This window comes from Somniosus microcephalus, chromosome 4, assembly GCF_052327205.1.
Source record: "Somniosus microcephalus isolate GS21.2 chromosome 4, FLI_Smic_1.0, whole genome shotgun sequence".
Lineage (NCBI taxonomy): Eukaryota > Metazoa > Chordata > Chondrichthyes > Squaliformes > Somniosidae > Somniosus > Somniosus microcephalus.
The window spans coordinates 154,791,524-154,935,702 of NC_140990.1; the positions used below are offsets into that span (position 1 = coordinate 154,791,524).

The 144,179-nt window shown below is 48.3% G+C and overlaps 1 protein-coding gene across 1 annotated transcript; it reads left to right on the forward strand.

Annotated features, from left to right (window-relative positions):
- The first annotated feature begins 25,386 nt into the window (after positions 1-25,386).
- On the forward strand, positions 25,387-105,547 carry LOC147119932 (speriolin-like protein). The gene is made up of 4 exons (XM_085983796.1): positions 25,387-25,637; positions 72,011-72,337; positions 104,566-104,714; positions 105,040-105,547. The coding sequence occupies exons 1-4, from the start codon at positions 25,436-25,438 to the stop codon at positions 105,361-105,363; spliced, it is 1,002 nt and encodes a 333-aa protein (XP_085839922.1). The 5' UTR covers positions 25,387-25,435; the 3' UTR covers positions 105,364-105,547.
- Positions 105,548-144,179: the final 38,632 nt, after the last annotated feature.

Below are 144,179 nucleotides of genomic sequence, written 5' to 3' on the forward strand. Positions count from 1 at the left end.
TCGTAACAGCCCGTATGTCCTTGCGCCCATCAGATTTAGAAGTACCGATGCCTTTTTATCATCCGCTACTTCATTCGCCTTGCAATATACCTCCACTCTTTCCACATATGTGGTCCAATCTTCTATATCACTATCGAAAGCAGTAATATTGCCAGTCTTCGGCATCTTGAAAATCTAAAATGGCGCTTCCCGCGCTTTTCCTCCGTCCCCGATGGATCAAAATGGCGCCTCCCACGCTTTTCTTCCTTCCCCGCCAAGTTAAGATGGCGCCTCCCGCGCTTTCCCGCCACTGCCGCTGCTGCCAACGCTGTTCTCCGCGGTTCCCATTGCGACCTGCAGCTTTTCGCGGTATTTCTATTTTTTTTTTATATATCGCTTCAATAGTTTCTCCGTTACTTGGAGAACTGTTCCCATCGTGGAGCGGACCCTCTGGGACTTTCCCCTCCCTCTGCTCAGTCCGTACGCCGACCTGCTTTGCAGCACCGGCCGCGCCCTGAGTGCTCCACCCTCTCTCTCTCTTTGCTTCTGCTTCCCGACTCGCTGCCCGGCCCGTTGCAGAGCCACCCGATCGAGCTCTAGCCCGCCGCAGCCCAGGAAGGATCAGTGCACTACCTGCCACCAGCCCGTTTAGCTGGTGAAACCACAGTTTTTTTTTCTTGCTTCTGGCTTCGACCTTCGTCTGAGGAATCGATCCCCTTGAGGTGCTGCCGAATTGCAGGTAAGTTCGTTTCTAATTCGTCGCCACTGTTAGATCCGTGTGTTAATGGAGACACGGAATGCAGGAGTTGATTTAACAAGTGTTTACTGAACAAAGTCTGGAGGAGAACTAACTACACAAGACGCTACACAGGGTTATATACCCGAGTGGTCGCTACTGGTACTACAGTATACAGGGGCTTCAAAAACATAGTTCCTCTTAAAGGTACATACACTACAGTTGGGGCAGTGCCGTTACTGGACCCAGTACTGGAGGTGTGGTCGGGGCAGTGCCATTACTGGACCCAGTTCTGGGGGTGTGGTCAGAGCAGTGCTTTTACTGGAACCAGTACTGGGGGTGTGGTCGGGGCAGTGCCGTTACTGGACCCAGTACTGGAGGTGTGGTCGGGGCAGTGCTGTTACTGGACCCAGTACTGGAGGTGTGGTCAGGGCAGTGCTGTTACTGGACCCAGTACTGGAGGTGTGGTCGGGGCAGTGCCGTTACTGGACCCAGTACTGGAGGTGTGGTCGGGGCAGTGCCGTTACTGGACCCAGTACTGGAGGTGCGGTCGGGGCAGTGCTGTTACTGGACCCAGTACTGGAGGTGTGGTCGGGGCAGTGCTGTTACTGGACCCAGTGCTGGAGGTGTGGTCGGGTCAGTGCTGTTACTGGACCCAGTACTGGAGGTGTGGTCGGGGCAGTGCCGTTACTGGACCCAGTACTGGAGGTGTGGTCGGGGCAATGCCGTTACTGGACCCAGTACTGGAGGTGTGGTCAGGGCAGTGCCGTTACTGGACCCAGTACTGGAGGTGTGGTCAGGGCAGTGCTGTTACTGGACCCAGTACTGGAGGTGTAGTCGGGGCAGTGCTGTTACTGGACCCAGTACTGGAGGTGTGGTCGGGGCAGTGCCGTTACTGGACCCAGTACTGGAGGTGTGGTCGGGGCAATGCCGTTACTGGACCCAGTACTGGAGGTGTGGTCGGGGCAATGCCGTTACTGGACCCAGTACTGGAGGTGTGGTCGGGGCAGTGCCGTTACTGGACCCAGTACTGGAGGTGTGGTCGGGGCAATGCCGTTACTGGACCCAGTACTGGAGGTGTGGTCAGGGCAGTGCCGTTACTGGACCCAGTACTGGAGGTGTGGTCAGGGCAGTGCTGTTACTGGACCCAGTACTGGAGGTGTGGTCGGGGCAGTGCTGTTACTGGACCCAGTACTGGAGGTGTGGTCGGTGCAGTGCTGTTACTGGACCCAGTACTGGAGGTGTGGTCGGGGCAGTGCCGTTACTGGACCCAGTACTGGAGGTGTGGTCGGTGCAGTGCTGTTACTGGACCCAGTGCTGGAGGTGTGGTCAGTGCAGTGCTGTTACTGGACCCAGTACTGGAGGTGTGGTCGGGGCAGTGCCTTTACTGGACCCAGTACTGGAGGTGTGGTCGGGGCAGTGATGTTACTGGACCCAGTACTGGAGGTGTGGTCGCGGCAGTGCCGTTACTGGACCCAGTACTGGAGGTGTGGTCGGGGCAGTGCTGTTACTGGACCCGGTACTGGGGGTGTGGTCGGGGCAGTGCTGTTACTGGACCCAGTACTGGAGGTGTGGTCGGGGCAGTGCCGTTACTGGACCCAGTACTGGAGGTGTGGTCGGGGCAGTGCTGTTACTGGACCCAGTACTGGAGGTGTGGTCAGGGCAGTGCTGTTACTGGACCCAGTACTGGAGGTGTGGTCAGGGCAGTGCTGTTACTGGACCCAATACTGGAGGTGTGGTCAGGGCAGTGCTGTTACTGGACCCAGTAGTGGAGGTGTGGTCGGGGCAGTGCTGTTACTGGACCCAGTACTGGAGTTGTGGTCGGGGCAGTGCTGTTACTGGACTCAATACTGGAGGTGTGGTCGGGGCAGTGCCGTTACTGGACCCAGTACTGGAGTTGTGGTCGGGGCAGTGCTGTTACTGGACCCAATACTGGAGGTGTGGTCGGGGCAGTGCCGTTACTGGACCCAGTACTGGAGGTGTGGTCGGGGCAGTGCTGTTACTGGACCCAGTACTGGAGGTGTGGTCGGGGCAGTGCTGTTACTGGACCCAGTACTGGAGGTGTGGTCGAGGCAGTGCTGTTACTGGACCCAGTATTGGAGGTGTGGTCGGGGCAGTGCTGTTACTGGACCCAGTACTGGAGGTGTGGTCGGGGCAGTGCTGTTACTGGACCCAGTACTGGAGGTGTGGTCGAGGCAGTGCTGTTACTGGACCCAGTATTGGAGGTGTGGTCGGGGCAGTGCCGTTACTGGACCCAGTACTGGAAGTGTGGTCGGGGCAGTGCTGTTACTGGACCCAGTACTGGAGGTGTGGTCGAGGCAGTGCTGTTACTGGACCCAGTACTGGAGGTGTGGTCGGGGCAGTGCTGTTACTGGACCCAGTACTGGAGGTGTGGTCGAGGCAGTGCTGTTACTGGACCCAGTACTGGAGGTGTGGTCGGGGCAGTGCTGTTACTGGACCCAGTACTGAAGGTATGGTCGGGGCAGTGCTGTTACTGGACCCAGTACTGGAGGTGTGGTCGGGGCAGTGCCGTTACTCGACCCAGTACCGGAGGTGTGGTCGGGGCAGTGCCGTTGCTGGACCCAGTACTGGAGGTGTGGTCGGGGCAGTGCTGTTACTGGACCCAGTACTGGAGGTGTGGTCGGGGCAGTGCCGTTACTGGACCCAGTACTGGCGGTGTGGTCGGGGCAGTGCTGTTACTGGACCCAGTACCGGAGGTGTGGTCGGGGCAGTGCCGTTACTGGACCCAGTACTGGAGGTGTGGTTGGGGCAGTGCTATTACTGGGCCTAGTGGTGGAGGTGTGGTCAGGACAGTGCTGTTACTGGACCCAGTACTGGAGGTGTGGTCGGGGCAGTGCCGTTACTGGACCCAGTACTGGAGGAGTAGTCCGGGCAGTGCCGTTGGTTTAAACATGACGTCCTCCGCTTGAAGTCTGCTGTTCGAAGCTTTGACCACGCTCGATCAGCTCCGATGGACAGGTCACGTCGTCCGCATGCCCGATATGAGACTCCCAAAACAAGCGCTGTACTCGGAGCTCCGACACAGCAAGAGAGCCCCAGATGGGCAGAGGAAACGCTTCAAGGACACCCTCAAAGCCTCCTTGAAAAAGTGTAACATCCCCACCAACACCTGGGAATCCCTGGCCCAAGACCACACAAAGTGGAGGAGAAGCATCCGGGAAGGCGCCGGACACCTCGAGTCTCTTCGCTGGGAGCAAACAGAAGCCAAGCGCAAACAGTGGAAGGAGCGCACGTCAACCCAAGCACCCCACCCACCTGCCCCTTCAACCACCGCCTGCCCCACCTGTGACAGAAACTGTAGGTCCCGCATTGGACTCATCAGTCACCTGCGAACTCATTTTTAAAGTGAAAGCAAGTCTTCCTCGGTTCCCGAGGGACTGCCTAAGAGAGAGACTGTTCTGGCGATGTGGTTCAACATTGTAATTACTTTGTTGGTTGCTGCTACACATTGTTTGAAGATGGTGCGTGCCGAGTATCCTTACACCCGTCGATCTCTTTCAACTCCATGCTTCGTGGTTTTGACACCATTTATGGACTGCTTACATTGTCCATTTTCTCTTCCTATATAATATTTTCTTGCCTGCATTAAATTTGAGCTGCTACTTTTCTGTCTCCTTACATGTGAGGCAGGATCTTCCCCTGACTTTCTGGCAGCTTGTTGGTGCTATTGGTGCAGGCGGGGGTGGTAAATGGAGTTCGATCAATAATAGCAGATCCCCACACATTTCCTTCGGCATGATGTATTTTCTGCCGGAAATGATGGCCCAAAGATGGGCGAGCATATTCCAATGAGGTGACAGAGACGTCATACGTCACACTTTCCATCACAGAATCACAGAAATCACAGAAACCCCACAATGCAGATAGAGGCCATTTCGGCCCATCGAGCCTGCACCGACACATATCCCACCCGATCCCCGTAACCCCACGTATTTAATCCCCCTAACACTAAGGGTCAATTTATCATAGCCAATCAACCTAACCCGCACATCTTTGGACTGTGGGAGGAAACCGGAGCACCCGGAGAAAACCCACGCAAACACGGGGAGAATGTGCAAACTCCACACAGACAGTCGCCCGAGGCAGTAAGAATGTCAACAAGTGGCCAGTGTTGCTAAGGGATGGGAAATCCTAAATATGGGGTTTTTATGCACGTTAATCATTTAGAGGGAATGTCAAGAGAAATACGCTGAGTGTAGCAAAGCCACGTTTTTGGTGGGACAACCAAGTTTTGGACTTTGGCGATGCTGTCTGGACCTTTAAGCTGCTGGGTGTCTGCTGGGTGTCTGCTGAAAAACCTTTAATTAATCTGTCCCCAGAAATTCCATGAGGATCAATGGGAGGCAGCCAGTCAGATGGTATAAAGCCCACCCGACCACTCCACAGGCCGGGATTGGAGGCGAGGTTGGGGGGGGGGTGTGGGTGGGGGGAGATTCACGGTTATTGTGCATAGCTCATTTTGTAGTTGCCAGGCTGCATTATTAATTTCAACTACTTCTCTGAATCTGGCACTTTCTACGAATCAGACGGATTTGCTCCCTTGCTGCTCCCTCTTGTTATATTACAATAACAGCTTGTATTTGTGCTGCACATTTAACGTAGTAAAACATCCCAAGGCACTTCACAGGAGCGTTAGCAAACACCCAGCCACATAAGGAGAAATTAGGGCCGATGCCCAAAAGCTTAGTCAAAGAGGTAGGTTTTAAAGGAGGAAAGAGAGGTAGTGAGGCGGGGAGAGTTAGGGAGGGAATTTCAGTTCGTAGTGTGAAGTGATGGTGTCATAGTAGCTGCTTCTTCCGGTCTTCAGTAGAATTGCAGCCTTTACATTAACTGTTCTACACACAATTGCAATACTCTGTTGGAGGGCGTCATGGCCTATAACCTAATTGTAGGACTCTGATCACATAAATAAACTATTCAAGTTTACATTATCTTCTGAATCTCCAAGTGTAAATCCCAGCCTTATTATTCACTGCCAACTATCCAGATTTATGCATAGGCGTGAATTAAAACCACTTTATAAACATGCAAATACAGAGCGAAATGCTCTTGCTGACTTTGTGCAACATTCTGATGTTGCCACAAATAGTGAAGTAGCAGTCCCTTGCCCATAGTCTTTAAAAAGGTTTAGAATAAAAGCAGTCGGCACCTCTGCTAAAGTAGACCAAAGGAATGTCATACCAACTATGGTAATGTCACAGATTTTTATTTTTAATAGTATAAAGTTAATATTACAATAATAAAACTACTCATAACATGAGTACATAATTGCTGGAATATTAGAGATTTTACCCATCGCTGCAAGTTGTGAGCTGAAATGCATAGTCAAAACAAGAAGGACTAAAAGATTGCATTGAATTGCACCACAAAGGATGATATCACAGCCCGAGGTGCTCTAATAATAGCTTTATTGTTGTGTATTTTGAATGTGTATTAGAATTGTCCCACATGGGATACCGTAGTGGTGATTTGCAATGCACTATGGGAAATGTAGTGCATTGAGTGAAGAAGCACATTGTAAATAAAATGGCCGTTAATTAAACTCTCCACCCCAGAGTCCTTCTTAATTGTTATATAGGTAAGGGTATAAAACTGTTGTAGGAAAAATGATTCCTCGGAAACTAGACTTTGAGTAAGAGAGACAACTTTATTAAATGACAGAGCTCTGGGAGAACCGTCTGCAGCCACGCGGTCTGCGAGAGCACCTTCTCCCCGATTGTAGTACGTGCCGAGCTTATATACAATTCCAAGAAGTTCGTTTTAGATCATTTACATTCATCCAATCAATTTGTTTATTAGCGCATATCGTTATTTTCCTCCAGTCAGGAGTTTACACACTTGTGTTGCCAATTCTGCCTCTTCAGGTCTTCGTTCCGTCTTGTTCCCCGGCGGAATGTGATTAGTTCGATAATAGGATACAAGTGATTAGTTCGATGATAGGATACCAGTGAACCTTGTTAGTCCACAGTGATTCAATTAGTCCCAGTCAGGACACGAGATGAACTTTGTTCCAATGCGTAAGCGTGGCATGTCTCACTGTGCAGTGATTCAATTAGTCCCAGTCAGCGAATTTGTTGTTTGTGTCTTTTCCAGCAAAATCTTGTCCAGCAATCTTGTCCAGCAAAATTTTATTCTAACAGTCCCTCCTCTTGGTCCTGGAGCACGATTCATTTGCTCCCAGATGACCATCCTCGGTCCCCCTTTCGTCGGTGCTTACAGCCACTGGCTTATGTCCGGGGGTTCGGTTGTTCCTTCGACAGTGTCGTATAGGTGTTCTTCGTCCCTTGGTAGCAGGTTGGTGTGTTCCTCCTCGATAGAGGCGATCGGCATCACGGTTTTCATAGCAGTTTGGCAACACAACTTTATAAGGCTCAGCGCACAACACATCAACATACAAATTACAACTATTATTATTACCCCTTGCATCATCCACGCTCCCCACCCAGTTTTCCCTAGCAACCAATCAAGCCACCCTGTGCTTGTGGGTTGATGGAGCTTCTTTATTTCTTCTTGGATATGATTTGCTAGGCTCGTGATATCCTCGGAGCTATCTGGGACATATGTACAGCAGTCTGTCCCGATCAGGGCACAGGTGCCTCCTTGCGCCGCCAACAGATAATCTAGGGCTATCCTATTCTGTAAGGCGGTGGTCCGGATCGCCACCATTTCGGCACTCATTTCTCTCAGGGACTCAGCCATATCGTTGGCTATTTGTTCGAGCACTGCTGCCATGTTTATGGATTCCCTTGCTATTTTTCCTGTTCCGTACCAGGGGAATGCTATAGCCCAGAATCTTTCGGTTTCCGTAATAGCTCTCTTAACACGCTTGGCTGGTTGCCATAACAACTGGTACCCATAGTGGTGGGTTAGGGAGGATAAATAATGGATGTATAGCATGACCCAGTCCAGGTTCGTGGATGCCTTATATCCGCAAATGAAATAGGTATTATTATAGGCCTCAAATTTGTTCCAAAGTTGGTACATGATCCCAGGTATTCCCCTCCAGGGTAGATTGCTAGTCCGGTTTAGCACTTCGGATAAATTAAACGTTCCCACGTAGGGCCATTCTGGGGCACCTGGTGGTTTAGTACTGGTTTTGGTTAAAGTGTAATTATACTTGCACTTACTCCATCCAACCACTAACCCTGTCTCGTCATAATTTACCAAGCAGACTTCCCCCTCTGCATTGTTTAGTTTTCCCCCTGTGCTGACTAATAGCTCTTCTGGATACCTTCGATTATCGTACTGGGGATGAAACCATCCTTTAAAGTTCATGGGGTTATACCCTGCCTGTTTCCATTCATGTTCCAGCTGATCTGGATTCAAGCTATTTTGGGTTTGTATGGTATCCTCCTTATTCCAGGTGGTATTAGAGTATAATAACCACCCTACCATCTCCTCTACCTTAAAGGGGATAGGCCTTAATGGGATTCCTCCCCCCGTATGGGTGGGCACATGGGCGCACACCCAGCAGGAGCTTTGGCCCATTTTTTTCGCATAGACATATGACATATACAGAAAGGTATTTACATGCAATCCTCTCTCTTTACGTAAATGGGGTACCGCGCTTCCCGTGACAATATAAAATAACGCCATTACCCATAATACGCTAAACATGATTAATATATCACTACAGTCCAGTCTTTACAGGAATTTTATGACAAAGGGTATGCAGATTGTAGTGTCCGTGTGTTGATAAAGACACTGAAGACAGGAGTTGGTTCATAGGTATTTACTAAGCAAAGTCTGGGGGGGGGTTCTAACGGATATACACAATACACAGGCTTATATAGCCCAAGTGGCAATTACCGGTATTACAGCACACCTGGGGCTCTTAAAGGCACATACACCACAATTCCTCCCCTTTTAGCTAACCAGTACATCATATTTTAAGTAATTATTAATTACATGTTATAAGCAAAATAATATACATTGCTGTAGTTAATTAATTATAAGTTAGTCTCTCAGGAGGCTTCCTGACTCGGTCCGGATAACACCTCGGGGGTGTAGTAGTTTCTGGTGGTGTAGTAGGTTCTTCTGGCAAGGCTGATTCGGCTTGAATGCCAGTGTCGGGTTCATCGGGTTCCAGTATCACCGGATCGGAGGTAGATATGGGTATCTCTACTTCATCGTTAGATGTATAGAGTTGTGGTGTAGGTTGTCCCTTTTCGAATGACTTTATGATTTGGTCAGCATGGTGCCTTATTATGCTTTCTCCGATGTCCACGGTATACATCAGTGCTCCTAGTCGTGTGCATATAGTTCCAGGCTGCCATTTCTCGGTACGGTAGTCCCGGGCCAAAACCAGTTGACCTATCTGGAAGGCCCTAGTTGGCCTTTCATTCATGCCTTGAAACTGCTGGTTCTCCACGTCCCTTCTGATGTTGGGCTTGACCAAATCCAGCCGGCATCTTAGGTTTCTATTGAAGAACATCATGGCGGGAGTTTGGTTGGTAACCATATGTGTTGCATTCCTGTATGCGAATAAGAAGTTATCCACCTTGTGCTGAAGTCTTATGTCTTCATTACCCATGGCCTTTATGGCCTTCTTGAAGGTCTGGACAAACCTTTCAGCCAATCCATTGGTGGCGGGATGGTATGGGGCGGACGTGTAGTGCTTAACCCCATTGTTTTTTAAGAACTTTCTGAATTCTTCGGACACAAATTGCGGTCCATTATCAGAACATATCTGTTCCAGCAGCCCATTCCTGGCAAATATGGTCCTTAATACTGTGATGGTTTTTTCCGTGGTGGTGGAGGACATCTTTATTACCTCCGGCCACTTGGAGTGTGCATCAACGCGATTAAGAACATTGAGTCCATAAATGGACCAGCAAAGTCGATGTGCACCCTTTGCCAGGGAGATGAGGGCCACTCCCATGGATGTAGAGGGGCTTGTGGTGGAGCGTTATGGACCTTCTGGCATCCTAGGCAGCTCTTGGTCATTTCTTCGATGTCTCCATCGATACCTGGCCACCATACAAATGCCCTAGCTAGGTTCTTCATTTTCACTCCACCCAGATGCCCCTCGTGAAGCTCCTTTAGCACTTTATCCTGGAGTTTGGGTGGAATCACCACTCTGGATCCACACATCAAGGTTCCTCGGCACACTGACAGCTGTTCTCTTCTTTGCGAGAATGCTGGCAACAGTGGTTCGCCATGTGCTGGCCATCCCTTCACTGTTAAATCGTAGACCCGTGAGAGAGTCGGGTCATTTCTCGTCTCCCTTACAATGGCAGAATTTGTCACTGGTAGACATTCCACTATGGTAGAGTGGAACATCTCTACTGGGTCTACTGTAGGTGCCTCTTCTACCGTTGGCAACGGTAGGCGCGATAAACCGTCAGCATTCCCATGCTGTTTTGACCCTTTGTATTCTATGTTGTATTGGTGTGCCCCTAGAAAAAGGGACCACCTCTGTAGCCTTTGCGCTGTCATAATGGGAACACCTTTTTTAGGGTTGAATATGGAGATGAGGGGTTGATGGTCAGTCAACAAGGTAAATTTTTGTCCGTGTAGGTAATGGTTGAATTTCTTCACTCCCCATACCAGGCTGAGTGCTTCCCTGTCGATTTGGGCATAGTTACGCTCAGCTGAGTTTAATGAGCGTGACGCAAAAGCTATCGGCCGTTCTGAGCCATCAGGGAATTTATGGGATAATACTGCTCCTATGCCGTAAGGGGATGCATCGCACGCCAGTCTGATTGGCAGTGATGGGTTGTAATGAGCCAAAACTTCTTCGGATGTGATTAAGTCTTTGCATTTATGGAAGGTACGTTTACAGTCTTCGTTCTATTTCCAAATCACTCCTGTTTGTAGAAGTTCATTAAGAGGGTGTAGAAGAGTTGATAAGTTCGGTAAAAATTTATGATAGTAATTTATTAATCCCAGGAACGACCTTAATTGTGAAACATTTTCAGGTGCTGGGGCTTTTATAACCGCTTCAATTTTTTCAGGTGACTTATGCAACCCTTCATTATTCATTATGTGGCCACAACATGATATCTGATTTTGGAAAAATTCGCACTTGGGGCGATTCGCTCGTAGGCCCCGTTCTTTCAGCCTAGTGAGCACCTGCTCCAAATTGGCAAGGTGCTCGTTGTCGTTTTCTCCTGTTATAAGGATGTCGTCTAGGTAGCATTGAGTCCCCGGAATCCCTTGCAGGACTTGCTCCATAGCTCTTTACCAGATAGCTGGAGCTGATGCTACTCCAAAAACCAGTCGATTGTACTGGTACAGGCCTTTGTGTGTGTTTATCGTGAGATACTTTTTAGAGGCCTCCTCAACCTCCATCTGTAGATATGCCTGTGCCAAGTGAATTTTGGTGAAACGTTTCCCTCCGGATAGTGAGGCGAAAATATCTTCTATCCTCGGAAGAGGATACTGTACTGTGTGAAGGACCAGGTTTACAGTCACCTTGAAGTCACCACAGATGCGAATTTTTCTCTGTTCTTCAGATTTATCATTATTCGATGCTTTTTTCATGACTGGAACGATGGGTGTTGCCCATTCGCTCCAATCTATTTTGGATAATACGCCTGCTTTTTCCAAATTCTCCAGCTCTGCCTCGGCTGCTGGACGTATTGCGTATGGCACCGGTCTTGCCTTAAAAAATTTGGGAATTGCTGCATCTTCCACTTTTATTGAGGCGGTGATGCCTTTCAAGGTTCCTAGTTTCTCTTGAAACACTTCTTTGGCGTTGGCCAAGATGTCTTTTAATCGTTCAGGTATGATGTCATCATTGTTTTTTTCCTTACTGGTCACCGTCAGTGCCTGAATGGAGTGCCAGTCTAAACGTATCTTCCTGATCCATTCACGTCCCAACAACGGTGGACCACCATCTTGTAGAATGTATAAATACAACTTTTGTATTTCTTTGCCGTTGTATACAACAGGCACCCTTATTTTTCCTTTGGGGTATACTTTCTGCCCCGTATATGTTTTTAAGATAATGGATGTGTCTTTTAGAGGTATATGCGAAAATAGCCTCTCGTAATCCCATCGATTTATTACGGTTAGAGCTGATCCTGTATCTAGCTCCATTTTAACTGGGGACCCTGCTATTGTGAGGGTAACCCAAATGGTTTGGTAATCATCTTTGGCAAGTACATTATGTAATTTGAGACAGCTTAGTCTCTTGTTTTTGAAGTCGCTATCGCTCTTCTGGTCTTCGGAGCTACTGTCCGTCATCATTTGTACCTTCCTGTACTTTTCTTTATTGATTTTTTTTTTCTGTCAGTGGATTTATTTTGTCCAGATCGGCATACCCGTGCAATGTGTCCAATCTTTCCGCATTGCCTGCATGCTTTGTCCTTGAACCAGCAGTCCCTCTGGTTATGGGTGGATCTGCCACAGCGATAACATCTTTCGAAACCCTGTGTCATTTCATGGGTGCCGAAGTCCTGTGTCTTTTGTTGTATCTCTGCAGCTTCTTTTGCTGCTGCTTCGTATGATACAGCCATACTGAAAGCTTTGTCCAATGTTAAATCTTTTTCAGAAAGCAGTCTTTTTTGTGTTCCTTCACTTAAGAGACCGCAAACGAATTTATCTCGAAGATAATCTGATAGTCCTGCCCCGAATTGGCAGTACTTTGATAGCTTTCTTAATTCGGTTAGGTAATCAGCGTTACTTTCATTCTTGTGTTGATTTCTCTTGAAGAACTTGAATCATTCTGCTATCAGCAGCAGTGTTGGGTTTAAGTGCTCCTGCAGGGTATCAACAATTTCTTTAAAATTCTTGTCCTTTGGTTTGGCTGGAGTGATTAAATTTCGTAACAGCCCATATGTCTTTGCGCCCATTAAGTTCAGCAGTACTGAAGCTTTTTTTTCATCTTCTATTCCATTTGCAGTGCAATATACCTCTGCTCTTTCCACGTATGTGGTCCAATCCTCTATTTCGCTATCAAAAGCATCAATATTACCAGATTTAGGCATTTCAGAAAAGATATGGTGCTTCCCGCGCTTTTTTTCTTTTCTGCAGCAAAGATATGGCGCTTCCCGCGCTTTCCCGCCGCTGCTGCCGATAACAACGCTGTTTAATGCGGTTTCCGTTCTCTTTTTTTTAATTTACTGTTGGAGACTTGTTCCTGCCGGAGGTCTGAACGCTGACCTGCTTGCCGCGCCGGCCGTCTCCCGAGTGCTCCCTCCCAGTCCGTTATTGCTTGCCTCCGATTTCGCTGCCTGTCTCAGCTGTAGAGCCAGCCGCTGGAGCCGCAGCCTGATGCCTAGGAAGGATTAGCGCAGTACCTGCCACCAGCTTGGCCAGCTGGTGAAACCACAGCTTCTCTCACTTCCTTGAGTCTTCTGGACGCCCGAGGAATCGATGTCCTTGAGGTGCTGCCGAATTGCAGGTAAGTCCGTTCCCATCCTCGTCGCCACTGTAGTGTCCGTGTGTTGATAAAGACACTGAAGACAGGAGTTGGTTCATAGGTATTTACTAAGCAAAGTCTGGGGGGGGTTCTAATGGATATACACAATATACAGGCTTATATAGCCCGAGTGGCAATTACTGGTATTACAGCTCTTAAAGGCACATACACCACACAGATCACCTGTAAAACAGAATCAGAAAGTAGCCAGTCAGTTGTCTTTATATACTTTCAATTGTGTCCAATGCTTCCATACTCCTTTACCCCTTATGTCTAGACAGGCACAGGTATCCCCACTGATTATGATTTCATATGGCCCACTCCATTTTGGGGCGAACCCTGGTTTGCTGGGCAGAGTTTTCACCATGACTTTACTACCCGCTGAGGGAACATAAGCTGTCATTGTGAGCTCTTGTGCCCGATCCTTGTCCTCCTGATTATCGCGGACATTCTTTCGCATCTCCTTTAATTGAGTGCTAAGTTCCAGAACGTATCGTTTTAGTCTATCTTTTAAAGGGCCTACATCGGCCCCACCTGTTATGATGCCTTCTGGCAATTGCATCGCCCTTCCTGTCATCAATTCATAAGGGGTCAAGCCTGTCGTTAGGTTTTCAGTGGCTCGCAGCTTCATTAGGATAATGGGCAATACTTCAGTCCAGGTTTTCCCCGACGTCTGCATTGCCTTTGCCAATGCATTTTTAAGGGTTCGGTTCATTCGTTCCACCATGCCCGAACTTTGAGGGTGGTATGGGATGTGGAATTTTTGTTTAATTCCCATTAATTGGCATACTGTTTTTATGACACTCCCGGTAAAGTGGGTACCTTGATCAGAGTCCATTTGAATTGGTATTCCCCACCTGGGGATTACTTCTTCAGCTAAGACTCTGGCAACCGTCAAAGCGGTGCAATTTTGCGTGGGGAAAGCCTCTACCCAGCGGGTGAATTGGTCTATGACCACAAGGCAGTATGTTTTGCCGTGTGACGGTGGAAGGGGACCTGTGAAGTCTATTTGTATGTGCTCCCAGGGCCCTCGTGGCCTTGGTTGATGTCCCATTTTGACCTTTATGGGTCGCCCGGGGTTATACTGCGCACAGGTGATACATCGATGGCAGTATCTCGTGATATCTCTTCCCATCCCCTTCCACCACCATTCTTTGCTGAGGCTTCCCATCATCGCTTCTCTCCCTGAGTGTACAAGCCCATGGTGGAGTTCTAATAGTGTATTTTGAATGCACTTGGGGGCCATTACCCTGTTATCCTTTCGCCAGGTATTATCGCTTCCCCGCTTTGCACCTTGTTCTTCCCACGTACCTTTTTCGACGTCGGAGGTGTCCTCATGGAGTTCGTCAATACTTATCTCGTCCTCGGAGCTGCTCACAGTGGCTATTGGTACTTCTTCGATTCTTTCTTGCTCTAGCGCCCTTTGTGCTGCTTGGTCCGCAGCCTGGTTCCCCTGGTGATTTAACCAGTCCAGGCTAGTCCGGTCCGGTTCCCTCTGATGTGCCTTAATCTTAATTACTGCTACCTGTTGGGGTTTGTCGCTAGCTTCTAGGAGGGCTTCTATCCTCAGCTGGTGTTTTATGGGATTGCCTCCCGTAGTAATGAATCCCCTCCTACCCCATGCAGTCATATAATCGTGGACCACCCCAAAGGCATACCTACTATCTGTGTAAAACCCTTCTTCATTGTTGCAATGTATGTGAAAGTCCTTACTCATATCTGGCAGTCCTAGCCCTGGGGCTGATACTAGCTCAGACTTTAGTTGAGTATAAGCTTCCTCTTGTTCCGGTCCCCAATCTATCGGTTCCAACGCGGGTTTACCCCCTTTCACTAATCTTTGTATAGGTTCTGCTAATTTAGCGAACCCCGGGATAAAATTTCGACTGTAATTAAAGAGCCCCAGTACCTTCCTGACTCCGCGTACTGTTACGGGTCTCGGCATGCCCTGGACAGCGTGTTTCCTGTCCTGTGGCATTTCTTTAAGTCCTTGGAAGATTAGATGTCCCAGGTATAGGACCTGAGTTTTTCCTATCTGTGCTTTTTTAGGGCTTACCTTGAGGCCAGCCGTCTCTAGGGCCCTTAGTACTAAATATAGGGTTGCCAGATGGTCTGCCTTCGTTTCCGAGGCTATTAGTATGTCGTCGACGTACTGCAAAATAGTGCTTCCTTTAGGTACTTCTATCTGTTTTAGGATATCACTCATGACGCGGTGAAAAATAGCTGGGCTATTATGGAATCCCTGTGGCAATCGGGTCCACGTATATTGTTTAACCCCTACTGTGAATGCAAATTTCTCTTGTGATTCCGGATCTAATGGGAGTGCCCAGAATCCGTTAGCTATGTCTAAAACGGTGAATATCTTCTGTTCAGGGGATAGCCCATTCAAAATTGTTGAGGGGCTGGCAACGATGGGGTGTAATTTAGGAGTGACCCTGTTGAGGGCCGTATAGTCTATGGTCAACCTATAGCTCCCATCAGGTTTCTCTACTGGCCATGTGGGGGAATTAGTAGTGCTCGTGGTTTCCCTCAGGATACCCCTTTCTACTAGCCCCTTCACTATGTCCACGACTGCCTTCCTGGCCTCCGCCTTTATTGGGTACTGGCGGTGGGATTAGCCAATGTCCCGCCCCGACTCACAGGAGCCATCTCGACTATTTCAACGTCCCCCTCGCCTGCAGGGGCTGTTGGTTCTGCACTGTAATATGGGGGAAGGGAGGTGGTGTCTGGACAAGTCCCCATTCGCCCCCCCTCGTATACCTTACACTCTAATTCCTTTATAATCTTTGCTTGACATTTCGCCTTTGTCTTTAGTTCCGTAACCATCTGTACTTTGTCTTGTGCAACTTTCTTTATTACGTTTACTTGTTCAATGAGTCCTGCTAGTTGGTGTACTAATAACACTCCTACCTTCTTGGTTTTATCCTTTGTCTGTTTAGTCAACCAGCTTCTCTGGAGTTCTAAAGTCTGCGACACATCCCACCTGTCTTTCTGCACCTTCTTAATTAACGACTGTCGGTTTGTCATATAAGAATATGTGAGGGAGCCCGAAGGTCCCCTCTTAACTTCCTCAACTGACATCGCCGCTGCTTCACCGATCGTTCCTTCGTGTCTGGAGATCTGTTCCTTAGAGAGCCCCCCTATTCTTTCCTTCCGAGAATACCCGAGCTTCTTGTCGCACTCTATGCCAGCGTTCTCAGAGGTCCGGGTTTGTCTTTCTCTCAAAACTGCCCGGACGTGTAACGCTTGCTTGTTGGACGGGGTTTCTACCCCTCCTCGGTGTCTGTTTACCTGATCAGGGTCCTACAACACCGACACTAATAATCTCCTAGTTCACTTAGCAACATGATATAATGCAGAAAAATGTTAACCGTACTCGACTAGTATCACGACTTTAGAACACCTTGGAGTCTCGGCACCTACTTCATGGTCCTGGCCTTCGCATGGGGCATTTGCCCTCTTAACAACCGGCCTGAGGCTAGGTGTCTGAGACAAGTGTCCTCCTGATCCGAGGTTTTTCTTAGTTACTTAGTTACTATTACACAAATACAAATACACACATACAAATCAAGTAGTGTCTCTTACCCACTCAGTCTATGTCCCAGATTCGTTTTGGTGCCGCTTCGCCGTTCAGTCGCCTTGTCGAGTGTCTCTGATTTATGGGCGGTCAGAAATCTGACTACTCATCCTGGTCACTGATTCGAACGACTGTTCAGCTCCGTGGCACCCTGCTCGCAGCGCCAATTTGTTGTAGGAAAAATGATTCCTCGGAAACTAGACTTTGAGTAAGAGAGACAACTTTATTAAATGACAGAGCTCTGGGAGAAGCGTCTGCAACCACGCGGTCTGCGAGAGCACCTTCTCCCCGATTGTAGTACGTGCCGAGCTTATATACAATTCCAAGAAGTTGGTTTTAGATCATTTACATTCATCCAATCAATTCGTTTATTAGCGCATATCGTTATTTTCCTCCAGTCAGGAGTTTACACACTTGTGTTGCCAATTCTGCCTCTTCAGGTCTTCGTTCCGTCTTGTTCCCCGGCGGAATGTGATTAGTTCGATAATAGGATACAAGTGATTAGTTCGATGATAGGATACCAGTGAACCTTGTTAGTCCTCAGTGATTCAATTAGTCCCAGTCAGGACACGAGATGAACTTTGTTCCAGCCATGCGTAAGCGTGGCATGTCTCACTGTGCAGTGATTCAATTAGTCCCAGTCAGCGAATTTGTTGTTTGTGTCTTTTCCAGCAAAATCTTGTCCAGCAATCTTGTCCAGCAAAATTTTATTCTAACAAAACCCCTTGAGACACAACAAAACTGGCGACGAGGACGACGGACTTGCGCATCACTTTGCACTGGAATCGGCGATGTTTAAAGTAAGAAGTTCCTGTCTTTTCTTAATGGCGCGCCCGCAATTTAGTGCTGATGCAATCGCCTCATAAAGGTGGCGGTTCGTGTGTTACACAAATAAGAAGGGGGAGAGTAACGATACAGTGAAACGAAGTGGAGGAAAAGGACTGTAAAAATAAAAATAAAAAGTGGAGGAAAAGGACTGTAAAGAAAAAAAAAAGATAACAAAATGGCTATGCTAACCGGAGCGTTTGGACCATTTGATGAAACAGCGGAGCAATGGAGTGCTTATACAGAGCGTTTCGGATTTTTCGTGACTGCAAATGGCATTAAAGATGACGTGAAAGTGGCGACGTTCCTCAGTGTGATCGGAGCAAAAACATTTGGCTTGTTACGGAGTTTGATGCACCCGGATAAGCCCGGCGCTAAGACATATGATCAGATTGTGGAAGTTTTGGAAACACATTTCGCACCCAAGCCACTGCTGATTGCCGAGAGGTTCAGGTTTCACAAACGAAACCAAGGGGAGGGTGAGTCCATAGCCGAATATGTTGCAGTGCTAAAGAAGCTAACTGAGCATTATGAGTTTGGTGAAACTCTAAATGACACTGTCCGTGATAGGTTTGTGTGTGGATTAAGATGTGAAGCAACACAGAAGCGCTTGCTCACGACTGACAAACTGACGCTTAAATCAGCAGTGGAGTACCTAGGCCATGTCATCGACGCGGACGGCCTACACACAGCACCGTCGAAAGTGAAAGCCATTGCCGACGCTCCTGCACCTACAAATGTCGGCCAGCTGCGGTCATTTTTAGGCCTCCTGAACTATTACGGAAAGTTTATTCCACAGCTGGCATCACTGTTGAAGCCATTACATGAGTTGCTGTGTCAGGGCAAGGCCTGGGCGTGGACGAAGGAGTGCGAAGCTGCATTCAAGAAAGCCAGAGCAGCTTTGACTGACCCCAGAGTGTTGACGCACTTTGACCCGTCGTTGCAGATTCAGCTGGCCTGTGACGCGTCGCCTTATGGCGTCGGCGCGGTCGTGTCCCACATCTTTCCCTCAGGCGAAGAGAAGCCGATTGCATTCACGTCAAGGTCCCTGAGCAAGGCGGGGGTGAAATACCCGCAGATCGAAAAAGAGGCTTTGGGCATCATCTTTGGAATCACTACTTGTTCAGAAGGAAATTCACCTTGCTGACGGATCATCGTCCTCTGACATCGATCTTTGGTCCACACACAGGAATACCCTCCCTGGCAGCGTGCAGGATGCAGCGCTGGGCGCTGATGTTAAGTGCTCACAATTACAACATCAAATACCGGAGGTCAGCAGCACATGGCAATGCGGATGGATTGTCAAGACTTCCACTGCCTGTGCCCTCTGAAGGCTGTGAGCAGAAGATTTTCTACTTTGACATGGTGAGCAATGCCCCTGTCATGGCCCGGCACGTCAAGAAAGAGACCAGAGTGGACCCTACGCTATCCAAGGTGCTGGATCGGGTGATGCGAGGAGACAGATCACGGGTGTCAGACGCACCACCTGAGCTCCTACCTTACCTGTCAAGAGGGAAGGAGTTGTCTGTCACGTCAGGATGCCTCCTTTGGGGCATGCGAGTGATCATACCACCAAAGCTGCGGAAACATGTCCTCAACGAGCTGCACTCAGGACATTGTGGTATTGTCCGGATGAAGGAGCTGGCACGAAGCTACTTCTGGTGGCCCGGTCTGGATCATGAAATTGAAGTTGAAGCGAAATCATGCCTATCATGCGAGACAACCAGGGATACGCCAAGAGCAGCGCCACTGCATCCATGGGAATGGCCGGCGACACCGTGGCAACGGATCCATCTGGACTTCGCGGGACCAGTGGAAGGAGCGATATTCCTGGTCGCAGTGGACTCCCATTCCAAATGGCCGGAGGTTGCAGTAATGTCCACTACCACTACAGAGAAAACCATCGAGACTCTGAGAGAGATGTTCGGGCGATTTGTTCTGCCGGAGCAGATCGTAACTGACAATGGAACACAGTTCACATCCCAGGAGATGGAGGAGTTCCTCAAGAGCAATGGAATCCAGCACACGTTCTCCGCGCCTTATCATCCATCCACGAATGGATTGGCGGAGAGATTTGTCAGAACGCTGAAACGCGCGTTGAAAGCGGCAAGAAGTGATGCTCCTCTAAAGCAGCGCCTGAATGCTTTCTTGCTGAAATACCGAAACACGCCTCATGCTACGACTGGAGCATCTCCTGCTTACCTACTCATGGGAAGGCAGCTACGGACACGCCTTGACCTGCTGAGGCCAATGTCCACAGAAGCAGTGGTGCACGCCAATCAGCAGGATCAAGTCACCAGATGAGCTCAGAGGTCCAAAGAACGACACTTTGTGGTGGGGGGCAAAGTCCTCGCGTGTAACTACACCACCCCGGAGCGGTGGGTCCCGGCTACGGTCATTCAAAAGACGGGCCCCGTTTCATACTGAGTCCGCACCGGAGATGACCGAACATGGAGATGGCATGTAGACCAGTTACTGCCAAGACAATCGCCACAGGTAACCCAAGAAACAGAGGATCAAGGACCTGCTGGGGGCTCCAGCAGGGACTGGTCATCCGACCCTGAGACGGTGGCACCATCCACTCTTGTGCCATCGAGGGAGGAAGCCACGCCTGCAGGGTCATGGGAGAGCCAGCCAGAGCCTGCTCCTGAGACTAGGCGTTACCCCCAAAGAGAAAGGCAGCCTCCAGAGCGCCTTAGTTACAGTTAGTGCTAACCTGTGTGCATGGGGCAGAATAATCCCCAGGGTTAGCGGAATGTAGAGGCAGTCTACCCTCTCTTCCAAAGTTATAGTCATTTTCAGTTATTCTGTTTTGTGGACATTCTATTTTAAGGGGGAGGAAATATGTTGTGTATTTTGAATGTGTATTAGAATTGTCCCACATGGGATACCGTAGTGGTGATTTGCAATGCACTATGGGAAATGTAGTGCATTGAGTGAAGAAGCACATTGTAAATAAAATGGCCGTTAACTAAACTCTCCACCCCAGAGTCCTTCTTAATTGTTATATAGGTAAGGGTATAAAACCCCTTGAGACACAACATTTATAATGACAGCGCCCGTATTGGCTTGCAAAGCAGGGATGATGTCCATGTTACTGCAAGGTCGTCACAAAGATGGCTTTGACTAGGAATAGCCATGTTGCCAGGCCCTGTTAATATATGAATGAAGTGTGTGTGATAAAAATGATAACTTCCGGGAAGTTATGTCATCACTTCCTGTGAACTATGAACTATGAACTATGAACGGTGTACATACCTCACTTCCTGTCATATGTCACTTCCTGTTGGACTGGTATAAATACTGGTCTGTTCAGTATTGTAAGAGGCTTCTACCAGAGGCATGGTAAAGACCTCTCTTGTGTATATAGTGTGTTTATAAGTTACTTAAAGCTTACTTTAAAGTTACTTGATGGTAAGTCTCCTTTTTCTTACATCAATTTAAGTAACTTAAATATTTACACTGACAAATACTAGACCTTCAGACAAACTCGGAAGTTAAGGATCCAGGGAACCACCCATCATGGAGAAAATCCTTAGACCTATTCGTCTGGACTTGGACCCGAATACACCAGCAGCTGGCAGAGTATGGAAGCATTGGTATCGTACTTTTGAGAATTTTCTGGATGAATGTAAAGCGGATGCTCCTGCTAAATTGAAGATACTTGTCAATTATGTGACCCCAAAAGTGTTCGAATATGTTGATGACTGGGATAATTACGAAGAGGTGATTCGGGCACTTAAGAAACTGTATGCGAAGACCCCAAATGAGGTCTATGCTAGACATCTACTGGCCACAGCCCGACAAGGGCCAGGGGAATCAATTGACGAATTCCTGCAAGAACTTCGCAGGCTCAGCGTAGATTGTAACTTTCAGGCAGCCTCAGCTGAGCTGTACCGCCAAGAAATGATTCGTGATGCTTTCATCTGCGGGATTGCCTCTCCATTTATACGCCAGCGTCTACTAGAAAGTAAAACACTTGAGCTACAAAAAGCTTTTGACCTAGCTTGTTCACTGGATTTGGCAAAGAGAAATGCAGACCTCTATCAGCTGCCCAGATCTCGATCTGCTGCTGTAGCTGCAACCAGACAATTCAAGCGGTCTCAGGTGAACCCTATCATGGGGGAATCTAATTCTGATAATTCTGATGAAGAAGAGGAGGACGACCCCACTTTAGCAGCCTCTTGGCAATCTAGGAAGGAATGCTTCTTTTGTGGAGATGCTTTTCACCCTAGGAAAACCTGCCCTGCTCGCAATGCAATCTGCAGTTATTGCGGGAAAAAAGGACACTTTGCTAAAGTTTGCCTATCAAGGGCCTCTACGAGGGCCAATCCAGCTAAGGCCTACCGAACTGCCCCAATTAGGGCCTATCAAGATGCTCCAGCTAGGACCTATCAAGCTTCCTCTGGAGCTCTCTCCCGAAGAAGCACACCGAGAGTTTTAGCCACTCTCTGTGCAACGACACCAATTACAGCTGCTTGCCCACAGAACCTGTCTCAAGCAGCCACAAAAATTTCAATTAAAGGGCATACCTTAGATGCCTTAATTGACTCAGGAAGTACTGATGGTTTCATTAAGGAACAGATTGTTGCGAAATTGAAACTACATGTCTTCCCATCGGACCAGGCAATTGCGATGGCCCAGTCATCACTTAATACCAGAATCTCCGGCTTTTGTGTTGTTGATATGACACTTCATGGTCGTATGTATCCCTCCACCCGACTTTCGGTGCTCAAGGACTTATGTGGTGATCTCCTCTTAGGGCTGGACTTCCAAAAACAGCATAAGAAACTCACCATTGAGTTTGGTGGATCCAAACCCGGACTTACTATTTCTAATATACCGTCTAAATTACCATTTTGTGCATTATCAGCAGCTTCACTTGATGAACCCTCATTATTTGCCAGTATTCCGCCTCAATGCCAACCGATAATAACGAAATCGCGGCGCTTTAATCAGGAAGACCAATCTTTTATTGCGGCTGAAATCTCTCGACTTCTAGCAGAGGATATCATTGAACCATGTTCGTCGCCCTGGCGGGCTCAAGTCGTCATTGTCAAGAACCCTCTAAAACCTCACAAACAGCGACTATGCATCGATTATTCGCAAACCATCAATCAATATACCGACTTGGACGCCTACCCATTGCCATGCATTGATGATATGGTTAATAAACTGGCCGAATACAAAGTGTTCTCAACTTACGATTTAAAAAGTGCCTATCATCAGTTACCCTTGAAGGTCTCAGATAAGCAGTACACAGCCTTTGAGGCTAATGGACGGCTGTACCAATTTCGTCGCCTCCCATTCGGGGTTACTAATGGAGTGGCTGTCTTTCAACGGGCAATGGATGGCCTGGTTAAGCAGGAAAACCTAAGGGACACTTTTCCCTATCTTGATAACATTACCATTGCAGGTCACGATCAACAGGAACACGACTCCAACCTCCAAAAATTTCGGGATGCCCTCCATCGCCGTAATTTGACCCTGAATGAATCCAAATCTGCTGAGTCGCAACCGACCATCAACATCCTTGGCTACTGCGTAGGCAATGGTATCATTAAGCCAGACCCAGAAAGACTTCGCCCGCTCCAAGAGCTCCCGTCACCTAAGAATCCGGCTTCTTTACGTCGGGCTCTTGGTCTGTTTGCATACTACGCTAAATGGATTCCTCATTTTTCGGACAAAATCCAACCCTTGCTGCATGCTAGATCATTTCCACTGGGAACAGCGGCTGTTGCAGCCTTTAACCTTCTCAAAAAACAGTTGGAGAAAGCGGCTCTTCACTCCATTGATGAGAATCTCCCTTTCGTGGTTGAATGTGATACCTCGGAGGTGGCGATCTCGGCTACTCTGAATCAGGAAGGTCGTCCTGTAGCATTTATGTCCAGGACCTTACAAGGTGCCGAGCTACATTATCCTCCGGTTGAGAAAGAAGCTACAGCCATCATAGAGGCAGTACGGAAGTGGAACCATTTTCTAGCTCGCCAGCACTTTACATTGATCACGGACCAACGATCAGTCGCCTTCATGCTCGATAATCGAAAACGAACCAAAATTAAGAATAATAAAATACAACTTTGGAGGATGGAACTGGCCTCTTTTGGTTATACCATTCTCTATCGGCCTGGCAAGGAGAATGTGGCCCCGGACACCCTCACACGGGCATTCTGCTCCACTATGTCATCCTCCACTCTCATGGATGTCCACAATGGTTTGTGTCATCCTGGCGTTACGCGCATGCTACATTTCGTACGATCACGGAATCTCCCTTTTTCCACTGGAGATGTAAAGAAAATATGCTCAGAATGCCGGCTTTGTGCGGAATTAAAACCTCAGTTCTTCCGCCCCTCAGATGGTATACTCATACATGCAACCCAACCGATGCAACGACTTAGCATCGATTTTAAGGGCCCAGTGCCCTCTTCAACTCGGAACACATATTTGCTCACCATGATCGACGAATATTCACGTTTTCCGTTTGCCTTCCCCTGCTCCAATATGCTGGCGTCCACAGTAATCTGCTGCCTTGAGCAGGTATTTTCTCTCTGTGGCATGCCGGCTTATATTCACTCAGATCGGGGTCCATCCTTTATGTCAAGGGAACTCAAGGACTACCTCTCAGAACGGGGAATTGCTACAAGCAAAACAACACCATACCATCCCATCGGAAATGGGCAGGTAGAGAGGTATAACGGTATCATCTGGAATTCCGTACGTCTCGCTTTAAGATCTCGGGGCCTACCAGACCAGCAATGGGAAACAGTGCTTCCGGATGCATTGCACTCTATACGGTCCCTGCTTTCTACAGCCACAAATACTACACCTCATGAGCGGTTCTTTGGATTCCAGCGTCGCTCATCTCATGGGACATCACTCCCGTCATGGCTAACTACTCCTGGACCTGTATTACTCCGAAGATACGTTCGGACGTCTAAAAATGACCCTCTTGTAGACGAGGTCGAACTAACCGATGCCAACCCCACCTATGCCAACATACGATATTCCGACGGCCGAGAATCTACCGTATCATTACGGGATCTGGCTCCCTGCCCACCAGGACCTAGTGGGACATCGGGTGATGGCATTTCACCAGGAAACTCTTGGGACCTATCGGGTACCCCTCTCCAGGATCCTGATCGGACACCAACTAGCTTGGTGCCGGTAGAACCCCGTGCTCAAGGTTGCGACCCTCCCAGTACCGTGCATGAAAGTACTGATCCGCCACAGACCAGCTCTGCACCTCCCTCTGAACAGAGGCAGTCCGACTTTGAACCTATTGGGGCTCGTACTCGAAGCCATGATCTCCCCGACCCTTCACAGGGCAATCCAGGCCACACAGACTCTGACCAATGGCCAACCGCATGTAAGCGGACCAGCGACCCTCTACGACGGGAATCCAAACGGGTGCGACTCTTCCTTGTTCGGCGGCTGAGGACCAAAAGGTAGACCACAGCCTCCTAATCCTGCAGGAGGGAAGAATGTGATAAAAATGATAACTTCCGGGAAGTTATGTCATCACTTCCTGTGAACTATGAACTATGAACTGTGTACATACCTCACTTCCTGTCAAATGTCACTTCCTGTTGGACTGGTATAAATACTGGTCTGTTCAGTATTGTAAGAGGCTTCTACCAGAGGCATGGTAAAGACCTCTCTTGTGTATATAGTGTGTTTATAAGTTACTTAAAGCTTACTTTAAAGTTACTTGATGGTAAGTCTCCTTTTTCTTACATCAGTGTGTGTATTGTGTTCAGTTACAGGCTGGTTGTCTTTGGTTTTGTTGTGGTCACAGTCCCCTCTATGACATGTTCCAGTGCTCTGACGTCACAATGATGCTGCTCCAGATCTCGTAGACCTAGCTGTTCTGCAGTGAATGCCAGCCTCGTGCCTGTGAGGTGCTCACTTTTGCATTTTATTTCAGATTGTGACCATGTGCGATGACGCTGAAAAGATCCGCCGAGATAATTTGAAGCTGACTGCAGAAAACAAAGCATTAAAGCGGCAGATTACCCTCCTTAAAGAGAACGAGGAGCTGCGCAATCTGCTGTCCTCCAACTGTGCACCACTGCTTGGACAGAAGTCAAACTGTTTCCCAAACTTTAGTCACTCCACTGCAGCTGCAACAACGCGAGGTAACTCAATCATTTGTCCTCTTTGCGGGCCTGTAGCAGCAACAACAACTTGTATTTATATAGTGCCTTTAACATAGTAAAACGTCCCAAGGTGCTTCACAGGAGCGTTATCAGGCAAGTAAGAGGGTGGGTAGCTCAGATCTGAGGTACATTCAGCCCATGGATGACTGACACATCTACAATGAAGGACCAAAAGTTTTATTTAAATTATTTAGTTTTTCTTTGCCAATTTTTTCCCGTAAATTCTCTTTCTTGTCCTTCAACCAAGCATTGTAGATTAATCCAAATTATAGAGGTTCAGACTCCAGAGATAAATCAACTTGTTGGTTTTATTGATATTGACAAATTACAAGCAAGCATTATGTCTATATACTTACTAGTAGTATATTTAGTGGGTAAGCAGACTCTAACCCATCCAGGCGAGTTCTCAGCACAGAATATCACAGAATTACTGAAAGTTAACTTATTTTCTGCCGAGATGGACAATGTCAGATGACTTGCTCTGAACCTATCAATTCTGAGATTGTCATGTTAACTTTGCATCAGATGCTACTACATCAGTGGATGGCAGTGTCGCATCACATACATTCCATTCTCACTGGAATAGAGGGTTTGTTTATTTCTTATCAATAGAAGATGAGACAATTTTGCATGGTTATAAATATCACACCTTAACACAATGATAACAGCTGAAACATAGACATGTTGACTCCAAACTAGTTATAATTCTTACACAAACTCTTTGATGCTTCTTAAATTGCATTAACCTGACTCCTCCTGCTTACTCAGCATTCCCCTGCAGAATCCTAAAGAGTTAAGCCATGCATTAGCCTCTATCACACAGAATACATCACACAGCCCCATCCAACAATGCCTGCAGTGATGCCTCATCAAATTTAGGCGCAGCTCTTGCCCTCCCGCTGGCCATTGTTCCTGCAGGCTCCTGTGCCATCATAAGGGGAAAGCTTGGAAGCCTGCAGAGGAAGCAAGGCTTGCTGTGGACCTTAAATGCAGCAGCAATGATGATGTCATCGGAGGGGACTTGCAGTCATGAAAAACCCATTTGCAAAGGCTTCCCACACGTTGGAAATCAATTGGCCAATTGAGTTAAAATTGCATCAATCTCACACATCCATTTAGATACGTGTGGGAATCACGAAATTCGGGGAACCTGACAATTGCCCGCACCTGAGTTAAAATCGACCCCTATGCCGCTATTTATGAAGTCCAGGATCCCGTAAGCTTTTTTAACCACTTTCTCAACCTGACCTGCCAGCTTCAACGATTTCTGCACATATACCCCCAGGTCTCTCTGTTCTTGCACCCACTTTAGAATTGTACCCTTTAGTTTATATTGCCTCTCCTCGTTCTTCCTACCAAAATGTATCACTTTGCACTTTTCTGCGTTAAATTTCATCTGCCACATGTCCGCCCATTCCACCAGCCTGTCTATGTCTTCTTGAAGTCTATCACTATCCTCCTCACTGTTCAGTATACTTCCAAGTTTGTTTCATCTGCAAATTTTGAAATTGTGCCCTATACACCCAAGTCCAAGTCATTAATATATATCAAGAAAAGCAGTAGTCCTGGTACCGACCCCTGTGGAACACCACTGTATACCTTCCTCCAGTCCAAAAAACAACCGTTTACCACTGCTCTCTGATTCCTGTCACTTAGCCAATTTCGTATCCATGCTGCCATTGTCCCTTTTATTCCATGGGCTTCAACTTTGCTGACAAGCCTATTATCTGGCACGTTATCAAACGCCTTTTGGAAGTCCATGTACACCACATCATTGTCATCATCAACCCTCTCTGCTACCTCATCAAAAAACTCAATCATGTTAGTTAAACCCAATTTGCCTTTAACAAATCCATGCTGGCTTTCCTTAATTAATCCACACCTATCCAATTGACTGTTAATTTTGTCCCTGATTATTGTTCCTAAAAGCTTCCCCACTACCGAGGTTAAACTGACTGGCCTGTAGTTGCTGGGTTTATCCTTACACCCTTTTTTGAACAAAGGTGTAACATTTGCAATTCTCCAGTCCTCTGGCACCATCCCCCTTTCTAAGGAGGATTGGAAGGTTATGGCCAGTACCTCCGCAATTTCCACCTTTACTTCCTTCAGTATCCGAGGAAGCATCCCATCTGGTCCTGGTGACTTATCTACTTTAAGTACAGCCAGCCTTTCTAGTACACACTCTTCATCAATTTTTATCCCATCCAGTATCTTAACTACGTCCTCTTTCACTATGGCCATAATTTTCTGTACCCAGGCGGGTCGGGTACGGGCAGTCGGTGTGTCAGGTCGCGACACCGTTGTCGCTTCCATCCCGCTACTGAGATCGACTTTGCGCTAATGGGGCCTATTAAGCTCGCCCTGTGAGTTACCCGACCCAATTAAATGGTGCGGGCCTGATGACATCATCGGTGACGTTTTCAGCCGGTATATTTAAAGGGGCCATGGCCACATTGCATTTGAAGGTTCATCCAGGAGTGTGCAGTCACTGCACTGGAGGCTTTGATTGCTCCAAACAGTTGGAGACATCGTTGCACAGAGGCAGAGGGCTGCACCCAGGTTCTCCAAGGACTCCCTCCATATCCACGCAGGAAGGTCCTCTTCCCTTCCAATAGGCGGAAGAGACCTCCCCAGGAGACAAAAAGAGCCTGGGCTGGATTTTCAATGGGCCGTGGAGGCATGATTGGAGGCGTGTGGGGGGTTAAAATCGCGAAAACTGGTGGGTGGGCCCAACCAGCCCCCCGGCTGGTTCCCGACTACGAGCAACTTTAACTCAGTCATTTCTAATGGTCCCGACTCCGCCCCGCCTCCAACAGGCGGGATAGGTCATTGAGGCCCTTAACAAGCACTAAATAGCCTCTATAATCCTATTTTGAAAGGCTCTTGCGAATTTAACCCTTTTCCCACATGAAACACGCCTGGTGGGAAACACGATGGTGAAACCTGGCGGGAGCACTATTGGATTGCTGACTATCAGCTGCAGGTCAACCATTAAAGAGGAGATTTGATCAGCCATCATTTGCAGGTGGCAGGACTTTGTTGTCTCAGGTCTGGGGGAAATTTTAGAAGGCATAACCACAGCTGTGGAAGTTTGGAGCCTGATACCCATCTCCAGTGTGACCTCCTGGGAAACCCCTCTCTCCACCCTCACTGAGCGCTTCCTCAACTGAGGCATATACCAGAAGCATGGGAGCCATTTATTTCCTTCCCTTCTGGGCATTAGATGAGCTCGAGCACCAGCCGTGGCACCAGCAGAACCAGGTTCAACAGCAGCAGCAGCAACAGGAGCGCCAGGCTACTGCTCACCCACCTGAAGCTGCACAGGCCATAAGAGGCCAGCGCTTGGAAGCCCATCAGCGCAGGAGATACCCCCCAAACAGGGTCTACAGACACAGGGTCAGCTTCCTCAACATGTCTGAGCAGCAGTGCCAAAGGCGGCTCCGACTTTCGCGAGAGGTAGTGGGTGACATCTGCGCAATGCTGCAACAATACCTCCAGCCCAGAGGACCAGGTGGAGAAGCCTTACCAGTGGCCGTCAAAGTCACCACTGTGATGCGCTATCAATTCTAATAAAAGGCTGGGCAGAGTTCAGAACGACAGGCTTTTATTAACTACTGAATTGCACTTCAGACAGATCAGGACTATGCCTCTAGTGGACGACCGAATGCCAGGAGCTGCCATGCGGCCGCTCTTATACTCGGTAGCCCAGGGGCGGAGTCAGCTGAGGCATAGTCAGGCACAACAGTGAAACAAGAGTGAACGACAACAACAACAGTGAACTACAGTGGTTTACCACATTCACCCCTCGTTTAAAATTAAGTCCGGCGGGGTGAAGTGTATCAAAAGTTCGAGTAGGCGAGTCTGTCGGGCGGCCTCGTTTGCCGTCGAGATCTTCGTGGCGACGGTTGCGATGGTACAGCTTCCCACGACGCGTCTTGAGCGGGGTCCAGCACCGGCGTATCGTCCCCTTTGGTGTTGGGTGGGCGAGTGGACTCCGGCTGGTCCTGAGGTCGCGGCATGCCGTCTACTGGGGTGGAATGGACAGGGGTGAGAATTGGGTCTACTGAATTTTGGGCCGTGTCGGAGGGGGTCGTGGTGGGGGGCAATGGTGGCGGGTCAGTGGACCCCGAGGGTGACAGATCTCTAATGGAGACTGTATCCTCCCGCCCGTCCGGGTATGCCACGTAGGCGTACTGGGGGTTGGCATGGAGGAGGTGAACCTTCTCTACCAGGGGAGCCGTTTTGTGGGACCTTACATGCTTCCTCAGCAGGACGGGCCCTGGGGACGTCAGCCAGTGTGGTAGTGAGTTACCGGATGTGGACCTCCGGGGAAAAACAAACATTCGCTCATGGGGGGTTGCGTTGGTGGCTGTACACAGCAGTGACCGGATGGAGTGGAGCGCATCGGGTAGGACATCCTACCAACGGGAGGTCGGAAGGCCCCTAGATTTTAAGGCTAGGAAGGCCGCCTTCCAGACCGTCGCGTTCTCTCTTTCAACCTGTCCGTTCCCCCGGGGGTTGTAGCTGGTGGTCCGGCTTGAGGCAATACCTCTCATGAGCAGGTACTGACGGAGTTCGTCGCTCATGAAGGACGAGCCCCGGTCGCTATGAATATAGCTGGGAAAACCGAACAGAGCAAAGAGGTTGTGCAGGCATTTAATGACCGTAGCGGTGGTCATGTCCGGGCAGGGGATGGCAAAAGGGAAACGGGAGTACTCATCAACTATGTTGAGGTCAGAGGAGGGGAGGGGCCCTTTAAAGTCGATACTCAGGCGCTCAAAAGGGCGGGTGGCCTTGATCAGGTTTGCTCTGTCAGGCCTATAGAAGCGCGGCTTGCACTCTGCACAGACTGGGCAGCTCCTGGTCATGGTCCTGACCTCCTCGATGGAGTAAGGCAGGTTGCGGCCCTTAATGAAATGGAAGAACCTGGTGACCCCCGGGTGGCAGAGGTCGTTGTGGAGGCCCCGTAGTCTATCGATCTGCGTGGTGGCGCATGTGCCTCGCGATAGAGCATCTGAGGGTTCGTTGAGTTTCCCTGGCCGGTACAAGATGTCGTAATTGTAGGTGGAAAGTTCGATTCTCCACCTCAAAATCTTGTCATTTTTGATTTTACCCCTCTGCTTGTTGTTGAACATGAAAGCAACTGAACGCTGGTCAGTAAGCAGGGTAAATCGTTTTCCAGCCAGGTAGTGCCGCCAGTGGTGCACCGCCTCCACAATGGCCTGGGCCTCTTTTTCCACAGAGGAGTGTCTGAGTTCGGAGCCCTGGAGGGTTCGTGAAAAGAAGGCCACGGGTCTTCCCGCCTGGTTAAGGGTAGCGGCCAGGGCAAAGTCAGATGCATCGCTCTCCACCTGGAAGGGGATGGACTCGTCTACCGAGTGCATGGTGGCCTTGGCAATGTCATCTTTTATACGGTGAAAGGCTAAGCGGGCCTCCGCCGTCAGGGGGAAGGAAGTGGACTTGATAAGTGGACGGGCTTTGTCCGCATAATGAGGGACCCACTGGGCGTAATAGGAAAAGAAGCCCAGGCACCTTTTGAGGGCCTTGAGACAGTGGGGCAGGGGAAGTTCCATCAACGGGCGCATCCGGTCAGGGTCAGGACTGATGACTCCGTGTTTCACCACGCAACCAAGGATAGCGAGGCGGGCTGTGCGGAATATGCACTTTTCCTTGTTGTACGTGAGGTTTAGGAGTTGGGCCGTGCGGAGGAACTTATCAAGATTGGCGTCATGGTCCTGCAGGTCATGGCCGCAGATGGTCACGTTGTCCAGGTAGGGAAACGTGGCCTGTAACGCATTCTCGTCGACCATCCGGTCCATCTCCCTCTGGAAGACGGAGACACCGTTGGTGACGCCAAAAGGAACCCTGAGGAAGTGAAAAAGGCGGCCGTTTGCCTCGAAAGCTGTGTACTGGCGGTCCTCAGGGCGGATAGGGATTTGGTGGTATGCTGCCTTGAGGTCAATGGTCGAAAAAACGCGGTATTGCGCTATCTTATTAACCATGTCGGCTATGCGGGGGAGGGGGTATGCGTCCAACTGGGTGTACTTGTTGATAGTCTGGCTGTAGTCGATGACTAGGCGCTGCTTGTTGCCAGTCTTAACGACTACCACCTGGGCTCGCCAGGGGCTGGTACTATCCTCAATAATCCCCTCTTTCAGGAGCCGCGTCACCTCAGATCTTATGAAGGATCTGTCCCCGGTGCTGTATCGCCTGCTCTTTGTGGCGATAGGCTTGCAGTCGCGGGTGAGGTTGGCGAACGGGGGGGGGGGGTGATTTTGAGGGTGGAGAGACTACAGGTGGGGCGCGGCGGGCAATTTAAAAACTGCTGGTTGCAGACAGTGAGCGGGGGAAGAGGTCCACCGTATGTCAAGGTGACACTCTTAAAGTGACAATGAAAGTCCAACCCCAGTAGAACGGCAGCGCAGAGATGTGGCAGGACGAATAGCTTTACATTTTTATATACAGAGCCCTTCACCGAGAGGGTCACTATGCAGTAGCCGCCGACGTCTGCTGAGTGGGATTTCGAGGCCATGGAGATCCGATGGCGCGTTGGCCGGACCGAGAGGGAATAGCGCCGTACTGTATCAGGGTGTATGAAGCTCTCCGTGCTCCCGGAATCAAAAAGGCAAGTTGTGGCGCGGCCATTTACCTGGATGTCCATCGTGGACCTGGCTAGCTGATGGGGTCTGGATTGATCCAGCGTGATGGAGGCCGCTGTGGAGTCGGTAGCGTCGCTGTAGAACCCCGGTGAGGCGGCGGTGGGTGAGTCGGGGGCCCGTTGGCAGAATGGCGGACAAGATGGCGGCGTCGGAGAGGAAGGACAAAATGGCGGCGCCCATGACGATCCCGATCCCCACGAGGCTGGAGGGAGGCAAGATGGCCGCTCCCACGAATCGCACGCGGCGCTGCTGGAGGTAGGGGTCTTCTGACTTCTGCAGACGCCAGCGTAGTGTCCCTTCTTACCGCAGGCAGAGCAGACCGCGTTTTTCGCCGGGCAGCGTGCCCTGGGGTGTTTGGTTTGGCCACAGAAATAACATTTCTGGCTCGGGCGGGACATCGCTGCAGCAGTTGAGGCCAGGGCCCGTGGCGGCGCCGCGTCCCAAGGTGGCAGCGGCTGCGGCATCCATGAGGCGGCCGCACGGTCCGGGGAGTAGGCCTCCATGTTCCGGTGGGCTACGTCCAACGAGAGGGTGAGTGAAATCGCCTTCAGGTCGAGCCCGCTACTTTCCAGCAGTCGCTGCCGTGTGTGAGTGGACCTGAGGCCCGCCACGAGGGCGTCCCGGATGAGCTCCTCCGTATGTTCCGTGGCTGTTACTTGCTTGCATTCGCAGGCTCGGCCGAGTTCCTTCAGCGCCCGTATGTATGCTTCTGTGGGTTCCCCGGGCTGTTGTTTGCGAGACCCCAGGAGATGTCTTGCGTAAACATAGTTGACCGGGCGTGCGTATTGCTCCTTCAAGATGTCGATAGCCCCCTGGTAGCTCGTAGCGTCCCGGATAAGGGCAAAAGCTCGGTGGTTTACTTTAGAGTTCAGCACCCTGAGCTTGTCGGCATTGGCGGCGACGGTCTCGCCGGATGCAGTCAGAAAGGACTCAAAACAGTGCAGCCAGTGCGAGAACTTAGCAGTCGAGTCCGGTTCTTGCGGGTCGAGTTCCAGGCACTTGATCTTAAGAATCTGCAGCATCGTTTTTTTTTTTTTTTCAGTAGTTAATAAAATTGATGCGCTATCAATTCTAATAAAAGGCTGGGCAGAGTTCAGACCGACAGGCTTTTATTAACTACTGAATTGCACTTCAGACAGATCAGGACTATGCCTCTAGTGGACGACCGAATGCCAGGAGCTGCCATGCGGCCGCTCTTATACTCGGTAGCCCAGGGGCGGAGTCAGCTGAGGCATAGTCAGGCACAACAGTGAAACAAGAGTGAACGACAACAACAACAACAACAACAGTGAACACAGTGAACTACAGTGGTTTACCACACACTGCACTCAACTTTTTTGCCTCAGGCTCATTCCAGGGATCAGCAGCAGACATCAGCGGCATCTCCCAGGCGGCCGCACACACTTGCATCACGCAGGTAACCGATGCCCTCTTTGCAATCGTGCACAATCACATCCATTTCACCAAGGATCGGGCAAGTGTCACGGCGCGAGCGGTTGGATTAGCTGGTCTGGCAGGCTTTCCAAGGGTGCAGGGCATCGTTGACTGCGCACATGTGGCCCTTAAGGCACCCCATCGCAATCCAGGTATATTTATCAACTGCAAGGGCTTCTACTCCCTTCACGTTCAGCTGGTGTGTGACCACAAGAAGGAAATTTTGCATGTTTGTGCCAAGTACCCTGGCAGTTGCCATGACTCCTTCATACTGCGCCAGTCTAGTGTGCCTCTGCCATCCAACGAAGCTGAGGAGAGCTACAACTCCAGCCACATGTCCACCAGAGCCATAATCAAGCAAACCATCAGTTTGCTGAAGATGCGCTTCAGATGCCTGGATAGATCCGGCGGAGCCTTGCAGTACTCAGCAGCCAGGGTCTCCAGAATCGTCGTGGTTTGCTGTGCACTTCACAACATGGCACAGCGTCGTGGCTTGCAGATTCCTGAGGACCAAGTGGCTCCTCACATACCCTCCTCAGATGAGGAGGAGGAGGAGGAGGAGGAGTGCAAAAATGCACATCCTGCAGAGGCCCATCAACCAGCGGCAGCATTACGCGAGAAGATGTGCCTCCCCTGTGGCTTCAGCAGATGTGGAGGCCCCGTGCTCACTTTGCTGCTGTTCCTGTCTCGACACCTTTGGCGGGCGTCCTCTGGGGTTGCGAGCCTGTGAGGGCTCGTCAACAGTCTGCTGCTCCTGCAGCTGTGCAGGGGTTGAGACCCCGATCTCACTTGGGTGTGGACTCCGGTGGGGCTCTGACCGAGGGCTCTGCAGTGGTATGGAAGTGTGAGCGCTTGGAGAGGAGCCACCACTTCCTTGATGTCTGCCACCAACTTCCCTCTCATGGGTCAGGTCCCCCTCAGCACCTGCAAGTGGCAGGAGAGTACCTTGCTGCACATCAGGGGGGGCCATGGGGACCCGTATCTGCAATGGCAGTCCTACTCAGAAGGACTTCCATGAAGGTCTGGTTTCTCAGTTCAATAGATGACCATCGCTCCTCCAGAGATGTTATTCTGTTATGAACACTCACCATGTTTTCAGCACTCTGGCAACTTATCTCCTCCATGGCCGAAGCCATCCTCTTGTCTACTGTTGCCATCCGTTCGAGGGAGGTTGCCATCCTCTCCGTCGTGATGTGTTCATGCGCCACTGACTCCACAAAGGCTCTGCTCATGGTCGCTATGGACCCCTCCATTCGCTCCACACTCGCAGCAACCCTGGAGACAAAACCTGCCAGAGACTCCCGCATCTGTTCCTGGAAACATAGAAACATAGAAGATAGGAGCAGGAGTAGGCCATTCGGCCCCTCGAGCCTGCTCCGCCATTCAATGCGATCATGGCTGATCATCCAAATTCAGTACCCTGTCCCTGCTTTCTCCCCATATCCCTTGATCCCTTTAGCCTTAAGAAATATATCCAACTCCTTCTTGAATATATTTAATGAATTGGCCTCTACTGCCTTCTGTGGTAGAGAATTCCACAGGTTCACCACTCCAATAAATTCCTCGTCATCTCTGTCCTAAATGGCTTACCCCTTATCCTTAGACTGTGACCCCTGGTTCTGGACTCCCCGACCATCGGGAACATCCTTCCTGCACCTAGTCTGTCTAGTCCTGTTAGAATTTTATAAGTTTCAATGAGATCCCCTCTCATTCTTCTAAACTCCAGTGAGTAAAAGCCCAATCGACCCAATCTCTCCTCATACGTCATTCCTGGCATCCCAGGTATCAGCCTGGTGAATCTTCGCTGCACTCCTTCCATGGCAAGAACATCCTTCCTCAGATAAGGCGACCAAAACTGCACACAATATTCAAGATGTGGTCTCACCAAGGCCCTGTACAACTGCAGCAAGACATCCTTGTTCCTGTACTTGAACCCTCTTGCTACGAAGGTCAACATACCATTTGCCTTCTTAACCGCCTGCCGCACCTGCATGCTTACCTTCAGCGACTGGTGCACAAGGACGCCCAGGTCTCGTTGCACTTCCCCTTCTCCCAATCTATTGCCATTCAGATAATAATCTGCCTTCTTGTTTTTGACACCAAAGTGGATAACCTCGCATTTATCCACGTTATATTGCATCTGCCATGCTTTTGCCCAATCACCCAACCTGTCCAAATCATATTGGAGTTTCTCGGCATCCTCCTCACAGCACACATGCCCACCCAGCTTTGTGTCGTCTGCAAACTTGGATATATTACATCTAGTTCCCTCGTCCAGATCATTAATATATATTGTGAACAGCTGGGGTCCAAGGACCGATCCCTGCGGTACCCCACTAATCACTGCCTGCCACTTGGAAAAAGAGCCGTTTATTCCAACTCTTTGCTTTCTGTCTGCCAACCAGTTCTCTATCCAAGTCAATACCTTGCCCCCAATCCCATGTGCCTTAACTTTACATGCTAATCTCTTATCGAAAGCCTTCTGCAAGTCCAAATACACCACATCCACTGGTTCTCCCTTATCTATTTTACCAGTTACATCCTCAAAAAATTCCAGTGGATTAGTCAAGCACGATTTACCTTTTGTAAATCCATGTTGACTTTGTCCGATCCGGTCACTGTTTTCCAAGTGCTCTGCTATTACATCTTTTATAATGGACTCTAGCATTTTCCCCACTACCGATGTCAGGCTTACCGGTCTGTAATTCCCCGTTTTCTCTCTACCACCTTTTTTGAACAGTGGGGTAACATTAGCTACCCGCCAATCCATGGGTACCGTTCCAGAGTCTATAGAATTTTGGAAGATGACCAGCAATGCATCTACTATTTCTAGGGCCACTTCCTTAAGTACCCTAGGATGTAGATTATCAGGCCCTGGGGATTTATCGGCCTTCAATCCCGTCAATTTCTCTAACACCGTTTCCCTACAAATACTGATTTCTATCAGTTCCTCCCTTTCATTAGACCCTATGTTCCCCGACAGCTTTGGGAGGTTATTTGTGTCCTCCTTTGTGAAGACAGAACCAAAGTATGTATTTAATTGGTCAGCCATTTCTTTGTTCCCCATTATAAATTCCCCTGATTCTGACTGCAAGGGACCTACGCTTGACTTCACCAATCTTTTTCTCTTCACATATCTATTAAAGCTTTTACAGTCAGTTTTTATGTTCCCTGCAAGCTTACACTCATAATCTATTTCCACCCTCTTAATTAATCCCTTTATCCTCTTTTGTTGAATCCTAAACTGCTCCCAATCCTCAGGTTTACTGATCAATTTATATGTCCTCTCCTTGGATCTTATGCTATCCCTAATTTCCCTTGTTAACCATGGTTGAGTCACCTTTTTTGTTATATTTTTATGCCAAACTGGGATGAACAAATTCTGTAGTTCATCCATGCGATCTTTGAATGTTTGCCATTGTCTATCCACCGTCAACCCTTTGAGTGACATTCCCCAATCAATCCTACCCAACTCGCGCCTCATACCATCGTAGTTTCCTTTTTTTAAATTCAGGACCCTTGTCCCTGAGTCAACTACTTCACTCTCCATCTTAATGAAGAATTCTATCATATTACGATCACTCCGACCCAAGGGGCCTCGCACAACAAGATTGCTAATTAATCCTTTCTCATTACAAGTCTAAGATGGCCTGATCTCTAGTTGGTTCCTCGACATATTGGTCCAGGAAACCATCCCAACCGTATACACTCCAGGAATTCCTCCTCCACAGTATTGTTACTAATTTGGTTAGCCCAATCTATATGTAGATTAAAGTCACCCATGATAACTGCTGTGCCCTTATTGCACGCTTCTCTAATTTCCCTTTTAATGCCATCCCCGACCTCCGCATTACTGTTTGGAAGTCTATATACCACTCCCAGTAACGTTTTCTGCCCCTTGGTATTTCTTAGTTCTACCCATACAGATTCCACACCCTAAAGCGGTGGAGTTCCAGCACCGCTGATCCGATGGATGGACCCAGAGGCAGAGGGTCGACATGCAACTGAACCGAGCTGGCAGAATCCTGCGCCCTCCGACTAGGACTCTCCACTGCTGTCCCTGTCTCCACCATCTGCTGATGCTCACTTTTGAGCTGTGATACATCAGGTGACAACACTACTCTGTGTCACAAAAGTGCCACCGAGGTGTAAGTGTCTGTGCTGGTGGTGGGTGCGCTGAATTCTGGTGACGCTGCGCCCTCTGAGGTTGCAGCTTCCTCTGAGGAGTCTGGCTGCTCAGCCTGTTCTTCCTGGCTAGTGGGGACGGATGCTTGCGATGGTCCTGTGGGGAAGTAATGGAAAGAGTCAGAGATGTGATGCCAAGGTTACATGCACATTGCATATTGCAGATGCTCATACGTCCATCTGTTAGAGCTTCAAAATCATTATCAGCGACTCATGCAATGCCAATGAGAGAGATGGGAAACTTTTCCGTCACCAGCTTGCTGTGTTGCACCCGTGTGTCCGTCCCCCACTTGCGCATCTTCCTCTACTCCCACAATTTTCAGGACCGCCTCCTCCCAGGGGGTTGGTGGGCTAATGAGGCTGTCCCTCCTCCTGTCCTCGCTTGCTCTCTTTTATTGTGAGCTCTCTTTTCCTGCAATGAGAGAGACAAGTGGAGGTTGAGTGAGAATGAAGGAGTGAGTGTAGAGATTCCATAGCATCGATACTTAGAAGGAGACAAAGATGGAGTGAGTTGGCAAGACCAAGGGCCCTCCCTGTGTGTTGTCAGTTGTTTGCATAGCATCACAGTGATAGGGAGTGTGAGGGCTGCATAGTCGAATAGTTACGTGAATGTGACCATAGAGAGAAAGGGAATGGGTAAGGGGGCATGGTTGTCAGTGTCAAGTGGGATGCGGAGGAAAAGAAAAGAGAAGTGCTGGTGAGGAAAGGCAATGGAGATTAGATTGAGGGTGATGGGAAAATCATACTCACTTTTCCAGTGCGGAGAAGGTCATGAAATCTCTTGCAGCACTGTATCCAGGTTCTGCGGGTGACTCCCAAGAAGTTGACCTCAGCCACCTGCATCCACACTGCCTTGGTCTGCTTGGGAGGCCTCTTCCTCCCCGTAGAAGGGAAGAGCACCTCCCTGTTGGCTGTAGCCCCATCTACTAATGCCTGCAGGGCCACCTCGTCAAAACGAGGAGCTGATCTGGGTCCCCCGCTAGTCATCTTTCCTGCAGGTCTCTCACACTCCACAGGCAAAAAGCTTGGCAGTCTGCTGAAGAAGCAAGGCTTGCTGTAGACCTTAAATGCAGCAGCAATGATGATGTCATCGGAGTCAACTTTCAGTCAGGAAAAACCCATTTGCAAAGGCCTCCCACACGTTGGAAATCAATTGGACAATTAAGTTAAAATTGCATCAATCTCCCACATCCATTTAGATTCGGGTGGACAACACGAAATGCGGATAACACGGCACCATCCCGCACCTGAGTTAAAATCCAGCCTCCTGGCTCCAAATTGCAGAGGAGGTGAACAGCAGGGATGTGTTCAGGAGGACCTGGGTGTAGTACCGCAAACGTTTCAATGATCTCACTAGATTAAGAAAGGTGAGTACAAAGCCACACTCAACTTCATCCTGCTGTGCCTCTCATCACATCCCCATCACTCTGCCTTCCCAACCCTACTCCTACACATTCTTACTCACACCAACATACCTTGCACGCCCACCCATCCCTCTCTCTCTATCTACATTATCACATCCCCATCTGACTCGCCACCCCTCACACTCACCCTCATCCTAATGCAATCATACCAACTAACAACACACAAGGAGCCCACTTGGCATTGCCACCCCACTCCATCATAGTCTCCCTCTAAAGATGTAACCCATCCATTCCTTACACTCCTTCTATCACTCTCACTCAACCTTCTCTTCTTTCCCTCCTTGCAGGAAAAGAGAGCGCACAATAAGAGGGAGAGGGAGAGAACTGGAGGTGGGCCTCCATCATTGGCCAGCCTAACATCAGCAGAGGAGGCTGCATTGGAAGTCTCTGGAGTGGCCGAGCAGCTGGAGGTGGGAGATGGAGAGCAGGGGACATCTCAGCAACTGGTGACAGAATTACATCAGGCATTCATATGGGGACTGATGTCATCAGTCACTGAATGGTCATCATGTGCATAATGGTATCTGCACCCACTCTTCATATGGCATATTTAACTCATCTCTTTACTCTCCCACAGGTCCAGCAAGAGCCCCCTCCCCCACTGTCCAGGAAGAAGAGCAAGATGACTCCTCAGAAGAGCCTCCAGCCTCAGAGGGCGCAGCATCACCAGACATAAGCGCACCCAGCACCAGCACAGAGATGCATACCCCGGGTCCCACGTGAGATAGAGTAGTGTTAGAAGAAACATAGAAAAATAGGAAAAGGAGTAGGCCATTCGGCCCTTCAAGCCTGCTCCGCCATTCAACACGATCATGGCTGATCCTCTATCTCAATACCATATTCCCGCTCTCTCCCCGCCAGGTCCGTCACAAGTCAGAAGTGAGCAAGAGCAGATGGTGGAAACTGGGATAGCAGTGGAGACTCCTCACCGGAGGGTGCAGGATGCTCCTAGCTCTGCTCAGCTGCATGCAGACGCTGAGCCTCGGGGGCCATCCAGAAAGAGGGCGATCCTGGAGGTACAGGAAGAAGTGCAGGAGGCTTTGACAGGTTTTGCGAACACGATGTCTGCAAATGTTCAGAGAATAGAGGAGTCCATCTCCAACATGAACACCACACCGTGTCGCAGGCGATGGCGACTGTAGGCTCTTCCATGGAAAGGATGACTACTTGCATGGAGCAGTTAATGCGCCACTCACAGGAGCACATGGTCTCTATGGAGCATAGATGGCAGAGGCTCATAGACCACCTGTCTAGGAGGGAATGTCCGCGTAGACATGGGTCCTCATGGCCCCATTGCTGTGCAGCAAGGTGCTCTCCAGCTCCTTGCTAGCAAGGAAGTGCGGGTGGGCCATGAGAGGGATGACGATGAGAGGGGACATGGAAGTGTGGGCTCCTCCCAAACGCTTACACTTTTCCCCTGTTGCCACCCCCTCAGTCAGAGCCCCAGATGGCTGCTTGGATCACGATGGCTGAGTCTGCCCCTGCACAGTCGCAGGAGGAGCAGATTTAGGCGGGGCCATCACAGGTTCCAAAACTCAGAGGACTTCCGCCAAGAGTGTCTAAGCAGTCACAGCAGGGAAGTGAGCAGGCTGCCTCTACCTCTGCTGAAGCCACAGAGGTAGCACCATGTAGAAGCACGCGGAAGAGAAAGATGATGCACAAGTAGATTCACAAAGGTAGCCACTTGGGTGTTTTATTCAATGTTAATATCAAGTTTCCGTTAATGCATTGTCAACCATAAAAATCTTTATTTTCACCATCTTCTGGTCTTGGACAAATGTGTATATGGAAGTTGCTTAGTGAGTTGCAGCGAATGGTGAGACGTAACATTACCTCCAACAATGGTGGCCAGTGTGAAAGGAATGGCTTGGTCATTGTAGGGATCCTTTATGGTGTTGCTGTGGGGTGGTGCCAACCTGGCCCAGCATGTGGCAGCCATAGTGTAAAAGCTGTGGTGCCGTGGCCTTAGCCAGAGCCAAAATAATCCTATTTTAACAGGTAGTTAACAGGCAGTTAATAGGCTTTAATCCCTTTCCCGCCTCGAGGAGACGGGATCCTGGGCAGGACGGCTTCCCGCCTCCTGGCAAGAGGGCACGGAGGCGGGATGGGGTGGGTTTGCCACCCACCCCCAAATTCTGCAACTTTACCAGCAGTCCCGTCTCCATACCTGTCTCCTCAGGGCTGACAAAATCCAGCCCAAAGTGTGGTGAATAAGATTGGTGAGCTACAAGAACAATTAGCCATGTGGCAATATGATGTTGTGGTAATAATGGAAACGTGGCTTAAAAATGGTGAGGACTGGGCACTTAATATGCAGGAAGATGTAAATAAATTGGTCAGGTGGGCAGAACAGAGGCAAATGGAATTCAATCGGCAGCACGGTGGCATAGTGGTTAGCACTGCTGCCTCACAGCGCCAGGGACCCGGGTTCAAATCTGGCCTCGGGTGACTGTCTGTGTGGAGTTTGCACATTCTCCCCGTGTTTGCGTGGGTTTCCTCTGGGTGCTCCGGTTTCCTCCCACAGCCCAAAGATGTGCGGGTTAGGTTGATTGGCTATGATAAATTGACCCTTAGTGTTAGGGGGATTAAATACGTGGGGTTACGGGGATAGAGTGGGATTTGTGTTGGTGTAGGGGTTACGGGGATCGGGTGGGATATGTGTCGGTGCAGGCTCGATGGGCCGAAATGGCCTCTATCTGCACTGTGGGATTTCTGTGATTCTGTGAAGTGTGAGATAATGCATTTGGGGAGGGCTAACAAGGTAGGACACTGAGTAGTGTAGAACAACAAAGGGACCTTGGAGTGCATGTCCACAGATCCCTGAAGGTAGCAGGCCAGGTAGATAAGGTGGTTAAGAAGGCATACGGAATGCTTGCCTTTATTAGCCCTGGCATAGAATACAAGAGCAAGGGGGGTTATGCTTCATCTGTATAAAAGACTGGTTAGGCCTCAGCTGGAGTACTTAGTGCAGTTCTGGTCACCACATTACAGGAAAGATGTGATTGCACTAGAGAGGGTACAGAGGAGATTTACAAGGATGTTGCCGGGAGTAGAGAATCTTAGCTATGAGGAAAGACTGGATAGGCTGGGTCTGTTTTCCTTGGAACAGAGGAGGCTGAGGGGAGACTTACTGAGGTGTATAAAATTATGAGGGGCATAGATAAAGTGGATAGAAAGGACCTATTTCCCTTAGCAGAGGGGTCAAAAACCAGGGGGCACAGATTTAAAGTAATTGGTGGAAGGTTTAGAGGGGATTTGAGGGGAAATGTCTTCACCCAAAGGGTTGTGGGGGTCTGGAACTCACTGCCTGAAAGGGTGGTAGAGGCAGGAACCCTAACCACATTTAAAAAGTACTTGGGATGCTGTAACCTGCAGGGCTACGGACCAAGAGCTGGGAAGTGGGATTAGGCTGGATAGCTCTTTGTTGGCTGGCGTGGGCACGATGGGCCGAAATGGCCTCCTTCCGTGCTGTAACTTTCTATGATTCTATGGGTACAAGGTGTTCAGAAAAGATAGGGAAGGAAAAAAGGGAGGTGGGTGGCAGTGCTGAGTAAGGAAGACGTTGTAGTGTCAGAAAGGGAGAATGTTCTTGAGGGGACAAGGACAGAATCCATTTGGTTAGAGTTGAGGAGCAAAAATGGTATGATCACGCTAGTGGGGGTATTCTATAGGCCTTTAAATAGTGAGAGGGAGGTAGAGGAGCAAATCTGCAGGGAAATCGCAGAGATATGCAAAAGCTATAGAGTGGTGATATTGGGGGACTTTACCCAAATATCGATTGGGATAATGCTAGGGGAACAGGAAAGGATGGGGAGGAATTTCTGAAATGTGTTCAGGAGAATTTCCTTGACCAGTATGTTCTTGGCCCAACTAGGAAGGAGGCATTGCTGGATCTGGTGCTGGGGAATGAGGTGGGCCAGGTCGACCAAGTGTCTGTGGGAGAACACTTGGGTATGAGTGATCATCGTATCATAAGATTTAGATTAGCAATGGAGAGGAGCAAGGAACAATCTAGAGTGGAACTTCTAAACTGGGATAGGGCTAACTTCAATGGGATGTGAAAGGATCTAGCCAGGATAAAATGGAACCAAAGACTGACAGGAAAACTGTAATGGAACAATGGGTGATCTTTAAGGAGGAGATGTTCCAAGTACAGGCTAGGTACATTCCAACAATATGGAAGGGTAAGGGAACCAAAGCAAGGGCTCCTTGGATGACGAGGGAGATAGAGAAGATGATGAAACAAAAAAAGAGGGTGTATGAAGCATGTCAGGTGAATTCTTCAAGGGAGAACCAGACCAAATACAATAAGTTGAGAGGGGTTGTGAAGATGAAAATAAGATTGGCAAAGAGAGAATATGACAATAGATTGGCGGTTAACATAAAAGGGAACCCCAAAATCTTCTACCGGCACGTAAACAGTAAGCAGGTAGTAAGAAGCAGGGTGGGGCCTATTAGGGACAAAGAAGGTGATATATGCTTAGAGGCGCAGGGCAAGGCTAGAATACTCAATGAGTACTTTGTATCGGTGTAACTAAGGAGGTGGATGCTGAAACAATAAAGTTTTAGAAACAATAATCAAAGAAAAAATTAACGGGCACTTGGAGAGGTTTAAGCTAATTAGGGAGTGCCAACACGCAGATCGTATTTGACTATTCTAATTGAATTTTTTGACGAAGTTACAGGGAGGATTGATGAAGGGAATGCAATGGATGTTGTCTACATGGATTTTAGGAAGGCGTTTGACAAAGTACCACATAGAAGGCTGGTTAACAAAATTGAGGCTCATGGAATAGGTGGGTCAGTGGCAGCTTGGATAAGGAATTGGCTTAAGGACAGAAAACAGCAAGTTGTGGTAAATGGCTGTTTTTCAGACTGGAGGATGGTAGACAGTGGTTTCCCCTTAGGGTCAGTGCTGGGGCCACTGCTTTTTTTGATATATATAAATGACCTGGATATTGGAATATTGAGTAGGATTTCTAAATTTGCTGATGACACCAAACTTGGGGGTGTGGCAAACAGTGATGATAATACCAATCGACTGCAACAGGGCATAGAAAGGGTAGCAGAATGGGCAGACAAGTGGCAGATGGAATTTAATACAGAGAAGTGTGAGGTGATGCATTTTGGCAGAAGGAACAGGGAGAGGCAATATACACTTAATGGCACAGTTTTAAAGAGTGTGCAGGGACAGAGGGATCTGGGAGATAATGTGCATAGGTCCCTAAAGGTGGCAGGACATATTGAGAGAGTGGTTAGCAAAGCATGTGGGATCTTGGGCTTCATAAATAGAAGTATTGAGTACAAAAGTAGAGAAGTTATGCTGAACCTTTAGAAAGCGCTGGTTAGGCCACAACTAGAGTATTGCGTCCAAGTTCTGGTCACAACACTTTAGGAAGGATGTGAAGGCCCTTGAGAGGGTGCAGAGGAGATTTACCAGAATGGTTCCGGGGATGGGGGACCTTAGCTACAAGGACAGATTGGAGAAACATAGAAACATAGAAACATAGAAGATAGGAGCAGGAGTAGGCCATTCGGGCCTTCGAGCCTGCTCCGCCATTCAATGAGATCATGGCTGATCATCCAAATTCAGTACCCTGTCCCTGCCTTCTCCCCATATCCCTTGATCCCTTTAGCCTTAAGAAATATATCCAACTCTTTCTTGAATATACTTAATGAACTGGCCTCCACCGCCCTCTGTGGCAGAGAATTCCACAGGTTCACCACTCACTGGGTGAAGAAATTCCTCCTCATTTCAGTCCTAAATGGCTTACCCCTTATCCTTAGACTATGACCCCTGGTTCTGGACTCCCCGGCCATCGGAAACATCCTTCCTGCATCTAGTCTGTCCAGGCCTGACAGAATTTTATAGGTTTCGATGAGATCCCCCTCAATCTTCTAAACTCCAGTGAGTATAAGCCCAATCGACACAATCTCTCCTCATACATCATTCCTGCCATCCCAGGTATCAGCCTGGGGAATCTTCGCTGCACTCCTTCCATGGCAAGAACATCCTTCCTCAGGTAAGGCGACCAAAACTGCACACAATACTCAAGGTGCGGTCTCACCAAGGCCCTGTACAACTGTAGCAAGACATCCTTGTTCCTGTACTCGAACCCTCTTGCTACGAAGGCCAACATACCATTTGCCTTCTTAACCGCCTGCTGCACCTGCATGCTTACCTTCAGCGACTGGTGCACAAGAACACCCAGGTCTCTTTGCACTTCCCCTTCTCCCAATCTATTGCCATTCAAATAATAATCTGCCTTCCTGTTTTTGCCACCAAAGTGGATAACCTCACATTTATCCACATTATAGTGCATTTGCCATGTTTCTGCCCAATCACCCAACCTGTCCAATTCGTACTGGAGTTTCACGACATCCTCCTCACAGCATACCCTCCCACCCAGCTTTGTGTCATCTGCAAATTTGGAGATATTAAATCCAATTCCCTCGTCCAGATCATTAATATATATTGTGAACAGCTGGGGTCCTAGAACCGATCCTTGCGGTACCCCACTAGTCACTGCCTGCCACTCGGAAAACGACCCGTTTATTCCAACTCTTTGCTTTCTGTCCGCCAACCAGTTCTCTATCCAAGTCAATACCTTGCCCCCAATCCCATGTGCCTTAATTTTGCACGCTAATCTCTTATGCGGGACCTTATCGAAAGCCTTCTGAAAGTCTAAATACACCACATTCACTGGTTCTCCCTTATCTATTTTACCAGTTACATCCTCAAAAAATTCCAGTAGATTAGTCAAGCACCTTTTGTAAATCCACGTTGACTTTGTCCGATCCAGTCACTGCTTTCCAAGTGCTCTGCTATTACATCTTTTCATGGATTTATTTTCATTAGAGCAAAGGATGTTGAGGGGTGATTTGATAGAGGTGTACAAGATTATGAAGGGTTTGGATAGATAAATGGGGAAAGGTTGTTCCCACTAGTTGATGGTACAAGGACTAGGGGACACAGATTTAAGGTTTTGGGCAAGAGATACAGGGGGGATGTGAGGAAAAACCTTTTTACGCAGTGAGTGGTGAGGACCTGGAACTCGCTGCCGACGGAAGTGGTGGAAGCGGAGACACTCAATGTTTTCAAGGGGAGACTGGATAGGCACTTGAGGGAAATAAACTTGCAGGGCTACGGGGATAGAGCGGGGGAATGGGGCTGACTGGATTGCTCTACAGAGAGCAGGCAAAGACTCAATGGGCCGAATGGCCTCCTTCTGTGCCGTTATGACTATGAGCGAAAAATTCGGTTGCTTTGCGCCTCCCGTTAGCGCTAATGGGGCGCAAAGCAACTAGTGCCTGGGCACGTCGATGTTTGCGCCCCTCGCAAAATTAACTAGACATTTTGCGGCGGCACTAAACACTACCACCACAATCTCCTGCGATGCATAGCACGATGTCAGTCGAGCGTGCAATGCCCCGGTAGCGCCCTGGACCAGATATTGCATGGCGCCCCCTGCTTTACCACCTGCCGCTAGCAACGACAGGTTGAGGGGAGCGTTTTGCAGTCGGAAAGGGAATGGGGGGGCGCTACTTAAAGGCAACCGCTTGCTGCCATTTTTTGTTGGCGACATTTTTGCACCACGCATTCCGAGAGAGAGAGAGAGACTTCTGGAGAGATTCAACGCTGTGTGAAGGAGTTTTGGGTACTGAGCAGCACTTTGCAGGAACATTTTGATTTGCCCTTCCTTGTATCGATTTAGAAGAGACTGTGGGGGCTGCTCTCTGAGCTCTTTCCCTGGGCCTCTCCATTGTTCTTTCCAGCAGATTTGATGTACAGGTCTCTCCAGGCCGAGATTCAAGACTGCAATGAGCAGGGTGTGGATGGACAGCAAGATTGACCCTCCCCTTTAAGAAGTGGCTGGCACCATTGTGTCTGTGTTCCATTGCTGACTGACATCACATGAGGTAGCGCCTTGCTCCTTGGTGTTCGCGCCTTAAGGGAGGTGTGTACCACCTGATTTAGCGCTCCAATGACCTCCAGTGGCGATAGAAGCCAAGTTTGCAGTCGGAGGCGATAATTAGCGCCAGGCGCTAAACTTTGCGTCCGGCCAATAATTGCGCCCCAAATGGAGCGATACCAAACTCCTCCTCCTATGACTCTACAACACCTGGTCTGTGCTCGGGTGCTGGTGGGATCTGGCCCGCAGGTTCCTCCAGCTCCTGCTCCTCCTCGTCTTCCAGCTGATGCTCCTCCTCCTCCTGCTCCTCCTCCTCCTCCTCTGAAGAGGCTGTGCGCTCAGTGTCTTGCTCCTCATGCAGCGCTAATCCTCGCTGCTGCACTGTTGTGCAGGGTGCAGCAGACCACGATGATTCTGGTGACCCTGGCTAGTGCATACTGAAGGGATCTTCCAGATCTGTCAAGGCATCTGAAGTGCATTTTCAGCATACCTATTGTCTGCTCTACAGCACATCTGGTGGAAATGTGGCTTTCATTATATCTCTCCTTGGCCTCAGTACTTGCTCTCTTCAAGGGTGTCATGAGCCACGTGAATAGCCCTTGTCTCCAAGCTGCCAGCCAGAAAGTCTGTTTGGAGGAACGAAGAGCTGAGGGAGGCTGGACTGGCGCAGAACAAAAGAGTCATGGCAGCTGCCAGGGAATTTGGCACATACATACATGATGATCTTCCTATGGTTGAAGACCAGCTGCACATTGAGGAAGTGGAAACCCTTGCAGTTGACAAAGACTCCTGGGTTATGATGGGGTGCCCTGATGGCCACATGTGTGCAGTTGATGATGCCCTGCACCCGTGGGAAGCCAGTCAGAGCGGCAAAGCTGAGCACCTGCGTGATGCATCTGTGGGCGGCCGACTGGGAGATGCCGCAAATGTCTGCTGCAGATCCCTGGAAGGATCCTGAGGTGAAGAAGTTGATGGTGCTGGTGACTTTGACAGCCAGGTGTCCACCAGGTCCCCTGGCCTGCAGGTCTTGTTCCAGCAATCTGCAAATGCCTGTGATAGTCTGAGCCTCCTTTGGCACTGCTGCTCCGTCATGTTGAGGAAGCTCATCCTCTGCCTGTATACCCTGTGTTGGGGTTATCGCCTCCGGTGCAGTGCAGCCCTGCGCTGATGCCCTCTGTCCTGTGCAGCATCAGGTGGTTGAGGAGAAGGTTTGTGGTGTTGTTGTTGATGCTGCTGGTATGCCTGGTGCTGCTGGTTTGAGGCTCATTGTGGTCAGATTCTGAGGACCAAGGTGAGACTGTATAAATGGCACCCATGCTGAATGAATAGATGGCAGGTCAAGCAGAGATGAGAGAAGCAATCTGTCAATGGTGTGATAGATTGTACCAATGAGGTAACACTGGATGGCGACTTTGTTGGAAACACTTGAAGCCTGTAGAAAGCTCAATCTGTGCTGAGAATGCAGTCAGCAACAGCTTCTGTGCTGAGAATGCAGTCAGCAACAGCTTCTGCCTGAGGAAAGTGATCAGCTGTGAGGTGAGAGCTTTTATAGTACATTTGATGCTGTCAACTAATCAGCTGTAACAATGGCCACTCACCTCCCGCCTCAGGCTGACAGATGAGGTTCCTGAGCTGCGTGAATCCTGTGGGCAGCCAGGGAAATTTGAAAGATAGGCTTAAGGGTCTGACAACGAGGTAGTAATGATTTGAATTAGGTCACCCGTGTCGGCTGGTCGGGTCGCTGCCGCACCAGCAAACGCGCCCGAGGGAAAGGGATGTGGGAGCGGGATGATGGCAGGTTCCCGACCTGCTCCAACTTATTTCAAATTTCCCACACAACCCGCCTCCAATCACGCCCGCACAGACCCCAAAGAATTCCAGCCTATGGCTTTGGCAGCATCCTCTTCCTTGGTAAAGACAGATGCAAAGTACTCATTTAGTACCTCAGCCATGCCCTCTGCCTCCATGCATAGGTCTCCATTTTGTTCCCTAACAACCCCACCCCTCCTCTTACTATCCGTTTACTATTTATATGCCTATAGAAGACTTTTGGATTCCCTTTTATGTTATCTGCCAATCTATTCTCATACTGTCTCTTTGCCCCTCTTATTTCCTTTTTCACTTCCCCTCTGAATTTTCTTTATTCAGACTGGTTCTCACTTGTATTCTCAACCTGACATCTGTCATATGCCCCCTTTTTCTGCTTCATCTTACTCTCTATCTCTTTTGTCATCCAGGGAGCTCTAACTTTGGTTGCCCTTCCTTTCCCCCTTGTGGGAATGTATCTCGATTGTACCCGAACCATATCCTCTTTAAAGGCATCCCATTGTTCAACTACAGTTTTGCCTACCAATCTTTGATTCCAATTTACCTGGGCCAGATCCGTTCTTAACCCACTGAAATTGGCATTCCTCCAATTAAATATTTTTTACTCTAGTTTGCTCCCTGTCGTTTTCTAATCTAAAACTTATGATATTATGATCACTGTTCCCTAAATGTTCCCCTACTGACATTTGCTCCACTTGACCTACCTCATTCCCCAGAACCAGATCCAGCAATGCCTCCTTCCTAGTTGTATACAGACCCCTGAACAGTAATGCTGAGGTTGGGGATGGCATTAAATGGGAAATTAGAGACGCGTGCAATAAGGGCACAGCAGTTATCATGGGTGACTTTAATCTACATATAGATTGGGCTAACCAAATTAGTAACAATACTGTGGATGAGGAATTCCTAGGGCTCGATTTTCATTGAGCCGTGGAGTCGAGCTTGGAGGCGTGCGGGGGGTTAAAATTGCAAAAACTGGCAGGCGGGACCCCCCCCCCCCCACCCCACCTGGTTCCCGACTCCGAGCAATTTTAACTCAGGCGTGTCTGATGGTCCCGACTCTGTCCCACATCCAACAGGCGGGACTGGTCTTTAACCACTAATTGGCCTCTATAATCCTATTTTAACAGGCCCTTGCAAATCACATAAAACACGCCTGGTGGGAAACACGAATGTGAAACCTGGCGGGAGCACTATTGGATTGCTGACTATCAACTGCAGGTCAAACATTAAAGAGGAGATTTGATCAGCCATGATTTGCAGGTGGCAGGACTTAGTGGTCTCAGGTCTGGGGCAACTTTTAGAAGGCTTAACCACACCTCTGGAAGGTTGGAGCCTCACACCCATCTCCAGTGTGGCCTCCTGGGAAACCCCTCTCGCCACCTTCACTCAGCGCTTCCTCAATGGAGGCATATACCAGAAGCATGGGAGCCATTTATTTCCTTCCCATCTGGGCATTAGAGGAGCTCGAGCACCAGCCGTGGCAGCAGCAGAACCAGGAACAACAGCAGCACCAGCAACATCAGCATCAGCAGCAGCAGGAGTGCCAGGCTGCTGCTCAGCCACCTGAAGCTGCATAGGCCAGAAGGGGCTAGCGCCTGGAAGTGGCTGGAGAGCACCTTGTTGCACATCAGGGGGGCCATGGGGACCCGTACCTGCAATGGCAGTCCTACTCAGAAGGACTTCCATGAAGGTCTGTTTTCCCTGTTCAATAGATGCCCATCACTCCTCAAGAGATGTCATTCAATTCTGAACAATGACCATACCATGGCGACTAAGCTCCTCCATGGCCGTAGCCATCCTCTCCTCTACCGTAGCCATCCTCTCCTCTATGGTAGCCAGCCTTACCACGGAGGTAGCAATCCTTTCCACGGAGGTAGCCATCCTTTCCATGGTGATGCGTTCATGCGCCAATGACTCCACAAAGGCTCTGCTCATGTTCGCTATGGACTCCTCCATTCACTCCACACTCGCAGCGACCCCAGAGACAAAACCTGCCAGAGACTCCTGCATCTGTGCCTGGAGTTCCATCACCTCTGATTTTATGGATGGACCCAGAAGCAGAGGGTCGACATGCTGCTGAGCCGAGCTGGCAGAGTCCTGCGCCCTCCGACTAGGACTCTCCACTGCTGTTCCTGTCTCCACAATCTGCTGATGCTCACTTATGAGCTGTGATACACCAGGTGACAACACTACTCTATATCCCGAAGGTCCCACCGAGGTGTGAGTGTCTGCGCTGGTGCTGGGTGCGCTGAATTCTGCTGACGCTGCACCCTCAGAGGTTGCAGCTTCCTCTAAGGAGTCTGGAGACTCAGGCTCTTCCTCCTGGCTAGTGGGGACGGGTGCTTGCGATGGTCCTGTGGGGAGTAAAGGAAAGAGTCAGAGATGTGATGCCAAGGTTACATGCACATTGCATATTGCAGATGATCATAAGTCCATCTGTTAGAGCTTCACAATCATTATCAGCGGCTCATGCAATGTCAATGAGAGAGATGGAAAACTATTCTGTCACCAGCTTGCTGTGATGCACCCGTCTGTCCGTCCCCCACTTGCGCATCTTCCTCCACTCCTACGATCCCCAGGACCGCCTCCTCCCAGGGGGTGAGGTGGGCTACTGAGGGTGGCCCTCCTCCTGTCCTTACTCTTTCTCGCTTATTGTGAGCTCTCTTTTCCGGCAATGAGGGAGACAAGTGGAGGTTGAGTGAGAATGAAGGAGCGAGTGTAGAGATTCCATAGCATAGATACTTAGAAGGAGACAAAGATGGACTGAGGTGGCAAGACCAAGGGCCCTCCCTGTGTGTTGTCAGTTGTTTTCATAGCATCAGAGTGATAGGGAGTGTGAGGGCTGCATAGTCGAATAGTTAGGTGAATGTGAGCATAGAGAGAAAGGGAATGGGTAAGGGTGCATGGATGTCAGTGCCAAGTGGGATGTGGAGGGAGAGATTGCTAAAGCTGAGTGCTGGTGAGGAAAGGCAATGGGGATCAGATTGAGGGCGATGGGAAATTCATACTCACTTTTCCAGCGCGCTGAAGCTCATGAAATCTTTTCTTACACTGTATCCAGGTTCTGCAGGTGACTCCCAAGGAGTTGACCTCCTCAGCCACCTGCATCCACACTGTCTTGGTCTGAGTGGGAGGCCTCTTCCTCCCTGATGAAGGGAAGAGCACCTCCCTGTTGGCCCTAGCCCCATCCACTAATGCCTGCAGTGCCACCTCTTCAAAGCGAGGAGCTGATCTGGCCCTCCCGCTTGTCATATTTGCTGCAGCTCCCTCACACTGCACAGTCAAGAAGCTTGGAAGCCTGCAGAAGAAGCAAGGCTTGCTGTGGACCTTAAATGCAGCAGCAATGATGATGTCATTGGAGGGGACTTTCAGTCATGAAAAACCTATTTGCAAAGGCTTCCCACACGTTGGAAATCAATTGGCCAATTCAGTTAAAATTGCGTCAATCTCCCACATCCATTTAGATTCGTGTGGGAAACACGAAATTCGGATAACACAACACCATCCCGCACTTGAGTTAAAATCCCCCCCTAGAGTGTATACGGGATGGTTTCCTGGACCAATATGTCGAGGAACCAACTAGAAATCAGGCCATCTTAGACTGGGTATTATGTAATGAGAAAGGATTCATTAGCAATGTTGTTGTGCGAGGCCCCTTGGGGAAGAGCGATCATAATATGATAGAATTCTTCATTAAGATGGGCAATGAAGTAGTTGACTCAGAGACTAGGGTCCTGAATTTAAATAAAGGAAACTACGATGGTATGAGGCGCGAGTTGGGTAGGATGGATTGGGGAATGTTACTTAAAGGGTTGATGATGGATAGGCAATGGCATACATTTAAAGATCGCATGGATGAACTACAGAATTTGCCAATCCCCGTTTGGCATAAAAAATAAAACAAAAAAGGTGATTCAACTGTGGCTTACAAGGGAAATTAGGGATAGCATAAGATCCAAGGAGAGGACTTATAAATTGGCCAGAAAAAGCTGCAAACCTGAGGATTGGGAGCAGTTTAGGGTTCAGCAAAGGAGGACAAAGGGATTAATTAAGAGGGGGTAAATAGAATATGAGAGTAAGCTTTCAGGGAACATAAAAACTGACTGTAAAAGCTTCTATAGATATGTAAAGAGAAAAAGATTGGTGAAGTCAAGCGTAGGTCCTTTGCAGTCAGATTCAGTGGAATTTATAATGGAGAACAAAGAAATGGCAGACCAATTAAATACATACTTTGGTTCTGTCTTCACAAAGGAGGACACAAATAACCTCCCAGAGATGTCGGGGAACATAGGGTCTAATGAGAGGGAGGAACTGAATGAAATCAGTATTTATAGGAAAATGGTGTTAGGGAAATTGACGACATTGAAGGCCGATAAATCCCCAGGGCCTGATAATCTACATCCTAGGGTACTTAAGGAAGTGGCCCTAGAAATAGTAGATGCATTGCTGGCCATCTTCTAAAATTCAATAGACTCTGGAATAGTTCCCAAGGATTGGAGGGTAGCTAATGTAACCCCACTATTTAAAAAAGGTGGTAGAGCGAAAACGGGGAATTACAGACCGGTAAGCCTGACATCGGTAGTGGGAAAAATGCTAGAGTCCATTATAAAAGATGTAATAGCAGAGCACTTGGAAAACAGTGACAGGATCGAACAAAGCCAACATGGATTTACAAAAGGTAAATCATGCTTGACTAATCTACTGGAATTTTTTGAGGATGTAACTGGTAAAATAGATAAGGGAGAACCAGTGGATATGGCGTATTTGGACTTTCAGAAGGCTTTCGATAAGGTCCCGCATAAGAGATTGGCGTGCAAAGTTAAAGCACATGGGATTGGGGGTAAGGTATTGACTTGGATACAGAACTGGTTGGCGGACAGGAAGCAAAGAGTTGGAATAAACGGGTCTTTTTCCAAGTGGCAGGCAGTGACTAGTGGGGTACCGCAGGGATCGGTGCTAGGACCCCAGCTATTCACAATATATATTAATGATCTAGATGAGGGAACTAGATGTAATATCTCCAAGTTTGCAGACGACACAAAGCTGGGTGGGCATGTGTGCTGTGAGGAGGATGCAGAGAAACTCAAGTATGATTTGGACAGGTTGGGAGATTGGGCAGATGCATGGCAGATGCAGTATAATGTGGATAAAGGCGAGGTTATCCAATTTGGTGGCAAAAACAGGAAGACAGATTATTATCTGAACGGCAATAGATTGGGAAAAGGGGAAGTGCAACGAGACCTGGGTGTCCTTGTGCACCAGTCGCTGAAGGTAAGCATGCAGGTGCAGCAGGCAGTTAAGAAGGCAAATGGTATGCTGGCCTTCATAGCGAGAGGATTCGAGTACAGGGGCAAGGGTGTCTTGCTGAAGTTGTACAGGGCCTTGGTGAGACCACACCTTGAGTATTGTGTGCAGTTTTGGTCGCCTTATCTGAGGAAGGATGTTCTTGCCATGGAGGAAGTGCAGCGAAGATTCACCAGACTGATACCTGGAATGGCAGGAATGACGTATGAAGAGAGATTGAGTCGATTAGGCTTATATTTGCTAGAGTTTAGAAGCATGAGAGGGGATCTCATTGAAACTTAAAAAATTCTAACAGGACTAGACAGACTAGATGCAGGAAGGATGTTCCCGATAGCGGGGGGAGTCCAGAACCAGGGGTCACAATCTAAGGATAAGGGGTAAGCCATTTAGGACTGAGATGAGGAGGAATTTCTTCACCCAGAGAGTGGTGAACCTGTGGAATTCTCTACCACAGAAGGCAGTTGAGGCCAACTTATTAAATATATTCAAGAAGGAGTTAGATATATTTCTTAAGGCTAAAGGGATCAAGGGATATGGGGAGAAAGCAGGGATAGGGTAATGAATTTGGATGATCAGCCATGATCTCATTAAATGGCGGAACAGGCTCGAGGGGCCGAATGGCCTACTCCTGCTCCTATCTTCTATGTTTCTATGTTGGCCGGAAAGATACTGATCAAGAAAGTTCTCCTGAATACACTTCAGAAATTCTTCCCCCTCTCTGCCCTTTACACTATTACTATCCCAGTCTATATTAGGATAGTTGAAGTCCCCGAGTTATCTGGACACTTTGATCCAGGAGGCAGCCACACCCCTTATGTTAGGTAGTGGCACAGGTCTGGTTAGTGGTTAGGGACAGGAGGGTGTGACTGCAACACAGTCAGGTAAGGGAACCCTAGGTGCCATGCTGGAGGAGCCTTGGCCTTTGCCCTTGTCCAACAGGTGTGAGGTTCTTGCTGCCTGTGTGGATGAGGGCAAAGTCTGCAGGGTGGATGAGCAAACTGACTATGGCACTGTGGTACAGGAGGCCATTCAAGTGGGGGCGAGGGAGTGAAAAGTAATGTTGTCGTGGTAGCGGACATTATAGTCAGGGGGATAGATAGAATGGGAGGGGGAGAATCCAGCTGTCATGGTCCACGTAGGAATCAACGACATAGGTAGAACTAGGAATGAGATTCTGCTGAGAGAGTTTGAGGAGCTAGGGTCCAAATTAAAAAGCACAACCTCAAAGGTAATAATCTGTGGATTGTTACCTGAGCCACATACAAATTAGCATAGGGACAAACAGATTAGAGGTTTAAATGCGTGGCTCAAAGAGTGGAGGCAGGGTTTTAAATTCATGGGGCACTGGCACCACTACTGGGGAAAGAGGGAGCTGTTCCATTGGGAATGGTTCCATTGGGACGGGCTCCACTTAAACTGGGCTGGGACCAGTAACCTGGTGAATTGAATAACTAGGGCAGTAGACAGGGCTTTAAACTAATGGCGGGGTGGGTGGTGTTAAGTCTGTGTGTTATATTGAGAATTACTACACAGACCACAAGAGTAAACTTTAACAGGTCTTTACTAGTTGAAGGTCAGGGCGGAACTGCCCAATAAATCATTACACAGCACTTATATACTGGTGTGGTCACCACCGGTATTACAGTATACAGCAGCCAAGATAAAGTAGTGCAACCCTTAAAATAGTTCTCTTAAAGGTGGGACGGTTACATACACTACAATCCTCCCTTTTTAGGTTAACAGTATATATTCCCATTAAACATAACATCATAACATAGAGACACAACTTCATGTAAAACAGTTCACAGATTCAGTCTCTCTGGAGGCTTCCTGACTCGGTCCGGATAACGCCTTGGTGGTGTAGTAGTTTTCGGTGGTGTAGTAGGTTCTTTTGGCAAGGTCAATTCGGCTTGAATGTCAGTGTCGGGTTCATCTGGTTCCAGTATCACCGGATCGGAGGTAGATACTATGGGTATCTCTGCTTCATCATTAGGCGTATAGAGTTGTGTTGTAGGTTGTCCCTTTTCGGATGACGCTATGATCTGGTCAGCATGGCGCCTTATGATGCTTTCACCAATGTCCACGGTATACATCAGCGGTCCTAGTCGTGTGCAAATAGTTCCAGGCTGCCATTTCTCGGTACGGTAGTCCCGGGCCAAAACTTGTTGACCTATCTGGAAGGTTCTAGTTGGCCTTTCATTCATGGCTTGAAATTGTCGGTTCTCTACGTCCCTTCTGATGTTTGGCTTGATCAAATCCAGCCGGCATCTTAGTCTTCTATTGAAAAACATCATGGCGGGAGTTTGGTTTGTGACCGCATGTGTTGCATTCCTGTACGCCAACAAGAAGTTATCTACCTTATGTTGTAGATTTATGTCTTCATTACCCATGGCCTTTATGGCCTTCTTGAAGGTCTGGACAAACCTTTCAGCTAATCCATTGGTGGCGGGATGGTATGGGGCGGACGTGTAGTGCTTAACCCCATTGTTTTTTAAGAACTTCCTGAATTCTTCGGACACAAATTGCGGTCCATTATCAGAACAGATCTGTTCCGGCAGCCCATTCCTGGCAAATATGGTCCTTAATACTGTGATGGTTTTTTCCGTGGTGGTGGAGGACATCTTTATTACCTCCGGCCACTTGGAGTGTGCATCCACCGCGATTAAGAACATTGAGTCCATAAATGGACCAGCAAAGTCAATATGTACCCTTTGCCAAGGAGATGAGGGCCACTCCCATGGATGCAGAGGAGCTTGTGGTGGGGCGTTTTGGACCTTCTGGCATCCTAGACAGCTCTTGGTCATTTCTTCGATGTCTCCATCGATACCTGGCCACCACACAAACGCTCTGGCTAGGTTCTTCATTTTCACTCCACCCAGATGCCCCTCATGAAGCTCCTTTAGCACTTTATGCTGGAGTTTGGGTGGAATCACCACTCTGGATCCACACATCAAAGTTCCTCGGCACACTGACAGCTGTTCTCTTCTTTGCGAAAATGCTGGCAACAGTGGTTCGCCATGTGCTGGCTATCCCTTCACCGTTAAATCATAGACTCGTGAGAGAGTCGGGTCATTTCTTGTTTCCTTTTCGATCGTAGAATTTGTTACTGGTAGACATTCCACTATGGTTGAGTGGAACATCTCCACTGGGTCCACTGTAGGCGCCTCTTCTACCGTTGGCAACGGTAGGCGCGATAAACCGTCAGCATTCCCATGCTGTTTTGATCCTTTGTATTCTATGTCGTATTGGTGTGCCCCTAGGAAAAGGGACCACCTCTGTAGCCTTTGCGCTGTCATAATGGAAACGCCCTTTTTAGGGTTGAATATGGATACCAACGGCTGGTGGTCTGTCAGCAGTGTAAACTTCTGGCCCTGCAGGTAATGGTTAAACTTCTTTACTCCGCACACCAGGCTGAGAGCCTCCCTATCTATCTGAGCATAGTTGCGCTCAGCGGAGGTCAATGATCTGGATGCAAATGCGACTGGCCTTTCCGAGCCATTTGGCAACTTGTGTGAGAGTCCTGCTCCAATACCATAAGGAGAAGCATCACAAGCTAAATGAGTAGGTAGCATTGGGTTGAAGTGAGCCAACACTTCCTCTGAGGTGATCAATGTCTTGCTTTTGCGAAAGGCCTTCTTACAGTCCTCGCTCCACTTCCATAGTACTTCTTTCTGTAAAAGAGCATTCAGCGGGTGCAGCACCGTGGATAGATTTGGCAGAAACTTATGGTAATAGTTAATCAACCCTAGGAACGATCTCAACTGGGATACATTTTCCGCAGCGGGAGCCTTCACAACAGCTTCGATCTTGTCAGGTGACTTGTGCAGCCCCTCCTGGTCAATGACATGACCACAGTACAAGATCCGTTTCTGAAAGAACTCACATTTCTGGCGATTAACTCGAAGGCCATATTCCTTCAACCTGGTGAGCACCAGTTTCAAATTTGCAAGGTGTTCCTCATCGTCATCTCCTGTAATCAGGATATCGTCCAAGTAACATTGAGTGCTTGGAATTCCCTGTAATACCTGCTCCATGGCCCTCTGCCAAATTGCTGGAGCCGAAGCCACTCCAAAAACCAGTCTATTATATCGATACAAGCCTCTGTGCGTGTTGATTGTGAGATACTGGCGCGACTCTTCCTCAACTTCCATCTGTAAGTACGCTTGCGCCAGGTCTATCTTGGTGAAGTGTTTCCCGCCAGACAATGAAGCAAAGATATCCTCAATCCGCGGAAGCGGATATTGCACCGTGTGAAGCACCGGATTAACTGTGATCTTGAAGTCTCCACAGATGCGGACCTTCCCCGGTTCCCCTGGCTTGTTACTCGATGAACGCTTCATGACGGGAACAATGGGCGTTGCCCACTCACTCCAGTCCACCTTAGACAGTACTCCTGAACGTTCAAGCCCTTCCAGCTCAGCTTCCACAGCAGGTCGTATCGCATAAGGTACCGGTCTGGCTTTGAAAAATTTTGGGTTTGCGTGTTCTGCAATCTTGATTTGTGCCTTAATTCCTCTCAGTGTTCCCAGTCCCTGTTGGAACACCTCTTTAGCTTCATCCAATATTCTGGACAATCGTTCAGGTTTGGCATCTTTCTTTCGGAATCTACCGTTATTGCATTTAGGGAGTGCCAGTCCATATTTATTTTCCTGATCCACTCCCGTCCCAGAAGTGGTGGACCTCCCTCAGGTAGTACATATATGTCCATTCCTTGGTGTTCTTTGCCCTTGTGTACCACCTTGACTTTTATCTTTCCGATGGGGTATACTTTTTGCCCCGTGTATGTCTGCAATACTATCTCCGTCTCCCGTAGGGGAATATGTGTGAATAACTTTTTGTAATCTTGCTTATTCATGACCGTCAATGCCGATCCGGTGTCCAATTCCATCTTCACTTGGACTCCTGCTATCTGAAGTGTGACCCAGATAGTTTGTCGGTCAGCTTCCTTACTCACATTGTGAATTCTCAGACTACCCAGTTCCTTGCTGTTGGAGTCTGAATCCGAATTCTGTTCATCCGAACTCTTCTCAGCCACCTTATGTACCTTTCTGCACTTTTCCTGCGGTGACTTTTTGTTGCTGGTCTTCTTTCCTGACCGGCATACTTTAGCTATGTGACCAAGCTTGCCACATTTTCTACATTCCTGGTTTTTAAACCAGCATTGGTTCTGATCGTGTGTTGTCTTTCCACAACGATAACATTTCGTTGTACCCAAAGCCATTTGATCTACGCTGAGTACCGCTGCCTTCAGCTGCATTTCCGCAGTGCCTCTCGCTGCGGCTTCGTGCGATGCTGCAATAGTGACAGCCTTATCAAGTGTAAGATCATTCTCTTCAAGCAGCCGCTTTTGTGTTCCTTCTTTCGACAATCCGCACACGAATTTGTCTCTCAGTGCCTCTGTCAGACTTTCCCCAAACTGATAGTATTTCGCTAGCTTACGCAGTTCAATTAAATACTCCGCGTTGCTTTCCTCTTTCAGTTGCGTTCTCGCATAAAATTTAAATCGTTCCGCTAACATCAGCGGTGTGGGGTTCAAATGATTTTTCAGAACAGCAACAATTTTAGCGAAGGTCTGATCCGCTGGTTTAGCTGGTGATAGAAGATGCTTCAATAGCCCGTATGTCTTCGCACCCATTGAGTTTAGTAAAGTTAGTGCTTTATCTTCATCCGATATTTTATTTGCCTTACAATATATCTCTATGCGTTCTACATACGTGGCCCAATCTTCAACATCGGGATCGAAATCGTTGATGTTACCGCGCTTAGGCATCCTCGCAACCTTCTTGAGAAACAAAAAGAAATTTTTCTTTTCTTTTTTTTTTCCAAAATGGCGGTTTCTCGCGCTTGTCTTCTTCCCCCGCCTATGAAAATGGCGGCTTCCCGCGTTTGCCTTTCTCCCCCGCTGGCTGTAATGGTGATTGCCGTATTGCTGCGTTCGCCCTCCCCAGCGGTTTTCAAATCGCGCCTCCCAGCCCCTCTTGCAGTCCGGTCCTTTCCCCCGGCTGCGGCTGAGTTCTCCGCGGTTTTAAAAAAAAAATTTTTTTTCTTTTCTCCCGCGCCGTACGCTGACCCGGTCGTTGCACCTCGTGGCCTCGGTAGCTGCCCGGCCTTTCTCACCGGTCACGGTCAAGCTCTCTCTCGACGCTGTTGCGTCTCCCAGCCCGCTTGCAGCCCGGTCTTTTACACCGGCTGCGTTTGCATTCACTGCGGCTCCCGTGCGTCTCAGCACCTCTGGCCCCGACTTTTCACCGCGGCTCCCGTGCCTACGCTGCCCCAGTCTCAGCGCCTCTGGCCCCGACTTCTGTCCGGCTCTTTTCCCCCCGGCCGTGGTCGAGTTCTCCGCCCTTATATCCTCCGTTTTTCCCTCCCCTACTTCACAGCCAACGTGGCCGACTTGCTTCTCGTCGCTGATCGGCTTACCCACCACCGTGATAGAAGGGATGATCACTGCCTGTTGCTGATGGAAGGCTTCGTGTCAGAATTCTTCCTTTTCTCTGCAGACCCGAGTCTTTTCTCAGCAGAATGATGAGGGCGGATGCCTCCTCTCGACGCCCGTTAAACTGCCTTGGATGTATCTCTGCCGCAGGGTAAGATCCCATCCTCGTCGCCACTGTTAAGTCTGTGTGTTATATTGAGAATTACTACACAGACCACAAGAGTAAACTTTAACAGGTCTTTACTAGTTGAAGGTCAGGGCGGAACTGCCCAATAAATCATTACACAGCACTTATATACCGGTGTGGTCACCACCGGTATTACAGTATACAGCAGCCAAGATAAAGTAGTGCAACCCTTAAAATAGTTCTCTTAAAGGTGGGACGGTTACATACACTACAGGTGGGGGCGGGGGTGGGAGGATTCAGGAAAAGGTAAATTCAAAAGCAGTAAGAGAAATGTCAAGGCTGTAGAGTAGAGTAGCAATTTGGGTAAAAATAAGCAGCGTGTGTCAGGAAGGGACAGAGAGAGTAATAAAGGCAATAGGGCATCAGTGACTGAGGACATCAGGGAAAAATAGAAAAAGTCAAAGCTGAAAGCACTATATCTGAATGCGTGAAGCATTCGTAACAAAATAGATGAATTAATAGCAGATAGAAATAAATGGGTTTGATCTAATATCCATTATGGAGACGTGGTTGCAGAGTGACCAAGGTTGGGAACTAAATATTCCAGGATGCTTGATTTTTAGAAGAGTGTCCAATTCTGGGCACCACACTTTAGGAAGGATGTCAAGGCCATAGAGAGGGTGTAGAGGAGATTTACTAGAATGGCTCCAGGGATGAGACTGGAGAAGCTGGGCTTTTTCTCCTTAGAGCAGAGAAGGTTAAGGAGTTTAACAGCACAAAGGGTTTCGATAGAGTAAATAAGGAGAAACTGTTTCCAGCAGCTGAAGGGTCGGTAACCAGAGGACACAAATTTAAGGTAATTGACAACAGACCAGAGGCGAGATGTGGAGAAATCTTTTTACACAGTGAGTTGTTGTGATCTGGAATGCACTGCCTGAAAGGGTGGCAGGAGCAGATTCAGTGGTAACTTTCAAAATGGAATTGGATAAATACTTGACAGGGAGAAAATTTGCAGGGCTCTGAGGAAAAGGGAGGTGGGACTAATTGGAGAGCTCTTTCAAAGAGACAGCACAAACACGATGGGCCAAATGGCTTCCTTCTGTACTGTATGATTCTATGAATGGTCAATAAAATCTCATACAGCTTCGGTTTTGGTCACTTGGTATCAATCCGCATTTGGGTGTTTGTTTATTTGGCAGTGGATGTGTTTCGTGCTTGTCATAAATGAGGGAAATTAATGCTGGAGAATGGAAATTCTCACCTCCCCCCGTCAACATCAAGTTTTCCCAAATCAGGCACAGCACACGTTGAGTGAAGGGCATAGCAAACTCTCCATAGACCAGGTCTAACGCAGGTTAGCTGAAGAGCATAGCTCCCTCTGCACAGACCAGGTATAACGCAGGTTAGCTGAAGAGCACAGCTCCCCCTGCACAGACCAGGTCTAACGCAGGTTAGCTGAAGAGCACAGCTCCCTCTGCACAGACCAGGTCTAACGCAGGTTAGCTGAAGAGCATAGCTCCCTCTGCACAGACCAGGTATAACGCAGGTTAGCTGAAGAACACAGCTCCCTCTGCACGGACCAGGTCTAACACAGGTTAGCTGAAGAGCACAGCTCCCTCTGAACAGACCAGGTCTAACGCAGGTTAGCTGAAGAGCACAGCTCCCTCTGCACAGACCAGGTCTAACGTAGGTTAGCTGAAGAGCACAGCTCCCTCTGCACAGACTAGGTCTAACGCAGGTTAGCTGAAGCGCACAGCTCCCTCTGCACGGACCAGGTCTAACACAGGCTAGCTGAAGAGCACAGCTCCCTCTGCACAGACTAGGCCTAATGCAGGTTAGCTGAAGAGCACAGCTCCCTCTGCACAGACCAGGTCTAACGCAGGTTAGCTGCGGAACAAAGATCCCCCTGCACAGACCAGGTCTAACACAGGTTAGCTGAAGAGCACAGCTCCCCCTGCACAGACCAGGTCTAACGCAGGTTAGCTGAAGCGCACAGCTCCCTCTGCATGGATCAGGTCTAACACAGGCTAGCTGAAGAGCACAGCTCCCTCTGCACAGACTAGGTCTAATGCAGGTTAGCTGAAGAGCACAGCTACCTCTGCACAGACCAGGTCTAACGCAGGTTAGCTGAAGAGCATAGCTCCCTCTGCACAGACCAGGTCTAACGCAGGTTAGCTGAAGCGCACAGCTCCCTCTGCATGGATCAGGTCTAACACAGGCTAGCTGAAGAGCACAGCTCCCTCTGCACAGACTAGGTCTAATGCAGGTTAGCTGAAGAGCACAGCTCCCTCTGCACAGACCAGGTCTAACGCAGGTTAGCTGAAGAGCACAGCTCCCTCTGCACAGACCAGGTCTAATGCAGGTTAGCTGAAGAGCACAGCTCCCTCTGCACAGACCAGGTGTAGTGCAGGTTAAGCACAGCTCCCTCTGCACAGACCAGGTCTAATGCAGGTTAGCTGAAGAGCACAGCCCCCTCTGCACAGACCAGGTCTAACGCAGGTTAGCTGAAGAGCACAGCTCCCTCTGCACAGACTAGGTCTAATGCAGGTTAAGCACAGCTCCCTCTGCACAGACCAGGTCTAACGCAGGTTAGCTGCAGCACAAAGATCCCTCTGCACAGACCAGGTCTAACGCAGGTTAGCTGAAGAGCACAGCTCACTCTGCACAGACCAGGTGTAGTGCAGGTTAGCTGAAGAACACAGCTCCCTCTGCACAGACTAGGTCTAGTGCAGGTTAGCTGAAGAGCACAGCTCCCTCTGCACAGCCAGGTCTAATGCAGGTTAGCTGAAGAGCACAGCTCCCTCTGCACAGACCAGGTCTAACGCAGGTTAGCTGAAGAGCACAGCTCCCTCTGCACAGACTAGGTCTAACGCAGGTTAGCTGAAGAGCATAGCTCCCTCTGCACAGACCAGGTCTAACGCAGGTTAGCTGACGAGCATAGCTCCCTCTGCACAGACCAGGTCTAATGCAGGTTAAGCACAGCTCCCTCTGCACAGACCAGGTCTAACGCAGGTTAGCTGAAGAGCACAGCTCACTCTGCACAGACCAGGTGTAGTGCAGGTTAGCTGAAGAACACAGCTCCCTCTGCACAGACTAGGTCTAACGCAGGTTAGCTGAAGAGCATAGCTCCCTCTGCACAGACCAGGTCTAACGCAGGTCAGCTGAAGAGCACAGCTCCCTCTGCGCAGACCAGGTCTAACGCAGGTTAGCTGAAGAGCACAGCTCCCTCTGCGCAGACCATGTCTAACGCAGGTTAGCTGAAGAGCACAGCTCCCTCTGCACAGACCAGGTCTAATGCAGGTTAGCTGAAGAGCACAGCTCCCTCTGCACAGACCAGGTCTAATGCAGCTTAGCTGAAGAGCACAGCTCCCTCTGCACAGACCAGGTCTAATGCAGGTTAGCTGAAGAGCACAGCTCCCTCTGCACAGACCAGGTCTAATGCAGGTTAGCTGAAGAGCACAGTTCCCTCTGCACAGACCAGGTCTAATGCAGCTTAGCTGAAGAGCACAGCTCCCTCTGCACAGACCAGGTCTAACGCAGGTTAGCTGAAGAGCACAGCTCCCTCTGCACAGACCAGGTCTAATGCAGGTTAGCTGAAGATCACAGCTCCATCTGCACAGACCAGGTCTAACGCAGGTTAGCTGAAGAGCACAGTTCCCTCTGCACAGACCATGTCTAACGCAGGTTAGCTGAAGAGCACAGCTCCCTCTGCACAGACCAGGTCTAACGCAGGTTAGCTGAAGAGCACAGCTCCCTCTGCACAGACCAGGTCTAATGCAGGTTAGCTGAAGATCACAGCTCCATCTGCACAGACCAGGTCTAACGCAGGTTAGCTGAAGAGCACAGTTCCCTCTGCACAGACCAGGTCTAACGCAGGTTAGCTGAAGAGCATAGCTCCCTCTGCACGGATCAGGTCTAACGCAGGTTAGCTGAAGAGCACAGCTCCCTCTGCACAGACAAGGTCTAACGCAGGTTAGCTGAAGAGCACAGCTCCCTCTGCACAGACCAGGTCTAACGTAGGTTAGCTGAAGAGCACAGCTCCCTCTGCACGGATCAGGTCTAACGCAGGTTAGCTGAAGAGCACAGCTCCCTCTGCACAGACCAGGTCTAACGCAGGTTAGCTGAAGAGCACAGCTCCCTCTGCACAGACCAGGTCTAACGCAGGTTAGCTGAAGAGTATAGCTCCCTCTGCACAGACCAGGTCTAACGCAGGTTAGCTGAAGGGCACAGCTCCCTCTGCACAGACCAGGTGTAGTGCAAGTTAGCTGAAGAGCACAGCTCCCTCTGCACAGACCAGGTCTAATGCAGGTTAGCTGAAGAGCACAGCTCCCTCTGCACATACCAGGTCTAACGCAGGTTAGCTGAAGAGCACAGCTCCCTCTGCACAGACCAGGTGTAGTGCAGGTTAGCTGAAGAGCGCAGCTCCCTCTGCACAGACCAGGTGTAGTGCAGGTTAGCTGAAGAGCGCAGCTCCCTCTGCACAGACCAGGTCTAATGCAGGTTAGCTGAAGAGCACAGCTTCCTCTGCACAGACCAGGTCTAACGCAGGTTAGCTGAAGAGCACAGCCCCCTCTGCACAGACTAGCTCTAACGCAGGTTAGCTGAAGAGCACAGCTCCCTCTGCACAGATCAGGTCTAATGCAGGTTTGCTGAAGAGCACAGGTCACTCTGCACAGACCAGGTCTAATGCAGGTTAGCTGAAGAGCACAGTTCCCTCTGCACAGACCAGGTCTAACGCAGGTTAGCTGAAGAGCACAGCCCCCTCTGCACAGACCAGGTGTAGTGCAGGTTAGCTGCAGAACAAAGATCCCTCTGCACAGACCAGGTCTAACGCAGGTTAGCTGAAGAGCACAGCTCCCTCAGCACAGACCAGGTCTAACGCAGGTTAGCTGAAGAGCACAGCTCCCTCTGCACAGAGCAGGTGTAGTGCAGGTTTGCTGCAGAACAAAGATCCCTCTGCACAGACCAGGTCTAACGCAGGTTAGCTGCAGCACAAAGATCCCTCTGCACAGACCAGGTCTAACGCAGGTTAGCTGAAGAGCACAGCTCACTCTGCACAGACCAGGTGTAGTGCAGGTTAGCTGAAGAACACAGCTCCCTCTGCACAGACTAGGTCTAACGCAGTTTAGCTGAAGAGCACAGCTCCCTCTGCACAGACCAGGTCTAGTGCAGGTTAGCTGAAGAGCACAGCTCCCTCTGCACAGCCAGGTCTAATGCAGGTTAGCTGAAGAGCACAGCTCCCTCTGCACAGACCAGGTCTAACGCAGGTTAGCTGAAGAGCACAGCTCCCTCTGCACAGACTAGGTCTAACGCAGGTTAGCTGAAGAGCATAGCTCCCTCTGCACAGACCAGGTCTAACGCAGGTTAGCTGACGAGCATAGCTCCCTCTGCACAGACCAGGTCTAATGCAGGTTAAGCACAGCTCCCTCTGCACAGACCAGGTCTAACGCAGGTTAGCTGAAGAGCACAGCTCACTCTGCACAGACCAGGTGTAGTGCAGGTTAGCTGAAGAACACAGCTCCCTCTGCACAGACTAGGTCTAACGCAGGTTAGCTGAAGAGCATAGCTCCCTCTGCACAGACCAGGTCTAACGCAGGTCAGCTGAAGAGCACAGCTCCCTCTGCGCAGACCAGGTCTAACGCAGGTTAGCTGAAGAGCACAGCTCCCTCTGCGCAGACCATGTCTAACGCAGGTTAGCTGAAGAGCACAGCTCCCTCTGCACAGACCAGGTCTAATGCAGGTTAGCTGAAGAGCACAGCTCCCTCTGCACAGACCAGGTCTAATGCAGCTTAGCTGAAGAGCACAGCTCCCTCTGCACAGACCAGGTCTAACGCAGGTTAGCTGAAGAGCACAGCTCCCTCTGCACAGACCAGGTCTAATGCAGGTTAGCTGAAGAGCACAGTTCCCTCTGCACAGACCAGGTCTAATGCAGCTTAGCTGAAGAGCACAGCTCCCTCTGCACAGACCAGGTCTAACGCAGGTTAGCTGAAGAGCACAGCTCCCTCTGCACAGACCAGGTCTAATGCAGGTTAGCTGAAGATCACAGCTCCATCTGCACAGACCAGGTCTAACGCAGGTTAGCTGAAGAGCACAGCTCCCTCTGCACAGACCATGTCTAACGCAGGTTAGCTGAAGAGCACAGCTCCCTCTGCACAGACCAGGTCTAACGCAGGTTAGCTGAAGAGCACAGCTCCCTCTGCACAGACCAGGTCTAATGCAGGTTAGCTGAAGATCACAGCTCCATCTGCACAGACCAGGTCTAACGCAGGTTAGCTGAAGAGCACAGTTCCCTCTGCACAGACCAGGTCTAACGCAGGTTAGCTGAAGAGCATAGCTCCCTCTGCACGGATCAGGTCTAACGCAGGTTAGCTGAAGAGCACAGCTCCCTCTGCACAGACAAGGTCTAACGCAGGTTAGCTGAAGAGCACAGCTCCCTCTGCACAGACCAGGTCTAACGTAGGTTAGCTGAAGAGCACAGCTCCCTCTGCACGGATCAGGTCTAACGCAGGTTAGCTGAAGAGCACAGCTCCCTCTGCACAGACCAGGTCTAACGCAGGTTAGCTGAAGAGCACAGCTCCCTCTGCACAGACCAGGTCTAACGCAGGTTAGCTGAAGAGTATAGCTCCCTCTGCACAGACCAGGTCTAACGCAGGTTAGCTGAAGGGCACAGCTCCCTCTGCACAGACCAGGTGTAGTGCAAGTTAGCTGAAGAGCACAGCTCCCTCTGCACAGACCAGGTCTAATGCAGGTTAGCTGAAGAGCACAGCTCCCTCTGCACATACCAGGTCTAACGCAGGTTAGCTGAAGAGCACAGCTCCCTCTGCACAGACCAGGTGTAGTGCAGGTTAGCTGAAGAGCGCAGCTCCCTCTGCACAGACCAGGTGTAGTGCAGGTTAGCTGAAGAGCGCAGCTCCCTCTGCACAGACCAGGTCTAATGCAGGTTAGCTGAAGAGCACAGCTTCCTCTGCACAGACCAGGTCTAACGCAGGTTAGCTGAAGAGCACAGCCCCCTCTGCACAGACTAGCTCTAACGCAGGTTAGCTGAAGAGCACAGCTCCCTCTGCACAGATCAGGTCTAATGCAGGTTTGCTGAAGAGCACAGGTCACTCTGCACAGACCAGGTCTAATGCAGGTTAGCTGAAGAGCACAGTTCCCTCTGCACAGACCAGGTCTAACGCAGGTTAGCTGAAGAGCACAGCCCCCTCTGCACAGACCAGGTGTAGTGCAGGTTAGCTGCAGAACAAAGATCCCTCTGCACAGACCAGGTCTGACGCAGGTTAGCTGAAGAGCACAGCCCCCTCTGCACAGACCAGGTGTAGTGCAGGTTAGCTGCAGAACAAAGATCCCTCTGCACAGACCAGGTCTAATGCAGGTTAGCTGAAGAGCACAGTTCCCTCTGCACAGACCAGGTCTAACGCAGGTTAGCTGAAGAGCACAGCCCCCTCTGCACAGACCAGGTGTAGTGCAGGTTTGCTGCAGAACAAAGATCCCTCTGCACAGACCAGGTCTAACGCAGGTTAGCTGCAGCACAAAGATCCCTCTGCACAGACCAGGTCTAACGCAGGTTAGCTGAAGAGCACAGCTCACTCTGCACAGACCAGGTGTAGTGCAGGTTAGCTGAAGAACACAGCTCCCTCTGCACAGACTAGGTCTAACGCAGTTTAGCTGAAGAGCACAGCTCCCTCTGCACAGACCAGGTCTAGTGCAGGTTAGCTGAAGAGCACAGCTCCCTCTGCACAGCCAGGTCTAATGCAGGTTAGCTGAAGAGCACAGCTCCCTCTGCACAGACCAGGTCTAACGCAGGTTAGCTGAAGAGCACAGCTCCCTCTGCACAGACTAGGTCTAACGCAGGTTAGCTGAAGAGCATAGCTCCCTCTGCACAGACCAGGTCTAACGCAGGTTAGCTGACGAGCATAGCTCCCTCTGCACAGACCAGGTCTAATGCAGGTTAAGCACAGCTCCCTCTGCACAGACCAGGTCTAACGCAGGTTAGCTGAAGAGCACAGCTCACTCTGCACAGACCAGGTGTAGTGCAGGTTAGCTGAAGAACACAGCTCCCTCTGCACAGACTAGGTCTAACGCAGGTTAGCTGAAGAGCATAGCTCCCTCTGCACAGACCAGGTCTAACGCAGGTCAGCTGAAGAGCACAGCTCCCTCTGCGCAGACCAGGTCTAACGCAGGTTAGCTGAAGAGCACAGCTCCCTCTGCGCAGACCATGTCTAACGCAGGTTAGCTGAAGAGCACAGCTCCCTCTGCACAGACCAGGTCTAATGCAGGTTAGCTGAAGAGCACAGCTCCCTCTGCACAGACCAGGTCTAATGCAGCTTAGCTGAAGAGCACAGCTCCCTCTGCACAGACCAGGTCTAACGCAGGTTAGCTGAAGAGCACAGCTCCCTCTGCACAGACCAGGTCTAATGCAGGTTAGCTGAAGAGCACAGTTCCCTCTGCACAGACCAGGTCTAATGCAGCTTAGCTGAAGAGCACAGCTCCCTCTGCACAGACCAGGTCTAACGCAGGTTAGCTGAAGAGCACAGCTCCCTCTGCACAGACCAGGTCTAATGCAGGTTAGCTGAAGATCACAGCTCCATCTGCACAGACCAGGTCTAACGCAGGTTAGCTGAAGAGCACAGTTCCCTCTGCACAGACAATGTCTAACGCAGGTTAGCTGAAGAGCACAGCTCCCTCTGCACAGACCAGGTCTAACGCAGGTTAGCTGAAGAGCACAGCTCCCTCTGCACAGACCAGGTCTAATGCAGGTTAGCTGAAGATCACAGCTCCATCTGCACAGACCAGGTCTAACGCAGGTTAGCTGAAGAGCACAGTTCCCTCTGCACAGACCAGGTCTAACGCAGGTTAGCTGAAGAGCATAGCTCCCTCTGCACGGATCAGGTCTAACGCAGGTTAGCTGAAGAGCACAGCTCCCTCTGCACAGACAAGGTCTAACGCAGGTTAGCTGAAGTGCACAGCTCCCTCTGCACAGATCAGGTCTAACGTAGGTTAGCTGAAGAGCACAGCTCCCTCTGCACGGATCAGGTCTAACGCAGGTTAGCTGAAGAGCACAGCTCCCTCTGCACAGACCAGGTCTAACGCAGGTTAGCTGAAGAGCACAGCTCCCTCTGCACAGACCAGGTCTAACGCAGGTTAGCTGAAGAGTATAGCTCCCTCTGCACAGACCAGGTCTAACGCAGGTTAGCTGAAGGGCACAGCTCCCTCTGCACAGACCAGGTGTAGTGCAAGTTAGCTGAAGAGCACAGCTCCCTCTGCACAGACCAGGTCTAATGCAGGTTAGCTGAAGAGCACAGCTCCCTCTGCACATACCAGGTCTAACGCAGGTTAGCTGAAGAGCACAGCTCCCTCTGCACAGACCAGGTGTAGTGCAGGTTAGCTGAAGAGCGCAGCTCCCTCTGCACAGACCAGGTGTAGTGCAGGTTAGCTGAAGAGCGCAGCTCCCTCTGCACAGACCAGGTCTAATGCAGGTTAGCTGAAGAGCACAGCTTCCTCTGCACAGACCAGGTCTAACGCAGGTTAGCTGAAGAGCACAGCCCCCTCTGCACAGACTAGCTCTAACGCAGGTTAGCTGAAGAGCACAGCTCCCTCTGCACAGATCAGGTCTAATGCAGGTTTGCTGAAGAGCACAGGTCACTCTGCACAGACCAGGTCTAATGCAGGTTAGCTGAAGAGCACAGTTCCCTCTGCACAGACCAGGTCTAACGCAGGTTAGCTGAAGAGCACAGCCCCCTCTGCACAGACCAGGTGTAGTGCAGGTTAGCTGCAGAACAAAGATCCCTCTGCACAGACCAGGTCTAACGCAAGTTAGCTGAAGAGCACAGCTCCCTCAGCACAGACCAGGTCTAACGCAGGTTAGCTGAAGAGCACAGCTCCCTCTGCACAGAGCAGGTGTAGTGCAGGTTTGCTGCAGAACAAAGATCCCTCTGCACAGACCAGGTCTAACGCAGGTTAGCTGAAGAGCAGAGCTCCCTCAGCACAGACCAGGTCTAACGCAGGTTAGCTGAAGAACACAGCTCCCTCAGCACAGACCAGGTCCAACGCAGGTTAGCTGTAGAGCACACCTCCCTCTGCACAGACCCCTCAAGCATTCTCAGGTCATGCATAACACAAGATAGTTGCATGGCACCAAAGCAAGGTTAAATGCAGAATAAATCTCATTATTATGCCTGATCAGATAAAGCATAATTTACCTACACAGTAAAGTTCTTTCTAATGTTATCTGTGGATGACAGTGAGAGTTCCATTGGCTTTATGCTTTGCTGATGCCGATGGTGGTTGGGAGATGTGAGGGGAAGTGGGAGGCACATCAGATGTGGACCAAAACATCCCATTTATTAGGCAAGCCCCTTGAATATTCTGGGTGTCCCCAGCATGTAGCCATCAGCTTATGTCTAGCCTGTCTGAACCTTGGTGTGGGTTGGTTTATTGAAGAGATAATGTGCTAACCTACTGGGCCCAAGTCTTGTGTCATGTGGCATCATTGAAGACATATCATGCAGGGAGTGAATTTCTGGTACTTGATGTGGTTTCCCCAACCCACACAGTCTTATGTGAGCAGAGTTTCCTTGGCATGGTCTGCCTGTTAACTCTGGTATAACTTGTTGGGAGTGGATAGGCTACAAATAAAATGGTGAAATATGGCAAAAGTGTAGAAGCCTGGGTTCCTTCCATGCTGCAGTCCCTTCAGATTGTTGGAACCTCTGCTGTTGAGAATAGCAAAGATTCTGTTACAGGCTCGTCCTGTAATTGACTGATATGCCTGTGAGTTTACCCTCATTAGCCATTCCATAAAGCATTGTGTCCAGTTAAATGGCACGTCAGCAGAAGGATATATCACAGCTCTAAGATGTCCAACAGCAATGTCATCGTCAGTGTTGGAGGCTAATTTGGGCACCAAATGGTAAAAAATCCAGCTGTTGCATGGTCAATCCATGATGATTTATATGTGGAGAACCAACAAGGTAAGACAGGAGATTGGTAGATTTCTTTCTCTCTTGCAAATTCACAATATTTATTATCAATTTTGTTTAGGTTCCACATTGTGCAGTTCACCAGAGCAGAGCATCCCCAGTGAATTGCAAGACCATCGCAACCGGCAGCCAAGTCCAACCCTAGAGAATCTTCTCACCCTTTCACTGTCTGATGATTCACATGCAATGAACTTCAACACCTCTCTCAGCGGAGCACAGCCAACGAAAGTCCCCAGCTACTGTCGCTCCACCGAGCTGTTTAAAACCAATACTCCTGACATCTCAAGTAACTCACAAGATGAAGATGTCAACAAACAGCTTTCTGACTCAGAGGCCAGGCCCAAAGCCAAGAAGATCTGGTTTTCAGACAGAGTGTTTTATGTGAATGGTGAGTAATGTCAATGGAATTGAATGAAGATTTGTGCCAGTACCAGTGTCTCTGATGAAGCATGCTTTCTTCCTGATATCTGTGATCTCTGTACACCACAGAGAAGAGACATTGAATGGAGGTGAGGGGCATTACCACTGAGAATATTCTTTCCAATGCTCTCTTGGCCAGCCTCCCTCCCTCCTCCCACCTTTCACCTTCCATCTTCCGTAAACTTAAGCTCATCCAAAACTCTGCTGCCTGTATCATAACTTGCTCCAAGTCTGTCTCATTCATCCATCACCCCTGTGCTCGCTGACCTACACTGGCTCCCGAACCGGTAATGTCTCAAATTTAGAATTCTCATCCTTGTTTTCAAATCCCTACATGGCTTCACCCCTTCCTATCTCTGTAACCTCCTCCAGCCCTACAACCCTCCGAGATCTCTCCACTCCTCCAATTCTGGCCTCTTGCACATCCCTGATTTCTTTCACCTCACCATTGGCGGCCATGCCTGCAGCTGCTTAGGCCTTAAGCTCTGGAATTCCCTCCCTATCCGCTTCTCTACCTCTCTTTCCTCCTTGAAGACGCTCCTTAAAACCTACCTCTTTGACCAAGCTTTTAGTCACCCGTCCCAATATATTCTTAATATGGCTCAGTATCAAATTTTGTTTGATAACGTTCCTGTAAAGTGCCTTGGGATGTTTTATTATTCATTCACGGGATGTGGGCGTCACTGGCAAGGCCGGCATTTATTGCCCATCCCTAATTTCCCTTGAGAAGGTAGTGGTGAGCCGCCTTCTTGAACTGCTGCAGTCCGTGTGGTGAAGGTACTCCCACAGTGCTGTTAGGGAGGGAGTTCCAGGATTTTGACCCAGAGACGATGAAGGAACGGCAATATATTTCCAAGTCAGGATGGTGTGTAACTTCGAGGGGAACTTGCAGGTGATAGTGTTCCCATGTGCCTGCTGCCCTTCTCCTTCTCGGTGGTAGAAGTCGCTGGTTTGAGAGGTCCTGCCAAAGAAGCCTTGGCGAGTTGCTGCAGTGCATCTTGTAGATGGTGCACACTGCTACAGCATCACTACGCTCATCATGCAGCATCAACTCCGATGGATTGGACATGTCATTCGCATGTCAGACTCACGTCTCCCAAAACAGGTTCTGTACTCCCAGTTGACGGAAGGGCAGAGGTCTCCTGGTGGTCAAAAGAAGCGTTACAAAGATAACATCAAAGTAATCCTTAAAAAGTTTCATATCGATATTAATAACTGGGAGGAAATCACACTGGACAGAGACAATTGGAGAAAATGCATCCACAACGGTGCCGCACTACATGAAAAGAATCTCCAGCGTGCCGCTGAGGATAAACGCCAGCGCCGTAAGGAGAGACAACAACTTAAGACGACCCATACTCCAGTCACTACCAATAGTCTTACATGCCCACACTGTAGTAGAGTCTGTGGATCTCGGATTGGCCTCCACAGCCACCTGAAGACCCACAAGTAGATGACTGATGAAGGACATACCATACTCGAATTCGAGTGGTCGCCGATGATGATGATTCCATCATACTCCTGACTTGTGCCTTGTAGATGGCGGAAAGGCTTTAGGGAGTAAGGAGGTGAGACACTTGCCACAGAATACCCAGCCTCTGACCTGCTCTTGTTGCCACATTATTTATGTGGCTAGTCCAGTTACGTTTCTGGTCACTGGTTACCCCAGGATGTTGATAGTGGGGGATTCAGCGATGGTAATGCCGTTGAATGTCAAGTGGCAGTGGTTAGACTCTCTCTTGTTGGAGATAATCATTGCCTGGCCCTTGTGTGGCACAAATGTTACTTGCCACTTATCAGCCCAAGCCTGAATGTCGTCCAGGTATTGCTGCATGTGGGCATGGACTGCTTCATTATCTGAGGAGTTGCGAATGGAACTGAACACTGTGCAATCATCAGCGAACATCCCCATTTCTGACCTTATGATGGAGGGAAGGTCATTGATGAAGCAGCTGAAGATGGTTGGGCCTAGGACACTGCCCTGAGGAACTCCTGCAGCGATGTCCTGGGGCTGAGATGATTGACCTCCAACAACCACAACCATCTTCCTTTATGCTAGGTATGACTCTAGCCAGTGGAAAGTTTTCCCCCCAATTCGCATTGACTTCAATTTTACTAGGGCTTCTTGATGCCACACTCGATCATAAGCTGCCTTGCTGTCAAGGGCAGTCACTCTCACCTCACCTCTGGAATTCAGCTCTTTTGTAAATGATTGGACCGAGGCTGTAATGAGGTCTGGAGCCGAGTGGTCCTGGCAGAACCCAAACTGTGCATCGGTGAGAAGGTTGTTGGTGAGTAAGTGCCGCTTGATAGCATTGTCGATGACACCTTCCATCGCTTTGCTGATGATTGAGAGTAGACTGATGGGGCGGTAATTGGCCCGATTGGATTTGTTCTGCTTTTTGTGGACAGTTCACACCTAAGAACATAAGAACATAAGAAATAGGAGCAGGAGTAGGCCAATCGGCTCCTCGAGCCTGCTCCGCCATTCAATAAGATCATGGCTGATCCGATCCTAACCTCAAATCTACTTTCACTCTCCATCCCACCCGAACCCATGTGATCTCCCGGGAGAGGCGAAAAACCAGATAAAAAACCCAATGGCCAATTTGGGATAAAAAATCTGGGAAATTCCTCTCCGACCCATCTACATCTAGGCGATCGAAACTCGTCCAGGAGATCACTCTGTCCCTGTATTTCCTGCAGTACTTACCTTCTGTAAGAGGTGATCTCCACCCCAGCCAGGAACAGGCCCAATTTACTTTTGAAGGACTCCTAGCTGGCAGCCTGTTCCCGAGGTCTCCACTAATCACGGTGAATAGAACCATCTCCTGAAATCTAACACAGAATTAGAACACAAGAAGTAGGAGCAGGACCAGGCTACATGGCCCCTAGGCCCGCTCCGCCACCCACAGGGCCATGACCGATCCGAACCTAGACTCATGTCCGATTTCCTGCCCGCTCCCCATAACCCCTAATTCCCTTTACTTCTAGGAAACTGTCTATTTCTGTTTTAAATTTATTTAATGATGTAGCTTCCACAGCTTTCTGGGGCAGCAAATTCCACAGACCTACCACCCACTGAGTGAAGAAGTTTCTCCTCATCTCAGTTTTGAAAGAGCAGCCCCTTATTCTAAGATTATGCCCCCTAGTTCTAGTTTCACCCATCATTGGGAACATCCTCACCGCATCCACCCGATCAAGCCCCTTCACACCTGGGCCAGTTTCCACATTATTGGATAGATGCCAGTGTTGTAGCTGTACTGGAACAGCTTGGCTAGAGGCGCGGCTAGTTCTGGAGCACAAGTCTTCAGCACAATAGCCGGGATGTTGTCAAGGCCCATAGCCTTTGCTTTATCCAGTGTGCTGAGCCATTTCTTGATATCACGTGGAGTGAATCGAATTGGCTGAAGACTGGCTTCTGTGATGGTGGGGACCTCAGGAAGAGTCTGATATGGATCATCCACTCGGTACTTCTGGCTGAAGATGATTGCAAACGCTTCAGCTTTGTCTTTTGCACTCACATGCTGGGCTCCACCATCATTGAGGATGGGGATATTCATGGAGCCTCCTCCTCCCATTAGTTGTTTAATTGTCCACCACCATTCCCAACTGGATGTGGCAGGACTGCAGAACTTTGATCTGATCCATTGATTGTGGGATCACTTAGCCCTGTCTAAAGCATGCTGCTGCCACTGTTTAGTATGCATGTAGTCCTGTGTTGCAGCTTCCCCAGGTTAGCACCTCATTTTTAGGCACGTCTGGTGCTGCTCCTGGCATGCTCTTCTACACTCCTTATTGAACCAGGGTTGGTCCCCTGGCTTGGTGGTAATGGTAGAGTGAGGGATATGTGGGCCATGACATTACTGATTGGAATACAATTCTGCTGCTGCTGATGGCCCACAGTGCCTCATGGATGCCCAGTTTTGAGCTGCTCTGAATCTATCCCATTTAGCACAGTGGCAGTGCCACACTACATGATGAAGAGGGGACTTCGTCTCCACAAGGACTGTGCAGTGATCACTGCTACCAATACAATGCATGCAGGGCAGAACTAGGCCAATATCCACTACTAATTAATATCCAAAAAAGAGCCATCAAATTTTGGAAGCACCTAAAAATGAGCAACCCCCACTGCTATCATTACAAAGCCCTGAAATGCCAAGAGAGGATCATAAAGAAGAGTCCCCTCAGTCAACTAGTCAACAGTGAAGTAACTACTAACACTACTAATAATAACCAGCCCCAGGACAGTGACATCGTAGCACTGAGAATTCGACCCAACACAATTGTCACTAAACAAAAGGAAAAATATCTGACCTATTGGACAGAAACAACAAAAACCCAAAACAAACTCGATTGCTACTTGGCCCTAAACAGACAATACACCATGGCCGAATACCTGACCACGGTAAAAGATAGCAAATTAAGAAAAACCTTGACTATGTACAGACTTAGTGAGCATAGCCTCGCCATCGAAAAAGGCAGACACAGACAGACCTGTCTGCCAAGAGAGGACAGGATATGCTCTCACTGCAGTCAGGGAGTGGTGGGGACAGAGATGCACTTCCTCACAGCTTGTGGAAACTATCAGGACATAAGGGGGAATTTCTACCCAAAATTCATAAAAATATGCCCTGAATTCAAAAATTTGAATGAAGACCAAAAACTCCCATACCTATTAGGGGAACAGAGAAATTGCGTAACTTTAGCAGCAAACTATGTTACAGCTTGCCATAAGCAGAGGGACAACCACTAAACCTAAGAAAAGATTCTATGCAAATTATATGAGTGTATATTTATACACACAGGGATATATCTGTTTATACACTGTATGGATAGATCTGCGTTTATGTGTTCAACCATAAATGTTTTTTCGGTGCTTTGGCAACATAAGATGTACCTTGTCATGCCAATAAAGCAATTTGAATTGAATTGACTGATGCATCTGCGACATCTGGCCAAAGTGGACTGGGAGCAGCTACTTATAGGCGGCATCTGGCCAAAGTGGACTGGGAGCAGCTACTTATAGGAAAATCCACATCAAAACAGTGGGAGACTTTCAGAAGGGAAATAGAGAGAGTACAACGCCAACATGTTCCTGTAAAGGTCAAGGGTGGGACCAACAAGCAAAGGGAACCTTGGATGACAAGGGATATACAAAAATGCATTAGGAATAAAAGGGGGGCTTTTGGCAGTTACAAAAGACTAAAGACGGAAGAAGCCCTAGAGGAGTATAAAAAGTGCAGGGGCGTACTTAAAAAAGAAATTAGGAGGGCGAGGAGGGGCCATGAAATAACACTGGCGAGCAAAATAAAGGAAAATCCTAAGATGTTTTATAAGTATATTAAGGGCAAGAGGATAACCAGGGAAAGGGTAGGGCCCATGAGGGACCAAAGTGGCAATCTGTGTGTAGAGCCAGATGAGGTAGGCGGGGTTTTAAATGAATTTTTTGCATCTGTGTTCACTATGGAGAAAGACGATGCAGACATAGAAATCGGGCAAGGGGACTGTGACATACTTGAACATATTAGCATCGAGAGGGAGGAGGTGCTAGCGGTTTTAGCAGGCCAAAAAGTGGATAAATCCCCAGGCCCGGACGAGATGTATCCCAGGCTGCTGTGGGAGGCAAAGGAGGAGATTGCAGGGGCTCTGACACAAATTTTCAGAACCTCTCTGGCCACAGGGGATGTACCAGAGGACTGGAGAACAGCTAACGTAGTACCATTATTCAAGAAGGGTAGCAGGGATAAACCAGGGAATTACAGGCCAGTGAGCCTAACATCTGTGGTAGGGAAATTATTGGAAAAAATTCTGAGGGACAAAATTAGTCTCCACTTGGAGAGGCAAGGATTAATCGGGGATAGTCAGCATGGCTTTGTCAAGGGTAAATCATGTCTGACTAATCTGATTGAATTTTTCGAGGGGGTGACTAGGGGGGTGGATGAGGGAAATGCTGTGGATGTGGTTTACATGGACTTCAGTAAAGCTTTTGACAAAGTCCCGCATAGGAGACTGGTCAAGAAGGTAAGAGCCCATGGGATCCAGGGTGCCTTGGCGCGTTGGATCCTAAACTGGCTGAGTGGCAGGAGGCAGAGGGTGATGGTCGAAGGTTGCTTTTGTGACTGGAAGCCTGTGTCCAGTGGGGTACCTCAGGGATCGGTGCTGGGTCCCTTGCTGTTTGTGATCTACATAAATGATTTGGATGAGAATGTAAAAGGTATGATCAGTAAGTTCGCAGATGACACGAAAATTGGTGGGGTGGTAAATTGCGAGGAGGAAAGCCTCAGGCTACAGGACGATATAAACGGGTTGGTCAGATGGGCGGAAAAGTGGCAAATGGAATTTAACCCTGAAAAGTGCGAGGTGGTGCATTTTGGACGGACAAATAAGGCAAGGGAATACACAATGAATGGTAGGACCCTAGGAAGTACAGAGGGTCAGAGGGACCTTGGTGTACATGTACATAGATCCCTGAAGGCAGCGGAACAGGTAGATAAGGTGGTTAAAAAGGCATATGGGATACTTGCCTTCATTAGCCGAGGCATAGAATATAAGAGCAGGGAGGTTATGATGGAGCTGTACAAAACGCTGGTGAGGCCACAGCTGGAGTACTGTGTGCAGTTCTGGTCGCCTCACTATAGGAAGGATGTGATTGCTTTGGAGAGGGTGCAGAGAAGATTCACCAGGATGTTACCTGGGATGGAGCGCCTCAGCTATGAAGAGAGGCTGGACAGGCTGGGGTTGTTTTCCTTGGAGCAAAGAAGGCTGAGGAGGGACCTGATTGAGGTGTACAAAATGATGAGGGGCATAGATAGGGTAGATAAAGAGGAACTTTTCCCCTTAGTAGGGGGGTCAATAACAAGGGGGCATAGATTCAGGGTAAGGGGCAGGAGATTTAGAGGGGATTTGAGGAGGAACTTCTTCACCCAGAGGGTGGTTGGAATGTGGAACTCAATGCCTGAAAGGGTGGTAGAGGCAGGAACCCTCACAACATTCAAGAAGCATTTGGATGAGCACTTGAAATGCCATTGCATACAAGGCTATGGACCAAATGCTGGAAAATGGGATTAGACTGGACAGGGATGGATGGGCGGCGCAGATGCGATGGGCCGAAGGGCCTCTTTCTGTGCTGTAAAACTCTATGACTCTATGACTCTATGAGGTAGATTGGTGAAGACGAGATCAAGTAGGTTTTTCCCTCATGTTGGTTCTCTCACCACCTGCCGCAGGCCCAGTATGGCAGCTATGTCCTTCAGGACTTAGCCAGCTCAGTCAGTAGTGGTGCTACCGAGCCACTCTTTGTGATGGACACATGAGGAGTACTGATTCATCGGCTGAGGGAGGGCAGTAGGTGGTAATCAGCAGGAGGTTTCCTTGCCCATGCTTGACCTAATCCATGAGATTTCATGAGGTCCGGAGTCAATGTTGAGGACTCCCAGGGCCACTCCTTCCCGACTGTATACCACTGTGCCGCCACTCCTGGTTGGTCTGTCCTGCCAGTTGGATAGGGCATACCCAGGGATGGTGATGGAGGAGTCTGGGACATTGGCTGAAAGGTATGATTCTGTGAGTATGACTATGTCAGGCTGTTGCTTGACTGGTCTGTGGGACAGCTCTCCCAATTTTGGCACAACTCCCCAGATGAGGAGGACTTTGCAGGGTCGACTGGGCTGTGTGTGCCATTGCCGTGTCCGAAGTCAGTGCCTTGGTCGATGCCGGGTGGTCCGTCCGGTTTTACTCTCCTTTTTGCTTTTCGTAGCGGTTTGTTACAACTGAGTGGCTTACTAAGCCATTTCAGAGGGTAGTTAAGGGACAACTACATTGCTCTGGAGTCACAAATAGGCCAGACCAGGTAAGGACAGCAGATTTCCTTCCCTAAAGGACATTAGTGAACCAGATGGGTTTTTACGACAATCCAGAAGTTTCATGGTCACCATTACTGATACTAGCTTTTTATTCCAGATTTATTTAATTAACTGAATTTAAATACCCCAGCTGTTGTAGTGGGATTTGAACTCACGTCTCTGGAGCATTAGTCCAGGCCTTTGGATTATTAGTCCAGTGACATAACCACTCTGCTACCATTCCCATATTCTGATAAAGACCCCCCCCCACAGATACAGACCCCCCCCACAGATACAGACCACCCACACAGATACAGAGCCCCCCACAGATACAGACCCCCCCCACAGATACAGACCCCCCCACAGATACAGACCCCCCCACAGATACAGACACCCCCCACAGATACAGACACCCCCCACAGATACAGACACCCCCCACAGATACAGACACCCCCCACAGATACAGACCCCCCCCACAGATACAGAGCCCCCCACAGATACAGAGCCCCCCACAGATACAGACCCCCTCACAGATACAGACCGCCCCACAGATACAGACCCCCCCACAGATACAGACCCCCCCCCACAGATACAGACCCCCCCACAGATACAGACCCCCCCACAGATACAGACCCCCCCACAGATACAGAGCCCCCCCCACAGATACAGACCCCCCCCACAGATACAGACCCCCCCCACAGATACAGACCCCCCCACAGATACAGACCCCCCCACAGATACAGACCCCCCCACAGATACAGAGCCCCCCCCACAGATACAGACCCCCCCCACAGATACAGACCCCCCCACAGATACAGACCCCCCCACAGATACAGACCCCCCCCACAGATACAGACCCCCCCACAGATACAGACCCCCCCCACAGATACAGAGCCCCCCACAGATACAGACCCCCCACAGATACAGACCCCCCCCCCACAGATACAGACCCCCCCCCACAGATACAGGCACCCCCACAGATACAGACCCCCCCACAGATACAGACCCCCCCACAGATACAGACCCCCCACAGATACAGACCCCCACACAGATACAGACCCCCCCACAGATACAGACTCCCCACACAGATACAGACCCCCCACAGATACAGACCCCCACACAGATACAGACCCCCCCCCACAGATACAGACCCCCCCACAGATACAGACCGCCCCCACAGATACAGACCCCCCCACAGATACAGACCCCCCCCACAGATACAGAGCCCCCCACAGATACAGACCCCCCCCACAGATACAGACCCCCCCACAGATACAGACACCCCCCACAGATACAGACTCCCCCACAGATACAGAGCCCCCCACAGATACAGACCCCCCCCACAGATACAGACCCCCCCACAGATACAGACACCCCCCACAGATACAGACTCCCCCACAGATACAGACCCCCCCACAGATACAGACCCCCCCCCACAGATACAGACCCCCCCACACAGATACAGAGCCCCCCACAGATACAGACCACCCCACAGATACAGACCACCCCACACAGATACAGACCCCCCCCCACAGATACAGACCCCCCCACAGATACAGAACCCCCCCACAGATACACACCCTCCCACAGATACAGACCCCCCCACAGATACAGACCCCCCCCACAGATACAGACCCCCCCACAGATACAGACCCCCCACAGATACAGACCCCCCACAGATACAGACCCCCCACAGATACAGACCCCCCCCCACAGATACAGACCCCCCACAGATACAGACCCCCCACAGATACAGACCCCCCCCCACAGATACAGAACCCCCCCACAGATACAGACCCCCCACAGATACAGAACCCCCCCACAGATACAGACCCCCCCACAGATACAGACCCCCCCACAGATACAGACCCCCCCACACAGATACACACCCTCCCACACAGATACAGACCCCCCCACAGATAGACCCCCCCCACAGATACAGACGCCCCCCCCACAGATACAGACCCCCCCCACAGGTACAGACCCCCCCCACAAATACAGACCCCCCCACAGATACAGACCCCCCCACAGATACAGACCCCCCCCACAGATAGACCCCCCCCCACAGATACAGACGCCCCCCCCACAGATACAGACCCCCCCCACAGGTACAGACCCCCCCCACAAATACAGACCCCCCCACAGATACAGACCCCCCCACAGATACAGACCCCCCCACAGATACAGACCCCCCCCACAGATACAGACCCCCCCCACAGATACAGACCCCCCCCACAGATACAGAGCCCCCCCACAGATACAGACCCCCCCACAGATACAGAGCCCCCCACAGATACAGACCCCCCACAGATACAGACCCCCCCCCCACAGATACAGAGCCCCCCCACAGATACAGACCCCCCCACAGATACAGAGCCCCCCACAGATACAGACCCCCCACAGATACAGACCCCCCCCCACAGATACAGACCCCCCCCACAGATACAGACCCCCCCCACAGATACAGACCCCCCCCACAGATACAGACCCCCCCACAGATACAGACCCCCCCACAGATACAGACCCCCCCACAGATACAGACCCCCCCCACAGATACAGACCCCCCCACAGATACAGACCCCCCCCCACAGATACAGACCCCCCCACAGATACTGACCCCCCCACAGATACAGACCCCCCACAGATACAGACCCCCCCCCACAGATACAGACCCCCCCCACAGATACAGACCCCCCCACAGATACAGACCCCCCCACAGATACAGACCCCCCCCCACAGATACAGACCCCCCCACAGATAGACCCCCCCCCACAGATACAGACGCCCCCCCCACAGATACAGACCCCCCCCACAGGTACAGACCCCCCCCACACCCCACAGATACAGATCCCCCCCCACAGATACAGACCCCCCACAGATACAGACCCCCTCACAGATACAGACCCCCCCCACAGATACAGACCCCCCCACAGATACAGATCCCCCCCCACAGATACAGACCCCCCCACAGATACAGACCCCCCCCCACAGATACAGATCCCCCCCCACAGATACAGACCCCCCCACAGATACAGACCCCCCCACAGATACAGACCCCCCCACAGATACAGACCCCCCCCACAGATACAGACCCCCCCCACAGATACAGACCCCCCCACAGATACAGAGCCCCCCCACAGATACAGACCCCCCCCACAGATACAGACCCCCCCACAGATACAGACCCCCCCACAGATACAGACTCCCCCACAGATACAGACACCCCCCACAGATACAGACCCCCCCCACAGATACAGACCCCCCCACAGATACAGACCCCCCCCACAGATACAGACCCCCCCACAGATACAGACCCCCCCCACAGATACAGACCCCCCCCACAAATACAGACCCCCCCACAGATACAGACCCCCCCCCACAAATACAGACCCCCCCACAGATACAGACCCCCCCCCACAGATACTGACCCCCCCACAGATACAGACCCCCCCCACAGATACAGACCCCCCCACAGATACTGACCCCCCCACAGATACAGACCCCCCCACAGATACAGACCCCCCCACAGATACAGACCCCCCCACAGATACAGACCCCCCCACAAATACAGACCCCCCCACAGATACTGACCCCCCCACAGATACAGACCCCCCACAGATACAGAGCCCCCCCCACAGATACAGACCCCCCCCACAGATACAGACCCCCCCACAAATACAGACCCCCCCACAGATACTGACCCCCCCACAGATACAGACCCCCCATAGATACAGACCCCCCCCCACAGATACTGACCCCCCACAGATACTGACCCCCCCACAGATACAGACCCCACCCCCACAGATACAGACCCCCCCCACAGATACACACCCTCCCACACAGATACCGACCCCCCCCCCACAGATACAGACCCCCCCACAGATACAGACACCACCCCACAGATACAGACCCCCCCACAGATACAGATCCCCCCACTGGTATTGCCTCCCCCACTGGTATAGATTCCCATCCACCCCGCCACATCACACCATGAAGTGATAAGGTGGGAATCCTTCGTACAGTGACTATCCAGTCTCGATTGTCTTTCTGCGACACTCTTCATCACAGGATGGGGTTAGGGAGACCGAGAGTTTCGCTGGGCAAGGTTGGTACAGCTCCCAGTAACAGATTTCACAGCAGATCCAGTAGTACGTTGGTCACCTGCCTTTTCAACAGTGAGGACACCCAGCGCAGAGGAGAGAATACCTTTAGGAGGAGGAGTCACACTCTCAACAAACTTTTTCATGCTTTTACATGACCAAACTGTTTCATAAAATGATACAGCACAGAAGGAGGCCATTCGGCCCACCGTGCCTGGGCCGGCTCTTTGATAGAGCGCTCCAATTAGTCCCATTCCCCTGCTCTTTCCCCACAGCCCTGCAATTTTCTCCCCTTCAAGTACTTATCCAATTCTCTTTTGAAAATTATTATTGAATCTGCTTCCACCACCCTTTCAGGCCGTGCATTCCAGATCACAACAACTCGCTGTGTAAAAAAATTCTCCTCATCTCGCCTCTGGTTCTTTTGTCAATCACCTTAAATCTGTGTCCTTTGGGCACCGACCCTTCCGCCAATGGGAACAGTTTATCTCTAGCAAAACCCTTCATAATTTTCAACACCTCTATTAAATCTCCCCTTAAACTTCTCTGCTCTAACGAGAACAATCCCACATTTTAATCATAGAATCATAGAAGTTTACGGCACAGAAGGAGGCCATTCGACCCATCATGTCTGTGCTGGCCAAAAAAGAGCCTACAAGGCTGCAGCCATTTGCACCTCTTGGTCTGTAGCCTTGTCGGCTACAACACTTCAAGCACATATCCAAGTACTTTTTAATGTGATGAGGGTTTCTACGTCTACCACCCTTTCAGGCAGTGAGTTCCAGACCCCCACCATCCTCTGGGTGAAAAAGGTTCTCCTCAACTCCCCTCTAATCCTTCTACCAATTACTTTAAATCTATGTCCCCTGATTATTGACCTCGCTGCTAAGAGAAACAGTTCCTTCCCATCCACTCTATCTAAGCCCCATATAATTTTATACACCTCAATGAAATCTCCTCTCTGTTCCAAAGAAAACAACCCCAGCCTATCCAATATTTCCTCACAGCTAAAACTCTTCATTCCTGGCAACATCCTTGTAAATCTCCTTTGTACCCTCTCTAGTGCAATCACATGTTTCCTGTATTGTGGTGACCAGAATTGCACGTAGTACTCTAGCTGTGAACCAAACTAGTGTTTTATACAGTTCAAGTATAACGTACCTGCTCTTGTATTCTATGTCTCGGCTAATAAAGGAAAGTATCCCATATGCCTTCTTAACCACCTTATCTACCTGCCCTGCTACCTTCAGGGATCTGTGGACATGCACTCCAAGGTCCCACTGTTCCTCTACACTTCTCAGTGTCCTACCATTTACAGGAAACTCTCATTCAACCGGCACCTAAATATCCAGAATTCTCTATTAACCAGCAAAATTCATACTCCGAAAACAACACCTCAATAACCGGCAATGTTGCCGAATCCGAGTCCGAGTCTCTCACGGTGGCCGAGTTAGTCAGTGGGGGTAGTTCTCCAAACTGTCACTACTCGGCTTCTTGGTGCTGTCGGAAGTCTGAACACCTCAATAACAGGAGTCTGACTCTCCTGCGCTGCCGGTAGTATCTTCCGATCTTCCACCATCCATTTAACACAACATTGGGTGAGTACCCAATTATACTGCACATTTCTTGATTTTTTAACTTTTGTTTGTTAAAAATTGCCTCGATAGATATACCTCTCAGTCATCCGGAATTTTTAATCAACCGGCACCATCCCGGTCCCGTGGGTGCTGGATACGAAAGAGTTTCCTGTATAGTGTATTCCCTTGCTTTTTTAGCCCTCCCCAAATGCATTACCTCACACTTCTCCCAATTGAATTCCATTTGCCACTTTTCTGCCCACTTGACCAGTTCATTGATATCTTCCTGCAGTCTACAGCTGTGATGAAATAACTCTGTGTTCTGGCATTTGTATTGTCTGTTGTTGTTGTACTTGTTAATGTCTGGAATGTTCTACTGGTGTAACCACTAATGCTCCTCCCTAGCCCCGCCCCTCTTCTGGAATGTTCTACCAAGGGCTGGATCGGTGATGAATGATGGTTGCCCTGTGTTAACTTGATGCCATGTTCTTACTTAATAAAAGCCTTTAGTTTTAAGCTTTAACCTCATGGATTCAGGCATTTATTTGGCACATCAATTTTATTAAGTAACAACTTTTGGAAGATGGATCGATTGTTGAAACCAAAGCGTCTGGATATCGATCCCCATTCGGCAGACGCGTCAAAGAAATTTACGCATTGGCTTCGATGTTTTGAACACTTCTTCGCATCGGTCGATTCGACGGTAACAAGTTGGGTCTTCTAACCAACTTGGTAAGTCATCAAACTTACTCGATAATTGAAGATATTACTACATATGAAGAGGCCCTCGCAGCCCTTAAGGCTCAGTACCTTAAGTCGGTTAACGAAGTATACGCCAGGTATCTTTTGTCTACTCGCAGGCAATTACCCGAGGAATCTCTGGACGATTTCCTGCAGGACCTTAAGGCTTTGGCTAAGGATTGCAACTACAAGGCTGTCTCTGCCATATTGTATCAGGAAGAGGCCATCCGCGATTCTTTCATATCTGGCCTCCGATCTAATTATATTAGACAGAGACTTCTCGAGAATGACTCGTTAGTTTTAAAAACGGTCGTCGCTACTGCTCGATCGTTAGATGTAGCCCAGAAGAATTTAGAAGTGTATGCATCAGCCCACGCATCTTTCTCAGCCTCGTGTGTTCCGAGTATGGAGGCATCCATAACACCAATAGAGCCTCCACTCAATCCTATTGTTGCGGCTGTACCCCATGGGTCTAAGTGTTATTTTTGTGGCCAATCTAAACACCCCAGGCAACGATGCCCAGCCAGAGAGGCTACCTGTTTTAAATGTAAGAAACGGGGACATTTTAGTAAAGTGTGTAAGGGTAATCCTGTACCCGATGTCTTTTCTGCTGCCGCCTATCGTTTTACTCTAGCCTCGGTTACGGTTGACCAGACCATACCGTGTTCCTTGTCGAAACCTATGATGGACTGGGTGTTTGATAGACTGTGGCAGTACTGAAAGTTTTATACACCCCAACCTTGTTAACTCCTGTTCATTGAAGGTGTATCCTACTCGAAGTGAAATCGTGATGGCGTCCAAGTCCCTTACTTTGGAGGTAACTGGATATTGTAAAGTCACATTGACTGTTAAGGATACAGAGTATAAGGATTTTAAACTCCTCATATTACCTCAGTTGTGTGTGAACTTAATTTTAGGCTTGGACTTCCAGTGTCAGCATGAGAGCGTCACCCTTAAGTATGGTGGATCCCAGCCTCCGCTCACGGTCTGCGGCCTTTCTACTTTAAAAATAAGTCCGCCTTCTTTGTTCGTGAACCTTGCTCCTAATTGTAGACCTACAGCGACTAAGAGTCGACGGTATAGTTCAGAAGATAAAAAATTTATAAAGGAAGAAGTGGAAAGGCTTCAACGGGAGGGAATCATCGAACACAGTAATAGCCCGTGGCGTGCCCAGGTGGTGGTGGTTAAAACTAATGAAAAGAAAAGACTTGTGGTCGATTATAGCCAGACTATAAACTTGTGTACCCAATTAGACGCCTATCCTTTGCCTCGTATTTCTGAGATGGTGAACCAGATAGCTCAGTACCGCGTGTTCTCCACCATTGATTTAAAGTCTGCCTACCATCAACTCCCCATTAAAATAGAAGACCGACCTTATACGGCCTTCGAAGCTAATGGGCACCTGTACCAATTCCTTAGGGTGCCCTTTGGAGTGACGAATGGGGTATCCGTCTTCCAACGGGAGATGGATCGTATGGTGGATGAATACACGTTGGAAGCAACATTCCCGTACCTGGACAATGTTACTATCTGTGGGCACGACCAAAATCTCGCGAAGTTCCTAGAGACTGCAAAGAGGTTAAACCTGACCTACAACGAAAACAAGTGTACCTTCAATACTACACGTTTGTGTATTCTTGGTTGCGTTGTGGAGAATGGGGTAATCGGGCCAGATCCTGAAAGATTACACCCACTTAAGGAATTACCTTTACCTCACACTGTAAAAGCTTTAAGAAGGTGTCTGGGATTCTTCTCGTACTATGCCCAGTGGGTGGCTAACTACTCAGATAAAGTCCAACCTCTTATTAAATCGACGTCTTTTCCGCTATCGGCGGAAGCTCAGGAGGCTTTCCTTAATATCAAACGGGACATTGAGAAGGCAGTGGTATGTGCCGTGGATGAGAAGATCCCTTTTCAAGTGGAAAGTGATGCATCTGCTTTTGCATTGGTAGCAACTCTTAACCAAGCTGGTAGACCAGTAGCTTTCTTCTCTCGTACATTGCAAGGACCAGAAGTTCGACATTCTTCAGTGGAAAAGGAGGCACAGGCGATCATTGAAGCAGTCAGGTATTGGAGACATTATCTCGCTGGCCAACGTTTTACGCTCATTACTGACCAGCGATCTGTGACCTTTATGTTCAATACTAAGCAGAGAGGCAAGATCAAAAATGATAAGATTTTAAGATGGCGAATAGAACTGTCAACATATGACTATGATATTCAGTACAGGCCTGGAGTATTTAATGAGCCATCGGATGCTTTGTCACGAGGAGTATGTGCTAGTCTAGGTATAGATAAGCTTCAAAGTCTCCACGACGCACTCTGCCACCCTGGGGTTACCAGAATGAACCACTTCATTAAGTCCCACAATCTACCCATCTCTATTGAGGAGGTCCGGACAATGACCAGAACCTGTCGTGTTTGTGCTGAATGCAAACCCCGCTTCTATAAGCCGTCTGAGCCAGCTCATCTTATTAAAGCAACTCGACCATTTGAGCGTTTGAGTCTCGATTTTAAAGGTCCCCTTCCATCGAGCGACCGTAATGTCTATTTTCTTAATATGATAGATGAGTACTCTCGGTTCCCTTTTGTTATCCCCTGTCCGGATGTGACTAGTGCTGTTGTAATTAAATGCCTCTGCCAACTGTTTTCCTTGTTCGGTATGCCTAACTATATACATAGTGATAGGGGTTCTTCCTTTATGAGCGAAGAATTGTGACAGTTTTTGCTATCGAAAGGGATTGCAACGAGTAGAACTACCAGCTATAACCCTCGTGGTAATGGGCAGGTCGAGAAAGAAAATGCGACAGTGTGGAAGGCTATCGTACTGTCTCTGAAGTCGCGAGGCCTGCCGACCTCTCGCTGGCAGGATGTCCTGCCAGACGTGCTGCATTCCATAAGGTCTCTTTTGTGTACAGCGACAAATGCCACACCTCATGAAAGGATGTTTAGGTTTCCAAGAAAAGCTACTAATGGAGTAATGTTACCCACATGGTTGACGACCACGGGCCCTGTGTTGTTACGCAGACATGTGAGAGGCCACAAGACTGATCCACTGGTGGAGGAAGTACAACTCCTCCATGCTAATCCCCAGTATGCGTATATTCAATATCCGGATGGGTGAGAGGATACAGTCTCAATTAAAGATCTTGCACCTGCTGGAGCTCGAAAAGAGTTCGACTCTGAGAGTAGAGTTTTCAATCATGGTATTGGACCTTCAGAGACACAAACCCTCAGTGTGGAAGATACTGATGATTCTGGGAATTCGAATGAACCGGAGTTAGTACTCCGGGAGGAGCCTCAGCAAGAGTTACATCGTTCCCAGAGGATTATCAGACCTCCTGACAAACTGAATCTATAGCAGGGGGTGAATGTGATGAAATAACTCTGTGTTCTGGCATTTGTATTGTCTGTTGTTGTTGTACTTGTTAATGTCTGGAATGTTCTACTGGTGTAACCACTAATGCTCCTCCCTAGCCCCGCCCCTCTTCTGGAATGTTCTACCAAGGGCTGGGTCGGTGATGAATGATGGTTGCCCTGTGTTAACTTGATGCCATGTTCTTACTTAATAAAAGCCTTTAGTTTTAAGCTTTAACCTCATGGATTCAGGCAGTTATTTGGCACATCAACAGCTTTCTTCCTCACTATCAACCACACGGCCAATTTTTGTATCTTTTTCAAACTTCTTAATCATGCCTCCTATATTGAAGTCTAGATCATTGATATATACCACAAAAGGCAAGGGACCTAGTACTGAGCCCTGCGGAACCCCACTGGAAACAGCCTTCCAATCACAAAACATCCGTCGACCATTACCCTTTGCTTCCTGCCACTGAGCCAATTTTGGATCCAACTTGCCAGTCTCCCTTAGATCCCATGGGCTTTTCTGACCAGTCTGCCATGTGGGACCTTGTCAAAAGTCTTGTTAAAATCCATGTAGACTGCATCAAATGCGCTACCCTTATCGACCCTCCTTACCTCCTCAAAATATTTAATCAAGTTAGTCAGACACGACCTTCCCTTAACAAATCCATGCTGACTGTCCTTGATTAATCTGTGCCTTTCCAAATGACGATTAATACTGTCCCTCAGAATTTTTTACAATAATTTGCCCACCACCAAGGTTAGGTTGACTGGTCTATAATTACTCGGTCTATCCCTTACTCTAAGCAACGGTACAACGTTAGCAGTCTTCTAGTCCTCCAGTACCATGCCTGTAACCAGAGAGGATTGGAGAATGATGGTCAGAGCCTCTGCCATTTCCTTCCTTACTTCTCTTAACAGCCTGGGGTACATTTCATCTGGGCCTGGCAATCTATCTACTTTCAAAGATGCTAAACCTCTTAATATTTCCTCTCTCACTATGTTTATCCCATCCAATATTTCACACTCCTCCTCCTTAACTCTTGTGAAGACAGGCGCAAGGTATTCATTAAGAACCATACCCACATCTTCCACCTCCACACAAAGGAATTACATAGGATATACGGGACAGAAACAGGCCATTCGGCCCAGCCAGTCCATGCTGGTGTTAGTGCTCCACACGAGCCTCCTCCCGTCTTTCCTCATCTAACTGTCAGCATAACCCACTATTCCCTTCTCCCTCAGATGCTTGTCTAGCCTCCCCTTAGATGCATCTATACTATTCGCTTCAACCACTCCCTGTGGTAGTGAGTTACACATTCTCACCACTCTCTGGGTAAAGAAGTTTCTTCTGAATTCCCCATTGGATTTCTTGGTGACTATCTTATATTGATGGCCTCTGGTTTTGTTCTTCCCCACAAATGGAAACATTCTCTCTGTGTCTACTCTATCAAAATCTTTCATAATTGTAAAGACCGCTATTAGGTCACCCCTCAGCCTTCTCTTTTCAAGAGAAAAGAGACCCAGCCTGTTCATCCTTTCCTGATACATAGAAACATAGAAACATAGAAGATAGGAGCAGGAGTAGGCCATTCGGCCCCTCGAGCCTGCTCCACCATTCGATGAGATCATGGCTGATCATCCAAACTCAGTACCCCGTACCTGCCTTCTCCCCATATCCCTCGATACCTTTAGCTATAAGAAATATATCTAACTCCTTCTTGAATATATTTAAAGACTTGGCCTCAACCGCCTTCTGTGGTAGAGAGTTCCACAGGTTCACCACTCTCTGGGTGAAGAAATTCTTCCTCATCTCTGTCCTAAATGGCTTACCCCTTATCCTTAGACTATGACCCCTGGTTCTGGACTCTCCAACCATCGGGAACATTCTACCTGCGTCTAGTTTGTCCAGACCTGTCAGAATTTTATAAGTTTCGATGAGATCCCCTCTCATTCTTCTAAACTTCAGCGGGTATAATCCCAATCGACCCAATCTCTCCTCATACGTCATTCCTGCCATCCCAGGGATCAGCCTTGTGAATCTTCGCTGAACTCCTTCCATGGCAAGAACATCCTTCCTCAGATAAGGCGACCAAAACTGCACACAGTACTCAAGGTGTGGTCTCACCAAGGCCCTGTACAACTGCAGCAGGACATCCTTGCTCCTGTACTCAAACCCTTTCGCTATGAAGGACCAACATACCATTTGCCTTCTTCACCGCCTGCTGCACCTGCATGCTTACCTTCAGTGACTGGTGCACAAGGACACCCAGGTCTCGTTGCACTTCCCCTTCTCCCAATCTATTGCCATTCAGACAATAGTCTGCCTTTCTGTTTTTGACACCAAAGTGGATAACCTCGCATTTATCCACGTTATATTGCATCTGCCACGCTTCTGCCCATTCACCCAACCTGTCCAAATCATCCTGGAGTTTCTCGGTATCCTCCTCGCAGCACACACGCCCACCCAGCTTTGTGTCATCTGCAAACTTGGAGATATTACATCTAGTTCCCTTATCTAGATCATTAATGTATATTGTGAATAGCTGGGGTCCAAGGACCGACCCCTGCGGTACCCCACTAGTCACTGCCTGCCACTCGGAAAAAGATCCATTTATTCCTACTCTCCGCTTTCTGTCCGCCAACCAGTTCTCTATCCAAGTCAATACCTTGCCCCCAATCCCATGTGCCTTAACTTTACACGCTAATCTCTTATGCGGGACCTTATCGAAAGCCTTTTGAAAGGCCAAATACACCACATCTACTGGTTCTCCCTTATCTATTTTCCCAGTTACATCCTCAAAAAATTCCAGTAGAATATTAAAGAACGATTTACCTTTTGTAAATCCATGTTGACTTTGTCCGATCCTGTCACTGTTTTCCAAGTGCTCAGCTATTACATCCTTTATAATGGACTCTAGTATTTTCCCCACTACCGATGTCAGGCTTACCGGTCTATAATTCCCTGCTTTCTCTCTACCACCCTTTTTGAATAGTGGGGTAACATTAGCTACCCTCCAATCCATGGGTACAGTTCCAGATTCCAGCAAATTTTGGAAGATGATCAGCAATGCATCTACTATTTCTAGGGCCACCTCCTTAAGTACCCTAGGATGTAGATTATCAGGCCCTGGGGATTTATCGGCCTTCAATCCCGTCAATTTCCCTAACACCATTTCCCTACAAATACTGATTTCTTTCAGTTCCTCCCTCTCATCAGACCCTATGTTCTCCAACATCTCTGGGAGGTTATTTGTGTCCTCCTTTGTGAAGACAGAACCAAAATATGCATTTAATTGGTCTGCCATTTCTTTGTTCCCCATTATAACTTCCCCTGCTTCTGACTGCAAGGGACCTACACTTGATTTCACTAATCTTTTTCTCTTCACATATCTATAAAAGCTCTTACAGTCAGTTTTTATGTTCCCTGAAAGCTTACTTTCATATTCTATTTCCCCCTTCTTAATTAATCCCTTTGTCCTCCTTTGTTGAATCCTAAACTGCTCCCAACCCTCAGGTTTGCTGCTTTTTCTGGCCAAATTATATGTCCTCTCCTTGGATCTTATGCTATCCCTAATTTCCCTTGTTAGCCACGGTTGAGTCACCCTTTTTGTTTTATTCTTATCCCAAACTGGGATGAACAACTTCTGTAGTTCATCCATGCGGTCTTTGAATGTTTGCCATTGCCTATCCACCGTCAACCCTTTGAGTGACATTCCCCAATCAATCCTACCCAATTCGCGCCTCATACCATCGTAGTTTCCTTTATTTAAATTCAGGACCCTAGTCTCCGAGTCAACTACTTCACTCTCCATCCTAATGAAGAATTCTATCATATTATGATCGCTCTGACCCAAGGGGCCTCGTACAACAAGATTGCTAATTAATCCTTTCTCATTACATAATACCCAGTCTAAGATGGCCTGATCTCTGGTTGGTTCCTCGACATATTGTTCCAGAAAACCATCCTGTAAACATTCTAGGAATTCCTCCTCCACAGTATTTTTACTAATTTGGTTAGCCCAATCTATATGTAAATGAAAGTCACCCATGATGACTACTGTGCCCTTACTGCATGCTTCTCTAATTTCCCTTTTAATGCCATCCCCAACCTCCGTATTACTGTTTGGAGGTCTATATACCACTCCCACTAACGTTTTCTGCCCCTTGATATTTATCAGTTCTACCCATACAGATTCCGCATCATCAGAGTTAATATCCTTCCTTTCAATTGTGTTAATCCCCTCCTTAACCAGCAATGCTACCCCACCTCCCTTTCTTTTTTGCCTATCCTTCCTAAATATTGAATACCCCTGGATGTTGAGTTCCCAGCCTTGGCCACCCTGGAGCCATGTTTCTATAATCCCAATCAAATCATATTCGTTTACCTCTATTTGCACAGCTAATTCATCCACCTTGTTCCGAATGCTCCTTGCATTAAGACACAAAGCCTTCAGGCTTGTTTTTTTAACGCTCTCAGACCTATATGAATTATTATTTACTGTGACCATGTTTGATTTAAACCGTTGAGTTCTTTGCCTTCTAATTTTGTTTTTCTCCTTCCCGTCTTTTGCTTTTTTCCTTGTTTCCCTTTCCTCTGTCCCCCTGCTCAGGTTCCCAACCCCCTGCCACTTTAGTTTAAACCCTCCCCAACGGCACTAGCAAACACTCCCCCTAGGACATCGGTCCCGGCCCTGCCCAGGTGCAAACCATCCCTTTTGTACTGGTCCCACCTCTCCCAGAACCGGTTCAAATGTCCAAGGAATTTGAATCCCTCCCCCTTGCACCATTCCTCTAGCCACGTATTCATTTGAAATATCCTCCTATTTCTACTCTGACTAGCACGTGGCACTGGTAGCAATCCTGAGATTACTACCTTTGAGGTCCTATTTTTTAATTTACCTCCTAACTCCCTATATTCTGCTTTTAGGACCTCATCCCGTTTTTTACCTATATCGTTGGTGCCTATGTGCACCATGACAACTGGCTGTTCGCCCTCCCCCTCCAAAATGTTCTGCAGCCGCTCCGAGGTGTCCTTGACCCTTGCACCAGGGAGGCAACACACCATCCTGGAGTCTCGATTGCGGCCGCAAAAACGCCTATCTATTCCCCTTACAATTGAGTCCCCTATCACTATAGCTCTTCCACTCTTTTTCCTCCCATGGTGCCAGGAAGTTGGCTGCTGCTGCCTTCCCCTGATGAGTCATCCCCCGCAACAGTATTCAAAGTGGTATATCTCTTTGAGAGGGGGAAGGCCACAGGGGATTCCTGCACTACCTGCCTGCGCCTCTTACTCTGCCTGCTGGTCACCCATTCCCTTCCTGCCTGTACACCCTTTACCTGCGAGCAATTTTAACCCCAATTATAACCTCACATTTCTGGTATCATCCTTGTAAATTTTTTTTGCACCCTTCCCAGTGCCTTTATATCCTTTTTATAATATGGCAACCAGAACTGTATGCAGTACTCTAAGTGTGGTCTAACCAAGGTTCGATACAGGTTTAGCATAACTTCCCTACTTTTCAATTCTATCCCTCTAGAAATAAACCCTAGTGCTTGGTTTGCTCTTATTATGGCCTTGCTAACCTGCTACTTTTAGTGATTTGTGTATTTGTACTCCGAGATCCCATTGCTCCTCTACCCCATTTAGATTTTTATTTTCCAAGCAATGTGACCTCCCTATTTTTCTTAGCAAAATGTAATACCCCACACTTATCTGTGTTGAAATTCATTGGTCAATTATATGGCCATTCTGATGTTCCCCTACCTTTACTTCCCTTAGCTGCTCTGGTTCATTCCGCATTACTAGATCTGTAGTGTATGTAACTGTTCTACCTTTAAGAGAACTATTGTATGTAACCGTCCACCTTTAAGAGAACTATTTTAGGTGTGGCACTACTTTATCTTGGCTGCTGTATACTGTAATACCGACAGTGACCACACCGGTATATAAGTGCTGTGTCAGGATTTATTGGGCAGATTCGCCCTGACCTTCGAATAGTAACGTCCTGTTAAAGTTACTCTTGTAGTCTGTGTATTAATTCGCCATAATACCTACAGACTTTACAGTGGCGACGAGTTCGATCTTACCCTGCGGCAACAATACTTCCGAAGCAGTTAACGAGCGTCGAGAAGAGGCACCCGCCCTCGTCGTTCTGCGGAGAGAAAACTCGAGTCTGCAGAGCAAGGAAGAAGGAAGAATTCAGACACGAAGCCTTCCATCAGCAACAGGCACTGATTGTCCCTTCTGCCACGGTGGTGAGTGAGCCGATCAGCACGAGAAGCAAGTCGGCCACGGTGACTGTGAGTAAAGGGAAAATAAAAAAAAATAAACGGAGGATAAGGGCGGTGAACTCGACCACGGTCGGGGGAAAGGAGCCGGACAGAAGTCGGGCCCAGAGGCGCTGAGACTGGGGCAGCGTGGAGCACGGAAGCCGCGGTACAAGCGGGCTGGGAGACGCAACGGCGTCGTGAGACAGCTAGACCGCGACCGGCGAAAAAGGCCGGGCAGCTACCGAGGCCACGAAGCGCTGCGACCGGGATCGTAAGGCGCGGGAAGATATAAAAATAAATAAATCGCGGAGAACTCAGCCGCAGCCGGGGAGGAAAGCACCGGACTGCGAGAGGGCTGGGAGGCGCGATTGAAGTGAAAAAGGCCGGGCAGCGACCGAGGCCACGAAGCGCTGCGACCGGGATCGTAAGGCGCGGGAAGATATAAAAATAAATAAATCGCGGAGAACTCAGCCGCAGCCGGGGAGGAAAGCACCGGACTGCGAGAGGGCTGGGAGGCGCGATTGGAAGCCGCTGAGGGAGAGACAGAGCCCGAGCGAGCGGGAGAGACAGAGCCCGAGCGAGGGAGACTGAGCAAGATCCAGCCCAGCGGCTGAAACTGTTCGCCGTCAACGGGTTGTACCCAGCGCCGGTTGCCCTGCCGAGAAAAGGGAACAAGGAACGCACTGAAGCCGGCGCGCAGGCTGCGAACCCCGAAAGCCAGCGGTCGTCGCCCGAGGGAAAAGCTTACCCCTCCCGCCAGGGGAAGAAACGCGGGAAGCCGCCAGTAGGCGGGGAAGAAGACAGAAGCGGGAAACTGCCATTTTGAAAGTGGGCGGGGAAAGAAGACAAGCGCGGGGAACCGCCATTTTGAAAAAAAAGTTAAAGAAATATTTCGTTGTTGTTTCTCAGGAAGAGTGTGAAGATGCCTAAGCATAGTAACATCAACGGTTTCGATTCCGATGTGGAAGATTGGGCCACGTATGTAGAACGCATCGAGATATATTGTAAGGTCAATAAGATAGCAAATTATGACAAAGCTCTAACCTTACTAAGCTCAATGGGTGCGAAGACATACGGGTTATTGAAGCATCTTCTATCACCAGCTAAACCGGTGGATCAGTCTTTCACTAATATTGTTGCTGTCCTGAAGGATCATTTTAACCCCGCACCGCTGATGTTAGCGGAACGATCAAAATTTTACGTGAGAACGCAACGAAAAGAGGAAAGCAACGCGGAGTACCTGGTTGAACTGCGTAGGCTAGCAAAATACTGTCAGTTTGGGGTAAATCTGACAGAGGCACTGAGAGACAAGTTCGTGTGCGGGATGTCGAAGGAAGGAACACAAAAACGACTGCTCGAAGAGAACGATCTTACACTTGATAAGGCTGTCCTTATTGCAGCATCGCACAAAGCCGCAGCGAGAGGCACGGCGGAAATGCAGCGGAAGACAGCGGTACTCAGTGTGGATCAAATGACTTCGGGTACAACGAAATGTTATCGTTGTGGGAAGACAACACACGACCAGAACCAATGCTGGTTTAAAAACCAGGAATGTAGAAAATGTGGCAAGCTTGGTCACATAGCTAAGGTATGCCGGTCAGGAAAGAAGACCAGCAATAATAAGTCACCGCAGAAGAAGTACAGAAAGGTACATAAGGTGACTGGGAAGAGTCCAGATGAACAGAATTCGGACTCAGACTCCAACAGCAAGGAACTGGGTAGTCTGAGGATTCACAATGTGAGTAAAGAAGCTGACCGACAAACTATCTGGGTCACACTACAGATTGCAAAAGTCCAAGTGAAGATGGAAGTGGACACCGGATCGGCGTTGACGGTCATGAATAAGCAAGATTACAAAAAGTTATTCAAACATATTCCCCTACGGGATACGGAGATAGTATTGCAGACATACACGGGGCACAAAGTATACCCCATCGGAAAGATAAAAGTCAAGGTGAGATACAAGGACAAAGATCACCAAGGGATGGACATGTATGTGCTGCCCAAGGGAGGTCCACCACTTCTGGGATGGGAGTGGATCAGGAAAATAAAGATAGACTGGCATTCACTAAACACAATGACGGTAGATTCCAGAAAGGAAGATGTCAAACCTGAACGGTTGTCCAGAATATTGGACGAAGCTAAAGAGGTATTCCAGCAAGGACTGGGAACACTGAGAGGAATTAAAGCAAAAATCAAGATTGCAGAACATGCAAGCCCAAAATTTTTCAAAGCCAGATCGGTACCTTACGCGATACGACCTGCTGTGGAGGCAGAACTGGAAGAGCTTGAACGTTCAGGGGTACTGCCTAAGGTGGACTGGAGTGAGTGGGCCACGCCCATTGTTCCCGTCATGAAGTCTTCATCAAGTAACAAGCCAGGGGGACCGGGAAAGGTCCGCATCTGCGGAGACTTCAAGATCACAGTTAATCCGGTGCTTCACACGGTACAATACCCGCTCCCGCGGATTGAGGATATCTTTGCTTCATTGTCTGGCGGGAAACACTTCACCAAGATAGACCTGGCACAAGCATACTTACAAATGGAAGTCGAGGAAGAGTCGCGCCAGTATCTCACAATCAACACGCACAGAGGCTTGTATCGTTATAATAGACTGGTTTTTGGAGTAGCTTCGGCTCCAGCAATTTGGCAGAGGGCCATGGAGCAGGTCTTACAGGGTATTCCAAGCACGCAGTGTTACTTGGACGATATCCTGATTACGGGAGAAGACGAGGAGGAACACCTCACAAATTTGAAACTGGTGCTCACCAGGTTGAAGGAATATGGCCTTCGAGTTAATCGCCAGAAATGTGAGTTCTTCCAGAAACGGATCTCGTACTGCGGTCATGTCATTGACCAAGAGGGGCTGCACAAGTCACCTGACAAGATAGAAGCTGTCGTGAAGGCCCCCGCTCTGGAAAATGTATCACAGTTGAGATCGTTTCTGGGGTTGATTAATTATTACCACAAGTTTCTGCCAAATCTATCCACGGTGCTGCATCCGCTGAATGCTCTGTTGCGGAAAGAAGTACCATGGAAGTGGAGCGAGGACTGTAAGAAGGCCTTTCGCAGAAGCAAGGCGTTGATTACCTCTGAGGAAGTGTTGGCTCATTTCAACCCAACGTTACCTCTTCGTCTAGCTTGTGATGCTTCCCCTTATGGAATTGGAGCAGTACTTCCACACAAGTTACCAAATGGCTCGGAAAGGCCAGTCGCATTTGCGTCCCAATCATTGACCTCCGCTGAGCGAAATTATGCTCAGATAGATAGGGAGGCCCTCAGCCTTGTGTGGGGAGTAAAGAAATTCAATCATTACCTGCAGGGCAAGAAGTTCACATTACTGACAGACCACCAGCCGTTGGTGTCCATATTCAACCCTAACAAGGCCGTTTCCACTATGACAGCGCAAAGGCTACAGAGGTGGTCCATGTTACTTGGGGCACACCAATATGACATCGAATACAAAAGGTCCAAACAGCATGGAAATGCTGATGGGTTATCGCGCCTACCGTTGCCATTAGTAGAAGAGGCGGCTACAGTGGACCCGGTAGAGATGTTCCACTCATCCATAGTGGAATGTCTACCAGTAACAAATTCGATGATCGAAAATGAAACAAGAAATGACCCGACTCTCTCACGAGTCTACGATTTAACAGTGGAGGGATGGCCAGCACATGGCGAACCAACGCTGCCCGCATTTTCGCAAAGAAAAGAACAGCTGTCAGTGTGCCGAGGAACCTTGATGTGTGGATCTAGAGTGGTGATTCCACCCAAACTTCAGCATAAGGTGCTAAAGGAGCTTCACGAGGGGCATCTGGGTAGAGTGAAAATGAAGAACCTAGCAAGAGCGTTTGTGTGGTGGCCAGGTATTGATGGAGACATCGAAGAAATAACCAAGAGCTGTCTAGGATGCCAGAAGGTCCAAAACGCGCCACCACAAGCTCCTCTGCATCCATGGGAGTGGCCCTCATCTCCTTGGCAAAGGGTACACGTCGACTTTGCTGGTCCATTTATGGACTCAATGTTTCTAATCGCGGTGGATGCACACTCCAAGTGGCCGGAGGTAATAAAGATGTCCTCCACCACCACGGAAAAAACCATCACAGTATTAAGGACCATATTTGCCAGGAATGGGCTGCCGGAACAGATCTGTTCTGATAATGGACCGCAATTTGTGTCCGAAGAATTCAGGAAGTTCTTAAAAAGGAATGGGGTCAAGCACTACACGTCAGCCCCATACCATCCCGCCACCAATGGATTAGCTGAAAGGTTTGTCCAGACCTTCAAGAAGGCCATAAAGGCCATGGGTAATGAAGACATCAACCTACAACATAAGGTAGATAACTTCTTGTTGGCGTACAGGAATGCAACACATGCGGTCACAAACCAAACTCCCGCCATGATGTTTTTCAATAGAAGACTAAGATGCCGGCTGGATTTGATTAAGCCAAACGTCAGAAGGGATGTAGAGAACCGGCAATTTCAGGGCATGAATGAAAGGCCAACTAGATCCTTTCAGATAGGTCAACAAGTTTTGGCCCGGGACTACCGTACCGAGAAATGGCAGCCTGGAACTATTGGGAAAAGGCTAGGGCCGCTGATGTATACCGTGGACATTGGTGACAGCATAATAAGGCGCCATGTTGACCAGATCATAGGGTCATCCACAAAGGACCAACCTACTCCACAACCTTACACAGCTAATGTTGAAGCAGAGATACCCAGAGCACCTACCTCCGATCTGGTAATACTGGAATCAGATGAACCTGACACTGTCCTTCAAGCCGAATTGACCTTGCCAGAAGAACCTACTACCCCGCCGAAAACTACTACACCACCGAGGCGTTATCCAGACAGAGTCAGGAAGCCTCCAGAGAGACTGAATCTGTGAACTGTTTTGCATAAGTTGTATATATGTTATGATGTTATGTTAATGGGGAATAAGTATGTTGTAAGCTAAAAAGGGAGGATTGTAGTGTATGTAACTGTTCTACCTTTAAGAGAACTATTGTATGTAACCGTCCACCTTTAAGAGAACTATTTTAGGTGTGGCACTACTTTATCTTGGCTGCTGTATACTGTAATACCGACGGTGACCACACCGGTATATAAGTGCTGTGTCAGGATTTATTGGGCAGATTCGCCCTGACCTTCGAATAGTAAAGTCCTGTTAAAGTTACTCTTGTAGTCTGTTTATTAATTCGCCATAATACCTACAGACTTTACAAGATCCAGTAGCGAATCCTCCCTTGTTGGGCTTCTTACATACTGCGGGCAATTTTAACCCCAAAAAACTAATTGGTTGTAGTTGGTGAGAGGCTAAAGAGTTAAAAAAACTAATTGGCCTCCAACCCACCCACTTACGGTTTTAATGGAGGTGGGACGGAGGGGGCGGACAGCCAACCCTCTCCCAGGAGGCGGGGCGACCATTTAAATATTATAATGAGGCTGACGTGCCTCATGGTGATCCACCAATCCAAATTTAACTCTGGCGGGTAGTGTTTCCTGGGCCTCGGACTGCTAGATCCAGGATGTAAGTGCCTTTCCATTTACCGGCTGGATCCAGCACCTCTATTTAACCCACCCCCCGCGATCGGACACCCCCTGAGGCCCTCCAATCCCCCCCTCACGAGGTCTCCTATCTCCACCCGAGCTCCACCCTCCTCTAGTCCCCGATTGCCTTTCCGGCCTCCCCCCTCCAGACCCGATGCTCCTCCGACTCCCAACCAACGCCCCTGATGCTCCACGGCCTCCCCCCCTCTGGCCCTGGTCATCCTCCAGTTCCCAACTACATCCCTCAATCATCCTCCAGTCCCGATTCACCCCCCGATCATCCTCTGGTCCCAATTCACCCCCCCGATCATCCTCCGGTCCCGATTCACCCCCCGATCAGCCTCTGGTCCCGATTCATCCTCCGGTCCCTATTCATTCCCCGATCATCCTCCAGTCCCAATTCACCCCCTGATCATCCTCCGGTCCTGATTCACCCCCGATCATCCTCCAGTCTCGATTCATTCCCCGATGATCCTCCAGTCTCGATTCACCCCCCGATCATCCTCCAGTCTCGATTCATTCCCCGATGATCCTCCAGTCTCGATTCACCCCCCGATCATCCTCTGGTCCCGATTCACCCCCCAATCATCCTCCGATCCTGATTCACTCCCCGATCATCCTCCGGTCCCGATTCACCCCCTGATCATCTTCTGGTCCCGATTCACCCCCCGATCATCCTCCGGTCCCAATTCATCCCCGATCATCCTCCGGTCCCGATTCACCCCCCGATCATCCTCCGGTCCCGATTCACCCCCCAATCATCCTCCGGTCCCGATTCACCCCCCCGATCATCCTCCGGTCCTGATTCACCCCCCGATCATGCTCTGGTTGGCTTCAGGAGGGAAACAGAGCTTGAAATGTTGATCAGGCCCTCTAACCGGTTCTCCTGGGTTTCCCGACCGCTTCCTAGCACCTGCTCCCAACCCGCCTCCAGATGAAAATTCCGGCCAGGGTTAGAAAGGAGTCCTGTACACATTGTAAGAACTCTATTCCCTTATCCCCTTTACCTACCTCTTCTGTCCAATTAATATCAGGGTATTTGAAATCCCCCATGATTATTATTCTATGTTTTTTACTCATTTCTCTGATTTGTCTGTATATTTCTTCCTCCATCTCCCTTCCACTATTAGGTGGTCTGTAGACTACCCCTATTAGTGTGATTGATCCTTTATTATCTTTTATCTCTATCCACATGGATTCTATTTTTGTCTTGCTGATAGCTGCGTCACTTTTTTCTACTGCCATTATGTGATCCCTGATAAGTACAGCTACTCCACCTCCCCTTTTCCCCCCTCTATCTTTTCTAAATATGTTATACCCCGCAATGTTTAATTCCCAGTCCTGATTTTTCTGTAGCCATGTCTCAGTAATCCCTACTATATCTGGTTCCTCGCAATGTATTATTGCCTCCAGTTCTCCTGTTTTATTACGGACACTGCGCATTTCTGTACAGACAGGTTAACTCATTTTTAATAGCAGTTCCTCTCACTTTATTTTTAGCCATCTTTTTACGCTCCTGTTCTATAACTCCATTTATTTCCTGGCCATTTATGTCCTTCCTTAGTTTAGTCTGTCCTATGCTCTCCTTTCCTGTTTTGTTTATATTTAGGCTTGTTTCATTTCTTGTTGATCCCTTCCCTTGTCTTACTAGTTTAAAGCCTTTGCCACCTCCCTATTTACCCTTTCCACTAGGACACGGGTCCCATCCCGGTTCAGGTGGAACCCGTCCCATCGGCACAGCTCCTTCCTGTCCCAGTACTGGTGCCAGTGTCCCATGAAAGGGAACCTCTCATTCCCACATCAGCCCTTTAGCCATGTGTTAATTCTCCTGATCTATCTGTCTCTAAGCCAATTTGCATGTGGCTCGGGCAATAATCCAGAGATTATTACCCTTGAGGTCCTGCTTTTTAATTTAGCTCCTAACTCCTGATACTCCCTCAGCAGGATCTCCTACCTATGTCGTTTGTTCTGACATGGGCCACGACAACTGGATTTACCCCCTTCCTTTCCAAATTGCTCTTAAGCCACCTCGAGGTACCCCTTGCACACCCTTTGGGAGTCTCGTTTGTGGCTGCAGAGGACGCTACCTATCCCTCTAATTATAGAGTCCCCTATCACTACCACATTTCTATTCTGCTCTTCCCCCTTGGACAGCCTTCTGAGCCACGGTGCCTTGGTCTACATTGTGGCTGTCCTCCCCGCAGTCTTTCTCCTTGTCCTCACAGGTAGCGAGTACATCGTACCTGTTTCTCCAGTTACCCATATAACTGAAGATCCGCATCCCTAGTACCACGCTAGTAAATCTCCGCACCCTCTCCGTGGCCTTGACATCCTTCCTGAAGTGTAGTGCCCAGAATTGGATACAATACTAGGGCCTAACCAGTGTTTTATAAAGGTTTAGCATGATTTCCTTGTTTTTGTACTCTATGCCTCTGTTTATAAAGCCAAGTATCCCATATGCTTTTTTAACAGCCTGCTCAACTTGTCCTGCCACCTTCAAAGACTCGTGTACGTAAACCCCCAGGTCTCTCTGTTCCAGCACCCTCTTTAAAATTGTACCATTTTGATTATATTGCCGCTCCTCATTCTTCCTTCCAAAATACTTCACACTTCTCTGTATTAAATTTCATCTACCATGTGTCTGCCCATTTCACCAGTCTGTCTGTCCTCCTGAAGTCTGTTACTGTCCTCCTCGCCATTGAGTCCAGCTCTAATCTGCAGTTTTAACACATGATCTTTCAGAGATGGACTCCTTCTCAATTCTGGAGAACAGTCGTGTGATTGGGGAGATAGCGTTCCAGCTGGATCGGAGGATCCTGGCACATGTGTTCCCAGGATTGACCAGGCTATACGGATACACAGTATCCAACATCCCGTCAAAAATCAAACAGGTACTTCTTCCACCTTTCCCTCTTTTCATGCTGTGTCCACTAAAGATTAGATCTGATTTAGTTAAATGGGAACTTGATGTACATTCTCCATATTGAGAGTCGTTTTTTAGAAACCTATTTTAATTGTTGAAACATTTGTTTTGACATGATTGCTGTTGCAAAAGTATTGGATTCCTGCCACCTGTGTGCACTGTGATATTGTAGCGACTCACTGGGGGTAATTCTGACCTTGTGACTTAGTATGAAACGGATGATAGCGAATCAGACGCCCGTTGCACGACCCTCCCGACTCTTTATTTCCAGTTGACTTCTGCGTTTCTTACAGAATTCCATTAATCCCATCGATGGAACAGTGGATAAGCAGAAATGGAGGGAAATGACACAGTGTTACACAGCCTTATTATCGAAACTGGAAAAGCTCAACTACAACACTGACATCCACACCGGCTTCAGCGAGTTCCTCGTCAACACCTACGGAATCCTCAAGCAGCGTCCAACCGCCTACACCAATATCACCTACAACCCCATCATTCTTCGCAAACTGGTCATCGACATGGTCCCTGCCAAGTTCCTCCGCGACACACTGGTTCTGCTGAACTGCCTGTGCGAGCTGTCCCGCAATGACAAGAAGCCACTGTTCCCGTGGTGACCACCACTGCATCTGATAGCGCTGAGAGTTCACAAGATAAAGAAACATTTATTTTACTCCTTTAAAAAAATATATCGTATTGAAATAGATTGCTGAAGGTTCCCATTTTATTCTATTGTACCTGGACCCAACGTTTAAAGAGTTGATAAGAATTATAAATAAATCTATGTAACATTTAGGGGGAAAAAAGCTTTTGTCAAGTCTTTTTGAATCTTGAAAGGATGTAACTTTGGATGAAGCTGTACGTCTCTGGTCACGGTCAATCCAGCTGGACATCAGGAGGGCCCGGTATTGACCAGAGACTGCTGAGGTTTTATATCGCATTTCTTTGTCTCTTTGGGCCCCAAGTCTTTGCTGACCCAGCATATTGTGTGTGTACGCTCCCTGACTCGGCCCATCCCTGGGCCTCATGGCCATCACATGGTCTCTCCTTCCATACCTCTGGACCATCCAGGGCCTGTCACAGTGCTGAGATGTAATCTAGTTTCAGTCTGGGATCTGTGGCCCTGATTTTAACTCCCCCCCCCCCACCCCCGCCACCCCCCTGCTCCCCTCTCCCCTCCCAACCTCTGCAATGGCAGAAACTAGGCTGGGGTTCATTTAACATCAGGCGAGTCACTTCCCCCTCTCATCCCACTGCCTTCCCACAGTGTCCCCATATTAACCTGCTCTTTTCAGCAGGCGAGCGGGACACCTGGAGGAAGGCAGCGGACCAACCCCCACCCCCTCACCCCCTCCCCTTCCCCCTCCCCATCACCCCCCTCACCCCCTCCCCTCACACCCCCACCCCCTCCCCATCACCCCCTCACCCCCTAACCCCCTACCAATCACCCCTCCTCCCATCGCCCTTCCCCCTCACCCCCTCCCCCTCATTCCCCACCGATCACCCCCTTACCCCCCTCCCCCACTCGCACCCCCTCCCCCATCACCCCTTCCCCCCAACCCCTCTCACCGTCCCTCACCCTCTCCCCCTCCCACTCACCCCCCACCGATCACCCCCTTACCCCCTCCCCATAACCCCCTCCCCATCACCCCTTCCCCCCTCACCCCCTACCCTCACCCCCTCCCCCTCTCTGCCCACCGATCACCCCCTCCCCCATCACCACTTCACCCCTCACCCTCACCCCCTCCTCCCCCTGACCCACCACTGATCACCCCCCTCCCCCACTCCCCCATCACCCCCTCCCCCTCACCCCCATCAATCACCCCTCCCCCCTCACTCCCCACCGATCACCCCCCTCCCCATCACCCCCCCTCCCCATCACCCCCTCCCCCTCACTCCCCACCGATCACAACTGTTCCCCTCCCCATCATCCCCTCCCCCTCACCCCCTATCACCCCCCTCCCCCATCACCCCCCTCCCCATCAACCCCTCCCTCGATCCCCCCTCCCTCGATCCCCCCTCCCCATCACCCTCCGATCACCCCCTCCCCCATCACCCCTTCCCCCTCACCCCCTCACCCTGACCCCCTCCCCCTCTCCTGCCACTGAATTCCCGCTCACGCTTGCCAGCCAGGTTGGGAAAATGTATTCAAATAAGTCCTGGCCGTTAAGGTGGGCTCAGCCCCACCGGGTTCTCCCTCTACCTCGGAAAGCACTCGCTCTGTCCCTGTCCCCACTTTAAAGTCAGGACCCTGTGGCTCCTGACTATCATGTTTGATAGGCCCCTCGCTCACCAAATACTTGTCGATCTCTAAATTTAGATTCTGTGTGACCGTCAGGCACAAAAATAATCAGATTTACACCAACATATGCCTTGGGCCAGCAGATTCCACTTCCCTTCACCCTGTCAGAGGGGCAGAGGACCGGCCGAGAGACAGTCCGCTCCAGTTCCATGGGACCACTCGGCTGCAGCCACTCAGCACTGATAGGAGCAATACTCTGCTTCAATCAATTCCTTTCAGTGAAGCATCACTTTGCCAATATGACTGATTAGCAGTGAGGTACAGGCTGTAATTTAATCAAGAGGTTCAGATACTCCGATCCCCTGAAGGTTCCAAGGCCACATCCTGCCACCTTGGTCCACCATTGTAATTGGAGGACACCATGAGGGAGATTCTTCCTGCCCAGTACAGCTGTTGTTGTAAGGTGATAGGGACGCGATAGTCAAGTCTGTGCTTATGAAGCGGAATACCTGACCCTACAATAACTTGCTTGTGTATCCCATAACACGCTGGGAAGCCATGTACTACAAATTGATCTCCCATGTAATATACAGTAGGGAACCGGATTGGGAGGGCCTGTAAACATTTAAGAAGCCCTTAAACAAAGCATGGGTAGGTTACAGTTACCACAGTGGTTGTGAGGTCTGTTTAAGGAATGGACAGTAACACTGAGCCCGAGGAAATAACTAGCGTAAATAGGCCAAAATATACAACAACAACTTACATTTATATAGCGTCTTTAATGTAGTAAAATGTCCTGGGTGCTTCACAGGAGCGTTATCAAACAAAATTTGACCCTGAGCCACATAAGGAGATATTAGGACAGGTGACCAAAAGTTTGGTCAAAGAGGTAGGTTTTAAGGAGCGTCTTTAAGGAGGAAAGAGAGGTAGAGTCGCAGAGAGGTTTAGGGAGGGAATTCCAGAGCTTAGGGCCTTGGCAGCTGAAGGTACGGCCGCCAATGGTGGAGCAATTATAATCAAGGATGCGCAAGAGGCCAGAGGTAGAGGAGAGCAGAGATCTCGGAGGCTTGTAGGGCTGGAGAAGGTTTCAGACATAGGGAGGGGTGAGGACATGGAGGGATAGAAACATAGAAGATAGGAGCAGGAGTAGGCCATTCGGCCCTTCGAGCCTGCTCCGCCATTCAATGAGATCATGGCTGATCATCCAAATTCAGTACCCGGTCCCTGCCTTCTCCCATATCCCTTGATCCCTTTAGCCTTAAGAAATATATCTAACTCCTTCTTGAATATATTTAATAAGTTGGCCTCAAGTGCCTTCTGTGGTAGAGAATTCCACAGGTTCACCACTCTCTGGGTGAAGAAATTCCTCCTCATCTCAGTCCTAAATGGCTTACCCCTTATCTTTAGACTGTGACCCCTGGTTCTGGACTCCCCCACCATCGGGAACATCCTTCCTGCATCTAGTCTGTCTAGTCCTGTTAGAATTTTATAAGTTTGAATGAGATCCCCTCTCATTCTTCTAAACTCTAGCGAATATAAGCCTAATCGACCCAATCTCTCTTCATACGTCATTCTTGCCATCCCAGGTGTCAGTCTGGTGAATCTTCGCTGCACTCCCTCCATGGCAAGAACATCCTTCCTCAGATAAGGTGACCAAAACTGCACACAATACTCAAGGTGTGGTCTCACCAAGGCCCTGTACAACTGCAGCAAGACATCCTTGCTCCTGCATTCGAATCCTCTCGCTATGAAGGCCAACATGCCATTTTCCTTCTTAACTGCCTGCTGCACCTGCATGCTTACCTTCAATGGCTGGTGCACAAGAACACCCAGGTCTCATTGCATTCTCCTTTTCCCAATCTATTGCTGTTCAGATAATAATCTGTCTTCCTGTTTTTGCCACCAAAGTGGATAACCTCGCATTTATCCACATTATACTGCATTTGCCATGCATCTGCCCAATCACCCAACCTGTCCAAATCATACTGGAGTTTCTCTGCATCCTCCTCACAGCACACACGCCCACTCAGCTTTGTGTCGTCTGCAAACCTGGAGATATTACATCTAGTTCCCTCGTCTAGATCATTAATATATATTGTGAATAGCTGGGGTCCTAGCACCGATCCCTGCGGTACCCCACTAGTCACTGCCTGCCACTCGGAAAAAGACCCGTTTATTCCAACTCTTTGCTTCCGGTCTGCCAACCAGTTCTCTATCCAAGTCAGTACTTTACCCCCAATCCCATGTACTTTAACTTTGTATGCCAATCTCTTATGTGGGATCTTATCAAAAGCCTTCTGGAAGTCCAAGTACACCACATCCACTGGTTCTCCCTTATCTATTCTACCAGTTATATCCTCAAAAAATTCCGGTAGATTAGTCAAGCATGATTTACCTTTTGTAAATCCATGTTGACTTTGTCCGATCCTGTCACTGATTTCCAAGTGCTCTGCTATTACATCTTTTATAATGGACTCTAGCATTTTCCCCACTACCGATGTCAGGCTTACCGGTCTATAATTCCCCGTTTTCTCTCTACCACCTTTTTTAAATAGTGGGGTTACATTAGCTACCCTCCAATCCATGGGAACTATTCCAGAGTCTATAGAATTTTGGAAGATGACCAGCAATGCATCTACTATTTCTAGGGCCACTTCCTTAAGTACCCTAGGATGTAGATTATCAGGCCCTGGGGATTTATTGGCCTTCAATCCCGTCAATTTCCCTAGCACCATTTCCCTACAAATACTGATTTCATTCAATTCCTCCCTCTCATTAGACCCTATGTTCCCTGACATCTCTGGAAGGTTATTTGTGTCCTCCTTTGTGAAGACAGAACCAAAGTATGTATTAAATTGGTCTGCCATTTCTTTGTTCTCCATTATAAATTCCCCTGATTCTGACTGCAAGGGACCTACGCTTGACTTCACCAATCTTTTACTCTTCACATATCTATAGAAGCTTTTACAGTCAGTTTCTATGTTCCCTGAAAGCTTACTCTCATATTCTATTTTCCCCCTCTTAATTAATCCCTTTGTCCTCCTTTGCTGAATCATAAACTGCTCCCAATCCTCAGGTTTGCTGCTTTTGCTGGCCAATTTATATGTCCTCTCCTTGGATCTTATGCTATCCCTAATTTCCCTTGTTAGCCACGGTTGAGTCACCTTCTTTGTTTTATTTTTATGCCAAACAGGGATGAACAAATTCTGTAGTTCATCCATGCGATCTTTAAATGTTTGCCATTGCCTTTCCACCGTCAACCCTTTAAGTAACGTTCCCCAATCCATCCTAGCCAACTCACGCCTCATACCATCGTAGTTTCCTTTATTTAAATTCAGGTCTCTGAGTCAACTACTTCACTCTCCATCTTAATGAAGAATTCGATCATATTATGATCGCTCCGACCCAAGGGTCCTCGCACAACAAATTGCTAATTAATCTTTTCTCATTACATAATACCCAGTCTAAGATGGCCTGATCTCTAGTTGGTTCCTTGACATTTTGGTCCAGGAAACCATCCCGTATACACTCCAGGAATTCCTCCTCCACATTATTGTTAATAATTTGGTTAGCCCATCTATATGTAGATTAAAGTCACCCATGATAACTGCTGTGCCCTTATTGCACGCATCTCTAATTTCCCGTTTAATGTCATCCCCAACCTCAGCATTACTGTTTGGGGGTCTGTATACAACTCCCACTAATGTTTTCTGCCCTTTGGTATTTCTCAGCTCTACCCATACAGATTCCACTCATCAGAGCTAATATCCTTCCTTACTATTGTGTTAATCTCCTCTTTAACCCCTGGATGTTGAATTCCCAGCCTTGTTCACCCTGGAGCCATGTCTCCGTAATTTCAATTACATCATATCCGTTTACATCTATTTGCGCAACTAATTCATCCACCTTATTACGAATGCTCCTCGCATTCAGACACAAAGGGGTCAATTTTAACTCAGGTGCGGGGAATTGTCGGGTTCCCATGAATCTAACTGGGTGTGTGAGATTGATGCAATTTTAACTCAATTGGCCAATTGATTTCCAACATGTGGGAACCCTTGGCAAATGAGTATTTCCAGTCAGAAAGTCGCATAATATGACATCATTATTGCTGCTGCATTTACGGTCTGCAACAAGCCTTGCTTCTTCTGCAGGCTGCCAACCTTTTGGCATTTGCTGATACACTGAGCTGGAAGCAGAATGGCAAGAGAAAGACCGAGGTCTGCACCCCGTTTTGACGACGTTGCCTGCAGGCTTTAGTGGAGGGAGCAAGAGCTCACAAGGAGTTGCTCTTCCCTTCATCAGGGAGGAAGAAGCCTCCCCAGCAGACAAAGGCTGCGAGGCTGCAAGTGGCAGAGGAGGTCAACTCCTTATCGGCTACCCGCAGAACCTGGATACAGTGCAGGAAGAGATTTCATGACCTTCAGCACACTGAAAAAGTGAGTATGAAGTTCCCATCACTCTCAATCTGATCTCCATTGCCTCTCCTCACCAGCACTCAGCTTTAGCAACCTCTTCCTCCACATCCCTCTTGACACTGACACCCATTCCCTCTCTCTCTATGCTCACATTCACCTAACTATTCGACTATGCAGCCCTCACATTCCCTATCACTCTGATGCTATGAAAACAACTGACAACACACAGGGAGGGCCCTTGGTCTTGCCACCTCACTCCATCTTTGTCTCCTTCTAAGCATCTATGCTATGGATTCTCTGCACTCAGTCCTTCATTCTCACTCAAACTCCACTTGTCTCCCTCATTGCAGGAAAAGAGAGCTCACAATAAAAGAGAATGAGCGAGGACAGGAGGAGGGCGACCATCAGTAGCCCACCTCACCCCCTGGGAGGAGGTGGTCCTGGAGATCGTAGGACTGGAGGATGAGGCGCAAGTGGGGGACGGACAGACGGGTGCATCACAGCAAGCTGGTGTCAGAATAGTTTTCCATCTCTCTCATTGACATTGCATGAGCCGCTGATAATGATTCTGAAGCTATAACAGATGGACCTATGATCATCTGCAATAAGCAATGTGCATGTAACCTTGACCTCACATCTCTAACTCTTTCCTTCACTCCCCCACAGGACCATCGAGAGCCCTCGTCCCCACTGTCCAGGAGGAAGAGCCTGAGCTTCCAGACTCCTCAGAGGAATCTGCAACCTCTGAGGGCACAGCGTCAGCAGAATTCAGCGCACCCAGCACCAGCGCAGACACTCACACCTCGGTGGGACCTTCGGGACATAGATTAGTGTTGTCACCTGGTGTATCACAGCTCATAAGTGAGCATCAGCAGATTGTGGAGACGGGCAGCAATGGAGAATGCTAGTTGGAGGGCGCAGGACTCTGCCAGCTCGGCTCAGCTGCATGTCGACCCTCTGCCTCTGGGTCCATCCATAAGATCAGCGGGGCTGGAACTCCAGGAACAGATGCAGGAGTCTCTGGCAGGTTTTGTCTCCAGGGTCGATATGAGTGTGGAGCGAATGGAGGAGTCCATAGCGAACATGAGCAGAGCCTTTGTAGAGTCATTGGCGCATGAACGCATCACCATGGAAAGGATGGCAACCTCCATGGAGGAGATAATTCGTCAGGGTATGGAAAACATGGTGAGTGTTCATAATAGAATGACATCTCTTGAGGAGCGTGTAATGATATCAGCAAATAGTGATGATATTTGTCTGTGTTTGATTACTTATGCCTTACAGCATATTTGTCTGTGTTTTTGATTACTTGTGCCTGACCAGCAGAGGTCATGTAAGAGACAAGCAGTCCAGAGGAGTTTTACTTTCAGTTTCATTCTAGATGCATCACAGCATAGTGTGTTCTGTAAAAAGCTGTAGAAAGTCTTGAACAAGACTTTAGATTAAACAACATTCTCTTTCAGAAATGAGTCTTTATTGAACCCAAAAAGAAATCAAAACATGATGTCAGAAGTGGCTGAAAGAGAAAAAATCTGAAGTTAGCAACTTGATGGGACAGTGAAAGCAGTTGTGGCAAGTAAGCGAAATCAGCTCTCCACATATTAGCAAGCCAGAAGAGAACATCGTTGCTTACCATTAGAGAATAGCTAACGAAGTGAAAAAATGGAAGATTTATTCCCACCAGCGACGCTTCAATTGACAGGTAATGTGGCTGAAAATTGGAGAAGGTTCAAACAACGTTTAGAGTTGTATTTAGCGGCAATCGGAGCTGACGAGAAAAGTGATAAACAAAAATCGTCCGTGTTCTTACATGTCGTGGGTGATGCAGCGCTGGAGGTATATAATAATTTCATATTTGCTGTTGATGGAGACAAAATGAAGCTAGATAAAATAATGGAACAGTTTGAGGCCTACTGCATACCTAAACGCAACGTGACCTTTGAGAGGCACAAATTTTTCACATGTGTACAGAAAATCGGCGAGACTATTGATCAGTATGTGACTGAACTGAGAAACCGGAGCAAATCGTGTGAATTTGGGGGACATCACAGACTCGCTGATAAAAGACAGACTGGTGTGTGGTATTCCAGATAATGGTCTAAGGGAAAGGCTGCTAAGAGAGCAAGATCTAGACCTGGGAAAAGCCATAGCATTGTGTAGGGCTACAGAGACTGTGAAGTTGCAGGCAAAGGAGCTGTTCAGTGACAGTAGCTGCAACGTGGATGCAGTGAGAAAGAACGGATACAAACCGTTTAACAAAGAGAGCGCCAATGTGAAAAAAGAGACGTGGCCAGCAAACGAAAATGAAAGAGACAATCGGAAGTCATGTAGTCGATGCGGTACACAGCATCCACCAAGAAAGTGTCCAGCATATGGTAAAACATGCAATAGGTGCAACAAAAACAACCATTATGCCCGTTGCTGTAAGAACCAAGCGCAACAAAGCAAGGTCCATACAGTAGATGAAAGCGAGATAGAGGAATTCAATGTAGATGTTGTGTCTGAAAACAAAAAAGAAAGAGACTGGATGTTGACACTAAAAGTGAATGACATACACATTCCATTTAAATTGGATACTGGAGCACAAGTTAATGTGATATCAGAGACCGATTTTAAGAGAATTAGACCCAGACCAAAGTTACATGGAATACAAGTGAAAGTGACCGGATACTCAGGTACTGATATACCAGTGAAAGGAAAATGCATTGTCAAAGTAACACACAAGGACAGAGAGCACACGCTAGCATTAATCGTGGTGCCAAAGGATGTGCAAGCCATACTAGGGTTAAAAGCCTGTGAGAGACTGAACCTGGTAAAGAGAGTCCTCGTTGTGGAAAGCGAAGGAGAGACAGTCTATGATGAACTCATGAAAGAGTACAAAGACCTATTTAAGGGTCTAGGCTGCATTCCAGGAGAACACACGATCAGAGTAGATAAAAGTATGACACCGGTCATACATCCATGCAGAAAAGTTCCGTTTGCTCTTCAAAAGCAACTGAAGGCAGAGTTGGACAGGATGGAAAGCCTAAACGTGATTCAGAAGATAGATGAGCCAACTGAGTGGGTGAGTTCCCTCGTCGTAGTGGACAAAAAGAATGGAAAGCTCAGAATTTGCCTGGATCCAAGAGATCTAAACAGAGCAATAAAGAGAGAGCACTTCAAGCTTCCTACACGTGAGGAAATCATGGCACAGTTTGCAAATGCAAAATATTTCAGCAAGTTAGATGCGTCCTCAGGATTTTGGCAGATGAAGCTGGACGAAGCAAGTTCAAGACTGTGCACGTTCAACAGTCCGTTTGGCAGATACAGATTCCTAAGGTTACCATTTGGCATTGCCTCAGCTCCTGAAGTGTATCACAAGACTATCCATATGATCTATGAGCACCTGGAGGGAGTTGATACATCAATGGATGACATCATAGTATGGGGAACCACGAGAACTGAGCATGACGAGAGACTGAAAAAAGTGCTGGAAGCAACAAGGAAAACAAACCTGAAGCTGAATAGAGAGAAATGCCAGCTCGGGGTGACAGAACTGACATTCGTGGGAGATATCCTTAGCAGTGAGGGCATCAGACCAGATCCCAGAAAGGTGTCCGCCATTGAGAATATGCCAAGGCCACAATGCAAAAAGGACGTGCAGAGGTTTAATGGAATGATCAACTACATGGGTAAATTCATATCCAACCTCTCAGGAAAAATAGCGCCACTGAGAAGACTAACTGAAAAGAGCATAGAATGGGAATGGAATCATGAGCATGAGAAGTCATGGAGCGATCTAAAGAAACTGCTCACAGAGGAACCAGTTCTGAGGTTTTATGACCCAGCGAGACCCATCAAGATATCATCAGATGCATCACAGAGTGGGCTCGGTGCCGTTCTTCTGCAACAATATGACTACTGGCAACCTATTGCATATGCATCGCGCTCAATGACAGACGCGGAGACGCGATATGCTCAAATAGAAAAGGAGCTGCTCAGCATCACATACGCCTGTGAAAGATTTCACCAGTTTGTGGCAGGACAAGCAATCAGTGTAGAGACTGACCATAAGCCCTTGATTGCATTGTTCCAAAAGCCACTGAATAGCTGTCCACTTAGAATACAAAGAATGATGATCAGGCTGCAACGCTATACACTGAATGTTGCGTACACACCGGGTAAGCTGATGTATACAGCAGACACGTTGTCCAGAGCTGTTGACCCAAGTGAGCCCGCAAACACCACAATGGATGAAAAAGTGAACGCCTACGTGGACATGATCACAAGTGCACTGCCCATAGCAGATGCAAAAATGGAGCTCATAAAGACTGAGACAAACAAAGATGAAACAATGAGACGACTGAGAAACAGCATCTTGGATGGATGGCCCAACATGAAGCAAGACTGCTCACCTGATATAGCAGAGTACTGGAACTGCAGGGCGGAACTATCAGTGGTCAAAGACATCATCTACAAAGGAAGTAAAATAGTTATCCCAAAGAGTCTGAGAAGAGAGATGCTAAAAAAGATCCATGGAGGACATCTGGGAATCGAAAAGTGTAAGAAAAGAGCACGAGAGGTGATGTACTGGCCACGAATCAACCAAGATGTGACAAATGAGGTGTCAAACTGCACAATATGCCTGCAATATCGAGCAAGCAATCCGGTAGAACCACTAAAGCCACACCCAGCACCAGACAGACCTTACCAGAAGGTAGGCACTGACCTATTCGTATGTCAAGGGAAGGACTATCTTGTCGTCACAGACTATTACTCCCTGTATCCAGAGGTTTGTAGACTGTACACCACCACTGCAGAAGCTGTGATAAGAAGTATGAAAGCCATATTCTCCAGACATGGCGTGGCAAGCGAGGTCTTCACAGACAACGGACCCCAGTTTAACAATGCAAATTTCCGACACTTTGCCAAAGAGTGGGACTTTGTCCACACAACGTCAAGTCCTCACTATCCACAGTCCAATGGACTAGTGGAAAAATCGGTCCAGACAGTGAAAAGACTGATGTACAAGGCAAAAGACAGTGGCACTGACTTCTACCAAAGCATGCTTGTATACCGCACAACGCCGCTCGAGTGTGGTATGTCACCAGCCCAACTCCTGATGGGACGTCGGCTAAGGTCAAACCTACCCATCCCGGAGAACCTCCTGAAAACAAAAGAGGGGGAGAAAGTGAGGAAGTTCAAAGAGCAACAGAAAGAAAAGCAAAAGTACTACTATGACAGAGGAACACAAAACCTACCTGAACTCCACACTGGTGACCAAGTAAGGTTGAAAGACAAAACAAACACATGGACTCAGAAGGGAACTGTCCTGAGTGAAGTTCAACCAAGATCATACACCATTCAGACAGATGAGGGTGCTGTTCTGAGAAGAAATCGTCGAGATCTTCTCATGGGACCAGCCACAGCAGGTCAAGAGACTGATACTGGTGAACAACCTGATCACACAGCTGAGAACCAATCAGCTGAGGCAACAACTCAGATTCAAGGACAATCAATCAGAAAATCCTCAAGACACGTGAAGCCTCCTGAGAGACTCATTGAGCAAATTTAAGGACTATTGTTAAAGAAGGAAGTAATGTTATCTTATTCTTTCTTCAAGTTCTGGTGTATTGACATATTTCATGTGAACACACAAAGCAAGGGTAAAAAACCTTGATCATGATAATGATAATGTAAGTTCATTAAATGTTGTTAGTTAAAAGTAAAATACTTTTGTTTTAAGAAAGGGAGATGTAATGATATCAGCAAATAGTGATGATATTTGTCTGTGTTTGATTACTTATGCCTTACAGCATATTTGTCTGTGTTTTTGATTACTTGTGCCTGACCAGCAGAGGTCATGTGAGAGACAAGCAGTCCAGAGGAGTTTTACTTTCAGTTTCATTCTAGATGCATCACAGCATAGTGTGTTCTGTAAAAAGCTGTAGAAAGTCTTGAACAAGACTTTAGATTAAACAACATTCTCTTTCAGAAATGAGTCTTTATTGAACCCAAAAAGAAATCAAAACAGAGCGATGGGCATCTATTGAACAGAGAAACCAGACCTTCATGGAAGTCCTTCTGAGTAGGACTGCGAGTGCAGATACGGGTCCCCATGGCCCCCTGATGTGCAGCAAGGTGCTCTCAAGCCACTTCCAAGCGCTGGCCCCTTCTGGCCTGTGCAGCTTCAGGTGGGTGAGCAGCAGCCTGGTGCTCCTGTTGCTGCTGCTGTTGTTCCTGTTTCTGCTGCTGCCACGGATGGTGTTCGAGCTCATCTAATGCCCAGAAGGGAAGGAAATAAATGGCTCCCATGCATCTGGTATATGCCTCCGTTGAGGAAGCGCTGAGTGAAGGTGGCGAGCGGGGTTTCCCAGGAGGTCACACTGGAGATGTGTGTGAGGCTCCAACCTTCCACAGGTGTGGTTAAGCCTGGTAAAAGTTGCCCCAGGCCTGAAACAACAAAGTCCTGCCATCTGCAAATGATGACTGATCAAATCTCCTCTTTAATGGTTGACCTGCAGCTGATAGTCAGCAATCCAATAGTGCTCACGCCAGGTTTCACAGGCGTGATCCCCACCAGGCGTCTTTTACTTGGGAAAAGGGTTAAAAATGCAAGGGCCTGTTAAAATGGGATTATAAAAGGCCAATTATTGCTGATTAAGGGCCTTAAAGACCAGTCCCGCCTGTTGGAGGTGGGACTGATTCAGAACCATCAGACACGCCTGGGTTAAAATGGCTCGGGGTTGGGAACCAGTTTTTGCGATTTTAACCCCCCACACGCCTCAAAGCCCGCCTCACGGCTGAGTTAAAATCGACCCCAAAGCCTTCAGGCTTGTTTTTTTAACACTCTTAGTCCTTTTAGAATTATTATTTACTGTAGCCCCTGTTTGATTTACACCCTTGATTTCTCTGCCTTCCACTTTTGCTTTTCTCCTTCCTGTCTTTTGTTTCTATCCTTGCTTCCCTTTCCTCTGTCTTGCTGTACAGGTTCCCAACCCCCTGCCATTTTAGCTTAAACCCTCCCCAACAGCACTAGCAAACACTCCCCCATGGGATTTGAAAACAAGGATGAGAATATTAAAATGGAGGTTTTGCCGGACCAGGAGCCAATGTGGGTCAGCGAGACCAGGAGTGATGGGTGAATGGAACTTGATACAAGTTACGATACAGGCAGCACAGTTTTGGATGAGCTCAAGTTTATGGAGGGTGAAAGATGGGAGGCCAACCAGGAGAGCGTTGGAATAGTCAAATCGAAAGGTAACAAAGGCATGGATGAGTGTTTCAGAAGCAGAAGAGCTGAGGCAGAGTCGGAGATGGGTGATGTTATGAAAGTGGATGTAGGCGGTTTTAATGATCGAGTGGATGTGTGGTCGGAAGCTTATCTCAGGGTCAAATAGGACGCTACCAGTGACATATCAAGGATCTTGCAGTCGGCTGCACGTGAATACATAAGGCAGGAAACAAATGGATTGTTTGCCAGGTCTGAGAGGAATGTAAATGTCCCTTGTGATAACAATAGCCAGAATGAGTGGGCACTTGGATTTGTGTCTCTGGCTGGCTGGGGTCCTAGCACCGATCCCTGCGGTACCCCACTAGTCACTGCCTGCCACTCGGAAAAAGACCCGTTTATTCCAACTCTTTGCTTCCGGTCTGCCAACCAGTTCTCTATCCAAGTCAGTACTTTACCCCCAATCCCATGTACTTTAACTTTGTATGCCAATCTCTTATGTGGGATCTTATCAAAAGCCTTCTGGAAGTCCAAGTACACCACATCCACTGGTTCTCCCTTATCTATTCTACCAGTTATATCCTCAAAAAATTCCGGTAGATTAGTCAAGCATGATTTACCTTTTGTAAATCCATGTTGACTTTGTCCGATCCTGTCACTGATTTCCAAGTGCTCTGCTATTACATCTTTTATAATGGACTCTAGCATTTTCCCCACTACCGATGTCAGGCTTACCGGTCTATAATTCCCCGTTTTCTCTCTACCACCTTTTTTAAATAGTGGGGTTACATTAGCTACCCTCCAATCCATGGGAACTATTCCAGAGTCTATAGAATTTTGGAAGATGACCAGCAATGCATCTACTATTTCTAGGGCCACTTCCTTAAGTACCCTAGGATGTAGATTATCAGGCCCTGGGGATTTATTGGCCTTCAATCCCGTCAATTTCCCTAGCACCATTTCCCTACAAATACTGATTTCATTCAATTCCTCCCTCTCATTAGACCCTATGTTCCCTGACATCTCTGGAAGGTTATTTGTGTCCTCCTTTGTGAAGACAGAACCAAAGTATGTATTAAATTGGTCTGCCATTTCTTTGTTCTCCATTATAAATTCCCCTGATTCTGACTGCAAGGGACCTACGCTTGACTTCACCAATCTTTTACTCTTCACATATCTATAGAAGCTTTTACAGTCAGTTTCTATGTTCCCTGAAAGCTTACTCTCATATTCTATTTTCCCCCTCTTAATTAATCCCTTTGTCCTCCTTTGCTGAATCATAAACTGCTCCCAATCCTCAGGTTTGCTGCTTTTGCTGGCCAATTTATATGTCCTCTCCTTGGATCTTATGCTATCCCTAATTTCCCTTGTTAGCCACGGTTGAGTCACCTTTTTTGTTTTATTTTTATGCCAAACAGGGATGAACAAATTCTGTAGTTCATCCATGCGATCTTTAAATGTTTGCCATTGCCTTTCCACCGTCAACCCTTTAAGTAACGTTCCCCAATCCATCCTAGCCAACTCACGCCTCATACCATCGTAGTTTCCTTTATTTAAATTCAGGTCTCTGAGTCAACTACTTCACTCTCCATCTTAATGAAGAATTCGATCATATTATGATCGCTCCGACCCAAGGGTCCTCGCACAACAAATTGCTAATTAATCTTTTCTCATTACATAATACCCAGTCTAAGATGGCCTGATCTCTAGTTGGTTCCTTGACATTTTGGTCCAGGAAACCATCCCGTATACACTCCAGGAATTCCTCCTCCACATTATTGTTAATAATTTGGTTAGCCCATCTATATGTAGATTAAAGTCACCCATGATAACTGCTGTGCCCTTATTGCACGCATCTCTAATTTCCCGTTTAATGTCATCCCCAACCTCAGCATTACTGTTTGGGGGTCTGTATACAACTCCCACTAATGTTTTCTGCCCTTTGGTATTTCTCAGCTCTACCCATACAGATTCCACTCATCAGAGCTAATATCCTTCCTTACTATTGTGTTAATCTCCTCTTTAACCCCTGGATGTTGAATTCCCAGCCTTGTTCACCCTGGAGCCATGTCTCCGTAATTTCAATTACATCATATCCGTTTACATCTATTTGCGCAACTAATTCATCCACCTTATTACGAATGCTCCTCGCATTCAGACACAAAGGGGTCAATTTTAACTCAGGTGCGGGGAATTGTCGGGTTCCCATGAATCTAACTGGGTGTGTGAGATTGATGCAATTTTAACTCAATTGGCCAATTGATTTCCAACATGTGGGAACCCTTGGCAAATGAGTATTTCCAGTCAGAAAGTCGCATAATATGACATCATTATTGCTGCTGCATTTACGGTCTGCAACAAGCCTTGCTTCTTCTGCAGGCTGCCAACCTTTTGGCATTTGCTGATACACTGAGCTGGAAGCAGAATGGCAAGAGAAAGACCGAGGTCTGCACCCCGTTTTGACGACGTTGCCTGCAGGCTTTAGTGGAGGGAGCAAGAGCTCACAAGGAGTTGCTCTTCCCTTCATCAGGGAGGAAGAAGCCTCCCCAGCAGACAAAGGCTGCGAGGCTGCAAGTGGCAGAGGAGGTCAACTCCTTATCGGCTACCCGCAGAACCTGGATACAGTGCAGGAAGAGATTTCATGACCTTCAGCACACTGAAAAAGTGAGTATGAAGTTCCCATCACTCTCAATCTGATCTCCATTGCCTCTCCTCACCAGCACTCAGCTTTAGCAACCTCTTCCTCCACATCCCTCTTGACACTGACACCCATTCCCTCTCTCTCTATGCTCACATTCACCTAACTATTCGACTATGCAGCCCTCACATTCCCTATCACTCTGATGCTATGAAAACAACTGACAACACACAGGGAGGGCCCTTGGTCTTGCCACCTCACTCCATCTTTGTCTCCTTCTAAGCATCTATGCTATGGATTCTCTGCACTCAGTCCTTCATTCTCACTCAAACTCCACTTGTCTCCCTCATTGCAGGAAAAGAGAGCTCACAATAAAAGAGAATGAGCGAGGACAGGAGGAGGGCGACCATCAGTAGCCCACCTCACCCCCTGGGAGGAGGTGGTCCTGGAGATCGTAGGACTGGAGGATGAGGTGCAAGTGGGGGACGGACAGACGGGTGCATCACAGCAAGCTGGTGTCAGAATAGTTTTCCATCTCTCTCATTGACATTGCATGAGCCGCTGATAATGATTCTGAAGCTATAACAGATGGACTTATGATCATCTGCAATAAGCAATGTGCATGTAACCTTGACCTCACATCTCTAACTCTTTCCTTCACTCCCCCACAGGACCATCGAGAGCCCTCGTCCCCACTGTCCAGGAGGAAGAGCCTGAGCTTCCAGACTCCTCAGAGGAATCTGCAACCTCTGAGGGCACAGCGTCAGCAGAATTCAGCGCACCCAGCACCAGCGCAGACACTCACACCTCGGTGGGACCTTCGGGACATAGATTAGTGTTGTCACCTGGTGTATCACAGCTCATAAGTGAGCATCAGCAGATTGTGGAGACGGGCAGCAATGGAGAATGCTAGTTGGAGGGCGCAGGACTCTGCCAGCTCGGCTCAGCTGCATGTCGACCCTCTGCCTCTGGGTCCATCCATAAGATCAGCGGGGCTGGAACTCCAGGAACAGATGCAGGAGTCTCTGGCAGGTTTTGTCTCCAGGGTCGATATGAGTGTGGAGCGAATGGAGGAGTCCATAGCGAACATGAGCAGAGCCTTTGTAGAGTCATTGGCGCATGAACGCATCACCATGGAAAGGATGGCAACCTCCATGGAGGAGATAATTCGTCAGGGTATGGAAAACATGGTGAGTGTTCATAATAGAATGACATCTCTTGAGGAGCGTGTAATGATATCAGCAAATAGTGATGATATTTGTCTGTGTTTGATTACTTATGCCTTACAGCATATTTGTCTGTGTTTTTGATTACTTGTGCCTGACCAGCAGAGGTCATGTAAGAGACAAGCAGTCCAGAGGAGTTTTACTTTCAGTTTCATTCTAGATGCATCACAGCATAGTGTGTTCTGTAAAAAGCTGTAGAAAGTCTTGAACAAGACTTTAGATTAAACAACATTCTCTTTCAGAAATGAGTCTTTATTGAACCCAAAAAGAAATCAAAACATGATGTCAGAAGTGGCTGAAAGAGAAAAAATCTGAAGTTAGCAACTTGATGGGACAGTGAAAGCAGTTGTGGCAAGTAAGCGAAATCAGCTCTCCACATATTAGCAAGCCAGAAGAGAACATCGTTGCTTACCATTAGAGAATAGCTAACGAAGTGAAAAAATGGAAGATTTATTCCCACCAGCGACGCTTCAATTGACAGGTAATGTGGCTGAAAATTGGAGAAGGTTCAAACAACGTTTAGAGTTGTATTTAGCGGCAATCGGAGCTGACGAGAAAAGTGATAAACAAAAATCGTCCGTGTTCTTACATGTCGTGGGTGATGCAGCGCTGGAGGTATATAATAATTTCATATTTGCTGTTGATGGAGACAAAATGAAGCTAGATAAAATAATGGAACAGTTTGAGGCCTACTGCATACCTAAACGCAACGTGACCTTTGAGAGGCACAAATTTTTCACATGTGTACAGAAAATCGGCGAGACTATTGATCAGTATGTGACTGAACTGAGAAACCGGAGCAAATCGTGTGAATTTGGGGGACATCACAGACTCGCTGATAAAAGACAGACTGGTGTGTGGTATTCCAGATAATGGTCTAAGGGAAAGGCTGCTAAGAGAGCAAGATCTAGACCTGGGAAAAGCCATAGCATTGTGTAGGGCTACAGAGACTGTGAAGTTGCAGGCAAAGGAGCTGTTCAGTGACAGTAGCTGCAACGTGGATGCAGTGAGAAAGAACGGATACAAACCGTTTAACAAAGAGAGCGCCAATGTGAAAAAAGAGACGTGGCCAGCAAACGAAAATGAAAGAGACAATCGGAAGTCATGTAGTCGATGCGGTACACAGCATCCACCAAGAAAGTGTCCAGCATATGGTAAAACATGCAATAGGTGCAACAAAAACAACCATTATGCCCGTTGCTGTAAGAACCAAGCGCAACAAAGCAAGGTCCATACAGTAGATGAAAGCGAGATAGAGGAATTCAATGTAGATGTTGTGTCTGAAAACAAAAAAGAAAGAGACTGGATGTTGACACTAAAAGTGAATGACATACACATTCCATTTAAATTGGATACTGGAGCACAAGTTAATGTGATATCAGAGACCGATTTTAAGAGAATTAGACCCAGACCAAAGTTACATGGAATACAAGTGAAAGTGACCGGATACTCAGGTACTGATATACCAGTGAAAGGAAAATGCATTGTCAAAGTAACACACAAGGACAGAGAGCACACGCTAGCATTAATCGTGGTGCCAAAGGATGTGCAAGCCATACTAGGGTTAAAAGCCTGTGAGAGACTGAACCTGGTAAAGAGAGTCCTCGTTGTGGAAAGCGAAGGAGAGACAGTCTATGATGAACTCATGAAAGAGTACAAAGACCTATTTAAGGGTCTAGGCTGCATTCCAGGAGAACACACGATCAGAGTAGATAAAAGTATGACACCGGTCATACATCCATGCAGAAAAGTTCCGTTTGCTCTTCAAAAGCAACTGAAGGCAGAGTTGGACAGGATGGAAAGCCTAAACGTGATTCAGAAGATAGATGAGCCAACTGAGTGGGTGAGTTCCCTCGTCGTAGTGGACAAAAAGAATGGAAAGCTCAGAATTTGCCTGGATCCAAGAGATCTAAACAGAGCAATAAAGAGAGAGCACTTCAAGCTTCCTACACGTGAGGAAATCATGGCACAGTTTGCAAATGCAAAATATTTCAGCAAGTTAGATGCGTCCTCAGGATTTTGGCAGATGAAGCTGGACGAAGCAAGTTCAAGACTGTGCACGTTCAACAGTCCGTTTGGCAGATACAGATTCCTAAGGTTACCATTTGGCATTGCCTCAGCTCCTGAAGTGTATCACAAGACTATCCATATGATCTATGAGCACCTGGAGGGAGTTGATACATCAATGGATGACATCATAGTATGGGGAACCACGAGAACTGAGCATGACGAGAGACTGAAAAAAGTGCTGGAAGCAACAAGGAAAACAAACCTGAAGCTGAATAGAGAGAAATGCCAGCTCGGGGTGACAGAACTGACATTCGTGGGAGATATCCTTAGCAGTGAGGGCATCAGACCAGATCCCAGAAAGGTGTCCGCCATTGAGAATATGCCAAGGCCACAATGCAAAAAGGACGTGCAGAGGTTTAATGGAATGATCAACTACATGGGTAAATTCATATCCAACCTCTCAGGAAAAATAGCGCCACTGAGAAGACTAACTGAAAAGAGCATAGAATGGGAATGGAATCATGAGCATGAGAAGTCATGGAGCGATCTAAAGAAACTGCTCACAGAGGAACCAGTTCTGAGGTTTTATGACCCAGCGAGACCCATCAAGATATCATCAGATGCATCACAGAGTGGGCTCGGTGCCGTTCTTCTGCAACAATATGACTACTGGCAACCTATTGCATATGCATCGCGCTCAATGACAGACGCGGAGACGCGATATGCTCAAATAGAAAAGGAGCTGCTCAGCATCACATACGCCTGTGAAAGATTTCACCAGTTTGTGGCAGGACAAGCAATCAGTGTAGAGACTGACCATAAGCCCTTGATTGCATTGTTCCAAAAGCCACTGAATAGCTGTCCACTTAGAATACAAAGAATGATGATCAGGCTGCAACGCTATACACTGAATGTTGCGTACACACCGGGTAAGCTGATGTATACAGCAGACACGTTGTCCAGAGCTGTTGACCCAAGTGAGCCCGCAAACACCACAATGGATGAAAAAGTGAACGCCTACGTGGACATGATCACAAGTGCACTGCCCATAGCAGATGCAAAAATGGAGCTCATAAAGACTGAGACAAACAAAGATGAAACAATGAGACGACTGAGAAACAGCATCTTGGATGGATGGCCCAACATGAAGCAAGACTGCTCACCTGATATAGCAGAGTACTGGAACTGCAGGGCGGAACTATCAGTGGTCAAAGACATCATCTACAAAGGAAGTAAAATAGTTATCCCAAAGAGTCTGAGAAGAGAGATGCTAAAAAAGATCCATGGAGGACATCTGGGAATCGAAAAGTGTAAGAAAAGAGCACGAGAGGTGATGTACTGGCCACGAATCAACCAAGATGTGACAAATGAGGTGTCAAACTGCACAATATGCCTGCAATATCGAGCAAGCAATCCGGTAGAACCACTAAAGCCACACCCAGCACCAGACAGACCTTACCAGAAGGTAGGCACTGACCTATTCGTATGTCAAGGGAAGGACTATCTTGTCGTCACAGACTATTACTCCCTGTATCCAGAGGTTTGTAGACTGTACACCACCACTGCAGAAGCTGTGATAAGAAGTATGAAAGCCATATTCTCCAGACATGGCGTGGCAAGCGAGGTCTTCACAGACAACGGACCCCAGTTTAACAATGCAAATTTCCGACACTTTGCCAAAGAGTGGGACTTTGTCCACACAACGTCAAGTCCTCACTATCCACAGTCCAATGGACTAGTGGAAAAATCGGTCCAGACAGTGAAAAGACTGATGTACAAGGCAAAAGACAGTGGCACTGACTTCTACCAAAGCATGCTTGTATACCGCACAACGCCGCTCGAGTGTGGTATGTCACCAGCCCAACTCCTGATGGGACGTCGGCTAAGGTCAAACCTACCCATCCCGGAGAACCTCCTGAAAACAAAAGAGGGGGAGAAAGTGAGGAAGTTCAAAGAGCAACAGAAAGAAAAGCAAAAGTACTACTATGACAGAGGAACACAAAACCTACCTGAACTCCACACTGGTGACCAAGTAAGGTTGAAAGACAAAACAAACACATGGACTCAGAAGGGAACTGTCCTGAGTGAAGTTCAACCAAGATCATACACCATTCAGACAGATGAGGGTGCTGTTCTGAGAAGAAATCGTCGAGATCTTCTCATGGGACCAGCCACAGCAGGTCAAGAGACTGATACTGGTGAACAACCTGATCACACAGCTGAGAACCAATCAGCTGAGGCAACAACTCAGATTCAAGGACAATCAATCAGAAAATCCTCAAGACACGTGAAGCCTCCTGAGAGACTCATTGAGCAAATTTAAGGACTATTGTTAAAGAAGGAAGTAATGTTATCTTATTCTTTCTTCAAGTTCTGGTGTATTGACATATTTCATGTGAACACACAAAGCAAGGGTAAAAAACCTTGATCATGATAATGATAATGTAAGTTCATTAAATGTTGTTAGTTAAAAGTAAAATACTTTTGTTTTAAGAAAGGGAGATGTAATGATATCAGCAAATAGTGATGATATTTGTCTGTGTTTGATTACTTATGCCTTACAGCATATTTGTCTGTGTTTTTGATTACTTGTGCCTGACCAGCAGAGGTCATGTGAGAGACAAGCAGTCCAGAGGAGTTTTACTTTCAGTTTCATTCTAGATGCATCACAGCATAGTGTGTTCTGTAAAAAGCTGTAGAAAGTCTTGAACAAGACTTTAGATTAAACAACATTCTCTTTCAGAAATGAGTCTTTATTGAACCCAAAAAGAAATCAAAACAGAGCGATGGGCATCTATTGAACAGAGAAACCAGACCTTCATGGAAGTCCTTCTGAGTAGGACTGCGAGTGCAGATACGGGTCCCCATGGCCCCCTGATGTGCAGCAAGGTGCTCTCAAGCCACTTCCAAGCGCTGGCCCCTTCTGGCCTGTGCAGCTTCAGGTGGGTGAGCAGCAGCCTGGTGCTCCTGTTGCTGCTGCTGTTGTTCCTGTTTCTGCTGCTGCCACGGATGGTGTTCGAGCTCATCTAATGCCCAGAAGGGAAGGAAATAAATGGCTCCCATGCATCTGGTATATGCCTCCGTTGAGGAAGCGCTGAGTGAAGGTGGCGAGCGGGGTTTCCCAGGAGGTCACACTGGAGATGTGTGTGAGGCTCCAACCTTCCACAGGTGTGGTTAAGCCTGGTAAAAGTTGCCCCAGGCCTGAAACAACAAAGTCCTGCCATCTGCAAATGATGACTGATCAAATCTCCTCTTTAATGGTTGACCTGCAGCTGATAGTCAGCAATCCAATAGTGCTCACGCCAGGTTTCACAGGCGTGATCCCCACCAGGCGTCTTTTACTTGGGAAAAGGGTTAAAAATGCAAGGGCCTGTTAAAATGGGATTATAAAAGGCCAATTATTGCTGATTAAGGGCCTTAAAGACCAGTCCCGCCTGTTGGAGGTGGGACTGATTCAGAACCATCAGACACGCCTGGGTTAAAATGGCTCGGGGTTGGGAACCAGTTTTTGCGATTTTAACCCCCCACACGCCTCAAAGCCCGCCTCACGGCTGAGTTAAAATCGACCCCAAAGCCTTCAGGCTTGTTTTTTTAACACTCTTAGTCCTTTTAGAATTATTATTTACTGTAGCCCCTGTTTGATTTACACCCTTGATTTCTCTGCCTTCCACTTTTGCTTTTCTCCTTCCTGTCTTTTGTTTCTATCCTTGCTTCCCTTTCCTCTGTCTTGCTGTACAGGTTCCCAACCCCCTGCCATTTTAGCTTAAACCCTCCCCAACAGCACTAGCAAACACTCCCCCATGGGATTTGAAAACAAGGATGAGAATATTAAAATGGAGGTTTTGCCGGACCAGGAGCCAATGTGGGTCAGCGAGACCAGGAGTGATGGGTGAATGGAACTTGATACAAGTTACGATACAGGCAGCACAGTTTTGGATGAGCTCAAGTTTATGGAGGGTGAAAGATGGGAGGCCAACCAGGAGAGCGTTGGAATAGTCAAATCGAAAGGTAACAAAGGCATGGATGAGTGTTTCAGAAGCAGAAGAGCTGAGGCAGAGTCGGAGATGGGTGATGTTATGAAAGTGGATGTAGGCGGTTTTAATGATCGAGTGGATGTGTGGTCGGAAGCTTATCTCAGGGTCAAATAGGACGCTACCAGTGACATATCAAGGATCTTGCAGTCGGCTGCACGTGAATACATAAGGCAGGAAACAAATGGATTGTTTGCCAGGTCTGAGAGGAATGTAAATGTCCCTTGTGATAACAATAGCCAGAATGAGTGGGCACTTGGATTTGTGTGTCTGGCTGGCTTGGCATAGGTGCAGGGTGCCATCAACTGCACACACGTGGCAATCCAAGCACCCCCAGCTCAACCAGGAGTATTTGTCAACCACAAGGGATTTCATTCCATCAATGTGCAGCTGGTGTGTAACCATAAGAAAAGGTTGATGCAGGTCTGCGCCTGATTCCCTGGGAGCTGCCATGATGCTTTGATACTGCAGCAGTCCAACATCCCCAACATGTTCAGACCTGGAACCAGCCTTAAATGGTGGCTGCTAGGCAACAAAGGATACCCTCTTCAAACCTTGCTGGTGACACCTCTGAGAAACCGCACCAGTGAACCCCAGGAGTGCTACAGCACCATATGATAACCAGATGTGCCATCGAGCAAGCTATTGGCATGCTCCAGATGCACTTCAAGTGCCTGGACAGGTCTGGAGCCGCCCTTCAGTACTCACCAGCGAGGGTCTCCAGGATAATCGTGGTGAGCTGCGTTCTGCACAACATAGCGCAGCACCGAGGACTTGCTCGTATCATAAGATTTAGATTAGCAATGGAGAGGAGCAAGGAACAATCTAGAGTGGAACTTCTAAACTGGAATAGGGCTAACTTCAATGGAATGCGAAAGTATCTAGCCAGGGTAAAATGGAACCAAAGACTGACAGGAAAACTGTAACGGAACAATGGGTGATCTTTAAGGAGATGATGTTCCAAGTACAGGCTAGGTATATTCCAACAAGAGGGAAGGGTAAGGGAACCAAAGCAAGGGCTCCTTGGATGACAAGGGAGATAGAGAAGATGATGAAACAAAAAAGAGGGTGTATGAAGCATGTCAGGTGAATTCTTCAAGGGAGAACCAGACCAATACAATAAGTTGAGAGGGAATGTGAAGATGAAAATACGATTGGCAAAGAGAGAATATGAGAGTAGACTGGCGATTAACATAAAAGGGAACCCAAAAATCTTCTACTGGCATGTAAACAGTAAGCGGGTAGTAAGAGGCAGGGTGGGGCCTATTAGAGTCAAAGAAGGTGATATATGCTTAGAGGCGCAGGGCAAGGCTAGAATACTCAATGAGTACTTTGTATCGGTGTTTACTAAGGAGGTGGATGCTGATAAAATATCGGTAGAAGTGGAAAAGGTAGAAGCAATGGAAGGGGTGAAAATTGATAGAAAGGATGTACTAGAAAGGCTGGGTATGCTTAGAGTGGATAAGTCGCCTGGTCCAGATGGCTTGCATCCCGGGTTGCTGAGGGAATTGGGGGAGGAGATAACGGAAGGGCTTGCCATAATTTTCCAATCTTCCCTAGATGCGGGGGAGGTGCCTGAGGAAAGTGGCAAATGTGACACCATTGTTCAAGAAAGGGTATCAGGACAATCCTAGTAACTACAGGCCGGTCAGTTTAACATCAGTGGTGGGTAAAGTTTTAGAAACAATAATCAAGGAAAAAATTAACGGGCACTTGAAGAGGTTTAAGCTAATTAAGGAGAACCAACACGGATTTGTAAAAGGCAGATCGTGTTTGACTAATCTAATTGAATTTTTTGGTGAAGTAACAGAGAGGATTGATGAAGGGAATGCAATGGATGTTGTCTACATGGATTTTCGGAAGGCGTTTGATAAAGTACCACATAGAAGGCTGGTTAACAAAATTGAGGCTCATGCAATAGGTGGATCAGTGGCAGCTTGGATAAGGAATTGGCTTAAGGACAGAAAACAGCGAGTTGTGATAAATGGCTGTTTTTCAGACTGGAGGATGGTAGACAGTGGTGTTCCCCAAGGGTTAGTGCTGGGGCCACTGCTTTTTTTGATATATATATAAATGGCCTGGATATTGGAATACAGAGTAGAATTTCTAAATTTGCCGATGACACCAAACTTGAGGGTGTGGCAAACAGCGAGGATGATACCAATCGACTACAACAGGACATAGAATGGCTAGCAGAATGGGCAGACAAATGGCAGATGGAATATAATACAGAGAAATGTGAGGTGATGCATTTTGGCAGAAGGAACAGTGAGAGGCAATATACATTTAATGACACAGTTTGTGCAGGGACAGAGGGACCTGGGAGTTAATGTGCATAGGTCCCTGAAGGTGGCAGGACATATTGAGAGAGTGGTTAACAAAGCATATGGGATCTTAGGATTCATAAATAGAGGTATTGAGTACAAAAGTAGAGAAGTTATACTGAACCTTTATAAAGCGCTGGTTAGGCCACAACTGGAGTATTGCATCCAGTTCTGGTCACCACACTTTAGGAAGGATGTGAAGGCACTTGAGAGGTTGCAGAGGAGATTTACCAGAATGGTTCCGGGGATGGGGGAATCTTAGCTACAAGGACAGATTGGGAGAAGCTGGATTTTTTTTCATTAGAGCAAAGGAGGTTGAGAGGTGATTTGATAGAGGTGTACAAGATTATGACAGGTTTGGATTGGCTAGACGGAGAAAGGTTGTTCCCACAAGTTGATGGTACAAGGGCCATCATCTTCCAAAATTCGATAGACTCTGGAACAGTACCCATGGATTGGAGGGTAGCTAATGTTACCCCACTATTCAAAAAAGGTGGTAGAGAGAAAACGGAGAATTATAGACCGGTAAGCCTGACACCGGTAGTGGGGAAAATGCTAGAGTCCATTATAAAAGATGTAATAGCAGAGCACTTGGAAAACAGTGACAGGATCGGACAAAGTCAACATGCACAAAAGGTAAATCGTGCTTGTCTAATCTACTGGAATTTTTTGAGGATGTAACTGGTAGAATAGATAAGGGAGAACTAGTGGATGTGGTGTATTTGGACTTTCAGAAGGCTTTCGATAAGGTCCCGCATAAGAGATTAGCATGTAAAGTTAAGGCACATGGGATTGGGGGCAAGGTACTGACTTGGATAGAGAACTGGTTGGCAGACAGGAAGCAAAGAGTTGGAATAAACGGGTCTTTTTCCAAGTGGCAGGCAGGGATCGGTGCTAGGACCCCAGCTATTCACAATATATATAAATGATCTAGACGAGGGAACTAGATGTAATATCTCCAAGTTTGCAGACGACACAAAGCTGGGTAGGTGTGTGTGCTGTGAGGAGAAGGGGAAGTGCAAAGAGACCTGGGTGTTCTTGTGCACCAGTCGTTGAAGGTAAGCATGCAGGTGCAGCAGGCGGTTAAGAAGGCAAATGGTATGTTGGCCTTCGTAGCAAGAGGGTTCGAGTACAGGAACAAGGATGTCTTGCTACAGTTGTACAGGGCCTTGTTGAGACCGCACCTTGAGTATTGTGTGCAGTTTTGGTTGCCTTACCTGAGGAAGGACGTTCTTGCCATGGAAGGAGTGCAGCGAAGATTCACCAGGCTGATACCTGGGATGGCAGGAATGACGTATGAGGAGAGATTGTGTCGATTGGGATTATACTCACTGGAGTTTAGAAGATTGAGAGGGGATCTCATCGAAACCTATAAAATTCTGTCAGGCCTGGACAGACTAGATGCAGGAAGGATGTTTATGATGGCCGGGGAGTCTAGAACCAGGGGTCATAGTCCAAGGATAAGGGGTAAGCCATTTAGGACTGAAATGAGGAGGAATTTCTTCACCCAGTGAGTGGTGAACCTGTGGAATTCTCTGCCACAGAGGGCGGTGGAGGCCAGTTCATTAAATATATTCAAAAAAGAGTTGGATATATTTCTTAAGGCTAAAGGGATCAAGGGATATGGGGAGAAGGCAGGGACAGGGTACTGAATTTGGATGATCAGCCATGATCTCATTGAATGGCGGATCAGGCTCGAAGGGCCGAATGGCCTACTCCTGCTCCTATCTTCTATGTTTCTATGTTTCTATGTTTCTAGGAGGATGCCAAAAAACTCCAGGATGATTTGGACAGGTTGGGTGATTGGGCAGAAGCATGGCAGATGCAGTATAATATGGATAAATGCGAGGTTATCCACTTTGGTGGCAAAAACAGGAAGGCAGATTATTATCTGAACGGCAATAGATTGGGAGAAGGGGAAGTGCAATGAGACCTGGGTCCTTGTGCCCCAGTCGCTGAAGGTAAGCATGCAGGTGCAGCAGGCGGTTAAGAAGGCAAATGGTATGTTGGCCTTCGTAGCGAGAGGGTTCGAGTACAGGAACAAGGATGTCTTTCTGCAGTTGTACAGGGCCTTGGTGAGACCACATCTTGAGTATTGTGTGCAGTTTTGGTCACCTTATCTGAGGAAGGATGTTCTTGCCATGGAGGGAGTGCAGCGAAGATTCACCAGACTGATACCTGGGATGGCAGGAATGATGTATGAGGAGAGATTGGGTCGATTGGGCTTATACTCGCTGGAGTTTAGAAGAATGAGAGGGGATCTCATTGAAACTTATAAAATTCTAACAGGACTAGACAGACTAGATGCAGGAAGGATGTTCCTGATGGCGGGGGAGTCCAGAACCAGGGGTCACAGTCTAAGGAGAAGGGGTAAGCCATTTAGGACAGAGATGAGGAGGAATTTCTTCACCCAGAGAGTGGTGAACCTGTGGAATTCTCTACCACAGAAGGCAGTGGAGGCCAATTCATTAAATATATTCAAGAAGGAGTTAGATATATTTCTTAAGGCTAAAGGGATCAAGGGATATGGGGAGAAGGCAGGGACAGGTTACTGAATTTGGATGAACAGCCATGATCTCATTGAATGGCGGAGCAGGCTCGAGGGGCCGAATGGCCTACTCCTGCTCCTATCTTCTGTGTGTCTATGTTTCTATGGGACATAGATTTAAGGTTTTGGGAAGAGATACAGGGGGGTCGTGAGGAAAAAGTTTTTTATGCAGCGAGTGGTGAGGACCTGGAATTCGCTGCCGATGGAAGTGGTGGAAGCGGAGACACTCAATGTTTTCAAGGGAGACTGGACAGACACTTGAGGGAAATAAACTTGCAGGGCTATGGGGAAAGATCGGGGGAATGGGACTGACTGGATTGCTCTACAGAGTGCCGGCACGGACTCGATGGGCCGAATGGCCTCCTTCTGTGCCGTTATGACTCTATATGACTCTATGACTAGAGGTGGAGGAGGAGCAAGCCACTCAGCACTCCTCATCTGATGAGGATTCCAGTGGAGAGGAAGAGGAAGATGAAGATGGGTCGCCCAACGCCAGGCCAGCCACTTACATTGCTGCTCAGGATCCCAGGGATTCCCTAATAGCTTGAAGGTTCAGTTAGTCACTCACACTGGACCAAAGCAACTATCACACCCCTCCCTTCCCGCCCACTCCCAGCTCCTTCCCCCCCACTTACACAAGCAGTCCTGGAACCATTCACCCACTCGTTGCACCAATTGGTCTCAGTCAATTCCATGTCTTCACTTTCAGCACCAAACAGTTGAAAACCCGAGTTGGCACTCGGCATGTAAAAATGAGGGACACAGGAAAGTGATGCAAAGTAATAAATTTAATGTGACTTAATAAATTAAAGATAGTAACAGTATATTTTCAAGAACACCCATGTGCGTACCCTCAGTGAACTACAAAGCTTTTCTCTTTAGCACTTTTATGTGGTGCTACCCCTGTGGCATCAGCAGAATTAGAAGCTGCTCTGAACTTGTTCTAACTTCGGAGGTGCTCACGGCTGATGATCTCTGGGTGTTGGAGCCCGTGAGGGCCCCGCCAAAGACAACTCCACCTGCACCTATGCAGGGCTGACTGGACCAGCAGGAGAGGAGGCAGCATTTTTTTTTTTTTTAATTTGTTCATGCGATGTGGGCGTTGCTGGCAAGGCCAGCATTTATTTCTCATCCCTAATTGCCCTTGAGAAGGTGGTGGTGAGCCGCCTTCTTGAACCACTGCAGTCCATGTGGTGAAGGTACTCCCACAGTGCTGTTAGGGAGGGAGTTTCAGGATTTTGACCCAGCAACGATGAAGGAACAGCAATATATTTCCAAGTCAGGATGGTGTGTAACTTGGAGGGGAACTTGCAGGTGATAGTGTTCCCATGTGCCTGCTGCCCTTGTCCTTCTCGGTGGTAGAAGTCGCTGGTTTGAGAGGTACTGCCAAAGAAGTCTTGGCGAGTTGCTGTAGTGCATCTTGTAGATGGTACACACTGCAGCCACTGGTGGAGGGAGTGAATGTTTAAGGTGGTGGATGAGGTGCCAATCAAGCAGACTGCTTTGTCCTGGATGATGTCGAGCTTCTTTTGAGTGTTATTGGAGCTGCACTCATCCAGGCAAATGGAGAGTATTCCATCACACTCCTTACTTGTGCCTTGTAGATGGTGGAAAGGCTTTAGGGAGTAAGGAGGTGAGTCATTCACCGCAGAATACCCAGCCTCTGACTCGCTCTTGTAGCCACAGTATTTATGTGGCTGGTCCAGTTGAGTTTCTGACCCCCAGGATCTTGATGGTGAGGGATTTGGCGATGGTAATGCTGTTGAGTGTCAAGGGCCAGTGGTTAGACTCTCTTGCTTGGGATAGTCATTGCCTGGCACTTGTGTGATGCAAATGTTACTTGCCACTTATCAGCCCAAGCCTGAATGTTGTCCAGGTCTTGCTGCATGCGGGCATGGACTACTTCATTATCTGAGGAGTTGCGAATGGAAGTGAACACTGTGCAATCATCAGCAAACATCCCCACTTCTGACCTTATGATGGAGGGAAGGTCATTGATGAAGCAGCTGTAGATGGTAGGGCCTAGGACACTGCCCTGAGGAACTCCTGCAGTGATGTCCTGGGACTGTGATGATTGACCTCCAACAACCACAACCATCTTCCTTTGTGTTGGTATGACTCCAGCCAGTGGAGAGTTTTCCCCCCTGATTCCCATTGACTTCAATTTTACGAGGGCTCCTTGATGCCACACTCGGTCAAATGCTGCCTTGATGTCAAGGGCAGTCACTCTCACCTCACCTCTGGAATTCAGCTCTTTTGTCCATGTTTGGACCAAGGCTGTAATGAGGTCTGGAGCCGAGTGGTCCTGGCGGAACCCAAATTGAGCATTGATGAGCAGGCTATTGGTGAGTAAGTGCCACTTGATAGCACTGTTGACGACACCTTCCATCACTTTGCTGATGATTGAGAGTAGACTGATGGTGCGGTAATTGGCCGGGTTGGATTTGTGCAATGGTGGTGGTGGTGGACCATTAAACAACTAATGGAAGGAGGAGGCACCATGAACATCCCCATCCTCAATGATGGCAGAGCCCAGCACATGAGTTCAAAAGACAAGGCTGAAGCGTTTGCAACCTTCTTCAGCCAGAAGTGCCGAGTGGATGATTCATCACAGCCTCCTCCTGTGGTCCCCATCATCACAGAAGCCAGTCTTCAGCCAATTCGATTCACTCCACGTGATATCAGGAAACGGCTGAGTGCACCCAGCAGTACGTCCAAGAACGCCTCTTTGAATCTGAGTGCAGCCTTTGCCCTCCCTGATTCAATTTTTCTTCTTGTATTTAACTGAACAGCAAACTGAAGCAGTTAGAATTGGAATTTGCAGCTGCTGTCAGTGATGCTCACGGCTTAAAGTGGTCATTGTGGCCGTTGTTTTGTCTTTTTACATAGGACTGAGACTTCAACAGGTTTTTCTTAAATCTAGAAAAGCAACCCGCTCTTCAGTGGCTTTCACACAGTTGGTCCTAACTTTCATCTCCATGTATTGAGTATCGCACAGTTTGCCATTTCTTCACCTGGGGTTGCCGGAGCTTTACAGCAGCTGTACGTTAGAGCTATAATAAAGGCACCTTTTGCGGCAATGGCTTTTGGTGCGTGCACATTTAAAACCAATGGTGATCTGTGCAGGCAAAGCATGACCACAGTCAGAGGGGAGGATTTAGAACTGGTAACAAATCATTAAAGTGGAAGCCGCAGCGAGTTGTTGTGATCTGGAATGCACTGAAAGGGCGGTGGAAGCAGATTCAACAATAACTTTCAAAAGGGATTTGAATAAATACTTGAAGGGTGAAAATTTGCAGGGCTAAGAGGAAAGAGCAAGGAATGGGACTAATTGGGTAGCTCTTTCAAAGAGGCAGCACAGGCACGATGGGCCAAAGAGCCTCATTCTGTGATGCATCATTCTATGAAACACAATCTATAAAACTCCAAACTTCCTCCCCCATTGCGTCTGTGAACTGGGCCTTTAGATAGTCCATGTGAAATCGGGCCACGCAGTGGAGATGCAAAACCTGGAAGTAAAATGGTGATGAGGCACCCCTGTTGAAAACGGGCGTTGCCACCCTTTCCATGCTATTGCACACTATTGCCCCCCTCCCCCCGCTCCGAGCCCATCTTCCCGTTAATATCGAGCCCATTAACTCCACAGATGCTGCCTGACCTGCTCAGTGTTTCCAACATTTTCTGGATATATTTCAGATTTCCAGCATCTGCAGTATTTTGCTTTAGTTTGACTGATACTTGGTAGGTCTGCTTTTGAAAACAACTCTGTATGTTCATTGTTTTGCCTGTTTGGCTCATGAAACTGCTCCAGTTTTGGTGAAGATGGTTTCACAAGCACGAGGACAGATTAAATAAAGCCCAGTTAAAAAATGAAAAAGAAATTCAAATGGTTGCAAGGGATTGGGTGGCACAGTGTCCTTATCCTTCTGGGACCTGGGTTCAAATCCACCCAGACTGACTAAAGGTCATTGACCTGAAATGTTGGGGTGAATTTTAACCCTCAAAAACTGGTAGGTTGGGGGGTTGGGTGAGATGTCAAATTTTAAAAAATCTTAAACTCGACCACAACCCGCCTCCAACCCGTGTTTAACGGAGGTGGGGCAAGGGGCTGGCAGCCTATGAGGTGAGTTGGCCATTTAAATATTATAATGAGGCTGGGTGCCTCACATTTAACTTCTCTTACAGGTTTAACCCTGGCTGGCTGGGTTTCCCAGGCCTCGGGAAACCCGGCAGCTCAATGGAGGTGAAGACAGCTTCGGGGAAAAGGTAAGTACATTTGTAGCATTGCCTGTGGGCCAAGAGGGGCAGGAGTTACTTAAAGGGTTGATGGTGGATAGGCAATGGCAAACATTTAAAGATCACATGGATGAACTACAGAATTTGTTCATCCCTGTTTGCCATAAAAATAAAACAAAAAAGGTGACTCAACTGTGGCTAACAAGGGAAATTAGGGCTAGCATAAGATCCAAGGAGAGGACATATAATTTGGCCAGAAAAAGCAGCAAACCTGAGGATTGGGAGTAGTTTATGATTCAGCAAAGGACAAAGGGATTAATTAAGAGGGGGAAAATAGATTATGAGAGTAAGCTTGCAGGTAACATAAAAACTGACTGTAAAAGCTTCTATAGATAATAAAGAGAAAAAGATTGGTGAAGTCAAGCGGAGGTCCTTTGCAGTCAGAATCAGGGGAATTTATAATGGGGAACAAAGAAATGGCAGACCAATTAAATACATACTTTGGTTCTGTCTTCACAAAGGAGGACACAAATAACTTCCCAGAGATGTCGGGGAACATAGGGTCTAATGAAAGGGAGGAATTGAATGAAATCAGTATTTATAGGGAAATGGTGTTAGGAAATTGACGGGATTGAAGGCCGATAAATCCCCAGGGCCTGATAATCCACAGCCTAGGGTACTTAAGGAAGTGGCCCTAGAAATAGTAGATGCATTGCTGGTCATCTTCCAAAATTCTATAGACTCTGGAACAGTTCCCATGGATTGGAGGATAGCTAATGTAACCCCACTATTTTAAAAAGGTGGTAGAGAGAAAACGGGGAATTATAGTCTGACATTGGTAGTGGGGAAAATGCTAGAGTCCAGTATAAAAGATGTAATAGCAGAGCACTTGGAAAACAGTGACAGGATCGGACAAAGTCAACATGGATTTACAAAAGGTAAATCATGCTTGACTAATCTACTGGAGTTTTTTGAGGATGTAACTGGTAGAATAGATAAGGGAGAACCAGTGGATGTGGTGTATTTGGACTTTCAGAAGGCTTTCGATAAGGTCCCACATAAGAGACTGGTGTGCAAAGTTAAAGCACATGGGATTGGGGGTAAGGTACTGACTGACTTGGATAGAGAACTGGTTGGCAGACAGGAAGCAAAGAGTTGGAATAAACGGGTCTTTTTCTGAGTGGCAGACAGTGACTAGTGGGGTACCGCAGGGATCAGTGATAGGACCCCAGCTATTCACAATATATATTAATGATCTAGATGAGGGAACTAGATGTAATATCTCCAAGTTTGCAGATGACACAAAGCTGAGTGGGCGTGTGTGCTGTGAGGAGGATGCAGAGAAACTCCAGTATGATTTGGACAGGTTGGGTGATTGGGCAGATGCATGGCAAATGCAGTATAATGTGGATAAATGCGAGGTTATCCACTTCGGTGGCAAAAACAGGAAGACAGATTATTATCTGAACGGCAATAGATTGGGGAAAGGGGAAGTGCAACGAGACCTGGGTGTCCTTGTGCACCAGTCGCTGAAGGTAAGCATGCAGGTGCAGCAGGCGGTTAAGAAGGCAAATGGTATGTTGTCCTTCATAGCGAGAGGATTTGAGTACAGGAGCAATGATGTCTTGCTGCAGTTGTACAGGGCCTTGGTGTGCCCACACCTTGAGTATTATGTGCAGTTTTGGTCACCTTATCTGAGGAAGGATGTTCTTGCCATGGAGAGAATGCAGCGAAAATTCACCAGACTGACACCTGGGATGGCAGGAATGACGTTTGAGGAGAGATTGGGTCGATTGGGCTTATATTCGCTAGAGTTCAGAAGAATGAGAGGGGATCTCATTGAAACTTATAAAATTCTACCAGGACTAGACAGATTAGATGCAGGAAGATGTTCCTGATGGTGGAGGAGTCCAGAACCTGGGGTCACAGTCTAAGGATAAGGGGTAAGCCATTTAGGACTGAGATGAGGAGGAATTTCTTCACCCAGAGAGTGGTGAACCTGTGGAATTCTCTACCACACAAGACAGTTGAGGCCAATTCATTAAATATATTCAAGAAGGAGTTAGATATATTTCTTAAGGCTAAAGGGATCAAGGGATATGGGGAGAAAGCAGGGACAGGGTACAGAATTTGGATGATCAGCCATGATCTCATTAAATGGCAGAGCAGGCTCGAGGGGCCGAATGGCCTACTCCTGCTCCTATCTTCTATGTTTCTATGAGTGCTTCCTCCTGGCCCCCAAGCTTACCTGCTTCCCTGGGATTGGAGCCCCCTATCAGATCCGCCCATCCAAAGACCCCCACCCCGATCGGGGATTGGCGATTGGACCCCTCCCCAGAGCCAGGGATTGGACCACCACCCCCCCCCACCCCCCCCCCCCCGGCAGCAGCAGGCCCCCTCACGCTCCCACTAGCAGCTGCAGGCTCCAAAACTGCGGCTTGGCCTGCTCCGGAATGCTCCCCACCCAGTCAATGGAACTGAATCTCGGGCGCGGCCTGTAACGGGCGACCGATCCAATACCGCCAGTTTTGTGCCACTGCCCGAGATGAATTTCTAGGCAGTTGTGTTTCAGCTTGAGCACATTGACTGAGGCAGAGTGGGGGTTGGGGGCGGGGGGATCTTTCCCCTGTGTGTGGCCTGTGCTATGCCTGACCTGAGAATGTTGACAACGGGCAACGAAAAATGTGGTCCATTTCCAGCAATACATTGAGACCACAGGTCCATGCAACTGCTGCACAAATGTGTGGTGTTTGTTGTTGGCCTCTGCCCAGTTTTTAGCTATTTATATATTTTCTACTGGCCCAGTCTTATTCTTTCAGAGCAAGAGCAACAACACCTGCTCCAAGAAACACTTCAATTTGTGGTATTGGCAGGAGCAAGAGAGCCTGAAGCAGTCAGAGCTTGGCGGTTATGTTTTTTGGGTGCCACACCTCTTAGTGATGAAGGAACCATCAAAATGAAGTCTTCAACAACTGACCTTTGCACATCCACCAAGGTGGTGGGTTCAGTTTAAGTCCATTGTTTGCAATAGTGAAGAAGAACTGAACTGTGGCTGACATAGCTCTCATTCATTTCAATAAATAAAATATTGGATTAGGGACACCAACATCATCATTTGCCATGGAGCTGTTGCTATAACAACTGACAGCAGCTAATTAACACAAAGATAATAGTAGATAATAGACTGGTGTCCAGGCTTACACGGGGCAGCTGTATAAACACTGAAAGTTAAAACTTTACTGGCAAGCCAACAACGAGAGGTCAGTTGAATCAAACCTTCCTGTTTTTTAAACAAAGGTTACTATTTAGTTAATATGATTAATCTTTGATCCATTATCAAAGCTTGGAGTGAACATCACAGAACAAAGGTCAAAAGCTTGTTTTTTGGGGGGTTTTGATTAGCAGTGATCAGAGATTACTGGGCAACGTGCTCTCAGCAGAGGGAATTAACCCAGTCACTCGGTCTCTCCATTTGCAATTAGTTACTGGGCTAGGAATTATAGATTGTGTCAGGTGTATTTTTTTTGGCGCGGAGGAAGCATGTGTAAACAACAACAACTTGCATTTATATAGCGCATTTAAAGTAGTAAAACATCCCAAGGTATTTCACAGGAGCAATTATCAAACAGAATTTGACACGGAGCCACATAAGGAGATGTTAGGACATGTGACCAAAAGTTTGTTCAAATGGTAAGTTTTAAGGATCGCCATCAAGGAGGAGAGAGAGGTGGAGAGGTTTAGGGAGGGAATTCCAGAGCTTTTGGTCTAGACAGATGAAGGCACGGCTGCCAATGGCGGAGCGAACAAAATCGAGGATGCGCAAGAGGCCAGAAATGGAGGAGCGCAGAGATCTCAGCGGGATGTAGGTCTGCAGTAGGTTACAGAGATACGGAGGAGCGAGACCATGGAGAGATTTGAAAACAAGGAAGAGAATTTTAAAATTGAGGTATTGCTGAACTGGGAGCCAATGTCAGCGAGCACAGGGGTAATGGGTGAATGGGACTTGGTGCGAGTTAGGACACAGGCAGCAGAGTTTTGGATGAGCTGAAGTTTACAGAAGGTGCAACAATAGAACCTAAGAACATAAGAAATAGGAGCGGGAGTAGATAATTCAGCCCCTCGAGCCTGCTCCGCCATTCAATGAGATCATGCCTGATCTTGGCCTCAACTCCACTTTCCTGCCTGTTCCCCATACCCCTGGACTCCCCTGTAGTTCAAATAGCTGCCTATCTCAGCCGTGAATACATTCACTGACCCAGCCTCCACAGCTCTCTGGGGTAGAGAATTCCAAAGATTCACGACCCTCAGAGAGAAGAAATTCTTCCTCATCTCCATCTTAAATGGGTGACCCCTAATCCTAAAACTATGCCCCCTAGTTCTAGATACCCCCACGAGGGAAAACATCCTCTCAGCATCTACCATGTCAAGACCCCTCAGAATCTTATATGTTTCAATAAGATTGTCACTCATTCTTCTAAACTCCAATGAGTATAGGTTCAACCTTTCCTCATAAGACAACCTCTTCATCCCAGGAATCAACCTAGTGAACCTTCACTGAACTGCCTCCAAAGCAAATACATCCCTCCTTAAATAAGGAGACCAAAACTGTACGCAGTATTCAGGTGTGGTCTCACCAATGCCCTGTACAGTTGTAGCAAGACTTCCCTGCTTTTATACTCCATCCCCTTTGCAATAAAGGCCAACAGCCCATTCCTGGCGAATATGGTTCGTAAGACTGTGATAGTTTTTTCTGTAGTGGTTGAGGACATTTTTATTACCTCTGGCCACTTTGAATGTGCATCCACCACAATTAAAAACATCGAGTCCATAAATGGACCAGCAAAATCAATGTGCACCCTTTGCCATGGAGATGAGGGCCACTCCCATAGATGTAGAGGGGCTTGTGGTGGGGTGTTTTGGACCTTCTGGCATCCTGTACAGCTCTTGGTCATCTCTTCGATTTCTCTATCGATTCCCGGCCACCACACAAACGCTCTGGCTAAGTTCTTCATTTTTACCCCTCCCAGATGACCCTCATGAAGCTCATTGAGCACTCTATCCTTCAATTTGGGTGGAATTACTACTCTGGATCCACACATCAAGGTTCCTCTGCACACTGACAGCTGTTCTCTTCTCGGTGAGAATGCTGGCAGCAGTGGTTCGCCATGTGCTGGCCATCCCTTCACCGTTAAATCATAGACCCAGGAGAGTGTCGGGTCATTTAGTGTTTCCTTTTCTATGTTTGCATTCGTCACAGGGAGACATTCGACTATGGTCGAGTGGAATATCTCCACTGGGTCCACTGCAAGTTCTTCCACCGTCGGCAACGGTAGGCACGACAATCCATCAGCATTCCCATGCTGTTTAGTTCCTTTGTACTCGATGTCATATTGGTGTGCCCCTAGGAAAAGGGACCACCTCTGTAGCCGTTGTGCTGTCATTATCGGTACGCCCTTCTGAGGGTTGAAAATGGAGACAAGAGGTTGATGATCAGTAAGTAGAGTAAATTTCTGACCGTGCAGGTAGTGATTGAACTTCTTCACCCCCCACACCAGGCTGAGGGCCTGTCTGTCAATCTGGGCGTAGTTACGCTCAGCTGAAGTTAACGAGCGTGACGCAAAAGCTATCGGCCTCTCTGAACCATCAAGGAATTTATGTGACAGTACCGCCCCAATGCCGTAGGGAGACGCATCACACGCCAGTCTTATCGGTAGTGATGGGTTGTAGTGAGCTAATACTTCTCTTGAAGTGATTAGGTCCTTACTCTTCTGAAAGGCCCGCTTACATTCATCGCTCCATTTCCATGCTACTCCCGTTTGTAGTAGGGCGTTCAGTGGGTGCAGAATTGTGGACAAATTCAGCAAAAACTTATGGTAGTAATTCACCAATCCGAGGAATGACCTCAGTTGCGACACATTTTCAGGTGCTGGAGCCTTAACTACCGCTTCAATTTTGTCAGGGGACTTATGTAACCCCTCTTCATCAATCACGTGGCCACAATACGATATCTGTTTCTTAAAAAACTCGCACTTGGGGCGATTGGCCCATAGTCCATGTTCACGTAGTCTAGTGAGCACCTGCTCTAGGTTGGCAAGGTGTTCACTGTCATCTTCACCTGTCACTAGGATGTCATCCAAGTAACACTGAGTCCCCGGAATTCCTTGCAGGACTTGTTCCATCGCTCTTTGCCATATCGCCGGAGCTGATGCTACTCCGAATGCCAATCGATTATACTGGTAAAGACCTTTGTGAGTGTTTATCGTGAGATACTTCCTAAAGGATTCTTCAACCTCCATCTGCAAATATGCTTGTGCTAGGTCAATTTTTGTAAAACGCTTCCCTCCAGATAGTGAGGCGAAGATATCTTCTATCCTTGGAAGAGGATATTGTACTGTGTGAAGGACTGGGTTCACCGTCACCTTGAAGTCCCCACAGATGCGAACCTTCCTTGGCTCCTCAGACTTATTGTTTAACATTTTCTTCATGACAGGAACGATGGGTGTCATCCACTCGCTCCAGTCTACCTTAGATAACACGCCTGCATTCTCCA

Bases quoted from the DNA above. Each gene is read 5' to 3' on its own strand.
- LOC147119932 (XM_085983796.1), top strand. From the start codon at position 25,436: ATGTGCGATGACGCTGAAAAGATCCGCCGAGATAATTTGAAGCTGACT. The intron at 72,338-104,565 runs GTGAGTAATGTC...ATGATCTTTCAG, and splicing joins CAGAGTGTTTTATGTGAATG to AGATGGACTCCTTCTCAATT. The intron at 104,715-105,039 runs GTACTTCTTCCA...CGTTTCTTACAG, and splicing joins TCCCGTCAAAAATCAAACAG to AATTCCATTAATCCCATCGA.